Below are 118,745 nucleotides of genomic sequence, written 5' to 3'. Positions count from 1 at the left end.
GATTCAGGAGACATTACAGGGTATCTCCTGACTTATTTTTAATAGAACATGCCAATTTGAAATAGCAATATGACTACTCTATGTTATCTGTCTGCCATAAAAACACAAGACTGAATAAAAGAAATGACACTCATATAATTGCTTTGTTTTACAAAAAAATCCCAGACTCCTGACATTCAGCTATTAAAAATAGCTCCATAAACTACTAGAAGGGATATATCATACAAACCCTTTAAAATACCTTTGAGTCCAGAGCCTCAGGGCATCCTAAACACACCCACACTGGGAACATTGGGCATGGTGTTTGCTCCACAGTCGGCCTGCATAAGCTTTTCTAGTCTTTGACTTCATCCTGACTCATCTCCCAGCCCTGGCCTGACTTAATGTTCCCTGCTGACCCCTTTTTCCCAGGAACAGGGGCGGGATGTCCTGCCAGCCCTCTCCCAGACTGTGGGCACCTGCAGCAGAGGTGAATGGTGCAAAGGCTGTCATCTCTGTGTGAGGAGTAAATCGTTAGCTCCTGGGAGCCAAGGTCCCAGGGCAAACAGTCAACAAACATGACAACAATCAGCACGTGATATAAACTTCAGAGGCTGCTGGAGAGGGCACGTTGCAGCCCTTACTCTGCCTGCCTTTGCCTCCTTTCTTATCTGGTTATTCCTGCCGTGCCCAACTGCAGTTCAAGCTCGAAACACCAGGAATAGCAAAGGCATTTGGTATGAAGAAATCTTCTGTGTGATGGGCAGGGCAGATACAGGATGAAAGTGTACCTTAGGGCAGAAAATGAAGTTATTCTGTCACATCATGGTTTGTGTGTACATCTAAAGGAATAACCACGGAATCAGGAGGTTTTGCAAGCCTGACACAGACACCAGAAACAGTCACTTAGGACAAGCATGATCCAGAAAGGATATCAGAGGAAAGATTAGGACCCAGAAGTCCTCTGCCTAGCTGAGGCAACATTAGCAAATTATTTTCATTTAAGTGGTTAGAGACACACAGTGAATAGTAATTTCATTTCTGATGCTGTTTCTTCCCCAGAAAACACCACACATACAGATTCCAAGTATTGCTCGAATACCACCTGAAACTTATTGCGCATTGCAAGCCATCATTCGAAAGACAGATGGAAAAGTCATGGGAACGAACATTCCCTTGTCCTTCAGAGGTTTTTCACACAGGCCCTAAATAACATGTGTTTCCAAAGTGTTCCCAGACACAATTTTAATTAATACTATAAATCAGATTCATAAATCAATAAAGTTTGTAGAATTACATAAGTGTGGAGTACTGAATGATTGTAAAAGAAAAAAAAAAAAATTAAAATAAATCCACAACACTAGAGTTCAAGCCTGATTAACATGGAGCTACATGGTGTGATCTGCCTGGCTAGCTAGAGTTCTGGTACCAGCACCAGATATTCCAGATGTGACCTGGACACCTTCCATTTCAGAGGTCTGAGTCTTACCATTTTCACCGGCCTTGATGCCCTGCTTTGTGAATGAGTCAGCACTTTATAATTAAAATACTTCTTTAATGTGCAAGAAAATGTTTTTTTCAAAAATCAGTAGCATGAATCTCATAGCTTCAGATGTCACAAGTGCAGTTGGGATTGGGGGCTGCCTGTTGAAAAGAAAGTAACCAAACTGAGTGCCATTTTAACCTTTTCATAAAAAACATTGCCAATAATAAGTCAACAGGTAAAATATACATCCTTGAATGCTGCCTCAGTGTTTCCTTAAAACCCTCTCTTAATATTTGGCATCAGAAGTTCTACGTTTTCTTTTCAACCCTTAGTTAAAATTCAGAGAGAATTTCCAAGTGAAAAAAATGAGAACAAAAAATATCAAATATGAAACGAATCAATGTTTTATTAGTAAGATACCTACAAGCTATTAAGAAATGCACGAAGATCTATTTTCCTTTATGTCATGTTCCAAAATGTTCTACCACTGCAGATCATTGGCCACTAACTGAAAGGAGCAGAGTAGTAAAGTTGACAGAAATTCTTGAAAGTCATGCTTCATTTCCTCTTCTGTTCTGCAAAGCAGCCCCCGTGAAATAAAAAACTTTCTCAGGCATTGATCAGTCACATTCAGGAAAGAAAATCCTATCATCTCTTTGGTTCTGTTACAGTAAGAAACTGATCCAGAAATGAAAACCAAGGTAGCACTCAGAAAAGAAAAATATTAGTGTGTTTTTTCCTAGTGCAATTAACGCTATTCTAAAATATAGCAAAAGAAAAGCAAATACAGGAAGACAGGAATTCCATACTACACCAGATCCAAGAACCACCATCTAAGACAAAAAGCTTGACATGGAAATCAACAAAATTCTGTACTAGGAAAGTATGAGATGATTGTTTCAGTCCCTCTATTCCTGTTTCTTTTTCTTAAATCACATCACTTGATTTGAACCCCATTGTATCTGGAAGTCATTTGTGTTTTCCCTGCTAACGGGCATTGCTTTGCACATATATCCCAACTGACTTTCACTTCTGCTTACAGTCCCCTGTTACTCTTGACACTTAAGTCTCCATATTCAGCAAGAAATTAGAATTGCTTTTTAGCTGTTAGTACTCACTAATAGTCATCTTGGTAATTTGTTACACCTGAGTTGCCAACACTCTGAACCACATGTCTCTGACAGCTTCTTAATTTAGGTGTGTTCTCAAGAAAAGCATGTTCCAACAGCTCTTTCACTCTCCACAGTTCCTGCCTGCCTGCATTAACGATACGAATCAGCGCTCCTGTTAACATGTCTCCCCATTAGTGCTGCTTCTCATAAAAATGTTTGGGTTTTAATCTTTTTCTTAACACAGAATTAGTACAGCACATTTTTGTACAGAAAAATGTGGACATTATCTGCTACTTTCTGAGCTATTTAAATCTTATGTCATGTTTCCCCAGACATTTATAGTTGAAATCTTCGGTTTTGGATTTTTATTCCATTAACGGAATTGAAACAGACATGTAAATATAATGGATAGCTCTGAAAGTCCTAATTCCTGTTCTGTACTCATCCTGCCAGACTGCTACAGCATCCACCCCTAAGTGCTTTATACTACAGCAGCAGCTGCATGGCCTGTATAACTATACTGAAGTCTCAGCTATGAAACACAGACTTCGTTGTAGGATTGAGACATAACTGTATAATGTGAAGAATATGGGCAGGGATTAGCCTGCCAGAGCTACTTTTCCTTACTGATCCGATCAGTTAAAGGTATGTGTATATAAAACACATTCTCTTACTCACATTTATGTCCTGCTTCCTCTTTGATTCCCACAAAAGAAGACGCATAACAGTACTTTCTTTTTTCTTGATAAATTCACAATCTTTCAATAATTTTTTTTTTAATCTCACAATCACTTAACACTACTTCTAAGTATTATATTGCTCAATTTCCAAATAGCCTTTGTGTCTTATTTCCCAGAGTGACTTGCCCATAATCACACAGGAAGACCAGGGCAAAGGAGCTAAGTCTCCATCAGTGTTCACTGGTGGGAATATACCTCTCCCACTGAGTCTTCTTTCCTCAAAGCTGGAGTTACTGGCAATAGCAGCTCTGATTCGAGAGAACCCTATTAGATGAAAGGCTCACGTTACCTGGAGAGATCTTAAGAGCATATTATGTCCCCAAATTCATTTATCCTGGAAGTTAATGCATGTAAATGTATGGACTTTACTATTACAACTTCAGAAATAAAATACAGACATACGGTTTGCCAAACATTCATTTAAAGGATTCCGCTAAAATAAAATCTAATTATTATAGACCAGTGAGTGCACGGATCAATCTTAGAGATCTCTACTTTGATACATACCTCTTGTGTTCCTACTTCTGTTTCCATTCTTAATATTTGTATGTGCGTATGAGATGGGAAAGGGAACCGCTTTACTACATCTTCTTTTGCTGAATTAATAGAGAATGGCTTTTCAAGCAATCATACTCACACTCTTCCTTCTCTTGAAGCTATACCAAAAAAAGAAAAGCATGGAAGTAAAACTACCTGTTTTAAATACAGCCTTGTACATGTGAATTTGAGACAACTGACCTAATAAACAGTATGATCTGGCACTCATTTAAGTCAGTACAATTTTCTCAGCACTGACAGCACTTTCATATTGCTCCAAATAAACTCACTTAGGTACCGGGCACTATAGCTGCTCTGTCTTTGCAGTCTGCCTGGGAAAATCTGTCCTGCCTCTCAGCCAGGCTAATTAATTCTGATGAGGCTGCTGGAGCAACATTGCTCCACTGCTCTGGTTCATGGCTCCAGCCTCATTGGTTCAGCATTGTCTGAGGAGCTCCTACGCCGTGTGCAGCTGTACAACACTCTCAGATACCTGCATTTCAGGAAAGGAAACTGCAAACTAGTATGCAACTTGTTACTTTAATTTTCTTCTCAAAGAGTTAATTTCAGGTACATCCGTGAGACCGTTAAAGGTTTGGCACCTAATACCATGTTCTGCTCATCCAAGACAACAAAAATTAAATAAGCCTCTGCTTAATTTGTGCAGAAAAAGCAAAGTCTATTTGATTTAGTAATACATTCTTGTTAGTTTTTTAATCTGGCGGTAAATGTTGGTAAAATTTTGTGCTCTTATAAATGAGAGATTAATCCTGGCCAGAGCAAGATTTGGTGCAAGCAGTCCCTGTGTAACCCTCCCGCCCAGGTCTGCCAATGCACCTCAGTCAGGGGTGGCAGGGAAACATGGCTGCTGTGCCAGTACGGGACCTCTGCTGAGGGGAGAGTGACAAATCTGCTCAAAACCTCAATGGTTTGCATGACTGCAAGTAGGTTTCAAGACCCCAAACCAGCACATTTAATTACACTTTCCTGTTGCCCAACTCTGACACTGTAACAGGTACTTGTGTGTTCTCCAATTATGCTCATGTAATTGGCCATAGAAAAAAAAACCCCATGAGGTGCCAGAAGCTGTATCTGTGATGATGGTTTTCAGGATTTTTTTATTACATGCCAATTTTTAATCTACTGAACTGAATCTTAATATATAATAACAGAAGCCACTTCTAAGAGGAAATTCATCTTGCCTCTTGCTTTGATCTTTTACATGCACAAAAAAATCTCAAGCAACAACTGATGCAGAGGAAGGGAGCATTGAAAAACAAACAGGTGTAAGCCTCTGAAAAACAGTATAACCAGGTCAAGAGAAATTTCCCAATTGCTGTTCAAATTGTGTGCCTGTTTGCCAAGGAATCAAGACTAACCACATACAGTGTCTCCACTACATGTGGCTGGCAGGGACCTTATCACTGAACCAAACTAGTGGAAAAAGCAGATTCTTAGATTGCCATTGCCTGAGGACCAATTTAAGAGTGGGGTCCAGATAAAACTTAAATTATTACTTGTACCTTTTTTTTTCTTAAAGAAGCAGAATGTGAAAGGGAATACTGAGTCCACCACAATCGTGTCCTGTGCTGTTCTCCACTTACAAGGCAGTAGAATCCAAGAACTGGATTGTTTCAAGGAAAAGTAGTGTGCCAAATGCACATTTTTATGTAGATGACCTCTGTTTTCCCCTTGGTTTTGGGGAGAAGAGCGAGCATATTACAGGAGGGAAACTTTCTGCATAGAGGCAGTATTTGTGAGCATTAGTATCTCTGGTACTGATGGGCATTAAAAAAATATATATTGAATGTAATCTATTCATTCTTGCTTCTCTTATTTAAGCCCCAACTTACTGCACAGCAAAATCATTGGAAATAATCCCTCTAATTTCAGTTGATATAGGACAGAGTCCCAGCTCAGAAGAATGGTGTGATCATATTGACATCACTGGACACTTTTAAGTAACATTGCAAAAGCAGTTTGTCCATGGAACTGCTTTCCCCATGCTCATAATGTGCTTTGTGAAGCAAAAACCCACACTGGGAAAACTCAGGGAAAGCTATAACTCAGGGAATTGCTTACGCATTATCCTATTGGGTAAAAAAAAATTGTTTTTTTTCAGGAGAATGTGAAATGCATTGGGTTTAAAAAGCTCTTGGCTTATATAACTGATGCCAAAGGCCAGCCTATTCATTAGCCAAGACATAAAAGTAAAAAGGCTGCTCCAAGGCCTGGAGGCAACACAGTTTCTTGAGCTGCACTTTGTAACAGCTGCCCTCCGAAGTCTGGTTAACGTCATCAAAAATGCTCTTTAACAGAGGACTCAGATGATGCCGTTACTGTCACAACGTCCCCTCTTTGGAGAGAAAAGGACATCTTCAGTTTCCAGAGCTCTCCTTTCCAGTGCTGAACTCTGACACACTGGGCTCCTCCTTTACCTCAAAGTATTCAGAGCAGGAAAATTTGCTCTTTTCTTCTTTAATATAAACTTCTTCTCTCTGTAGTCCTTGATAGACAATGGATGCTTGGATATTTATGGTAATATGTACTGCTGGCCCTGTGTAGCTCAGTCCTCTGTGATGAAGCTGCCTTGACCATTTGAGGATCAGGGGGCAGCCTTAAGTGTGCTTCTGTTTCTCAGAACAACAAGTAGGGAATCAGTACAAGGGAGCAAATGTAGTGAATGAGTTCCACCCTATCAAATAATTCAATTAATTTGCTGTAGAAATTATTAACGTGTTCTGCAACTTTTCGCTTAAATGCTGCTATACAGTTCTATAACTGACTAAAAAATCTTCGTCGCTAAATCTGGTGTGCCCTTTTCCAAGTTAGAAGTCCAGCAGAACAGCCAGGCACCTGCATTTATTTCTTGCACACAGGCCATTCCCTGCTGTGGAGGCACATCCCATTCCAGCTTCAGGACTGGGCTGCTCAGGCCGCCTTCTAACGGCCCCTTCCATGTGATCTGTGCTTGTGAACCACTTCAGAGGAGCCATTGGCACACAGTTGTAGCTGTTCGGAGCAGTTACCATCACACGGTCACTCGCTTGTGTTTGTGATGTCTTTCAGCCAAGAGTGTCAGGTTGCAGGGGAAGGTACTGGCTGGGATGTCTACTGTAGATCAAGCTCTTGCCAAGGAAACCTGAACAAACCTTACAAAAATATTCACTCCTTCCTATTTATCTTAGATTCTTGAAGTTATAACTATTTAATTTATCAGACTTGATTTGCTGAACTATTTACCTTGGATGCTGTTGTACTTGATGGTTTTGAGCAAAGAAACGACTAATTCATAATGACAGTTGGATGAAAAAAATCGCAGCACCAGGAATTAAACTAAACAAACTCTTGATTTATTTATATTTTTAGCTACAAGCAAAAGCTTGAAGTTAAGTAATGGAGTGCTAGATGCAATTTAAAAAACACAGTGCAGAAAGGAACCAAAGCAAAAGTCCATAAATACAAGGAAAAACATACCCTTTTCTCCATCCAAATACTTCAGAGGAAAAAAGGGAGAAGAGACTGAAATGGCTGTTGAACAGCATTTGTGTGATGACTCCTGAGCATTTATTTAGAAAAAGAGCATATGCGTGTGGGGCTGCCTCAGTTCAAGCTACCTTACTCCTTCTCCAGTAGTGCCTCCTTCTAGGAGCGTCCTGCCATGCAGCAGCTTCAAGGTCTTCAACACTCAAAATGGCAAAGACCACAAAATTATTGGAGCCAAAACTTAACCACCTTTTCGTGCTGTAGCCTGTCATGAATTGTGATGTTGTCTGCATACATACATCTATTTGGACAAGGGATCTTTTTCTTTGGGTGTAGGAAAGAAAAAAGGAGGAGTAACTGGTATCCCAACTCTCTCGTTTGTCAAAAACAAAAAGAGAGAGACAGGTCTCTCAGAAAACAACAGCAATTATACAGCACATTATATAGCTTTATCCTTCAACAAGAAACAAGAAAATGAGATGTGGTGCTTGTTAATACATTTCTGCACAGCACTGCAGAGTTCATGACCTCAAGGTATACTCAATTAGGAATTCAAAATTAGCAAGCGTGAAACTGTGACTCACAAAACACTGTCAGAAAGCTTTTTCTGCAAGATGTTGAGAAAAAGATGCTGAGAACAAGATGTTTGGTTTGTGGCTATTTCTTTCCTATCTTGCCTAACATGAACTTTCAAAATAATAACTCAGGTGACCAGATGACAGGAGGATTCATTTAGGATGCAGAAGATGCAGATGTAGTTCACAGAGTAGAACAGGCCCTTGAATGAAAATCTACATGAGTATCCTATCTGTAAGTCAATGAACTCTGCTAACTTGCTTTTCTCTCACCTCTATATATTTAACTCTTAACTCGAAATTCTGCATGGTCCATCATAAACTAATAATTTTTATAAACAAAGTTGTAAGTTTTAGTCCAAGTATTCAGTTGGCACTCAGCCTGTGGCATTGATTTTACAAGGGTCAATGGTTTCACTATCATCTAAACACTTAAGATTTAAAAGATCAGCAGTCTTCGGAAACAGTAAAGCAGAGCCCATGGAATCACGCACTGTGATACAACAGCTCAGCTGCTGAGACATTTTGCTGACATCTCCTACCTTACCAACCTGGTATGAGAATGTCGCAGGCTCCAGCAAATGCCACACAGTGACAAGTAATCGACCTCCACCATGCCTGGCTATATGCTATGGGCACTTTACACAGTCAGTAGCTCCAAAGTAAAGTCCAAGGCCATGAGAAAAGAAGATGTAAGAGAAAGTTTTACCTTGCCACAGGCCAGGAGATGAGAGGCATTAAGGAAAGGAGCCCTGCCTTGACTTGCTGTGCTACAGGTCTACCTGCAGCTGGCCATGCTCGCAGCTGACCCTGACTCACCACCAGGACTCCTTGGCCTCAGTCCTGCTTTGGTGCTTTTGCAGTTGCCTGGCGAGCAGTGGACTGCTGCCTGATGTGGTCACTGCCAGCAGACCTGCTCTGCTCACCTTGCATGGGCACCGTGGGACCGTGTCCCTGCGGCACTGTCCCTCCCCTGGTGCTGTGCTCCGCTCCCGGGGCAGGGCAGGGCAAGGCAGGCCCAGCAGCTCTGCTGCTTCTGGCACCCAGGAGGATGGGCAAGCGAGCTAGGGCAGGAGGGGAAGGCGGTTGCAGAAAACAGATGGCTCTTCAGCTGAATGTCCTGAATAAGAAGAAAACCTAGAAACCTGATATAAATATTCAAATAAGAAGAGGCCACTGTTCAGGGACTGAGGTAAGAGTTACAAAAGGAAAAGTCAGAGACTTCGACTAATGGGACTATGGAGATGAGAGTAGGGTTGTCTGCTGGGGGAGCTGCAAGCCTTGTCTGACCTGTGCGACCGCAGGAATCTTTACACCATGACTGGAGTGGGATAAGGCATTAGTTGACAGTGGAAATGCCTCTCTTTATTTGGAAGGTGACATAACTCTTTATGGCATTTATTTATGGCATTTATTAATGCCATTTAAGGAATTGTATTCCTGTTCTGGAAGAATTTTATGTTAAATCAATACACTTAAGTCAGAATTTCAAGTTATTGCTGAATAGAAGTTATAAGAAGAAAGCAGCATAGAAGAAGGAAATACTTAATGATACTGAACTGTTCTAGTCTTGAAGTGGTTTCAGTGATATGTTATAGTAAAAATTATATATTTAACTATTTCAGAAAAGAGCGGGAGTAAAAGGAAGTACAGCGCTGAACTTAGAACAAGATATCGTTATTCTCAAAATGACATACTAACACTAGTAAAATAGGATGAAAATGATTATTTCTTACTTTATAAAAAAAAAAAAAAAGCAAAATTGACACTTCATGCCAAATGTCTGCATTTGGCAAGAACTCTGTCTTCCAATGGTAACTTTCTATTGTAGTTTTTTTACCATTTTTCTCTGCAGTTGAACAGGTGCATTGACTTTCATTGCAACGTCAGGAGAGCTGACAAATAAATTTTAGTTGCCAGTGATCCCAACACCTATTTAGTCTGTGACAACACGAGCTCTCTGTATGCATGCAGTCTCCTGTACCTCATCTGTAGTTTATCTTTTACAAATTCATTTTTGAAAACACAATCCAATATTTTCTCAGTTCCGTATTGCCCCACAAAAAAGTTAGCACAGGCCCACCACATCATCCTTGTTTCTCTAATTTTTCTTTTTTTTAAACTGGGCAGCTGCCAATTCAACAACTCATCGATTTCTGGTTGGGAATGTGATCTCACACTTCAGGCTGTGAACGACGCACGTGCACACACACTCTGAACTAGTGCTTGGTCTTGGACAGATAACAATCTCTGCAGCGCTATATACACAAATGTAATTTTTGTTACCTCAAATGGTTCCTGTTGCTGAAATGGAGCATTGCAGGAGTGCTCTGAACAGAGTAAATGGCACTGGAAGGGTTTCAGCACAGCCTGGCGGGTAAGCTCTGAAAATACACCAGGTCCACCCCAAGGACTATATGGAATATGGATGTGTGCAAGCTCTGGGTCTCAGCTCACTGCCAGGCGAGGTCAGGCCCAGAGCTTTCATCTCCAAACCCAAAAATTTGATACTGAGTGCTAAAATTGGGCCAAAATAAACTTCCTTTTTATTTTTTCCTCTGTATGTTAGCCAGTCACGCTGATGACTAACATCAGTACTGCCAGCCACGGCGGTGTGTGCAGCTGTGGGATTCCAGAAGCAACCCAGCTGTAAACAGTTAGATGTTATTTTCAAAAATTCAGTAATATTAGGCATGGCTGATGCTGACAATCCTGAGTCTGAGGACATTAACTATTTTATAAAACCCTGTTTTTCACTGAGGTTAAAACAATGAGACCAATATTTTAAAATAATTTGTACCAAGTAACCTTACTAAACAATTATTTTTTGTCCCTAGAAAGCAGGTATTTTAGTATAAACTTGCTTACTACTTTTGTAGTCATCATCTTCCTTTCATTTGCATTGAAAAGAAAGATTGACTTATGAAGCCTTTGCACAAAACCTTATTTCTGCATTGCTGTACCTTTAAAATTCTTGGTTTCTGTTCTTCAGAAAACACATATTTTTTCTGAACTAGAGTTGATGCATATAGAAATGTGCTGTAGTCTGCAACTGAAACTTTACTTTTCTTCTATTTTGTTTTTTTCCTTGTCTGAAACACATCACACTGGTTCTTGGCAAACGGTTGCTTTATGTATGAAAAACTAGCTGTGGTACAGCTGTGCGGAGCCCTCAGGGAATTTCTGATGTTCTTTTAGAGGCAATCTGGAGAATGTACAACATCAAAAAAACTGGACCTTTACAAAAGCAAGATGCCTTGTCAAAGAGATAAGCAGTGCTACTGGACAGTTTTTCTGAGGAATGTTAAATAAAGGATATAATTTCCAGCTTAATGAGACACCTGTCTGAAGCCACTATTCTTCTTACTTTCTTTACCAACTCACATAAATGGCTCATGATGTCTTTTTCTTTCCTTTATAGCTCCTAGCTTCCACACTGCCATGTGTCACAGACTCACTATCCAGCTCTGCTTGTGCCTCTCATACAAGATTTACCAAAGGTTCCCAGTTTCACAGCAAAGCTGGAAACCCACCGTTTTCTACACTCCTCTGGCAGATGTTCCCCCCAAGCAATGTCCCAACGGTGGCAGTGGGAAATGGGGCAGGGGCAGGTGGGGACCTTCTTCATTGCAGAGCAGAAGAAACTTATAAAAGCCCAAACAAAAGCAATACACAGTTCACTCCCCACTGCAGTTACCTGATCAAGCAGAATCTTGTGGAGACTCTGGGATCCTTCCTCTCCTCATCTTCCCGCACTGGACTCTGCTGACACATCATTATCGCTTTTCCATACTCACTTTTCCATCAGCTTCTACCCAGCAAGCTGTGGGAGAAATCCAGCCCCTTTGGTCACATAAGCCCTTGATTACCTCCGTTTGCTGCCCAAAGTCCTCTTGCAGCTGATCTGTTGCTTAGTTATTTTTATCCTGGATTCAGATTATAAAACACTTTTGAAAACCAGCTAACTCTTAGCTTGAGGCAGCTTAGCTCTACTTGAGAAAATAAATGTTTTGCATCTTACTTTGCATGTTTGTTTCTCAGGTTTTAGGCTATGCCAGGCATCCAGCCTCCTACAATGTTGTTCCCGCCATAACAAAGCCAGACTATTTTCCTAGCAGAGTTTATTAGCTTGAGCTTCATGCCTTACCTATAATATGTTTCGCTGTGTTGCTGGGAGACATAAAATTAAGTCTACAGGAAATAAGCCAAGTGATTATGGAGCATCCAGCATAGTGAACTTCTACAAGCTCAGTGTCACCACCTGGTGGAGTTTTGAAATTCAATTGACAACAGAGAAGACCAAAAACATCCCTGAAACATGCATACAGAGTTCCTAGACGCAATCAGAACTTCTAAGCTGTGTTAAAACAGGCTCCCTCAATTGTCACACCGGGATTAAATGAGATTTAATTGTGCAAATTGTTAATTAATTTGAAAATAATTGAAAGCCAAGAGCTCAGTTTATCCCCTTGTGACTGTAAGGAACAAAAAGTGGTTTACACTAAGCACATGAGGGCAGTTCTAACGTCAGGTTCTGTTTATCTTATTAGGCTAACAATGAAAACATGTATGATGCAAAATTTATCACATTTCAGGACTTTTCTTTCCAAATACATGCACAAATCAACAGTTAACCTGGCATGCATTTTTTTTTTTAATATATGCATTCAAAATAACATTGAAATAATTCTAGAAAACATTTTAAGAAAAAAACCAAACAACAACAACAACAAACCGCCCTCAAAATAAAACCACAAACAAACACAAAACAAAAACAAACACACAAAAACCCACAAACAAACAAACAAAACCAAAAACCCGAGCTTCCGGTATTTACAGCTCAGGAGCTTAAAAAGCTGGAGAGCCATTTTTCAAGGAAATGAGGAGTATTAGTGCCCCCAGATTTAAACAAAATTAAAATGTTGCCAATATTTTCAGTTATTCATAACAGTGTGACTAGTCTCTGTCGCCACATTCTTGCAATAGGCAGATGCACTGACCTTTTTATTTTACTACCTGAACTAGGTAGGGAGGCTTTACAGTGGCCAAATCTTAGAAGAGGAAAAATAAATTAATTGCTCTCTGTCATCCAATGACCACCATTAAGTCAATCTGCGTCTAAGGCTCCTTATCCTTTTGATCTTCATGGGTATGCTAACTTTGCCATTTCAACATGTTCCTCTAAAAACAGCCAACAGGTTTTGAGCATACTATTTTTGTATATTACCTTCACATTTAGCCTCAAGAGCTTTTTCTCCACAGGTTATTCCCTCAGCTTTGTTAGTTTATCACCTCTCAGAGCTTCAGCTGGAAAAGCAGCTCAGCTGCCAGTCGAGGGGAATCCCACTGCCTCGGTCCCTGTTTGCTGACATGTGTTCAACCAAGACTGCCAGGAAGCACTTGTCTGAGCTGATAACTGTGAATGAAATACTTGATCTAGAGTAACAGCAAAATTAAATTAATTTTTTAACCAAGTGCAACTGTACATGTTGTTTACATGGTCTCTAAGAATTTTCAATTATGTTTTGTAAAGAGAGGTTAGGAATATGCAGTGATTCAGGAGCACTGAATCTGCTGAGTGACTGTTCCTTTAATGACTTCATGCAAAAGAAAAATGAGTTTTCCTTCCTCTGTAATGGGAGAATCATGACACTTACCTGGCTTCACACACAGTTTTATAAGAATTAAAAGGTGTGTTTTCCTACTGAAATTTGTAAATTTTTTCCATGTATGGGATAACACAAGACTGTGCATTTAGAAGAAGATGATCAGTTTGTTGAGTCCAATAGAACAAAATAATTTCCACTTTGTCAACTACTAATTATTTTTTATTTTCTTCTAAAAACAGTGAGCTAAAATCCAGCAAGAAATAGTAAAAATAGCACAATTGTAACATACAAAACTTCATGATGAAAAAAAATAATCCTATACCAATTAAAATCTACAAGGTTTGGAGGAAAAGCATCTAAGTATTTTCTAATTCTGAAAACAGGTCAGACGCATTCATGGAAGCAATTCCTTTAAATAACAGTAAGCTAAGAAACAGATGTGCAAGCACACAATACTGTACGCTCTAAGAGTAAACAGAAAGAGTTTTTTATCAGAATCGTTGCAATCATTCAAATGCCAATCTCCAAACTCTTCTTGGAGTCAGAACACTGAAATCTCAGATTAATATATGTGGAGCAACAAGGACACCTTGAGGCATGTTAGAAAAATGCAGAAATTTCTATCCCACATTGATACAGGAGGACATCCAGAGTATTTGTAAATCTGACTTCCTTGGAATTGCCCCATGATGTAAACAGTAAACTCTTTGGCAAAGTCCCACAAGTTCCATGGAGTATTATTAAAGCAGTGCTTAGTCAGCACTCCTGAAATGCTGCCATATATGCCTACCAATTGGGTTAATTTACTTGCTAATAGTTTTGAAGAGAGAGCTGTTTTTGCAACACACTAACCTTGTTGTTCTGAGTTGCTTTTCTCCTTGTTACAGAAGTAAAAAAAAAATCCTTCCCACTGTCCAGCGTAGTATTACACTGTACTTATTTTTAAAAGAAAAAGTATAAAAATAGTGAAAAGGTTTCTGAAGAAGTATTAAATGCAAATCTACATAAAAATTCAACTTTCACAGTTCTTTGTCGCTCTCTAAAAGTTTCTAGTATTTCTTTACATTTGTACCTTTGAAAAACTGGTACCGCAGTAAATGTCTTCTAAAAAAAAGGTGGGAAGAGGAAGAAATCTTATACTTCTTACATTAAGATTTTTGCACATGAAAAAGCACTTTTTTTTTTTTCTTTTTAGTATAGCCTCTAAGTTAGAACTGGAGTTGTGGGGCCATTTGTAGAGCTTTCTGTTCCCTTAGTGCTATCTGCAGCATTAGAATCATCACATACTTCAGAAGGCTCATTTTCCGCTGCTGTTGATGGAGTAACGTCAATAGTGATCAAATCCGTTTCCTGATCTGTTTTTTCTACTTCACTGCAAAATTCAATTTTATCTTCCTGCTGGCTATTCTTCTTTATTTGTCCATTCTGTGCAGGGTAGGCACTGGCAATGGTGTCATACAGAAATTGGTAATGTTCCTTAAATATAAAAAGAAGTTAGTATGAATGGAATGCTCAGAGCTCAAGACTAAAGCCATTCTTTCTCTGTTTTCTTGAATTTTAGAAACGTAACACATAGTTGAACATGTAAGACTGCACATTAAGCATACAAAACAGCTTCCACAGTTCCACAGGCATACAGAGCATTGCTTTTGCGGTTTATTCTGACTTCATGTGCATGTAACGTCTCTGTAACTACCTGCATCGAATGTTCCAAGTTGAGTCACTCAGTACCCTCTTCATCCACAAAGTATCAAAAAGTCCTCTTTTTAGAGTACCTAAGCTGTAAATAACATGTGCTGTAAGGAGTTTACGAGAGTCATCACAAAATTTACTTACAAAGGTGGAGACCATTCCCAGCCTGGTGCGACGAAGAGATTTTACTACTTGGAAAACATCTATTACTTCTTCTATTTCTGCACTTTCCAAAAGGGTCATTAAAGCACAAAATACACCAGTCTGCTGTGATCCATCACTAGAAGATGATACAAAACGTACATTCAAATTTAACACGCAAAATCAGTGGGTCCTCTGACTAAATGTTAGATATATTTTAAAGTCTACATAATGAATTACATTTCCAAAACATTTTTCACTGGACTGAAGTTGTTACTATTAAGAATATCTGTACACGCAAGACACAGCTTATCCAGCGACTACCTGGATCTCAGATGGCTACCTAAGGGGAAAGAGAAAAGCTTCAGAGTTACAGTCTGAACAATTGTTTAGCAGGATCATCCTCCACTTTAGGTGGTATGCAAGCCTGTTCCTCGAAATGGTACTAAAATGTGGGCTTATGTACTGGAGTGAGAGATTAACCTAAAAGCTCTACTAGATCCTCATTAGTAGTGTGCTACAAGAACACTCCAACCACGCATTTCTTCCAAAAGTGTGTGTACAAGGCAGGAGCAGCCAGCTCTGACCACCTACTACATGCTCATACTTGCTGAAGCATGTTCACTTTTCAACACTACAATCAAAAAGGTCAAGTTTGAGCAATTTAAGGAATCTGCTAGGGAGAGCTGAGTCTCCAGACACATGGAAAGGTTTGTGGGAAAAGAAAGGCATCCCAGAATTGTGGTTGCTACATATATCCAGAACTTAGAGTTAGGCTAAGGTATGTGCTGAATTCAGACCCACCAGCAGTGGACAACGAGCGGGACGCTGCGGGTACTCCTGTTGTCCTCAGTGACTGCTCTGGCTGGGACTTTTTGTTTAAGGTTGAGAATCATGCCAACTAAATCTTTGGGATTTTCTGGAACATCCAAGCCATTCCATTTGTGATACTGATACTGATAAACCTTCTGTGTTTCTTTTGTCTGAAAAGCAACAGTGGAGATGTAGTCAATGTTCAGGTTAAAATAAAGATTCACATAGTGTATCTATTGCCGCTGATTTACAAAAGAAAAATTATATTCCTGAGGAACTGCATGGTGATGTGAGTTCTACCTCATGAATACGAGGTAGGTAGACATCCATACTCTGCCTGAAGGCTGAAAGACAGCTGACCGCCTGAGACTCCAATACCACCATCTCAACAATTCAATAAATGGAAAATTTGACATAATTTATAGCATTTATCATGATTGACTGCTGATCTGGAAGACAAAAGTATTTCCGTTTTGTAGAGCAGGAGGTAAGTGCAGTGGGAACTGTCCCTTCTCTTTCTTTAGACTAAGTTTATAAAAGGGAAACAAATTTACATCTTCCTTTTGGAATTTGCAAATAAACTTTTACCTTCAGATGTGTAACATCAAATGCACGTATGGTATAGCTAGGACAACTGTTGACATCTGTCATTTGAACTTCTATGCCATCATATGTTTGTTTTCCTTCTCCCCAGTACTGTGCACAGAGTTCCTAAAATGGATAAAAGTACAAGTCGGTGCTTACCATTCAAACTTCCTTTTATTTTATCTTTCACATACACTTACAGAACGTATTGACTTTAAAGTAGGAGTGCCATTATATTTCAAAATATAGCATCATACACTCTTCCCCTCAAAACTTCATTAGAAAGTGAACTAAGTAAATAATAGAACAAATTACGTTGGAAATCCAAATTCCTCATCCCATGAAACACGCTTAACTGGAGGAAGGGAATGGAGAGTGCAGTGCAGTGTTTTCTTTGCATGTAGAGGACCCTTAATGTGTCAGTGTGAAGACGATGCCCTTACCCGATCTCCTTCTTTCAGCTCTGTCAGCATAACAATGACTTTGACTTTTCTTTGGAAGACCATTTGCCAGAAGTCACAGATAGTTTCCTGAAGTGGTCCCTGTGTTGCAATCATGGCTTTCGGACCCCAGTAACCCTATAAAAGAAATTTTTAATCTTTTTTTCTTTAATTCATTTGAACTGTGATTATCAAGCAACAGAACTCATTGCCATTTAAAAAATACCCAGTGAAATAAAGTAATGAACCCTTTTATTTATAGGGAGAATATGCCTATCACAGTGGGCAATGATCTTACAGGAATTCTAGGTGCCAAATGTCATTACTCAGTCCTCCTAAAAACACTATCACTTCCAGATTGACAACAAGGTATCCTCATGCTGCAGTGGGTGAGATCTCTCCCTGCCATTTCCTGCAAAGCGTATTTTTAAGGGCTGAAACATTTAATTCTAAATAGCTTTTTAATTTGATCACAAAAAAATGAGTTTATACCACACAAAGTTGGTGCATGAGTCAGTTCATGCTGACCTAACCGAAAGTAAAAATAAATTTACTCTGAATATATATCCTAACTGTGCAGCATTTTAAAAGATTCAGATAAATACAATTTAGCTAGTAAGTCCATTAAAATCAGTTACTTCATTAGTGACCAATAACTGCTCTCCTTTTGGGAGTATACAATATATAGGATACTAAAAATTGATAACTTACAGGGTTTTGTATATGTGAATAACTATACTCACATTTCACTAACAGGGAAAATATTAATATGGATCAACTTGTACATAGACAGATGCCCACTAATAGAAATATATGTTATCATGAGGCCAGCTGGAAAGCTAGTGGTTTTAAACATAACACAGACACTCACAAGCAAACCAAAAAAAACTGTTTGTGTTTCTTGTCACTAGCTGACATCACACAAGACTATGTAAGACAAAAAGACTCATAGCTGTAGCACAATGTAGATTTTGATGACGAAAACTATAAATGGATTTACCAATCAACTGTCAGATCTTTCTCTCTTATTCAGGTAAATCCTGTTCTGTTTGTGAAGCCAAAAAAGAGAATAAGGGCTCAAGCTAGAATATTGTTTGATCTGAAAGTTTGTGAAATACTTCTAGTGGATACTCAAAATACATACGGTTATGAAGGAAGCATTGATGTATTTGCTTGATTCCTCACAGTCACTGTCCTCATCTGAGGAATCATCTGAATCATGTTCACCTTCCTTGCTGCATTCATCGTCGTGCCTGATGGGCACTCGGTTAAAGTCATCTGCATGAGACAAAATGTCACAGTCATGCCACACTGCTGCTCAGGTACAGCATTAGAAGGCAGCTCTCCCCGCATGTGCAGAGGAGAAAACAGACAGAAAAAGCCCAGTCATTTCACAACAGACTGCAGAACAAAGACCACTTTATTTGAAATAAACACTCCCAATAATTCATGTTTTTAAAACTCCAGGTCTTCTTTTTTAAAACACTATGACAAGTTTCTAATATTACAGTGTTGAGAAAATCAATCAATCAAATATATCTCAGCAAGGTGATTTACTGCCCTCTTTTCAAAATTTAGTAGATTTTCTTACAGAAGATAACCGATAAAATAAGGGAAGGTTCATGGAAAACACTTACATGGAATTATATTAGCATTCCTATTTTTGCTTCTATTTTCTTCACGATTCCCCGTGTTTTGTGTCCGCCACCCCCTGTAGGAAGGTAATCTCTAAAGAAAGAGGATGTTTGGGGTTAAGTTCGATTAAAATGGTTCCTGGGATCACTGTCCCTTCTGGATACCCACACCTGGCCTTCATCTCCCAGTGCCTCACTTCTTACTTCAATCCTTTAAACTTTGGTCACATCTGGACTATCCTTTGAAAATGTCTGCTATGGCATGAATAATAGTGCAAGAAATCACGCACATAGACACAAGTAACTGTTCTATGCTCCCCAACCTCGTTAAAAATATTAACATCAAATGCAGAAATACAATTTTATTAATTACAGCTTTTTTTCAGCTTTACCTACAGGTAAAGAAACTGTTTTTGAGTCAGAGAAATAAAATAGTACTGGAATGCTCTATTATGTATGGTATCTCTCTCTCATGACTATTATGCAAGGCACTTTCTAATGTAAGTGAGAGGTAAGGGCACTGGAACGTAACGCTGATTTACCTGAAACTCTGCCTCCAGCAGAGAAGGATCACTCGGAGGATCTTTTCTTTTCAGATTGTTAAGATAGGAATGCAGTTCTGAGAGACTGACCTCTGTTTCTCCATACTGATTGTATTCCACTAGCGCTTGATGAATAAGGATGTACTGTGACTGGTGTTTCCCATTTGAAGAGTTTAAAAACGAAGTTATTAAAGAAGTTTAAAAAAATCATCAATTTTTAAAACCATTGTAGGAAACTATTACTCTCATTATGTTATTAGTGTTAACAATATTAACCATTAAATAGAAGTATTAAAAATCAGAGGAGCTTCCAAACTCGAAATTTTGGAGCATGTTTAGTGTGTTGGATGAAAAGCGTTCTGCAAATAAATGTCATTCAATAAATACACAATTGAGATTTGAAAGATCTGCAAAACTATTAAATAAGTTAAACACATGCACCGCATCAGTCCGTAACTTTTGCTGTACTCTCAACTCAACTGAAAATCCCACCTAGACAGAGGGTTTTCAGAATTTGAAAATGGAGTTTGGTTATGCAAGCTCAATTTTGCATCTGTGAACTGCATGCCAGAAGCTGCATTATAAAATTTAATATGTTCTTCTTGGCTTCCTTTTTTAAAGCCTAAACTTACAAAGTTAAAAAGTTACTAAAACTGAAAAACTGTGTTGAAGTTTTTATCTGTCTTTATGCTTTTCAGAGTTACATTTTGTACTAACAACTTCAGCTGAACTGTAGCGGTACCCAGGACTAAGCAGCGCTCTTCTGAGAAATGCTGATGAAGCCCTAGCAAAGGAGAGTCCTAAGCAAGCAGAGTTTTGGTGAAATACCTCTACTTGAACCATAAGGCATCGCTGCCGACGCAGCTTCACAACGTAGCCATAAACATCTACTCTGCCTTCTGCATCCAGCCCCTCCAGCATGGCATCAATTCCAATGTATGTCCCAGTGCGTCCAACACCGGCACTGCAAAGCACAAAGGGATTTTAATTAAGGAGCAGAATCTCTCAGTCCCACACTGGAGGGGAATAGTCAGTGGCAGAGTGAAAGTGCAAATGTGTAACAACGGGACAGTCAGACGTTTATCTGGCTGCTTTCCAAAGGTCCAAAGGCCTACCTCAGATTTTATTGACCTGAAGAAAACAGGCCTTTTTATGTACCTTTGGCTGTCTCACTCTCAAGTGATCAACTCAAAAAATTTGGGACTAGTCAAATACTTTTGCCAGCTCCTTTTCAGAATAGCTTCACTTCATTTAACATTAACATAATTTAAAAAAAATAATATATATTTACCTGCAATGAACGACTATTGGGCCACTAAAAAAGTTACTAAGAGCATTAACTCTGCGTCGGAGTTTGAGAAGGAGATGTGGATCCTCAGGAACTCCATGGTCTGGCCAGCTTGTGAATTGAATATGAGTGACATCTCTTCCAGCTGTCCTTTCTCTTCCCTAGACAAAGTGGAGGGTGGGGTTTCATAGATATACAAAGCCAAAATCAAGTATAAATATACAAAGAAGAAGAAAAATAAGGGCAACAGTTCTCAAATGTTGAAACAGAAATTTCAAGCAGTATGCTGTAATGTTGCAATCCCAATGGTTTCTGAGGTTACAACATTTTTCATATTCAATTTTCATTAAAAAATGTGTATGAATCTGGAACACATGATTTCAATAGAGGATAAACAGGAGGTTTAAAGTGTTGCTATAAAGACTTTTTTCTCAGGTTAGCCTATGATCTAGAGTACAGTATATTTCCCCCACTCTATTCATAAACAACTTGGCCACTGTGTATCTCTGCTTACTTCAAGGGGTACAGTTTGGTAATTCTCTTACATCTCCCAGGAGTAGTCTGTTGAGGGTGTAACAGTTGGGGTTTGGTGGGGTTTTTTGTTGTTTGTTTGGTCAGTTTTATCTGTATTAACATGATGCCAGCTGAACAGAGAGAAGACAGCTCTAAAAATATCAGTCCTCAACCTGCAGCAAACTCTCATTTCTAATGTCAGATCGCTCTAGCCACAGAGCAATGTCTTGGTTAATAATTACTTCTTAACATCCTGATATTCTCACTGGCTTCACACTAAGTTGCAACTTTCTTTTAATCAGACCACATGAAACAGCAGAATAGGAATTTCCAGTTGTAATCACGGATAAAGATGGCTGGAGTCTATTGCTTGACTACCTTGCTGAAGATCTGTCAGCAAATTTATTCTTTGAGGCTTAATGCTTTTATTGATGACTTGTGCTTCATTTACCTTCACTGAAATATTTTCGCAAAGGGCCTGGAGAGAAGCATTTAGCCTTAAATGACAAATTTTGATCTCAATTAAGCACAGAACCACCAATGTGATTTCGGAGAAAGCAATTAACCAGCCTTAATGATTCTACATGTAGAACAAGCTAAATATGTAAGGAAACCACAATGTATTAAGTTTTCTATAATTAACAGCATATTAACAGTTTCTTCTTAAATGCCAATTCCAGAGTACTACGGAAAATACATTTTTCAGTTGGGAAATATATTTGTAACTCATATTTCTTGTAAGGAATGGCACCTACATCTAAGAAGTTTTCTCTTTCACTATATGTTGCTTACGGAAAACAGCAAATCATCTTCTATTAATAGCTGACTCTCAACAATATGGAGAAACTTCAAAGAGACACTCCAATCCTAGTCAGGCTTACACTTCTGAATCAACTTACATTTGTGATGTGTAGTTTCTGAATGACATAGTCTGGACATATTTTACTTTCATTGATCTTCACAATGATGTCCCCATATGTTGCAGAGCCATTCTCCATTGACGGCCAGTACTGGGCACATTTGTTCTATGAAGATATGAAGTTAGGTGAGCAGCATGACAACAAAGTCACAGAGAACTGAGAGCTGGAAGAAAGTCTAATTTAAAATAGATGGCAACTCAGTATTGCTTTTCCAGCTTCTCACAGGTCTTGTCCTCTCCTGGAAAGGTGTCACTGCTTAGGATGTCGGTGCTAAATAATTCCAAATATCCAACAATTCAGGTCTCTGACCTGAAGTGTATGCCCATGGAATTTAACTTCGAACATAAAATGAGGAAAAAATCCCGTACACTAGTTGAAGAAGTGAACAACTACTGTTGCTGTAACCTGAAGGCTGTAGAAAAGTTTGCAGCTACTTCTACAGCTTCTTTTTTCAGTCTTCAGTGAGGGATGTTGCTCCCGCCTGCTTGTAACATCAAATTTGGAATGCTGTAAATCTGCATGCTGCCAACCTTTTCATCTCTAAAAGCAGTTAAAATAGCAGTACCCCTTCTCCCTGCTGTACCTGGATAAGGAACAAAGGCAAGCCAGAAGCATCCAACTTCCCAGTTGAAGGAAAAAATACTCTGTCTAGCATTTACTGCGGGCATTGCCAGAATACCAGAAGATAATAGGAGAAAAATACAAACCATACCTTTTAAGTCAGATCTGAGAGGAGCTAGAGTTCTACCTTGAGCCCTTTTCTGGATTTATTAATAACCTGGAAGCTCACCCTCTGCTACTTACAGCTGTGACTAAAGTGACATTATCTGATAAGACTGGTAATTCCACAAGGCAACACTGTTTTGGTATGCTTTCCAACATAGGTTCTGCCACAGTAAGAGAACACCAAAGAATGAAAACAAAGTACTAAGAACAAAATGTAAGTCACCACAGCACAGCAACCCATTCTGTTTTCAGACAAAAGAAGGATGAAAAGATGGATGGGTGGAAGGACAGACATTTCTCACCCTCTTTCCTTCCTCACAGCGAGTCACCATGACAATAATTGTTGCCTTCTGTTCCCAGATCATTCTCCAGAAATCATCTGTGGTTTCATCCTTGGGGCCTAGCAGGAGGTATTTTAAGGGAGTTATTCAAAGAGTACAGCTACATTAAAAACACGCACCTTCCTGACATGCTTAGCCATGCAGTCTGAAGAGTTAACCAGACATCATGCAAGTAACGCTTGATATCATTGTGACTGCTGCCATTAGGTTATAACATTTTAAAAGTCTCATATATTTCTTTAGTGCATAGCTGTGAAATCTGAAAACTTTTGATGTAAAATTACACATCATGAGAAATCTGTCTTTGAAGTACAACTTGTTCATCTTCACAAAACTCCCTAAGCATAAACTCATTAGCAACTTTTTCATATTAAAGTTCAAAATGTCAGATTTTCAATTTTTATTGAAATTTACTAATACTTTTTTTATCACTCTCTAACAAAAATGGGTGAACAAAGGAAGCACATTCTTTTAAGGTTAAAAATTACCTTGTGCAGCAATGTATTTTCTTGGTTCTTTGAAGCCCTACAAAAGGTACAATGATCAACTTTGAGAAAGGATGAAGCAGGAGCAATTTAAAAGATTTGCAACTTTAAAAATAAGTTCAATATGCAACAGTCCAATAACACCGAATACATTACGAAGATGGAAAGAACTTAAATGGTGTTTGATGCATGAAACATACAGACTACAGAATTTCTTCAATAGTGCTTAAGACTTTTGCTAAGTAGAAGTCACTCACATCAATATAACTTGCATTGATATAGTCTGATCCTAGGTCTCCTGGGATCTCTGAGAGCTCGACACGGTTATGATCATCTGTTTAAATAATTTAAAACAAAATAATTATATTAGGGCACTGAGAAAACAAATATTTCCATAACATGCATAAATTGTAACAAATACTCACATGGAAGGATATCAATGTAACGGTTTTTATTCTGATTATGGCTTTTTTTGGCCTCCTTTATTGCAAATTTAGTGAAAACTCTAGGGATACTCTGTAAAATACAATGTTTCTTTTATTAGGTAAGCATATATTTAAAATAGTTTCTGCTTTCAGTCAAATGCTTATGGAAAAAATTTGGTACTAAGTCTGGAAGATAACATTCTGTTTCATAAGATACTACTTCATATATTTCTTATCTCTAAAATAAACAAATTTATTTTCCCTAAGTGTAAATAATATATATCTCCACAATAATATATTATTTATATCCCCATGGCTATGCAGTAAGAGAGAGTATTAATATGCATTAAAAGCTACTTCAGAATGAGAAGTGTTTACACCGTGTATTTAACACATTTTTCTCAAAAACACCTTCAGGAAAAAAAAAATAATAAAATAAAAAGTACCATTATCTTATAATCAAGAGATATTGGTAGCAAAATTAACTGAAGCCTATTTGCTATTGGATGAGAATTCACTCAATTGTCTAGCTTATTTTATCTATTTATTTATCTATATAACCAGTGCATGCTCTTGAACAGAATTCTTCCAACCATCTGGCTACAAATCTATGGTATATTTTGAGCCAATGACAAACCTGAAATTCATCCAAGAAAAGTCTTCCTTCGTCAGCAATCTTTCTCTTGTACGTGTCCAGCAATTGCTCCGAAGGTATTGGCTCTATGTTCAGAAGTTGCCTGTCATCATCTTTAACTGTGTAAATATGTTGAACATTTAGTAACCAAGACATTGCAAGTGTTAATTACTTTTCAGTAAACATGATTCTTGAAATGTCAGATAAATTATCAAAAGGACAAACCTCTTTATTTTAAATAAGCATGTTTATTTTTCGAAAAATATGGTCTTGCCCCAGCCAGCTGTAAGCAAACAGATGCTGGGAACAGCAGAGCTTGTTGAGCTCTGCTGCCCGACTGGAGACACCTCTGGAGGAGACCACATGCAGGGATGCTGCATTGACAGTTCTTTTGTACAAAGTGCTGATTCTCATGTTCAGGTCTCGGCAACAGCCCCAACATCCACAATAGTTACGTGGTCTTACCCTCTACTTCATTCTAATCATTTGTCATCAGTGTTAAAATGGATTATTGTGCAAACAACTTATAAATGTAACAACATCCATCGCCTACTTTTCCAGATTTTCTCCAAGTTATTCTCTGAGTTGCAATAAACTGTAATACCATCTTTAATGACTGAACAAGTTTTAGCATTCCTAACTACACATTTACTCATTTTTCATTTACATTGAAAAGATAATTTTTTTTAACAACTGTGTGTCTAAGCAAATGGACTTGAACATCAACATAGCATTACTTCCCATTCAATGTAGTTAATTTCTATGGGCTTGAATGTCATAAATTATTTTTTCTTGAAGATTTCTGGTATTGATTGATTCTGCCTTTCTTCATAGGCTTTGAAATCCTGTGCAAAAAGTTGCACATAATGTTCAATTTCAGTCTTCGGGATTTGGCAGCCTTCAAAATTTCGCAGTAAAGCCCAACTACCTTATGGTTAAATTCTTGCTTTGAAAAAGGTGCACAGGAGAGGGAAATGCTGCTTGAAGCTGTATTTGATTCTGGACTTACTCTCAGGGTTAAACATATCACAGCCATTGTCTGGGGTAACAAAATTTGGTTTGTAATTAAATAACAAATAAGGGTTTTTCAAACACTGATAAACTTCCAGTCCATTTAAATGTAAACACCTCTGCTGTGTATTTACCAAAGCATTCTTTTTCTCCAAATGAGGCTTTATCATGTAATCTATCTATACAACCTAGAACGTAAACAATTCAAAGGTGGCAGCAAGACATGACTAACTTTATTTCCACTAGCCAAATATATAGAGATACTCACCTGTAACAAGGTTAACACCTTCAGAAGAATTGCTGCAAGAAGCATAAGGATCTGTAAAAGCTCTGACTAGTAAGACATATATGTGACAATGAGTTAAATAAAAGCAGCTTTGTATGTGAACATCAAAACTGTTCATAACCAGCAGACTGTGTAACAAGCTCTCTGAAACAACAGCGCTACAGGTCTTATAGGCCCCACGCAGAGGTGCTTTGGAAGACGCTGGAAGAGATGAATCCCCAAGTTCTGCTGTGGCCAAAGTGCTGAGAAGTTTCCGAAGAAACTGCCCCAACTCCTCCACCTCCAACAGCAGCAAACGCCCCCTGACACATCGCAGCACGGCCCCTGCCGTCCTCCCAAGATGCCAAGTCACCTAGAGATGACTGCAATACTCAAACCCTTCCTGAGATATGGTTTCTGGTGAATAAACATTTGAAAGAATTCCAATAAAGTGTGTATTATTGTCATTATTTTTAACTTAAATCACAAAGGTAAGGATTTCCAGATATCTGTGAATATTTTTTCACAAAACAAGTGACAAACATTTTGTTCTAGCACATCAGTTCTTCTGCACCCCAAGAAAGGGTGTAGCAGAGACATTTTTAAACTATTTTGTTGTATTTGCATTCCCAGAAAAAACACAAAAAAAAATGAGTTTCTTTTTAAAGGATTAAAAGTTCAAAGAATGTCTTTTCCCAGTATTAAAGAAACATCCAATTTGAAACATTTTTGCAACACCCATTGGGAAATCTTGTGGAAAAACAGAAAGCTTTCCCTCTACCCCTACATGTAAGAGAGGGAGAGAAACACGAAGCTTACCTAAGCTTTTTTTTGTGAAGATCATAGATTTTGTACAGAACCAGTAGTAAAGCAAGCGATGTCACAACAATCAAGAATGCCAAGAATATAATCAGTGCTTTAGAATTATCTAGCAAGAGAACAAAACAATTCAATTATTTTGAAGTGCTTAGTTTAAATTTGTTATTCCAAAGTGCCAAAAACTTCCAAGCTCACAGAAAAGGAAGTTTTATTTCTTCATTAAGAAAACTGGAGCTCTTCATGTCCACCTGTCAAAATGCCACAGCTGACCCACTGGTTGAGCATTAGCATGGTTCTCTACTGCTCTGTGTGATCTGTACACCTGAGCAGTGGAGCTCCCAGCTGCTCCTCATCTGGGAGCTGGGAATCCTTGGCAAGTCACGTGTTCAACTCCTGAAATACAGGATCTGAACAAAAGAAAGTAATCCTAAAGTGAACAGTTCAAGTTAGAGAAATGAATTTCTAGTTGCATTTGAATGTTTCCTGAGGAAAGCACAGTGGTGTAATAATTCTGAATTACGGTCAATGACTTGTAAACATCATCTGTTACGTTAGTGCTGAATTAGGACATTATTTTTTTCAAATGCAGAACAACTACGAAGTATAAAACCAGGTAGTTTGGATTTTTAATTAGAAGCACTTGTAATTAAATTCACAGTTTACACTACTACTTCACACTATGCTGAAATCTAAAAGTAAAAATGCTGTGTATATTTACTTACATCTGGTTCTAATACTCTTCATTACCGGCTGCCCTCTATATTCTCCATTATACACTAAGATCTGCATGCAGTGGGTGAGAAAAATAGAGATGTTGAGATACAACAAGTAAAAATTTCTGCATAAAATGTTTTAAAAGCAAAGCACAGTGCATATTCAAAATACATCCATCTGTTTGTAATGAATCAGCCTCATTGACAGCAGTATCTATCATCAATCTTTGTACAGCCAGCCATAGTGCAGGCCAGGTTTCCAACTAATTTATAGCAAGATCTAGATCCAAAAAATATGTAGATGCTTGGAAAAAAAGTTAGCAAAATAGGAGACATTTTACAAAATCAAAATTGATGGAAATTGAGGAAAAAAAATCGGATCTATCATCAAATCAAAATTGAATATCTCAAATATGAAACAGTTATGTAATATGTAATAAAATGGCCTTATTTTATTTGCTCAAATATACAAACAGTCAACTGAATTGGATATTTTTAATACAAGTCTGTATGGACAGTAAGTCATATAAACTTTTAAATAAGCTGCTTTCTTGTAACATTAAGTTTTGAATACTTAAACTGGTGTTAAAATACTAACTTTGTTTAGATGTGTTTTTATTTCATAATATATTTTGCAGTTATCCAGTCTTTTAAATTACCTTAATGAAAATTTCTATCAGATCTAAAAGGCACCTTGAAGTTTGGATGTCAAATACTGCATACTTTTCTTCTGAAGAAAAATTAATCTTAAGAATAAAGTTAGATTTAATACTAAACAGTGGAGAATACTAACACGACTGAATAACAGTGATTTTATTAGTAATATTCTCCTGCTGCAAATCATCTGAAGGGGTGGAGAAGCTTTGAGGCCCATTACAGACTGCACGCTGAGTTCTTCCTGAGCCTACCCAATCCCTTAAGAGAAACCTCTCCTGAAGACTCAAGGGCTGTGCCCCAGCTCCCACCCCCTGCTTTCAAAGGCCGATGTGTTCAGGGGGTTGGTGGCTTCTGAATTCTGCAGCTGGGAAGGAAGCCATGGTAAGATGCAACAGCCAGAGGAGTGGCAGGGGTGCCAGAGAAAACAAGCAAGAAGCTTCTCACATAGCAAAAGTCAGAAACCTTGTGCAGCAAGTTTCCTAGGTCAGCTCCTGCTTATTCCCTGCACTGCTCAGTGTGCAGATAGATGGGAATTGTGGCATCTGCCAGCTCTCACAGGTGATCTGGTTTGTTTTGGTTTTGTTTTTTTCTTGAGACTTCCATAACCTGAACCAGGTTTAGAGCCAAACAAAAGCCAATTTCTTCTGCAAGGCAAACTGATCCCTGCGAGTGCTGTACAGAAAGCTCACAAGAGTGCAGGGGTCTCTTACTAAGGGGGCAATGCAAGCATCTTTGGCTCCTACAGGACTTCACTGCTGTTTTCCAAATACAGTTTTCTGAGCAGAATCTGCTGGAAAAGTACTGACAAAGCCTTGGAACAAAACCTAGTCTACTCAGGTTCTCCGATACTGCATTTCCTCAAGAAGACACGGAGAAGATTTTAGAAAATGAGTGGAACTAGTTCCTAAAAGTAATAAAACTGTCATTCCTACTGATTACTTTCTTTTAAACTTTACTGAGAGGAGCTATCAAAATATAAAAAATATTCCTACTGGCCACAGTAAGGGGATCACACAAGACCATTAGCTTTGCAAACAACAAATGCAAGAAGGGAAAGAAGAGAAAGAAGAAGAGAAGAGAGAACAGCAGGAAACCTCCAGAAAAATGAAGCTTGTAAACAGAGTATGATACATTTTGTATGGAAGCAACGACTGGCTCGTAAAAGGCTGATGCAAGGACACGCAACAGGTTCCGAACTGCTTTACACTAGCGAGTCCCTGAAGCATCAAAAATGTTCACAGTGAAAAATTCTGAATAATTTATTTCTCAGCAATTACCTCAAGACTTAAATCCCACGTTTATCTTCTGATTGAAATGACACTCACACATTCATCAAATGAAATGTGTTTTAAACACTGAAGTATCAGTTATACTTAAAAAAAAAAAATTTGAAAACTTATGGAAACCCCAAATTTCTTTGTCCCAAGTACAAGCAATCTATTTAGCTTGTATTTTTCATGCTGTCAGAACAAATATGGAATAGCACAAAAGGGTTTTTTTGATAAGCTAGGCACATATGCATTTTATCTCCAAAGTAATAGCTACTTCTTTACATCTGTGGCCCACAGATCAACTCTTCTGCCACCATATTTGCCTTTTTTCATAAAATCAAGTGCAATGTGCTTAAAAAATGAAAATACAGCAATATTACATACATTTAATTTAAGAAGTCTACTTACCGTAAATGTATAGTTTGTCAAGTACAAGAGATTTTCTCTTTTAAAATCACAAGAACTGTCATTGGAGTCCATTTTTCCATCATTTTCCCAAGTCAATTCAAATACTCTTTTTGCTCCATACACTTGTTGACTTTTGCACTTAATTTGGACAGCATTATCAGCTGTCAATGTTGCATCAACATCAATCACTGGCTGTGGTTCTATTCACAAAAGAAGTGTTTGTTACTGGTTCTATTCTTGTCATTTCAAACCAAACATTTCAACAATTGTATGTGTTCAAGTACGTCTGTTACCTTCTCTCTTAATAATTTCATACATTTTCTGCCTTAAAAATTTTGGTTCCAATTTAATAAGATAAATAAAATCGTTTTGAGTTAACCATAGGTTTATCTGAACTGAAAAAATGTGAAGCAGAACTGAAAAGGCTTGGGAAGATCAGAGCTCCCCTGACAGGCTGCAAAGATAACATGATGGGAACTCTCCCTCTTGTGCCTGACATCACTTTCTCATTTGAGGAACATGGGACAACAGACAAGACAGGGGAACAAACAGCTTTCTGTGTGAGGGTACGTTTTAAAACTTCTGTAAATGAAATTTCCTACCAGGAGTTACTAGTATATTTTAATATTTAAAACAGAATCCTCTTTTGCTTAAAGTGTCACATCGTCTTAAAGCTGGCCAAAACCCACAAAGTCTTTTACTTTTTAATGATAAGGAATCTGTTAAGTCTAATCTGTGTTTTCTAACTCTGATTTTGTATGTTGTAGCAAATGGGTTTCAGATTAGGGACACAGACCAAGAGACCTTTCATTTGCAAGCTAGCATGTTTAAAATAATAATAATAATAATTAAAAAAAAAAAGTAAAAGGCAGTTGCTTTTTTCTTGATATAGAGAGCTAAGATGTGTGAGGCTTTATCAGGAGATCAAACATCCCAGGTGGGCAATGGCAGGATATTTTACTTGGCTAAGTGTGTGGTTATGATGTATCTGCTTGTTTTTATTCACAGGGCAGCTGTTAAATTCCTATTCAGCAGATCACTGAAAGAGCTGTGACAAGGAGAAAGTGAACATTTCTAGAAGAAATGTGTTTGTGGAAGATTAAACAATATTTCATAAAATGTAGGGCTTCCAAAGAGTTGTGCTCTATTGATATCATCTCTTGTTCAAAAAGACACAAAACTCTCCCGCTATCTGCTTGATCATATTATCAAATGTTGTAACAGTTGAAGAAGGTGTAATAAATACCATTAATTCATGAAGGCAAGCAACTTGTTATTTTCTAAAATATTAAGGGAACTGAGGGTGTTTTCCAGACTAATAAACTTATGTCCTGGACAGTAATCTTCACCTGAGTTATTAAAATATGAGTGGAGCCCCAGAAAGCGAGGGCTCCCAAATATAATATGCTCTAGCTAGATTGTCACAGAGAGAAAAAACATGATCATGCTCAAATTAGGTCTGTCTAAAAATTAAAGACATTTTTCAATTTCTCCTTCAGTTAAGTCTCAGATCAAATGGTTTACATTATCAAACAATTAATTTATCATCTTTTTTTTCCCCTTGGGGCTCTAGCTGATAATTTTGATCTGTATATTCTTTCAACTATAAACTAAAATTTGTTAGCTTAATGACCAGAGTAATAGGAAGATAAATGTTTTCATTAATTGTCTGTAAAACTGGATACAAAAGGTCTATATATTCCACACAAGGATAGGATTCAGATTAAAAACAATAGTCTGCCAGAAGTCCATGCATTTTCCAAATCTCTAGAGAAACACAATTAATAAAAACAACAGTCAGATCTAATGTCCTTATATTAATACATCCATTTCTATATACTTCTCAGGAGTGCTAAAAAGCAAAAAAATATTTAATTGTTCCTGGTAGTAGGGAGGAAAAAAAGCCAACACTTTAAATTATCATTACATCACTAGCACAAAAATAGTATTTCATTTATCACTAAAAAAAAAATAAATCTTTTGCTTCTTCAGTGAAGTTAAAGGAAACACTAATCTAGTATCTTACCCAGTATAAACCATCATAGCTTCCCTATAGCTGTATCTCTATATTAGCTGAGTCTAGAGGTGGTGGAACTAGGGCTGAAAGTACTGGAAGAAATTAGATATATGTGGGTTTTGGGGTGGTCGTTTGTTTATTTTCTATCTCAAAGAAGAATTAGAAGAGTATAAGGCTCTATAACTGAAGATTAAAAGCGGGGGGAAAATGTACATGTACATATACATATGTACATCCAAAGCAAAACCCGTAACAGACATCGGCATTGGTGCAGCCAGGGGAATGCAGATCTGCTTTGAGCAAACCCGCAACTCTAGAACAGAAGGTGAATTATGCACATCTGGGTAGCATTCATGCCACAAGGAAAAAAGAAATGGTTTTCATTGTCTTTTTGTTTAATTTGAATATTTTCTTTCCATTGGGACACAGATCTTTCTAGAATCTTATCAAAAAATTCAAATGAATGCAGAAGTTTGACTTTTTTTAATCTAGTATATATAAGAAAAATTCTAATACTAAATGCATAATTAAAAATATATTAACATAAATTAAAAAGACTAATGTTATGAATGTCAATAAAATTATTTTAGTGTTGATCATTTTCTTGGCTAATAATAATAACATGTATAAAATGTAATGAAGTACAATAAGAAAGTACGTATTCCCTGTGCTAGTATCACCCTTGTTCATAACAGTTAGCAAACAAGAGACTTACCTGCTGATTTTGTTTTAAAGTCATATGTTCCAGTTTTTCCCATAAATCTTTTACTATTATTATATTTGCTTATTGTATATGGAGTCACAGATACCGAACCTTTCATATAAGGTACTAAATTCTGGCAAACATGGATAGTCACGTTGATGTCTCCTTAACAAAAATAAAAAAGAAATTAATCAAATTAATTAAATTTATATTAGGCCACAGGAACTCTAAGACTTCATCAGAGCTACCCGAAACCACTGTCAGGTATATTTCTATTTTAATTACCTTATAATTAGTTGCTTCGCCTTGAATAGTAATGCTAAGTAAAGGCTCAGGAAGAGGAAAAAATACATTCCCCAGTCAAAAAGGTAGGAAGTTGTGTGTTTGTTCTGTTTTGTTCTCACGATGGTTTTGTATGTCATTTAAATGGGTGTAATCAAAACCTAACATAAAGTGCATTGATAAAGAGAAGCTGATGCTTCCTTCTGTGTTCAGCTTGGGAAGGGGTTAGTAGACAGATGTCAGAAGTCACTCTGTGCACTGGGCAAGTCTGTTCTGGTATGATGTGAGGGAAGTCGTGTGCTTTCAGGATCGGCAAGCAGGACAGCAAAGAATTGCATGAGAAGCAACATGCATGAAGCTATTACCCACACTGCAGCTGCAGTGTTGCTGGCTTGGGGAACTGAGGAGCAACAGCCCCTCCATGTTTCCTTCTGGTTGCTTCAGATGGGACCTCCCTGCACCCCAGCAGAGGACCTCGGTCTCCTGCACTGAACAAGCCAGACCAACCACAGAAACTGGTGTGTGGGGCTGCCACCCTTCTGAGTAGTGGTCAGATTCAGGGCATGGAGACGGGGAGAGATTATTTGTATCTGGGGTGCACAGGGGCATGACAGCCTTTGGGTGCTGTGGCAGGCCCAGGTTTACAAAACATGCAGTATGTGAAGAATAAATTAACCCAGAACTAGCTTAAACCTGACACATATTCCCTGAAATAATGTATCAGGCTTTTCATTTTCAAAACATCTGAAAAACATAGACCCAGTATAATGCGTACAGACTTAGCCATCTAAACGTAAGGTGGCCTAAAGCAGCACATCTGAAAAGAGTAACCATTTAGCAAAAGACAACCACTTGGCTTTGCCTATCTATACATGTATATGCTAACTAACATACTTATGACCCCTTTCACATGCATTGCTGTTACTCAGAAGCCAGGTCCCTGTCTTCTCAGAGAATATATTAACCAGTTACAGCAGCATTTTCTGAGACAGAGAGCACCACGCTACGAACTGACCAGGCAACTGACGATCTTGTCATAAATTGATACAAGAAGCATGAGAATTGAAAAGTGACAGAATTGTGTCCTGAAATGGTAAACTGAATAATCATATGGTTCAACTGAAACAACCTCGAAGGAAAGAAACTTAAGGACTTATACAAAAAAAAAAAAAAAGAAAAACAAACAAACAAACAAAAACAACACCAAGAAAAACAAGTCTATTTTATGCACAGTTTGAAGATATTCCAATATGGTTTGACAGTGCATCATGTTTGGTGCTCTGTAAGTATTAAAACACGAAATGAATTATTCAATATTGAAAGGGGCATATACTTACGTCTGACTGTGCTATTGCATGTCACCCAATAGCCATGTATAGGACCCTTTGAAGTGTCATTAGGTTTCTTCCATTCAACTGATACATTTCTGGCATGAGAAACTACCGTAAGGTCTTCTGGTGCTTCTGGAACTGTTGTAAAAGGAAAATAACAGGGAGGGAAGGAAATGTTTGAATGAAAATGCAAAATATTCCTCTTTTTACCTACTTCGATTAAATTAAATTTCACTGTATACTAAATCAATATACCGACGTAATATTTTTGGTAGTCTACTTCATTCAAATAAATTATACATAAGTATAAACTGAGTATATGTAAAAGCATGGTATTAGAGTAATTTCACACATCTTATTAATTCAGGACGAGGTGAATACAGCAATATCACATATTACTAAAATTGTCCAACATGTCCAAATATTACACATTGTTTTGCTTTCCTTATAATTTTAACAAACTTTAAATGTTTGGTCTGAATTTTTATTTGCAGGTTACTTGATTTAGGCCAATTTCCTTCTTAATTCAGAAAAAAAAAAATCCCTAAGCTATTTCCAAGAACAATGCTTTCAAAAATATATAATTTTATCTGGAGACATTATTTACAATTATTTCATCACACATCTCTTCAAACCAACAATTTAACACTTGTTTTTGAGTAGGTCTGTACTTTTTTTTTTGTCTTCATTCAAACTTCCTTATGTTTGGCCATGTTCCCATGCACCAAAAAAATAAAATATCGCAGCCTCTGAGGGAAGGAGAGGAAGGCATCAGCCTGGAAGACTGAGACTGGGATTGGAGATGGAAAGCAAGACTGTGACTGCAGTCAAAAAATCACAAGGGCAGGAGACCAGGAGCTGGAGTAGAACCTGAGAGTGGCAGAATATGCTGCTCAAAAATCTTCAACCCCAGGAAACAGAGATAGCAGGATTCATAGCAGGGGTTTCCACAAATATGTAGAAAATAAAGCAAAAATAAGCATTACACTTACCACCATGATCTGTTGTTATGCTGAAGGCTTGTTTGACAACATCATTTTCAAAAAAACGTGCATTACCATTGCAGCTGTACTCACGGTTGGGTGACAAATCGTTCAGTGTCGTACAATTTTCATTTAATACTGTAGAGACGCTTGAACCTGCAGTGACAAAAAGAATTTAATCAATATTTTTCACAACTCCAAAAGTACATGGTACCATTTTAACTGGGATTTTCTCTACTATATGTGTTCAATATAATTTGTCATAAGCTATCAAGAAAAGTGTACAACCTAATCCAATGACTAGGATTTAGGTTCTTTTATACTAATTCAGTTTGCATAGATCTTTACTTCTCATCAGTAAAGCTTTCCAAGAAACCAGTTTTCCTGTGGAAATCAAAACATTTCATGGGAGTCTGGAAGAACCCTGCAGTGGCTCCTTAGCTCTTCAGCTCCCTGAAACATGAAATTTCCAGTCCTGGACATTCGTCACACATTCTTCTGAGACACACGAGGGCATGCAGCATCCATCTCTTCCCTATCACACCAGCTGCCTTTGAGACAATATATCCACAGGCTGGCCGGCTCCAAGACAAGAAAGACACTGAAGTGCTGGAGAGAGTGCAGAGGAGGGCGAGGAGGCTGGTGAAGGGTCTGGAGCACAAGCCTGAGGAGCAGCTCAGGGAGCTGGGGCTGTTCAGCCTGGAGAAAAGGAGGCTGAGGGGAGACCTTATCGCTGTCTACAACTACCCAAGCAGCAAGTGACCGGACAAGAGAAAACGGCCTCAAGTTGTGCCAGGGGAAGTTCAGATTGGATATTAGGAAAAATTTATTCACTAAAAAGGTTTGCTGGTCATTGGAACAGGCTGCCCAGGAAAGTGGGTGACTTGCCATCCCTGGAGGTGCTTACAAGACGTGCAGATGAGGTTCTTAGGGACACGGTTTAGTGTCAGTGTTGAGTTAATGGTTGGACTCAAGGATCTTGAGGGTCTTTTGCAAATAAAATGATTCTATGATTCTAAGAGCGGAGAGCCTGGACTCTGGACATCCTGAAGCCTGCAGAGCAAAGCTGCACAGGTAGTCTGCAAGGGATCAGCTCATAGCAGACCCACAGACCGAAGGATTTCCAAACTGCCAGCTCCCCTTCAGGTCATCAAGCAGGACTTCAAAATCTCCAGAAGTCTGCAATTTGTGAAGCTGGTGAACTCAGGAAATGAGCTCTCTAGGTTTGAATTTTCCCCAGATCTCCAGTGCATGGGGACAGTAGTCCCCAGTCTGGAAATCCCCAAAATTCTGAACAGTCCTTTCCTCAAACTGGCACAATAAATTTAAATCTGCCAGTCACACATCAAAAGACAACATCCACATTGCTTTTGAAAATAACTGAATAAACAAGTGATCAACATTTAAAATATCTCAGAAGTGTCTTACCTGTACAAACAACAGTCACATTAGCACAGGCCAATGAGTCTTCCCAACAAATCTTTGCAGATGTGTTGGTTTGATCCTCAACTTTGAAAGGACTCTTGCTGCTCTCTGTAAAGGATTAATATTATATGTCACTGTGACATTGGCTATATAGATTCTTTAAAAAGCAATTTGTTCTTTTATATTTGTTGATTTGTGCTGCAATACAAAGATACACTTAGCACAGAATAATACATTAATACAAATAATTTCACAATGAGATAAAGACATTGGTGGTATTCAAATAATAAATGAAACCTTTAATCCAACAATCTCTTTACTGAACAAAACATCCAACATAAATAGTTGCTTTCAAGTGCTGGCTGGTCTTGCTATTGCTAACCATGCTGCATATGGCCAATGTAGCTAAGATAAAAGTTTCCTTTTATCCTTTACAATGAAAAAATTACAGGTTTTTTACATTCTACTTTAAGAAAATACTGAGAAGTTTTAAGGTGCAACTTCAAAATGCAAAATAACTTGCAAGCCAAGTAGGAAGTATGAAAACCTTCTGTCTGAAGAGACAAGAATAGACTAAGAAATCCAGGAAAGCTGAATTACTGCATGTTAAAAAAAACAAAACCAAAACCAAACAAGCAAAAAGCTGAAACCAACAAACAACAACAACAAAACCCCCCCAAACTACTTATCTCCTTCTATACCTACCAGGTAGAATAGGTGGAATAATATATGTGCAATTTTGAAATTCAACGGTGTAGCTCATGCATCTCCGAAGTTTTACTTCATAGGTGCCAGAATCCCCAGTAAAGTTCTTGTCAGCCTCCAAAATAACGTATCTTATGTTTGTTCTGAGATTTTTCAGTGTAACTTTAGCCATTTTTTGGTCACCTTGTACACTTGTTATGCTGTGCTCAATGTCACCTAGGAGAAAAATATAAAAGAGCAAACAATGATTTTATGACAAATTTTAAGAACCATTGAATGCTTTGTGGTGCTCCCAGTACCATATGTAGTTTAAGAATCAGGAAATACAGCAAAATTAGCACCTCCTAGTTGTTTTGTTTTTTTTTTTTTTTTAATCTTTTATTTTTAAAAAATGTTTCATCAAACTAGAAAGTTTCTTCAGGAAAATATTCTTTTAAATAATTCTCTAGGTAGGAAAGCTAAAGAATTTAAAGGATGAACATTCCAGAACAAATTTTGCTTTAATTTAAAAACATCAGTTCAAAGTGAAATACTTTGTTTTGACACCCTGAATCATTTGTTTGAACAGAAATTTCAAATTTTCTTATTCAAAGAATTTCATTACCATCTAGTAAATAATGGCTATGGTCTGTTCCTGAAAATTAGAAAGGAAAGGTCTCTAATTCTGAAGAGAGATAAACCAATGTCCAAACTTTACTTTTACTTTAGATATGAATTGCAGTTTGCAGCATATGATTATCAGCATGATGGGGAAAAATTAGGGAGGGCCTAGTAGAATGAAGACAGATCTCCTCTGCAGCGCTGGTATCAACAGCCTAGTGCAGGGCAACTGGAAATGGAGATGAGAAGACCTGAAATGTTAATAACTTTAATCCTACTCTTCTGGAATTGGAAGACAGTTTACAAAAAAACTGAGATGCTAACTGATCAGTTTTACTGATCTGTTTTTGTTGTTTGGGTTTACCAATTTAGTCAAATTTCCAGACTGAGGAAAAATGAGGGGGGTTCTTACCACAAGGTTCTTCAGTTGTCACTATGGGAGCTTCTGTAAGAAAATAAAACAAAATTAAGGTGCAGGTCAGCAGGGCTGGTTTTTTGTGTCTGAGTGTTTTGTTTTGGTTTGTTTTTTTACAGAATACTGGAAAAAGTTGACTGGTACTGCCCCAAATTCTTCATTCAATATATTGAACACAAGTAATTGTATTTAGCACTTCAGTCACAATTGGGAAAAAAAAAAAAAAAAAAAGAGAAGAAAACATTAGCTACATATAACCTCATTTTTCAACTGGTTACTTCAGGAATTGTGTCTTTCATAATTTTCCAATGGCGTCACTGACTACAAATCAAACTGGTTATTAATAACATTTCTACATACAAAGTCGCACAATAATATTCCAAAATCACACATTCTCTTAGCGGTATGTTAAGTTACAGTAGTTTCCCAGGATATGTACGCTGTGGAATGGCTAACTGAACACTATCCCATGTCAATAAAGAAACAAAATTTACCTACTTTTTGCACAGCTCCTTTTACCTTTGTAAAGAGATTTACACAACAAGTACAGATCATTTTACAACTACTTATACACTGAAATATCCAAAAGAAATTGTGAGCTGGTATTTAGAAAATATATATTGAAGCTTCAGTGAAGAACTTCATCCTGAAAACAATTACTTCAAATATACTAAGGTATAAGTATTACCAAAAGAGACTGATATCTAATTTTTTTCCATAGAAGATAGGCCCTAGATTTTCATCCTTCCAGGCTGGGAGACATCTGGTTACCCAGTGCCCCTAATGAGCAGGTGAACTAAGGGGGTGCAGTAGACAGTTACCGAGATTCTCAAGAACACATATATATTTTACCGAGTAATTCCTTACAGCCCAATTGCAATAATAATAATGTAAGTCCTGGCAATATTAGATCTCAATAAAATGTTTAATGCTGAGTGAAACAAAAGAGAAGCCGTGGGAAAACAGGAGCACACAGATCTTGCATTTATTCACAAATTTTTGCTTCATGAGCAAATTTCTGTGAATATCAAGAGGAGTATGGACACAGTAATTCACAGATTTACCCTCCTACTATGTCACTGTGTGGAAATAATTTCTATTTTTCAATTGCTTGACAAGTAGCAAATCTGGTATCTTTAATATTACTCATAAACTATTAATAAGTTTCCTAAAAACTCCCTTACATTTAATGCAGTTGTTTGCCTAACTTGTATGCTTCAGTTTGATAAAAGAAATCCAAAACTAATTCCCTCATTTTAATACATTTTCTGTGCTTGGAGTATCATAATTGTGATAACTGTGTGCAAGTTTGTCACCTATCGTGTGAGTGGGGATGATCCCAGTGTTTGCTGGCATGCTGACTGGTGAGATGGTGCTGTGCAAGGATTTTGAATTGTAATCATCTGTAAGGAAATAAACAACATAATCAGTATTAAAAAGTAAAATTAATTATTTCATATGGTTATATCATCAGAAATGTTTTATTCTACAACCCTTCTCCACTTTCTTTTTTTTTTGTCTTCCAGGATTTTTGTAATTTATAGAACAATGATGAGAGAAAAACATGGTAATATATCCAATAAAACAGAACATGAGTATTTAAATGGAAAGCAAATTTTTAGGAATATAGCACTTACTAATCAAATTTGCAGTGTACAAGGACAGGTTCTTTTGGTCATTATTTATGCATAATCCATGATGAAGTCACCATAAAAGTGGCATTAATAATTATGAATTGGGAAAAATGAAACCATTTTTCTATATTCTTACAGTTAAAAACAATAATGAATAGCACTTGTGCTCTGTCAGAAACAAGCAGTCCAGTAGTGTTCACTTGCCAGATCACATACCTTGCTCACTGTATTACCTACTATATCTCAATATTTATCTCTCAGCTTATAAACCACTGACAGGTTCCTACATTTGCTTTTAGATCCATTCCTATTGCTCTTGCTTTGGCAACAACCTCATTGACAGCAGCTTGTATTTTGTTACTATTGTGATGACTGCAAGACTTGGCCATCAGATACCAGATCCTGAAAATAATTATGGTGTTGCCACTATGACAAACTGCAGACACCATTTCTATCTGATGAACCATAAGCTGGAAAAGGCTGCTCTGAGGCAGAAATTCTTAGTTTTCCTCTACAGTAATATCTTAGTATTTCCCTACATTTCCGAGAGCAGTGAGTGGGATCTAAAGGAAGGCAGCAAACCTGCTGAAGCATTCTTGAAGGTGACGGGAGTGCGTGAGGTGAGGGCAGCAGCGCTGCTGCGCGGTGGGTTGCTGAGTCCCATGGCAAGGACGGAGCCTGCGTGCGTGGAGAGGTGTGTGCTGTCTGCAGGAGAGACACCTGTGGTGAGAGGCACAGCAGTTCGTTAACGCTGCAAGGCTGTCCATTTGAGGAGCGACACAAGGCTGCACACGAGGCAGGACTGCTGTGCTGGAGCACTCTTGCACTGAGGCACTGTGGGTTTGTTAGCAAGCAAAGGCACACTGAATGTTTGAGGTGCCAGCTGAACATCCAGTAAGTATAATCCTTCTTGGCGCTGACCGCATCTCTTTCATGCTGAATGCTGGTTTCTAAAATATACTCAAATTCAACCCAGACTTGTATCATATTCTTGCCTCTTAAGACAGTATATTTCATTTCAGTGGGCTAAATGGAAAGGCATTATGCACTTTGCAAGATATCTGTGTGCAGGAAAAGGAAAGAAGAAATGATGACAAAAAACACACCAATGCAGTTTTGTCATATGAATTAGGAGTTTCTTACCGGGTGTAGTTGCTGTTGGTTCAACTCCTGAGAAAGAGAAAAAGAGAGAGAAAGGGTAAATTAAGCTTTCAAGGAATTAAACACAATTGTATGCCACAAATACAAAAAGAAACATTCCTTCCTCCCAACTACCAGTTGAGCTTTCCGCAGGGAATAAACACATTCTTAATTTTTAGTGGCATGTAGCAACAAGCAGACCCCCAAAACATCAAGCATATGATATGTGGACAGATATTGTCCACATTAAAAATCACTTTTCCTTGAGCCAGGACTCTGTGCTGTATGGCCAGAGGGGTGGAGACAGCATCAGGAAGGCTGCAGTGGATGCCAACTCAGCTGGAACAGAAGAGCAGCAATGCCCCGGTCCCAGATTCACCGTTACCTTCCGTGGTGCCTGGAGGTGAGAGTGACGTGGAGCGTGCAGGTGGAGGTGATGTAACGGAGGCAGAGCTGGCGTTTGCCAGATTTTCATCTCCTGCTGCACGGTGGGGAAAAAATATCATCAGGTGAGCAATGCATGAAAGTGAGAAGCTCATTGCAAGCAGAAAGGCTGCCAGCTGCTGTCTGAATTATATTTCTCTCTCTAGCACTGGTGAAAAGAACACATTTACATTGCTCTCCAGTTCCTTCACAGGCTGTGCAACACAACTGCTTGAATTTATTGCAAAAGCATGGCTTTTGATTAGGTCTGCAAGGCCACTAATTCCAAATTCCCACCAATTCTTCTGGGATGCCTTTGTGGTGAAGAGATTTGATCATCCTTTAGCAAGGCTGGGGACCTACGCTGATTTCAGGTGTTTGAAAACACCAGCTGAAGCGGGTGAATTAATGTGCAGCTTGCAAAAAGCCCAGACTGATTGGGGTGTTATTGTCTCATGTTGTTGACCCAGGAAGGACCATCTCCCCACAAGCATCAGATACTGCTGTGCTGCTCATGCAGCACTGCAGGAATTGCAGGAAAGTGCCGCTGTGACAACTCAGCATGAAACTCTCATCTGAGAGCTCAGGGGGAAAGGGTGTCCATAAGGAAAACATGTACTCATAACAACAGCTTGAATTCTAATTACTTTCTTTGAAAAGTGTGTTTCAAAACCCCACCTTTGTTTTAAGTAAAATAAATAAAACAAAACATCCTCATCACGTTAACAAATTTTGCTCTAACCTCAGATAACATAAACCATGTATGATAGCAGTAGATGCCAGTTCAGCTAAAACAGGACAAGAGCAGCAATGCTGCGGTACCTGGAGGTGAGAGTGATGTGGAGCGTGCAGGTGGAGGCGACACAGGGGAAGGAGAGCTAGCACTTGCCAGATTTTCATCTCCTGCTGCACAGTGGGGAAAAGATATCACCAGGTGAACAATGCATGAAGGTGAGAAGTTAATCTATAGTAGAAAAAGGCCAACAATTTGTATAGCTTTCTCTGAAACACGTTTCTCAGGACAGATTTTACTGAAGGATAGTTAAATGTTTTCATGTTCACAAGTGTATTTTGCAATACCAAAAGCTGAGACCCTCAAAATCTTTCACATCATCACACAGCAGTGCATACAAATGCAAGCAATATCAACAGAGGGAGACTTTTTGCTGAATGATGAATGACTTCATTGCTTTGAAGAGATCCCAACACTAATTCTGTTGGTGTTCTGTCTATAACCTTCACTATAGAAGACCTGGAAAGCCAAGCCTTGGCATTCCTGAAAGCCATTTACTTTTTCTAATATTAATTTTTAAATGGCAGCACCCTTCCTGGCCCAACCTGCTGATATTTAAGAATTTCTCTGAATAACTTATCTCCAAGTTTTAAATTACCTCCTGACTTGAGCTGGAAGCTATGATATTTTTATATTTATAAAAGCAAGCCTCATTTTTACACCCTGCTTTGAAATCCTGACCCAAAATATTTTGTATTTCTGTAATGTAAAATTTCTGTTGTGAGAAAGACAAAAATAAGTGGCAGTGGCTGGAATCATGAGTTTTTTCTCGTCACTATGTCTTTTTCTCATTTTGAGGACCAGAAGCTTCCACTTCGACATAAGAATTGTGAAAGTTATCCCAAAAGTTTGCCTGTTCTGCTTCCAACAAGGAACCAACCCACTTGCTCACACATTCATGCTGTGACTGTCCACAAACTTTCATCCACTCACTTGGCTCTTCCTTTCTCTCCCTTTTGCTATTAATTCTTTCCCACTATGTTTCTTTCCTGGATTTTTTTTTTTTTTTTTTTTGGCATGTGTGTTTTTCACATAGTACTTGACTGTTTATAATTTATCTGTTACTTCAGCTTCCCTACATGGCACTTCACAACTGTTGTAGCTCTACTCTTTTGAAAATAAGTTCCTTCAAACTTTCAGATCTCCCCTGTGGAGAGTGAGCAATTTATTTATGCTCAGAAGTGTCATGAAATGCCACGATATAAAAATGAATGTTAACAAAAGCTAAAATCTTGTAAGTAGTTTTCTAGTGAGCAGTTGAATTCTTTGTGGACTGTACATCGTTTGAGATCTCTTCCTACAAATTAAAATCTGGAAAAAGCCAGTTGTCTGATATTTTAAAGAAAAAGTATCAACAGAAGTCAAATGAAGGTCATCTAAAAATAGTAATGCAGAGCTAGTTACTTAATTCGTTAGAGAAGTGGGGAGGGGTGTTGCCCGAAATCCGGTCCATGAGATGGGGAAATGGGCCTGCCCATAGTTTGTCTGAAATAATGAGAAACTATCAAAATAAAATCAGTCTGAATTGCAAGAATATAATAAGTGAAAAATGTAGCAGAAGCCACTGTATTAACAGCTCTCGTATTTTTATCTATGTATCTCACCATTGAAACACAGGACCACATATACTTTTCAGAACTACAGAAAAGTAGTAGATGTAGCTTCCTAACGTGAGAGATGTTACGAATAAGAAACAAAATTACAGATGATCTTTTGAAATATCAATGTATCTTCAACATCTGAAATCTCTGGTAAGGACTAGAAAATTTATTAACAGCAATTATATAATCTACATTGATGCATTAAACTGCCAAAGAACCTTGTCAAAGCTAACATGTATATGCATTCACATCTGCCATGAGCAATTACTTTTCAAAGTATCTTCATATTTTTTAAAGTCAGTGTTTGAAAGCTAACAGTTACTCTAAATTCCATAATGCGATATTTCAATTGTTCCCCCTTCTTCCCATATCTTACTTTGGTTCAGCACAATAAATATACACCAAGCCCAAAATTAATTTTCTGTGAGCATCTGCACGGATTAACCATCACTTAAATAACTGTTTCCAAGAAAAGAATAAAGGGAGTTGCAGAAAAAAATCCTAAAGGAAACTCTGCTCAGAGACCAGTGAAACATTTATAAATACTTTTCAAGCTATTTACCGATATATAAGGCAAACATGATGGAAACAAAACTATACACTTCATGATTCTCTCTTCCAAGTGAAGTAAGATAATATAAGCAAAAGAGCTCATAAGTTTGTCACAGTGTTATATTTCTGGTTGCCTCCTTCAGTTCCTTAAGATTCCTGTGTAAGTAATTTTCCAGGTCCTTTCTGCTGTAAAGTTAGGAACAATGCTACCAGCTTAAATATAGCGTGAAGTTTACTGCTCACTCACAGCAACAGGTGCTAAATGTTATATACAAGCACAGGACATGAGGCTGGAAGTGACCTCAAGGCATCACCTGGTCGAGCTGCCCTGCTCAGAGCAGGGTCAGCTAGAGCAGATCACGTCTTAAAACAATACTCCTAGATTGTCCTTTTCCCCCTCCAAATAAGCACTAGCATTTCAACAGCATCTCATGGCAGTTTTAAGTCCTTTTTAGCATTTTAAATGTTTCTTGCTCTTCTACGACCCTATTATATTATATGATTATAGCAATGGAATATGATGCAGTTGAAAAGAATTCAATAGGTGGCAGCAGACACTAAAAAAAAAAATCCCCTCAAACAGCAAAGCAGATAGATAATTTTCCCCATCTAACCTGATCGATACTAGGTAAATGAAAGGAAAATAAAGAATGATCCCAACACATTGGACTGTGTTACACCAATATTCATAAGCATATTGCTACCCCAAAATGTCCCACAGCTAACAAATATGTCTTAGAAACCTCATGTTAACAAAGTCAAAACTGTTCATGTTTATATTCTAAAACATGACTCTGGAATCTTGAAGGCTGAATATCTTTAAAATCTAATGAGGATGTACAACTCCCAAAAAAATATGCTGTGGGGCATGAAAGCCTGACAATTACCCAACTAAGCAAGCTGGTCTGGGTTTACACAGGAACTATCCCAAACCTTTTCTCAAATCCTAAACCGCATCCAGCTATAAGACATTTTTAAGATAACATGTGTAGGATAGGCTCAGATAACCCAAGCGGAAGAATTAAAGTAAAAAAAACACAAGTTCCTACTGCTGCATGAACTTCACAAAGCTTCCCTTTCCCTTCTCTTGATTTGGTCACCAGTTGGTTACTGCTGACTCACCCGAAAGCTTTGCAACCCATCAGTAATGTCAGAGTGGATCTGGCCTTAGTCAGGTACCCTGCAAAAACAGCCAACCACACGTCCCACAGGCAGGTGGGAGCTTGGCTCATCACTTTCCTTCGCTTTCCTTTCTGCTACCAGTCAGCAGACAGAGCGCAGCTGCTGTTTGAAATAAAGGTTTTAAGTGGAATGACAGGCTGTCAATGAAATACTTCTAAAATGGATGAGCTGATCACCCTTTCTCCTGAAAGCTCAAAGACATACAGACCCCTGGAGTGAAATATGAGACTACTATATTTTGAAGAAACCTTTCAATGTTCAACAAGAAGAGTAAACGGAAAAACTCTGAAAGAAACAAGGCTGCAATACGTTGAATGCCATGGTGAGCAGTTTGCACGGGTCACATTTGAGGTACAGAAGCTGCTGTATCGCCACTGCAGCAGTGAATCTCCACTCACTGCAGTGAACTGTGGTCGCACCCGAGTAAGAAGTTACTGCTCGCTGATGTCGCCCAGGAAAGACAGCATACAGTGAAAACACTTTCCACTTGGCACGACCAAGAGACTCAACAGAAGACAGCTGAGACCTAGGATACATTAAAAGGCACTGTGTTCCAGGTTAGTCCAAGGTCTGAGCCAGCACACATTTCCTGTGCGCGTGTGTTTTTAAAGGAAACTCCAGGTGATAAGGTGGAGAAATTGTTGAATCTGTATTAAGAGCCTAAAAACTTTACCATGTCTATATGGGCAAAAATACATTAGCTGCTAAAAGGGAAAGTGCCTTTTAACTCCATTCTGCTGCTTAATTTGCACAGTGGGTAAAACGGATGCAGTTTTGTATTTCCTGCTGGGCTAGGCAGGGGACAGCGCTTGCACACCAGTATCTCAGGCTGCCCCCTCTTCATGCAGGAGTGCTGCACATTGCACTCCCCGATGCACACAGCATAGAGAAACACAGAAAGGAGGATTCCTTTCTGCTAATGGTGCATTTGGTGTTTTATCCAGCATGGTACCCTACCAGCTGGCTCTTTGCATCCAGCTGCACTCCGCATGTCTTTGCCAGAGCTGGGGAGGGGCAGAGGAAGCAATCCTTCCTCTCAGCCTCGCGCCTGCAAAACCAGGCAGCCACGTTTTTCTGCCAGGAAAAATGCTTAGTGATTCTGCAGAGCTGCTGCCCTTTTCCCAGGATCTCTCCACCCTTTGGCATATTGGACAGACCCCAGAAACCCCCGTCGAGCAGCACTTCACACAAAGCAGCCAGGGTAGGTCCTGATTCTGTCTTCCCTCTTTTTACAGCCGAACAGCCCTGCTGCAGCAGGGTCAGGGCTCTTCACATCTGCACAGAACGCAACAGGATGTGGTCTCCTCGTTCAGATGGAGTAAAGCTCTTTGAGGGGGTCTTCTAGCAAACAGCACAGACATTAGTCAGCTCCACTGCAAGCCAATACTAAACTGCAAAAAAAGAACAGTTCCTGGTGGGAGGTGAAGGGTGAGTAAGGCAAAGAGCCTTACAAAATGCTGCCAGCCGCCTTTCTTTGATTTATTTTTAAACTTCAAGTGGGATAGGATGTAATTCACACCTACTTTAAGGCTCCCTTGTGCTGCCAGAACCACTTCAAGGAACCTTAAAGTAAATGAGTATCAGGGACAGAGATGTTACTGCTTCTTTTTGCTGCAAACACAAAATAAAGGGATCCATTGCTACTTAACAAATAAATCTGGGCAGGCCTATGAGTAGGCTAGCAAACACTTAAATGTCTGAGTAATTCTATACCACAGAGGAACCCTCAAATTTTATAGGAAGGATCATGTGCGCTGAAATGCTTTCATATTCACAAACTGCAGAATTACATTTTAGTATTTATCACTAACTCTGGGGAAGAAAAAGAAAATAATAAAGAAAAACTGTTTCCAGCTTCTGAACACACTGCTGTTTTTCTGAAAACTGGTTGAAAGTATGCCGTATAAAGTTCACATTAAAAAGATGTGAAATTTTGCATACTCTGAGTAAAAAAACCCGAAATTACTCATTTGAACTTAACATGTGAAAACTTCTCAGCTAACTGGGACATTTCAGAGGCTCTTACAAAGAATGCCTATGCTTTTGGTCATTGAAGATGCAGCCACAAAATCACTTCAAAGTAATCCATAATCTAATTGATAAAAATCTTTATAGCCTTACAGCAATCATAGCAATGCTATAGAGTGACTGCAGCTAAGAGTTAAAACTAAATAAATATCAGAACTTATATTCTCACAGGCAATATTTATAATATTTATTTTCCCGTGAAATTAGGGATAAAAATATGAAACTGTAAATTTTAACAGAAATTCTAAAATGTTTTGACTGAGAAATGCCAATTGTTTTGGCATCAGGATGTAACATTCATTCTGCCTCCAAAATGAAAATTAAAATAGTTTTCATTTGAATTTCTCAAAATATTTGCTTTTAGAGAAGTTCATTATTAATTGCTCGCCAAAGCGGCTCCTTAACACACTGCAATCATCATCTGAGAGCCTGATCCCATCAATACACTACAGCTAAATATAAGAGGATGTGGCATTATTTTTTAAATGAACTTCGACCTTTGAAATTAATGCCTCTTCTTGGTTCCCAGCATCTCTGACCCTTTCCTTGCTGTGCAGCTTCCAGGACAGGAGTTGTCTCTCTCCTCAATTTGAGTCAACTATAAGGTTTAAGCAGCATTCATAGCATTGAAGAAGGCAAAAAATTCAAATTAACCAGCAATCAAGTACAAGGGCAGCAGCCAGAAGAAAGAGGTGGAATTAAAAACTTAGAGCTGGCAGATACAAGGAGGAATACAATGTTGCAAGCTCAGAAAAGAGAAGGAAGTACAAACATCAAAGTTTGTCAACATTTACCAGCTCAAAGAAATCAATATCAAGCATAACTTCTGCTAACATACAGGGCCTGTCTTAAAGAAAGGAGAAGAAGGAAAACGCAAGAAAAATATGGAAATAATACTTTTTTCTCAACTAACCTGAAATCAAATGAAATATTTCTGATCATTTAAAAAAAAATATCTGATTTTGATTATGCAAAATAAATTTCAGAGTTTAATTTTTCCAGAGAAAAATAGAAACACAGAGAAAACCAGAAATTTCCCTCAAAAAGTATTAATTTCATGGAAACAACACTTGTTACCAATGATATCTAGAATTTCGCAGAAATATAAACTCAAAGTAGAACAAAAACTAAAAGCTGCAACTCAAATACTTTTTTCCCCAGGTATGCAGTTGTTGCAAACTTAAAATAAACATCCAGGAATAGTGTGTATTTAGCAGGCAGAAGGAAGGCATTGCTATCACTGGACCTAAATGACATGCTCAGTGTTCATAGGACTTCAACTACAGCAACCCACTTGTATGACTCCAGCTAACAACGCCTTTGCTGCTCTGTGGTTTCTCTCATGGTGTTTTTTTCTGTTTTTCTTCTACAGAACCCTACTCAAAAGGAAGAAGGTGCAGCATACTGTGGTTTAGAGCTAAAGTGCTTCCAAATGGTGAAACTGAGTTACCATAGCACCCACATGCTCAAGCAATCAGACCTATCTCAGCGCTAAACCACAACTTCTCTACTGCAGTCATGAAATTTCCCTATTAAACTCCTTTTCACCAAATTTGCATTTGAAATTATTTTTAGTTGTACAGGTTCATTAACATGATACAGTGGGGGGTGGCAATCTTTGGGATACACTCCAGGCTGCTTTGCAGGGAGTACTTGTCACCATGTGCACTGTCTGCAGGAGGGGAGAATATCCAACTCTCATGGAATAGCTACTGTGAAATGCTGGTTACTGTCTGCCCACAGTCATTAAGAAACACCTATGCCTGAGGAACGGAACACTGGCTTTCATATTTGCCTGCCAATTTCGTGCTACATGCAAAAGAAAACCTGTGACAATGTTTGCTTTGCCCTTTGCATATTTTCAGTTCGTGCGCACAAATGAAGCCAAGAGCCAGGCTCATGCTGATACCACACTAAACTTGTCTGTTTTCAAGCGCCAGTCCCTAACTTGAGCGATGCCTTTTCTAGCTCTTCTGTACCTGTCTTGATCTTCCTTTCTCACATCTACCATGAGCAGAAAGAAACACTTGCTCCAAATTGCTCCACTTAACGATACCAACAGGCTGGTTGTGGATTTGTTGAATGCAGATTGCTTATGGCAATCAGGAGAAAAGGACATGTAACTACCACCCTGTCCTCTCAATTCCTACTGCCATGATTTTGCAATTGTTGGCTCTACCAGTCCTGGGGAGCTACTGAGCACAGCTGCAGGCAGCTTGGTGCTCAAGAGCTTTGAGCAGAAAAGCAGGCTGCAGCTGAGAACTGACTGTTGGTGAAAGTGTGAGGTAGGGGCAAACTTCTTCATCTCAGACTTTCTCATTGGACCATGGTTTATTTAAATATCTGACTTGCTTCTCTATCTGCCTCTGAGTTCCTTCAAGATAAAAGTATTATCTGGTATTGTAGATCTCTTCCTGAGTGCACATTACTTTTCACATCATTTTGCCAGCAATAGAAATTGAGTCCTTTACTCTGCAAAACAAAAACAACTTGGAAATATTTCTCTAAACTATCTTTAATCACCTCAAATGTCAAACCATTAACAGTTCAGCACTGTATGAATAGCAGCACTTTAGCCACTAGTAATACAAAACCTCTTTAAATCTGGAACACCTGTTTGGTAGAGATCCATTAGCATGAAGTCCTTGGATCAACAGCTCTGTACCTACTGGGAGCATTATGCCCATGGGGACTCTAATCAGTGATTTTCAAAAAGATGCAGGCAGTGATTTTTAAAAAGAAATGAACATTTCTTTCCAGAAATGACAGTTGTCTATGAGCTTTTCTTTTTTGTACTAATATTTTTCTCTGATCCATTGTTACGTTAAAGACCTGAACAAAAATGCCTAACTGGTTTTGGGGGGAGCAGAATGAGGAGCACAGGTAACAGAGACAAGTAGTTGATGTTCAGGTGCTCAGAACATCTATGTTTCCTACTGACACCACCTGGATTTGCAAATACTTAGCTTTCCTACAAAATAGGATCAAAGTGCAATCAAAAATAGGAAGAAAACACATAAGCTCTGAAAGGAGACCGGAGTATTTCTTTTAATCTTTCTCTCTGTTTTGGAGTTTTGGGGTTTTTTTTTAATTTTATAACATTAGATGCACATTGTACTCTGAGTTAGTAAACAGATGGATGTCTGATTTTCAAGGTGAGGTTGGTTCCTCTTAATTTATTTATAATGAAGAAGTATCATTATTCCTCAATCCTAACCACAACTGCTTGGTGCTACGTTCTGTGGATGCTGTACAGAACAACTTATGCCTTTCAGTCAGACAAGATGGAGAAAAGGAAAAGAACATTTCCAGTATTACAAAGGTAATATTAAGATTAAAAACCAAACAAACCAACCAACCGCAGAACTTGGGTCAGGCATTCAGAAATTTTTACAAAAAGTCTATGCTACAAACAGGATCCCCAAACGACAATGTAGTGCTGTGCAAATTCACAAATCCATCCTTTTATCTCACAAATGGCTAGTCCCTAACAAAGCACTTCATTTTTTTCTTATGCATCGCAGATTTTATTAAATGCAAAAGGACATATAAAGGTACCACAGGAGTGCCACGCCTTCACCTTGGTGAAAGGCTGAGGGCAGGGCAAGCAGGGCTGAGTGGTAGCAAACAGCACCAAGCCAGCAAGACCAGAGTGTGCCGAACCACAGAGCAACAACCCACCAGACAGCAACACTCAGTACTGCTGCCAAGGTGCAGAGCGGGTTCCCAGGGGCTGCTCTGACCCTCTGACAGCATCTGCCTTTCGAGACCCTTGGCATTAGGGGCTGGAGACAGAAACAGTCAGAGCCCCACAAGTCTTCCCAAAGCTGCAGAATAAGTCAGCTGTAGCAACACAAGTAAATGCACAGGCAGTAGCTGCACTGCTCCCACGAGACAGTTCTTCTCCTCACCAAGGTGAAGCTCCCAGTAATGCACTATTGCTGCAAAAATCACAGATTTCAGACAGTGCCCTGAATGCAATATTTCTCACACTTTGATGAGATGCCAAGCAACTCACGGGAGTGGTGATCTGAGGACTGCAGTGATGTTTGCTGCTGCTGAGGCGTCCCTGTTACAGAGCCCAGGGCTGGGGAGAGTCAGCTGCTGTCTTTGATGAGAACAGGTCCCATGGTTCAGATGAGCACACTGGGGCAGAGTGAGGATCTGACTTTACCTGCTCACCAGAGTGACATGACTGTTTAATTGAATTCTCCAACGATTGTGCAGTTCAGGCTTCAAGAAAACTAGCTGCTTTATTCCACAGCACAGCAACACATGTGCTCTGTACCTCCAGTGCACAGCACTGGGTTTTACTGTGCTCAGTTACTCTGTCTGCACAGCCCCAGCCTTTGAAAGATCCTTAACTACAGCAGAAAGGCACAAAACAGAATAAAGACATGGCACAAAAATGTCATTTTCCAGCAGTCTGTCATTTCTATCTCTACAGCTCCTTGCTCCGAGCTTAACAGGACCCTCAGCAGTCCCTGTGCTCCATGAGCCAAAGTCCCAGCCTCACATCTCCAAGCAGCAATGCTCTAAACTACCCTGCTAGTCTCAGTCATCTCCTATGACCCAGATTTCTCCCAGCATTAAGAGGAGATCCTAACCACCACTGGCTTATAGACATCGAGCTTCTGTTTCTTAAAAGGATAGAGAGTAGAGAGGGGAAAAAAATCAGGCAGCTCAGGGGAGAACCGTTCCCATACCAACTGTGCCTGCTAGGCAGCTTCCTTGCCCTCCTGGGGCTGCCAGCTGCAGCCAGCAAGCTCGCTTTCCTCCAAGGGAGAGGGATTGAACTTACTTACTATCCCAACTCTTTCGTTTTTCCTTCAGACATTCAGGCCAGGAATGATCAGAATTGAATATCATTCATCAAACATGCCACTGAATAACATTCTTGTTGTGTATAAAATGTTGTGACAAACAGTATTCACTGATCAACAGCTAAATCAACTGTATACTTGTTAGGGTACAATTTAAATCACAGTAAAACATACACACAAGATGTTGATAAGAAGCATCATAGGATCAGATTCCACCAGCATGACTCACGCAAAATTCCTTTTTGAAAAGTAAATAATTCAGTGAAGTAGATCAAGTTCTTTTAGAAAAAAAACGCCCATCAAAAAAAAAGTATTTATATATATCTCCTATATAAACTAATACAGAATCATCCATTTTTTTATTGAAAAATACAAATTACCAGTATTTAAACTAATTAAAATTTCCTATATTTGGTAGATAACTTGAAATCCACCTTGTACTCAGTCAACATGAGGAAAGTTGGGACTGTTGCCAAGTCCTACCCAGGGATTCCACATTTTACTACTGTGGGAGGGTGGTTGGATGTATGTATCCCTCATCTCTGTGCCTCTATAACAGGCTGTGCAAAGTGGAGACAATGGCACTATCCTACTAAACTGGTGTATTGCAACTAGAAATTCATTTAAAATCACAAAGTTTGTAGACAAGGGATCTGAAAGTGCTATGAAAAAATATGCTCATATTGTCTGATTGCATAAACAGGAACACTTGTAGGGCTGCAAAGAGAGAAAGTCCTAGAACCTGAGCTTCCCAGCATGTGGTGCAGACACATACAAAAGGCTCTCACTATCTTGAAATCTGAATTGCAAAACCTGGGCTCTGCCCCTTCAGGGAAGCTGAGCCAGTGCAATCAAGAAGAGACCTGTACTTCATGTCCTGCCAGAAGCAATGATGAACAGATTCTGACCAGAGCTGAGCAGCACAACTCTTCTTGAATTCAATAAAAGCCTTCAGTGAAAGTAGTTTCTCAATTTGCTTTCCTTCTTCACCTTTCCTTTAAAAATCATATCATCAATTTTGATGGCCAACTCAAGGCAGTTACCTACATTTTAAATGTGTCCTTTTTTTCCTCTTTCTCTATTGGTTATTTTCATTATAACAAACTTGAGGTGTAAGCCCTGACTTTAATGCTCTATCTGATAATCATAAGCAAAAAGAGGGGGAAACAGTTCACCTGATTTTGCTTTGAATCCTGTGCTGACCATTCTTTTCTAAAAGACAGTGTATGCTGAATGTTTCAGGAGATGAAAGTAAGGGCTCAGAATGGTGGAAGGATTCCACTCTGCTCACAGGGACTGTGGAATCCCATATTCCAGCAGAGAACCTGAAAAATCTAAAGCTCATGTTCCTCAGATTTGAGCAAGACTAATTTCAGTATTGCTTTAAATAACTGAAGACATAAAGATTCTATGCTTCCATCTTTTGAATGTGGCAAGCAAATTGCATTAGCATTCTTTTTTTCTTCCTGGTTTTATTATATAATTTTTTATTTTAAAAATATTAAGTGAACAGTCTGGGAAAGAAAAGTAAAATCAAAGATATTAGATAAAAATGCTAGACAATAATTTACTTAGGAAAATAATTTTATGGACCTTTCGAAGTATAGGGACCCATGGAAAGCCCTCAGGCCAAAGCTAAGAGAAAATCCAATTTCATGCTCCAAATAATTTTTCACTCTTTATATAGGCATAGCAACGCACAAGCCAGGAAATTCAGCAGACCTGTAAACATTTCTGATGTCTAATAATGAGAAAGATGTACATGGTAGCATTCCACATCTTATGACAACAGCAAGAACAACTCCCACTTGGAAGCAGGAGGTGAGAAACCCGATTTGATCTGGAAAACAAGTATCAGTTTGTATATGCACATACACATAGATGGAGCAGCTTGGAAGTAGCATGTGTAATGTCTTCTGTGAGGACAGATGGAAAGCTGAAGCAGAAAGTCATAGTATGTGCAAATGTGGGTAAGATTTTATTCTTTCAACATCTATAATTTAACAGCATTTGATTTCAATGCTGATTAATTTATGATCAGGTGACCTGGTCAAATTAAATGCTCTTTCATTTTTAACTAAGAGTCAGAAATTTTGCAACTGTGTAGATTGAGACACATGGAGATATTACTTAGCACCTATACAGCATTTCATACATACACTGCACAGATTTAATAGCATGAAGAAACCAAAAGAGACAAAAAATTCTAGTTGGTGTTCAAGTTGCACTTCAAGAAGCACAAGTTCGTCATTGACTTCAGCAAGAATTAAGCCCATAGTCTGAATTAAGATGATGTTCTGAATCAGGACTGCTACAGCATGTAAGCATGGAACAGATCCCTAATATGACCTCAGCAACAAGTACAAACAGAAAGAGGGGACTGAGAGTGCTTATTTCAGCATTAGCTCTGCTGGCTCAGGAGGCCACAGGAACCTTTTCTCTGCCTGCCACGTGCTGTGTCCAGCCCAGCTCCAACGTGGAGTCACCTGTCTCTCCACAGGCTGCTCTGCACCCACATGTAAGCTGTCAGGAGCACTTGGATAAACAGAACTCTGATTAAAACCCTGCACAGTCTACAGCACCCACAGCCAAACTCTGCGTCAATTTGTCTGCTTTTATTACACATCATACTGCAAACTGAAAATTTCAAGGCAGTTTCATTCATGTTAGAATGATGAAAGACAATTTATAATGGTGCCCACCATTAGCAAGGCAATTAAGATCATTATAGCCAAAGACTCAAACAGGCTGCAGCATTTCAGTTAGGGTTTTCAAGATTGCCCTCTGAAGTTCAAAAAATCCATAAAAAAGTTAAATTCTAGCTTCTGGCTTCCACTTTGCTGTACAATATTGTTTTGTAGAGAATTGCATGGTGAAGAATACATGATGCTCTGCCCATCATAATATCTGCTGCAAAATCAATTGTCTGTGCACTGTTAACACAATGTCATGTCTGTCTTTCCTTTTGGAAATAAATGATGGTCTTCACATACATTTACATAACCAAGACCCAAAGGCATTAAGGATAGACCAACAGCATCTGCAGCAATGATGGTGTAAAGCAATCTGAAATAGTGTACTGAAAGATAAGGCAGGAAACCACCAGCCTTCTTTAGGCTGACAACACCAAGGAAAAAAGGAGCACAGTTATGAGGGAATGGAACTCCCTACCCAGGACATCATGTGTTTCTGTTAGGGGATGAGTAGTCATTCCTCTAGGACCACAGCAGATTGTATAAAAGAAAATTGAACTAAAGGTTGTCAACTCATTTTGGCAGATCACTACCTCAAAGGAATATGGTTCTCTGATAAATGGAAATGGAGCTTTTACAAAAGCATTCTTCAAAAAATGCAAGAAACGGTACTGAGGTCCCCAACATCTCCCACATGAGCTGACATCCTCCCTGTTCAACCCCAGTCATGGGTGACTGGGAAACTGGCTGTAGCAGGGGAGCTGGGTCTGCAGAGGTGAGTGGCTCACGGCTGCATAGGATCTCACTGCACTTGATATCATGTGCAACCTCTCAAATTAGGCTGATTGCAATCTATTTGACCACGGCTTTCTCCCTGTGAGCAGCCAGAAGTACAGGTGCTTTTACTGGTGCAAAGCTACACAATGCTAAAATGGCTTCATCGCCAGGCATGTTTTGTCTTTCAGTCTAAAGTTACTGGCAGTTGCTAATGAAAGTAATCTTTCTCCTCATCAATGTTAATGAGCTTTGGCACTATGCTACCAAGTGTGGTTGTAAAATCCTACTTTTGCAGCTAGTTGTATTACTGCTTGCTCAGGGAGCTCTCTGCCTTGTTTATTCTATAGTCACATCCTGTTTAGCTATGAGTCATTGCCATTACAGCCGCACGGTCAAATTCCCATTTCAGTATAATTCAGCTTCAGTTTAGATTTGAGTGGCTTCACCATGGGAGGGTTCCCGTCGCCTTGTCAAGTTTCTGCCTTTGGACCCCAGGGGACAAAACTGAGAGGTCAATGTTGGTGTTTACCCATTAGTACACCTGAAGTTTCAAATACTCTTCACATGCTGGTTTGGCAGAGCTATAGAGATATCGCATGAAGTAAACATAACCCACTAAAATCCACCACTTTACTAGGAAGGAGCAGAAGAATTATTTGAAGACTTAAAAGTAACAAAACTGTTGTTAAATAAGTTTGGTCTCTAGCAGTAACTTTCTCCAACAAAATGTCTTCATGTGTTCCTTCTCAGGCTCTGCATTAATGCTGACACAACAGCTTATGTTGCAGTGTTGATACATTCAGGGCTAGCTGCAGGTCCTGCTGGGCTCCACTTCTTTCTGCACGTGCACCAGACAATGTTACTCTCTTCTGGGAAGCCTCAAGTTGCAAAATCCATACGTGATAGACTATTTCTTGCCGTTATTTTTTGTCCCCGCCCCCCGATGGTTAGAAGTTCCTTATTCTCTGCTTCTCCTGAAGCAGTTTCAGCAGCCTAGCTCTAAACTGCAATGGGCCTGCGTTCAAGGGGCTGATCCCTCCCTGCCTGTCTCTGGTTGTTATCTTATCATCATGCATCTGCTTATGGCACACTCCAAGAAATTGGTCTATGACCTTGATGCCTCCACAGCACAAAAATCCCCACCTAAAGATGTGTCCAGTCTCCACAGCCTAAACACCAGCATGTTCTTACACCAGAGTTTCACTGTGAACTTGCAGTTGCTTCAGAACTGCCATAGAGGTTGCCTATTTTGGGATGCCTTGACAGTTTGCTGTCTCTCTGCCAACTTGGTCAGAAATTCTGAGATTCAGAGGTGACAAGATCAAAGAGATTGGTTTGGTCTTCCACAGAGACAGTAATTTAGATCTGCCTGCCCAGCAAGCCTGTGACACGTGATCATGGCACTATGTTTATCTTCCTAGTCTTGACCAGATTTCACTGGGGAAATACTGCTTGGCTTCAGGTAAACTAATGAAAAATTCTGTTTCTTTTCAGATGATAACCTTCTCAATTTAGAGGAGTTTCCAAAATAGACACAGTCAGTCCCATTTAATAGTTTATTGCTAAAGATAAATAAAAATTTAAGTCCCTACCATTATTCTTCCCAAACACAAGAAGAAAATGTCTATTTCCACCTAACCTATAACTTCATCAGAAATGTGTATGTATCCCAGAAATAGCACACAGGGGTTTTTTTTAATGATTTAAGGCTGTATATTTAACATTCTTTGAATGAGGATAAGAACAGACAGAACTAATAGCAAATAAGGACTATAGATGTACAAGAAGAGTTGCGTTAACTACAAATGACGGGAATGTACTTATGTTCACGCACAAAATTAACATGACAGACAAGCAGCCAGAGCTGATTTTGCTCCTCCTCTGACACCATCAGGAAGAGGCTCAGTTGCATCAGCAGATCTAGCTCACAAGGCATGCTTTCAACTGGACAGAGTAGAAGGGAAATCAAGCATAACTTTTCAAGCATTTTGGTGTTTTAACAGTGTTTGGAATTAATGGACTTCTTTCCATTTCCTGGTAAATGGCAGCCTGCAAGAACTATATGATGTCACGGGATGTGGGTGTCTTAATTTTATCTCCATTTTGCAGAGCACTGGTCTGTTCTTAGCAAACCAGCCCTCAGCTTGCTTTGTAAGCGCCTTCCCGTTCCCATAGCAAGGCTGCCTGTCAACCCGCAAATGAGTAAACTTCCTCACTGAGGTAAGGTGAATAGTAGCAATGTATAAAAATATTAACACTTCAGCCTACCATCATCTGAAAACACAGAATTTTGTAAAATTAAACTAGCAGAAAATGTAGATGGCCCTACTGACTCATCTTTCATTTTTAGCATGCTGTTTCAGCTACAAAGCACTACACAAGAGGCCTCTAAAATAACACAAGCCTTGTGGTACGTCACAGTACAACACAGTTATTATCTAAGAGATAAGACTGTCTGTAGTTTACCTTCCACGAGCATTACACCAGACACAGAAAATCCAGTGACTGTCCTGATTAGGATGGTCTGAGCTACCCAGTGCAAACATCCAAAGTACTTTTTCCTTTTATAGTTCTGCTATTGCTATTTCAAGTATTATTCAAATACTGAAAGTTCGTTGATCTAAAGTCCAAAGAGACACCTGTAATAAGACAATTACTGTAGTACCGTGACTCCTTCTCTGGAGACATTCAAAACCCGCCTGGACACATTTCTGTGTAGCCTCATCTAGGTGTTCCTGCTTCAGCAGGGGGATTGGACTAGATGATCTTTTGAGGTCCCTTCCAGTCCCTTACATTCTGTGATTCTGTGACCACCTTCACCATAGCAACTGATGGCTAGGGAGTTGGTTTTTATTTTTATTTTAAGTTCATATTCATAAGTCTTTCAAGAAGTTTTGAGTGAATCCCACATCATTCAGCTCTGAAGCTTATCTCCTAAAGACAACATTCAGAAGCTATATGCAGAGATCTTTCTTAAAAGAAAATCCAGCATTAAAAAAAAAAAAAGGCAATGAGCCCCCTTTCTTCTCTTCCCCACTGCTCACAGAATCAAACAGGTTGTGCTGTCACGCTGCTGTGCCCCTTTCCCACACCACTAACAGATTGTAGCCAGCCCTGGTTTCTAACACTGCCTCACACTTTCAAGAAGTGAACAGGAATCTCTCTGTGGCCAACTGCACGAGAACTTTGTCAAAAGGCAGCTTTAGCCTTCTGTTTGATTGTTTCTGTTAGTTTTTAACAATCTAGAAGACCCTCAGAAGGCCTCAGACTTCATCCTTAATGCATCAATAGAAATGGATGACTATCTTTATATCAGCAAAGCTGAAAACACTTCCAAGATTATAGGTCCAGATCAAGCACACCAGACACCAAAGGGGAACCATTTCCACCTGCCATGCTCTGGTTGCCACATGAACGAAGCCTAAATCTGCAGGATAGAAGGAGCAGGACATCCTCCTGGACAGTCAGAGGGCCAAGGCAGCAGGAGGCAGCTTAGAGCATGTTTCTACCTGCAGAAGAGATCCAGTCGAAGATGTTTATGCCTGGGCATTTCACATCATATTTCTTATCTACCTTACAATTTCTAAGGACCTTTTTATTTCCTAGCTTGCATTATTAAGCTTTTGAAAAAGATTCTTATCAATACACTTTATTTAAATTAAAAAATAGACAAAAATCCACACACCACACACCCCCCACCCCACCTAAACCAGAAACAAACAAAAATTCTGTCTGCTTAACAGAATTACAAAAATTAGAGAACAGTGAAAAATAAGTCAATTTCAATGAAGTTGCCCTGATAAACAGATGATAAGTACCACTGAAAATAAGGCTTCCTACCCTGGATTACAGGTATATTTATATAAAGAAATACAGAAAGTTCATCCTGATGAATCATTAGTCTGCTGACAGTACACAACTAGTGCAATGGACCTAGATGTGTCCTTGAATTGCCTCTGGCCCTGTAAGCCAAAAAAGTGGCAGGAATTGGGTTTTGAAGAAGATGAACAGGCCTTGCATCTCCAGAGAATCCTTTAAATCCCCCCCAGATCTGGAGAATCTGTACTGTATGATGTTTAAACCCTATGGTTTGTTGATTTTTTTTTGTTTTTTTTTTGTTTTTTTTTTTTTTTTCTGTTGCATACAGACCACTCCTGAGTTGAGAAACTTTAAGAAATCTTTTCAACTTCTTCTAATTTCCTTGTAGCAAGGCTTGACCTACAATGAAGCATGAGTTGGGCTGGTGCTCACCATTTTGATCATTACATTAATTATTGCATCAAAAGCAATATGTTGTTAAAACATTTAATGGTTTTAAACATGCACCAGGAAGATTGTAAGCGCTAGACACTTAAAACATTAAATCTAATTATTTTTAGCAAAGAATCATCAAAAAACTGAAACTCCGAAAGCATTTTGTATATTATAGCAATAGCAAGCATATGAAAAGCCAGTGTACTATAAAGATAATGAACAGAGAGACCAAGCTAGGATGTATTTGCAACAGAACTATTTTCTTCTCCAACAACTGCACTGTGAAGCTCCTACATGAAATCTGTGAACAAGAAATCAACATCCAATACTTGAAATACTCAGCATCACACACTGTCAGTCATTCCCAGCATTCTTCATTATGAGTAAAATCTCCTGTTGCAGTATGAGAAGTCATAGGGATTTGGTTTTGAGTTTGTTTCTGAGCTAAAAGCTTTGAAACATTTTTTGTTCTGAAATATGGCATTACAATGAATTTTATGACAAATCATTTCCCTAACGATCACATTTCCGGTAGTGAGACTTCTCATCTGCCTCTGTGACTGCACCAACCCTGCAACCACGCACACTCTGCAACACCTTTCACCTCCAGCGAAAACACTATTTTATGGGCACAGATCGTGAAATGGGACTCAAAGAGATGTGTAACTCTGACCCAAGACACAAATTAGGAGGCTGCATCATCAGCACAGTTGAACTGTTTTGATTTTGGGTTTGGATTTCTTTTAGAAGGAGAGGAGATGGTAAACTTGATCATGTTAATTCTCAAGTCCATTTGCCTCCTGCAGTATCACAATAATTCCAGATCATAAAATTAAACACAGCTACTAAATATACTGATTCTTGCTGCAAAATTGCTAGTGCTTTATTGGTAATTCTCTGCTCTTGATTTACTCATGCTCATGCTCCAAAACATCCAAAAGGTACCACCTTTAATCTTCCCCAACTGTTCAAGCAACCCTTTTTTTGTGCTTCAGTGTGATACCCCTGCCTGAAGTAGGCAGAAATTTTCTTTTGAAGCTGACAGCAATCTTCTCCCAGGAAGAAGGATTAATACCCTCAGGTCTTCCTCTGCTAGTCTTTGCTGAATAGCAGCTTAAGTTCTTGTGTCTACTCTTTGCTAGGGTGACAAGTACTTCACACAGAAGGTTAACCCAGGATTTCTTCACCTAGCTCCTCCCACCACTTTGCTGATTGACTAACAAGATTCATTAAATAAATGATTTGTTTTTCATGGTAATCAATGTTACACTCTCCTCTTGTTTTGCTTTGTGCAATACGACTTTTTGCTTGAGTTTGCTACAAAGCAACTTAAAAGTTTGAATTAAAAAATGTTCGTTCTTTTGCCTTCATTTCCCCTCCATTTCTTTGGCTTCTTATACAACGAAAGTTCCAGCGTATTTCTTCTTGTCCAACAACTTTCCAGGTGACCTTTTAGAAGTCAGCTCTCAGGATCTGTTTCCATTCAACCTGGCAATAATGTCTTTTCTTCACTAAAGTGTTTTGAGCTCTGTGTAACAGCAAGATATTTATGAAAGTGCATTGAAGTCCATTTATGAAGCAGAAATATTTGATATCAGCTCTATAAGGTGCCAATTTACTGTGATGAACAGGTGTCCCAAGGCTCTTTTGCATCTCCTTTAATGTTTAGCAGCACTTTCTAAGATAAACATGTGACCTGATTTCTGCAAATACATACTTTTCCGTCTAATGACACAAATATTTTGCAAGGTAACATTGTAATGAAAAATGTTCTGTGTATGTTTTAAGGAAATTACATTTATTTGTCTCATCTAGAAGATAAAAATGACGGCCACTGACATTATGTTTCACTCAAAACCCCTTATACATGTATGAAATAACCAAAGTTCAGGTAGATTCCTGATCGCAGAAATCTATTCTAAACTCTTTGGCATTTAGGAAGAATTATTGTCTTTCTACTTACTTACTTAAAACCACAGGCTATAAAGAATCGTCATCCCATTAAAGGTTTGGGAATTCTGGATGCTGCTTGAGGGATCGAGCCTTGTGTGTCTAGCTTGATAGTGATGTATTGTAGAGTAACTCTTCACTTTCTCAAAGGCCCAGATTTAAATAAGTAAAATGAGTAAAATCTCACTAATGTTTATTTTAAAGACAAGCTATTTTTTCTCAGGCAAAATTTTCACACAGTTTGAAAGCTTCCCCAGGTAAGAATTTCAGAAGGGGCACTATAATAATTTCAGTAGTGCAGCTCTAACCATTATTAAGATGAACGAGATGCCTTCCTGACTGGAAAAAGAATGACATTTCTTAATTAGACATTTTTTCTTCCCCTCTGCATTCATTTTGCAACAATATGCTATCTCTCTGGAGAACAGAGAAATCCTCAGCAACTTCTCTGAGCAAGAATTTCTCCCCCTCCCTTTCAAGAATTGCCTTTAATCTTTGTTATAAGTGGAAGAATGATAGTATTCTGCCTACACTTCCTGGAAACTCAGCCTAGGCCTGTGTGTCTGCTTTTATCAAAATATCCATCAAAGGTCAGGTAATTTTCCATAGTCATCTAAAGACAAAGATGCTACCTATCTCGATGAATCAATTCAAGAATGCTAGTCCTTCTCCCTCAAAATGAATCAGAAATAATCACTAAGAAAATGAAGGACATTATTTCCATTACTATAAATGTGCTCACCATTACAATCTTATCAGATTCCACAGCTTCTCTCAATGCTGACCCCCCATCCAGCTCTTCCCTGGCTTTGGAGTTGGTGACAGGAGACAAGGGACCAAGCAGCAAGTCAGTGGGTAAGCTGTGCACTAGTCCTGGCTGCTATTAGAAAGACTGAAATCAGTTTGTGCTGCAGGGATCCAAACATGACCCAAAAAGACTAAACTATTTTCTTGTATTACTTCATTCTTATCTTGGCACTAGAGCAGTAACACAAAAGCTGCTTGATGTCTTAACTTGCAAAGATGTGAAACAGGCAATAAATTCATTTTCTTTTTTCTTCTCAAACATCTCCTACATTGGAGAAAAGACATCAAATATTTTCCACTTAAATTTCCTAGCAACATCCACCTCACAAATGTTGGTGGTGATTAAGAATAGAAAAATAAAGGGTACAGCTCAAAACAGATACAACGCAATCATCGTTCAGTAGGATCTCCTTCCTACTTCCATCTCAATTCCGTGCTCTATTAAATGGGAATTATACTGCCGTTCATCCAAACTGAAACTTAACACGTTTTGCATTTCCTGATATCACACAGATCTAGTGAAGATCATTATAAATGTTATCAACATTCACATGATCTACTTGAAATATGGCATCTACTTTAATATGTTTCATTCCTTTTCGCAAAAAGGAGGAAAGCCTCACAAAACAACATTTAAAGCCCTTTGTCAAATAAATGATATCAACAATGCAATGTCCATTTTGATAACAACAACAGAAAACAACACAAAATAGTGGTAACACTAACACAATGCAAGTCACTTTCATGGACATAAATACAATAGAAACAATTGTAATCCTCAGAAATAAGTAGGAAAGAAAGCTGCCAACGGGTTCCCCTTGGTCAAGAGGTTCAGGAATGTAGCAGGTTTGGTGCTATACTCCTGCGAAGAACTGAATGTTTAACTGGACCTTACTAGGTGTTTCAACAAAAACAAACAAACAAAAAAACACAAACAAAGCAAAAATAAACAAACCAACAACAACAAAACCAAAAACCAATGATGGCTATTTTATAATAAAATTAAGCTGTCCCAAAAGACACTGTCTAGGTACCAGAGGTCATTATTCAAGAGTCAGCAAATGTGCATTGGTATTGCCAGTGCAAAGCCCTATTTCTTTTCCTTTCCTAAGACTTATGGACAGTCACTGAGCTCTCTCATTCTGTGATGGCAGACTGTTCTTCTGGTGCAGCACAGAGATGCTCCAGAGCACGTGGTGAGGATATTTCTTGCCTGCAGAGCTAACGCGCTGCATGAGCCATGGAGTTAGTGAGGCAGGGACCGCAAAAACTAAAGAGACCCCACAGCTAAGTAGTAAAATGCTTGTTTAGGTAACAGGATTATACTCCAGCTCATCACAGATTTTTTGTATCATGTTACAAAATCTGCTTATACTAATTTTCCATACAGCAGCCATTAATAATTGGTCTGTGTTTGACAGGTTCTTATCTTAATTGTACCAATCCAATTTGTGAAAGTGGTGACATTTCCAAACTGCAAATTAATTGAAGGGGTGCTTTAAAGAGCATGGTGCTTGTCTCAAATTAAGCTTTCTGAATCAATAGACTGATTTTCTCTTTGGATCATTTTGTCATTACAATATGAAAATCTGTGTGTGGCACTTCGCTTCAAAAGATAAGTACCATAATCAAAAAGCTTAAGAAGAAACTAATATTTGTAGATGCAGAAAGTTTTAAACAGTAATTCCGTAAACACAGCCTGAACTATACATGGAGCAATACATATAATAATATGCTGAATATATTTTCATTCTCTACAAAGAGAGGAGGATACTGTAGTGGAAAAATGGTGTGTGACATCAAAAATTTCCATAAGATATTGAGACAAGGCTACTTCCTGAAAACTGGGTACTTAGATTTGCAAAATTCATGTCACTCTGTACACATGATTTCTTAGTTTTTAAAAACATTCTCCGCCCTCAAAAAAACACTCAGAGACTCTATGAAAGGGCACAATGCTGCTCTCCCCAGGCTTTATCAGCAGTACTGGGATGTGTGTATCTCCTCACTCAGATCCGCCCCTTGGGTCTAGGGGGTGCCAACAGCATTACGACATTTTCTCTTTTTGTGTCAGACAGTGCTATAAGACATTTATCAATGAGTTTTGCAGACATTTGCTCACAGTACAGGAGTGGTGAAATTCAGGGACTTTGGCTCCTATCTCAGGCCTTGCAGTGTGACACAGGAGCTTTCTAACAGTTTTTTATGTCTTTCTGTCTCCTCTTCCTTTCAGCTGCTCTGCCATCTCAGTCCCTTCCTCTGATGCTTTGGAGTCACAATAGCTGCACCATCACATCCTGACTCACTGTCCCACAACACTGATCTCCCCTCAGTTGGCTTCATATCTGATCAGAACTTCTTTCTGAATCTTATTCTTGTAACTACAGAAAAATTCACTATAAAGATGCCAATTGCATATACTACCACTGTAAAGATCTGACATCAGCCATAAATTAAAAGATTTATCACTCTGTCAATCATTGAAGTGCTTTTCAAAGACTATAATAAAGATTTTAAGTGATTTAAAAAAAAAAATGTAGAGTTACATACCTGTTTACTGCTACCTATGGTTGCTCACTGCCACACGGACAAGCTGATATAACAGAAAGAGCTCAGATTTTACAGAAAGGCAATATTATTAAACAGCTATTAATCAATACGTGACCTTCAGTCAAGACTCTACTCACAGTTGTATTTCATGACCAACTACTGTAACAGCAAACATAGCCATTCCAAGCCCTTAGCATTTCACAGCAGAATCTTTTCACTAAAACTTGCAGCCATCTAAAACTCAGAAGTCCTTTTGACCCTGAATTCCAACTCAACAAATGAATCACAATCAATTCCACAAAAAAGCCCCCTCTGTAGACTTTAATAAATATTTCAATAAATATCCTATACAGTAATATGGAACCAGGTCAAACCTGAATTAATTTTAGGCAACTCCGAAAACTTGTGTCTAGAGAGTTCACCATCTGATATTCAGGAAACTTGATGTCATCCTGTGCAGCCCTGAAGATAAGTTCTGTATATTTTACTTCCTTGATTGTTTGAAGAAAAAGAGTTACAGTGTGATTTTTTTTTTCAGTCTAAGTAAATCTGTTAGGTCAATTACAGGTCAAAATTAATTATAAGCACTTAGATGTGAGAACACTAAAAGCAACATAAAAAATTTCTGAACTGAATGTGGTCCCTCTCTTTCATATCCAGACGCTGTTCACGTTAGGCCACCTCCTGCAGACAGAGTGCCTGCTACAAGAATTGAGAATCAGAGGAGTGAGATTATATGCTTTCCCATACAAGAGAGTGAATACATGTGTGTCTGCAACACATCGTCCACGCATTCTGTTGTTTGTTTATTGTATTTCACTCACTGGTGACAGAATGCAATATGTTAATCAAAAGATTAAACAGCTGGAGAAAATAATCATTGGAAATAAATATAGCACCTTTATATGTGACCTGACTTTTTATTGTTTTGATATAGCAAGAGAGCAGCTTTGGAGCACCCTAAGTTTTCACTGGCAGTAGTTCTGTCATTAAGAGTTATTTTCCTGGAATATGTGCATCAGTTGTCACATAAAGAAGTTATAAGAGCACAGTGTGAGACCTGTAATACATGGACCTATGCAGGAAAGTTTGTCTTGGATCCAGGCAATAACTTATTCAGTCGTATGTTGCTTTAAATAAGATGTTGTATGTCACTTTCTGAGAAAAAGAAATAAATAGCCAAGGGATTATGCAAGCTCTTCAGCTGGGCACATACACTACCATTACTTTTTTCCCTTACTTGTCTTTCCTCTTGCCACTACACCACTCCTTTTTAAGAAGTATCAATGCTGTCCAGGATCAGCTCATAAACCCTTTGAGACAAAGATCATATTTCATCCTACATTTGTACAGCACTGGGCCCAACAAGAATGTTTGATCATGACTGTGGTCATTAGCCTTGCTGTCCACATAGGCCAGACAGTCACACACACACAGGAGCAGCTTCTTCCTGATTTCCCAAGTGTTCCATATTCACACTTTCAGAAAAACTTGCAGAAAATGTTAACTTGCAGCTGCACACTCCAATTTTCACATTGTCTCAGTGACTAATAAAGAGAGGTCTTCTGAAAATCTGGTCATTTCTACAAAAAAAAAAACCAACACAGTTCTCAAGTGTTTTGGAGCTTATAGCCAAAACTGGGGGTGTCTCGTCCAAAGAGCTTTCTCAGGGAAGGTAACAAGAAAGCAGAACTTTGAGTTTAAAGAGCCCTAGTAGGTTAAAAATAAAAACAAGTGGATTGATTTTCCTGTTCCACTACAAAGAAAGACAACAAAATATAGAAAAAAAAACCCACAACAACAAACCTGAAACTAAACAAACAAAACAAACATACACAAAAGGATAAAATAAATCCTATAAGACACTTGAAAGTCTTTTCAGACTTTCCACTGACATCAACACTGAAGTGAGACTTAGGTGAGCAGAAATTCTGTTGCAAAGACAGAGAGCATCAGCTGCAGAAAGAGCAGCCAAAATGGCATATCTGACATGCTTAGTGTTATTAAAATGTCTTCATTGCTCAGTGAAGAGTGTTTTTCAGAAGCTGTGGTTTGCAAGCAATCCTTCCCTTGCCATTTAAGGCACCCTCCTGCAATGACGACACACTTGTTGATATGTCTGGGGCAGGATCACTTCCACGTTGTAAATGCCTCTGTTCCCAACATTAACACAAAAGCTACTGCACCAAACACTTGTCTGTTTTTTCAGGGTGGTGCAAAACTGTGTCTTAGCAGGCCCTTAAGCCTAGCACTAACCGCAGCAGGAAGACAACTGCAGCTGCCGTTTTTTATTAGCTTTTGGAGTAATCTGATCCCCAAATCTTGGAATTTTTGTGGGACTTTTTCTCCTGAACTATTCTATGATTTCTAACAAATTAATACATCCTGTGTTGATTGAAAAGGCATCTGTAGGTGAGATTTCCATAACAGGTATGCCTCTATAAATACTACCTTACTACATATTAAAACGTATCTATTTTTCTAAATCCTCATGGCCAAACTAGCCCACCTTCAGGAAAGTAATAAAGTGCTAAATTCAGGAGGCCACGCATTACTGGATTTTATTAAGGTTTCACCTCAGAGTATTAGAAAACCTGTAAGTACTCCATTATATCAAGAATAAATAACTTTACAGATCTCACATTCATTTCCTTTAATTGCCTCCCTTGTATTCAGCACCATTGCACTGTAAACCTTATGAACTGTAAGTATGTAAGTTGACACTGGGTTAAGCTGTTAGTGTTCCTAACATTTTCTATGAGTGAGAATGAGTACACTGGGTGCCTCACAGAAATCTTTATTTCTAAGTCATTTGATTAGCAGACTACGACAGGAAAATCAGAAATGCTACTAAGTTGTACTAACACATATTTCTTACTGCTGTTTCACATCTTTCCCCCAGACCTCAACCACATTTCGTACGTCAGACTGACACACTAGACTGCAGGTGTGTGAAGGATGTAGAGAAGTCTTCGGTTCTGTTAAGGCAGGACAGTTGAGCACAGAACAACTACTGAAACAGCAAATAAGGCCAAGTATTTTCGTGTACTGACCAGGCAGTCTCAAGCATCATAAATATTATACTTCCACTCACACACACAAATAGATGGTACTGGCATGCACATTCACACACATTATTTGGAGATGAGGGAACTCACATATTGCTTATGAGACACCTATGGTAACAATCTCTCACTAAAACAAAAAAAATACACATCATTTAAAAAATATGTTTCATTTTCATTCAAAGTTTTCCAAGAGTGATATGAATAAAGAAATCCTTCAGATACTCTATCCAAAACTCATTACAACCAAATGACTTCTCTGAGGTGTATGTGCACGTGATTCTGCATTCATTTGAGACATCTGAGGTCTATCTCAAGAAGATTAACTAAAGTGCTGCAGTTGCAATATTGATCATCTTTCCTTCGATTATGCAGCCATGTGATTTTAAATTACATGCTGACAGAGCTTGGCCTGCATTTCCCTAGAATGGCTGGTTTATTTACTGAGACTCCTCAAACATCTAATTTACTAGATGGGCTCACTATTGTATTTACCCCTAAGTCTGGAGGATGCTTTGTAACATAAAGCCTTTTGCAGCTATGGTCCGTTTAGCACACCTTCTCATCTCATCTGTAGACACCAGAAGGGAAAATATGGCAGTTCTGTTCTTGTGTCTCACAAGGACTTTTTGATCAACTTCAGTTATTTTGCCCGACATTGGTTTAAATGGAGACTACAGTTTACATGACCGTGTTTTAGAGAATTTCAGATTTGCTGAAGTTAAGCAAAGTATGGGTTGTTTTTACTCAGCACAAAAGTAATGACTCTCCACTGACAACACCTGTGCTTTAGGACTGAGAACAAGGTAGAAATTTATGCACAAGTCATTTGTTTCCTACTTTTCATTTTCTTTGCTCACATACACTATTCAAAACAGTCTAATGCGCAACCAGTTTCTTCAGATGAATTTGTGGTAGTTTACAGGTTGCAAGAAACAAGCATCCCTCAGAATATTTAAGGAATTATGATTCTACATTTTTTGACAAGGTAAAAATTACTGTCTCCAACTTAACAGATGATGAAACTCCGATCTGGAGAAATGACACTTCACACTCTGAGTTTCTGAGACAGCCAAGACTGAAGCTGACTTCTGTCTCTTAGATCTTATTCTAGAAGCTTGACTATGCTCTGCCATTTATCTTACCTTCTTTTTCCACCTACATGTCTTAACTCACAAGCATCCAGAAACAGCTCAGGGACTAATATTATCTTAAATATTTATTTCACAGCTTCTGCAATGTATATGATTACCCAGAAAGTCTTTACTAGCCATATATTTTTGTACAATCTCGGCTGAGGCCCTGTATTGTACTACATTTCCTTGAGCATAAAATCTTTCAGCTCATATAGGACATATATGCTTCATTTAACAAAATGCTGTTTCCTTATATATTGTACAGAAAGCTTCAGTGTGTGGTTTCATTTTGTTGCTAGATAGCTAGTTTGATTATTTGTCTTTTTGTCAGGAAAATAATATATTTTAAAAGGCAATTAAAAATATTGCTCCAGGAAGTCCACATTTTTGCAACAACAAAAAAAGTCATTCATACACAACAAAAGATACCTCTGGAGCTTTGTGCATGGTGGTGGGATTGTGAATGAAGAGAAGACAGATTGTAAGAGAAGTCTTTGAAACTAGAGAATAGAAACCTAAGTAAGCAGGCTAGCCGAGGAGGCCCTGACACAGAGGGAATAACTGGAAGAACGGTACTGCAAGGTAATGGTATAAAAGAAAAGAAGTGGAACCTATTAGTTGTCCAACACTACAGATGCTGTAAGCTGGCAGTGAAGTGCTCACAGCTAGTTTCTAAAATCCTGGCACTGAAGGCCCCAAACTGCTTTACTTGAAAGGGAAAGGAGCCTGGAAATAGATAAAATGCTGTAAGTTACTGAAACACCAGTGAACAAGATGTGTTCACAAGTGTATGGATAGTCTGGAAGTACATTGGGACACACAGTACAACAGTCTGAGGGACAGTAAAGTTGTAGGGAACGTCAGGGAATCCATGGACCCACCGTGGGGGACTACGGTGGGTCCGTGGATTCCCTGACGAGGGAAAAAAAACAGCTTTCACAACTGTATCTGTTGTTTTAATCTTGATATTTACAGGAGGAAGTCAGAGTTCTGTCACTTTAAAACTTTCTACCATTTTTTGCACAGAAGTGCTTCAGGGTCTAAACAGAGCTTTAAAGAGTATAAACTATTCCGTCAAAAGGCTTTTGGATGCTCTGTATTTCACAAGTCTGCCTGAAAGAACAAACTGCTTGATTTCTAGCTATATACGATTAAAGATGAATAAAGGTGAACAATGGACATTTCCACAGGATGCAGAAAGCAGCAGAGCTCAGGGGCCATCGCTGTCCCACAGGCAGGGCTGGCAGTCACAGCCCCAGCAGCCAGCATAAAGGGCATGTCTGTCCTGAGCAGGGCACAGTCAGCCAGGCCAGCCCTATCTGAGCTGTGACATCTGTAACACATCTTCTGGCCAGGTTTCAAAAGTTCTCTCGCAGCCACAAGGAGCTGAACTCATGTTAGCAAGCCTTGCCCAGCACATGGCACTTTGCTGCAATGCCTCTCATTCCTCTGCTGTTTTGGGTGTCATCTCTGCAGCCACCCTCATGGTCCTCATGCCCAGGGCTGGCAGCATGGGAGGAACAGCCACCCAAATGCAGGGAAATGACAGTGGTCAGACTCAGGGCGAGTCTGTGCTGCAAAACGCGGTAATGCAGAGACACTCGAGCTAACTCTAAATTAGGTAGCTGAATGAGTACAAAGAGAAGCCAAACCCTGACAGCAAAGAGCTCATTGTGGGTTAATTTGCTTTGCCTTCCTGGTGGGCCAGATGTATGCTTATGAATATTAACTCTTAGAACTAGATCAAGAACATAAACAGAGGACAGAACATTTTCATGGTCTACTCTTCTCCTATCCTTGCTCCCAGCATGGTACAGAATATAGCACAATGCAGCTGCACAGGAAAAGAAAACGGGATAATTGTTATGCACTATATACAATGCATTCACAATTTCAGTGTGGAGACTGCCTACTTGTTTAATGCACACACATGCTCCCAGGGAGGCAGGCAGCTCTGCAGATAGGTCACGGGAGTCAGAAAAACAGAGCTCAATTCCTGATAGTAGGAACATTTTGAAAAGTCACTTCATCCTGTTTCCTCCTCCCAGTTCTTCTACCTTATCTCATTATAAATGCAGTGTTTCTAACCCACTCATTGTTGATTTGTTCTTTAGAACTAAACATATAAACGTAAGTTCACCAAATTAAAACTAAAACTAACAGAAGTGGTTCCAACATACCATACCACTGAGAGCTGAATTTTCTTTAGAACTGGTCTCTGCATGGCAGTTTTGCAGCTTTAGGTCTATACTTGTAAAATATTGTCAGTATGTCAATATACTGATGTGCATGAATACGAAATGACTAGCGAATGCCTTTTCCATACTATGTAAGACCATAAGACCCATTAGTCCAGAACTGACGCCTCTTGCCCTACCTGCAGTTATAATCAATATAGTACCTCAACAACCCAGCCATCTGCTCATTATGTTTGTGCAGGTCTAGGTGAACAAGTAAAGAAAATCACGTTTGATCTAAATCGATAGCTAATTCATGTCCAGAAATTGTGTAGCTATGCTAGTGTGCTGCTGTGCTCCAATTAACATGTGTCCTCCTGGTGGCTTAGGTACAACATCATGAAACTGAATAGCTTCCAGTTTAGAACTGGCTTGCATGTGGCCAGCCCAGGAGGTGAGCAGGACTTCCTGCACTCCTGTGCGTGCACAAACTGTCTCAGTTGATTTTGAATAAAGTATTGGAACTGTGCAATATGTGAAAAGCAGGAAATTTGTTTCAAATGATTAAGAGGTCCCTAGGTACAGGACTCTGAGGTATGTATTTCAGAAGGCCTTAAGTGCACCTCTATTGAAAAAAAAAAAAAAAAAGTATGAGACAGACCTGAACAGAATCTACAGCGTGGCATCCATAAGAGGAAAATATCAGAGGCAGTGCTCTATCCTCCTGCCAGAGGAATTGCCCTTATCCTTTACCCTAGACACAAAATGAGCCAATATTACGGAGTTCCACTACTCAAAACTTAGGTCTGCCAGGCTCTTTCCAAAGGGATAGACCAACCTGTGAAAAAGCTTTTCAGAGAAAGTCAAAGCCATAGGATGAGCTGTATAGACATGGATGCCTGTGCAGAAGAAACACAACACTTCCAGGTTGAAAGGTGGAAATCTCCCCAGCTGTTGGGCATGGAGACCACATGTGTCTCCTGAAACTCGGTACTTTTAGCTTGGAAAATAAACAAGTCACACCCCAAACTATCAAGCAATTATTTAGTTTCCTGACATAAAGGAAGTGGCTTACAAGTGGGTGAAGTCTTTTGAAAGTTGTCAAATTGCTAATACTTCTGTAGTGACTGGGGAAGGAACTTGAATTAATGATCTAATGGAAAAAAAATGTCCTGCAAACATTTCTTTTTCCTATATGGAAGCAATGTTTTTCTTCTGTGTGTATTTTTTCATTGTTTTGTGGTTGGTGTTGCTCAAACAACACACAAAACAGTGATGAATTTAACAGGATGTTTCAGCAGGGAAATGTTTACAAGGACAGATCAAACTCCAAGTTTGGTGTTTATTGGTTCCATATATTGGTACCTATGGGTACATCCACAAATTCCTTTACTCATCTATTTCTTGCCAGGATAAGCAGCTGAATACATGCCTTTTATTCAGCCTGTTTGCATAGTGAAAAGGCTTTCGTGCATGATCTAGATATTCCTGACTTTTTTTGTTTTAATGTAGTTTGATGCTCTTATAAGTGCCTTGGTGATTACAGGAAATTAGGTATGTTTTATAGGATGTCTGTGCTTGTAGTGCAGGTCAAACCACCTTAATATTTCTCCTGTAAGTTTTTAAATTGACTAAGTACAGCAGGCTCTTAGAGAATAACAATAGTAATAGTAATAACAAAACAAGTCCTACAACCCACCCAATACTTACTAACAAGTACCTGAACATTTTTTTTTGCTTTTATGGCAAAAGACCAAAGTCTACACCATCTTTTCCAAATGTTGCTCTTCCACTAACAAACTCCCCACCTCAGAAGACTGCCCAGTCGCCCATAGCTACATGGCAGAGTAATCTACACAGCAAAGATGAACTGTAATGATTCTGTAACCCTGACAGGAGAATCAATCTCTGTGTCAAACAACATCTTGAAAACAAGGTCTGTGAGGCTGAGTACTTGATACTACAGCATGAGACAATTGCTTTAAGTGTATTAGTCAGAAGTTAAAACTTGTCATTTCTTCGAGCATCTTCTGTTTAGCAAAAGTATGTAGAAAGGAACTAGCCCCAGCTAGCCTACTATGTGTGGACAGAGAAGAAAAAAAAAAAACACACCACTATTACTTGAAATAAAATATCCCTCTTTCTGTCTTCCAGCCCTCTCTGTTAGCTAACACATCGACTGACTGTGGAGGTGGCTGAGAGCACAGACAGTAACCTGCCCTTTCTGGAGAAAAGGGAGCAGTGGGAAGTCTTAGAAAGACTTGTAAAAAGGAAAGTAGGACAGCAGATTAAAAAATAAAATAAAATAAAAGACAGGAAAAGCAAGAGATTTTGTTCTTGTCCTCTACAGTACACCATTCACTTGTTTTCTTATAATATCCAACAGCTACCAACCAGATTTATTCAGTGCTGCCTCTCTTCAGAGACTTTGAAAGGCAAGTGAACTAATGTTCAGGCTTCAAATGCTGCTCTTAGCTGGTTATCAACTAAAGGCAGATCATTTTCTTGCTCACATCAGTAAAAACTTGGAGCTACTATAGTGATATGATGAAAGAACCATACATAAATCCAATGTATGTGAAAAGAGGTTTAAGCCCTGCATATCATTTCCTGCCATTTCAAAATATATGTTTTGAGCTACTTTTCAAGGTGAACATTACTTTAGAGAAAAGCCTTTGCGTCTGCTGTCAACTATCCCAAAATACATTAATTAACTAAACTAATGGAAGGTGCATATATACATAAAATGCTACATGTGTTTTTCAAGAAAATATTTTCTTAAATATAGATCCATTTTTTCTTTTTATATAAAGCATTACCTGAAAATTAATTGCTTCTCTTGCTACTTACATTATCTGTCAAATCTAGCATGTTTTGTGAGACCAGTCTCTTGGACTCTCACAAAAATTTTAAAAAGTCAAGTGACAAATTCACCTGCTGTGTTGTAATTAGATTGAAAACTAAAAATTTTTAAGGCTCTTTAAGAAGCAGTTTTTATAAAATACATAAATAATTCATATTTTTTAAAAAATCAGATAAAGCAAATAATTTCACAACTGTATCTATTAACTTACAATGTTTAGATCTTTTTACTAACTCCACTGCAGTAAAAATCAAAATTTGAGGAACTGTAATCAGATTCTGAGATCAGGGAGCGGCTAAAATAGATGAGAAGATTTTTTTTCTTGGACAATTTAAAGACAGAAAACAAAGTACTGAATTGTGAGATAAAAGCAAAGAAAGATTGCATTGAGCAGGTTCACGTAAGAGTTCTAAATATATTCTTTTTCAAATACAACTACAATTTTTTTTTTCAAATGGTTCTTAAAACTCTCGCGTATGACTATGCAGAGGACATTTGAGCCTTGTACAGTTTGTGTCAATTTTCCTGATCTAGGTTCTGACACCATTGCATATAGTTGTATTCTAGTTTCCTGGACAAAAATGTTATTTCTCCACTTTGAAAAGCTTTTCATTTGTTTAACTTCTACAGAGGACATTATTGGATCAAAATGAGAGAAAGAAATATCAATTGCTACCTACCTTTGACAAAAGCATCCTGTCTCAGAAATGCAACGCCAAACACTAAGACTTTAAGCCACAAAAACATGGTTATTTCTGGAAATCAGGCGTATCCTTATGAAACAGCATGTGTCTCTCTCTGGAAAGTAAAATAAGTGTTATCTGTCTGCAAAAGAATTTCTCAGCAAAACTCGAACCAAAAAGGAGAATAACTAGGCACGTACATTGCACTGCCTGCTTATCTGTAAAGGAGTTGCTTCCTCTGTTACCCCAACTAACCACTTGCAAACTCGCTATGCAGTTCAGTGATGTCAGAGACAACTACTTCTTCAAAAAAAAGTCTTTCAGTTTCCAGGAAGTGAAGAGGGTTTTTCTTAAGTTGCTGCAGCAATGCTCAGCTTCCTTAATTCAAATGAAATAGATTATTTTCAGCCGTTTCTTTCTACTGAGGATCTAAATGAGACTTACGTTTTCAAAGGGCTGGATTTAACAGTCATTCTCCTCTTACTCACTTTTCTGTTGCATACATTGAGTTCTTTCTAAGTTATGGATGCTTCTTGAAATTTCTGTTGAGAGGAAGAGAAACCGTAATCATCAGTCAACAAAACCCTTATAATGGCAACGAGGCCTTCATAAAAAGATGCACCCTCAAGTAAAGCGACTGCTGATTAAATGAAAACCCTTTAAACATGGGATGTATTTCTGTATCTTTCTGCAAGGATGCAATTCTAGGTATGACAGTAATACACAATAAATGGACAGATGCAGTCTAATTTCGTTTTCTGTAATGTTCGGTTCCTTATTAGATAGCTCAATGCAATTCTTCACTGTAATAGTGCCAGAGGTTTGTGGTCCCTTTCCTAGAATTGATGCAAGGTACACCAGAGACATGCACTGAGAGTACTCAACAACCTGATAACAAATGCCTGTTACATAGTAGATTACAAAAGGAATAAATATTGGAATTACTTCTTTTATTGGAGGTTTTAAAGCTTTTAAAAGAATCCTGTCACAAGACAGGTAAAAAAGGGAAGAGAATATATTTATGTATATGGTTCATAAGTCCTTCAGAGACTTCCTAAGCATCATACAAGGAAAAGTTGTGCAAATTCACATAATTCACAAATGACATGAGGGAATCAAACTCCTCATAACATTAAACCCAGCTTCTACATGTCCAACTTTGAGTCAAGTCTCATAACACAGGTCAAAGTCCTAGCTTCCATTAAGCTGTGTGTCTCTATACAAACTGGCTATAATAATTATATTGTAAATGTGTTCAGAACAATACTGTCATAGCAATAAACATTCTGACACCCCAATGTCTCCAACTTTGATATACAATAACTTCATCATCCTGGAGTTGTCACAAACTGGATTTGGACTACAGCCACACATTGTCTAAAGCACTGACACCTTAGTCCCTGTTATCCTGGGCAAAGCCAGGTTAACAGAAGGGGGAAGTGTGCCATCTGATGAACACACTGCACACCCTGTGGAGAATTTCACATAAAGGTTCTCAACAAGAACCAGGCTCCATTTCCACCTGACTTTCCCCAACAGTTTCATACAACCTCCACTTGACTTTTCAAGCTGTGTCCCCAAGACAAATTCCTGCACAGTGGACATCTTCAGGCTATGCAGCGTTTACAGAGCCTCTGTAGCACTTAAGTATTGCAACACATCATAGATATTACTTACTGACAACATGACACACTCTAGCTATCATACTATTCAGGTATAATATTATTACTCTCATCTAACAGTTGAGAAACTATAAACCATCAAATGTTAAAATTACTGACTGAATTTACAAATGAAACTCATACAGGATTCAGAGACTCAAACCACATATCTTAAGTCTCAGTGAAGGGCTAAGAAGAAAAATCTCTCCAACAGCAGATCCTTCAATCAGCAAATTATTTCAGTGGCCATTTTCTGGCCATGAACCACTGTCCTGTAATGGAGAGCTAAAAAACACCTTTGTAGAAATTACATAGTGTCTTTGATTTCAGATTAGTCTCAGATGTTTTAATATTCCATCTGTTAGCAGTGCATTTGAAATTCAAATCTCAGTAGTCTGTCTATTTGACATTTGTCGATATGGACAACTGAGGAAGAAATAAAGGATATTGTGGTACTAAAACACTGGCTTTTCAAAGACTCTAATTAAGGGCCAATATTTTTACTGAGAGATGCCATGTGCATTTTAGTCACTGAGCTCTCAAAACAGCTGCAGACCTGGCCTAAGAAGGAGGAGGGAAGTGTGTGATAAGAAGCAAACTCTCTCAAGATTTCTCCCCTCAAAATAAGCGCTTGAAAGCAGGTAATTATGAACTACAAACACAAAGCTGGAAGACACACAAAAGAAAGTTCAGATTTAAGCAAAAAACACAGAATCAGCCAGAGGGAATCAGTATATTCTGCCAGCATTTTCATTAGTCAGAAAACCCTAAATGTCATGGGAAATAAAGCTGTGTATATCAGAGACCTTCAGAACTGACAGAGCAATCTCAGCTCTACTGGCGAACAAAGGAGGGCAGTTGAGTTCCTCTCAGCCACAGACAAGGTCAAGGAATGGTTGTGGTACACTTGCTGAGTGAAAAACATGGTCTATAAAAGCAGTTTCTCCAGAAAAAGATAATAAGATGGTTTGAAGGGGAAATTCCTACAGCATAGGGCTGGCTGATGGCCACAATATAAGCTCTTCTGTTTCACTCTTCTGTCAAGGAGAGATTGCTCAGTTTTGCTAGCTAAGATCACTGCTTTGTGAGTAAGCCAAGGAACAGACTACAACGTATGGAAACTTTAGTTCTAGTGTGGTTCAGACAAGTGCCAAAAGTGATGTTATAAATATGCTATAGTGGGATTTTACACTCGTCATCTGATATTGAGCTCTATATCACATAGGTTCAGTCTGCAGCTTTCTATAAACATATATATAAATATCATGGCTACACTTAGGCATTTACACCCCGTGTATTATTTCCCATTCATGGCTCAGTCAGAATGAATCACAAACATGTTTAAGGCTATTAGAATGTATGAAGTCTTTTCCCAAATGTAAACTGCAGTCTTCTTTCCAAGGATAAATTCCAAATCCACTTTTTGGAGAGTGGGAGAGGATTAATTTACTCTACTTGCAGATTAAACAGTGGGCTACCAAAATAAATACTTTCTCAAGTAAGAGCCTTAATTTTTAATCAGTCAAGTGATGACATCCAGTATGTAACTATAGCGCTATACTTCCCCTGCACTGGAAAGAATCAGAGTCAGTACCATCAGTTAGTACTATTAAGGAGTTCTAAAATGACATTAAAAACATGCAGATGCTTAAGATAACCATCTCTTTGGAAGTCTCTCTCTTATGTAAGTTATCAAAATAGCCAAAGTACCCAAAACAAGCAAACAAAAAAATGACAAGAAGAAAATTTTTCCTTGTCAAATTCACCTAGCTTGCAACAGAGCTGATGTGTTAGATTACCATAAATATATCTCCATATTCTGGGCAGTTAAACATCAGTTCAAAGTGCAATTATATCACAACTGCAATAAAATTCTAAAAATAGGAAGTGCCAATAACAATCACTTTTCCTTTCAATTTACATTCAAAGCCTTTAGAACAGATCACAAATGCATACTCCCTGTGTCATGCAAAAAAAAAAAAAAATTAACTAATAGAGACCTTGACATATAGGGAAGAGAAAGAGAATTCAAACTAGAAAGAGTAAAGCAGTATGTCCTTGCTCCAGATGAGTTACAAATATTGATATGAAGCAATTCACATAATTTTACATGAAAATACATTGAAATCATAGCCATAAAATCATTTGATTCATCTGTACTATCTAAAATGTTTTATTACTTACATGTTTGTTATATGACATTAAAGATGGCATTTGGAAATACTTCTGTGCTGAAGCTACCATATATTTGCAGATAAATTAACCACCCCAGATCCAGTGTAAACCTTTTTCAATTATTTATTTATTTATTTATTTATTTACTGGAAAGGCAAACAACAAATAAAACAAACTCACAAGAAATAACAAACACAAAACAAATTGCACTTCAGAACTAGCTAATGGTTTACAGAAACATATGTAGGCTATATTTAGCTTCAACATCTAAAATTCACAAATGGGTTTGATTGATAATCATCAAAAACTGTTTGACTCTAATGTGAGAGTGAAATTAAGTTTCAAAGAAACATACTATTAGATTCTGTATATTCAGATACTCTATCCTTGCAATAGATTTCTGAAAGAGATTATATAAAGAGGGAGAAAAATCAAATCATTCTTTGGAAAGATCCAATGAAAATTCCCACTGTTTCTGATTTGTACTGATTTACACATTACCCAGGTGTCCCACATGAGAATAATAATTGTTGAATAAGCAGATGATGATAGAGATATCAAGCCTGATTCCCAATTTTTCTCTCTCCCACCTCTGCAGCACTTGGCTAGGTCTAATAAATGCTCACAGCATCTGATGGAAGCCCTTGAACCAAGAGTCCCCCTCTGGCAGGGAAGTATTTCCCTTCTAACCACATATCCACTGTTTGTGGCAGTGTGACCTGAGTTGGATGGAAAGAAGGGTCTCACCACAGATGGAGCTTTCAGTACCAGCCCTTATCTCTTTGCCTAAATGGGAGAAAGGGGAAGGCAATTGTTTCTGCTCCCAGGGCTGAGTCTTAGCCCTGGGCCTAGTTGATTGTTCCCCTGGTTAAGCCAAGAAGAAGATCTGGTGCTTGCTGCTAATGAGACCGCAGCATCAGAGCAAGAAGTTGTGATCCTCAAAACACTACACATGCCCATTCTCCTGCACAATCTCTCATAACACATCAGGCAAATATGTTGCAGTTACTCAGTAACTGATCCAAGGCAGTGCAGAACCTCTGCCCAGATCCCAAACAACCTTAGAGCTTGCCAAGAGAGACCAAGATCTCTAACAGCCTCCAGAGCTGCTGTCAACTTCCTTTCTACCAGGTGTTTCTGTAGCTCTGTTTTGTAAATTGTGCTGCAAAAGGCATCAGATTACAGATCACACTGGGCATGGTGTGATCCTCAAACACAGCTACACAAAGCATTTCACATTTCTGGCTACTGAAAGCATCATTACTTAGCAGTGGTCCTACTTGGCCAGATCTTGTCACACAGAAGATAAAATACATCTGAACACGCTTGATTCTGTGGTTAAGCAGATTTTCCTTTCCAAGTATTTCACTGACTTTCAGACAAAACCAAATGGACAGCCTGGGCTGTACCTGCTTGTGCAGGAAATCACAGGGAATGAAGTCACCCATGAAGACAATGATACTCAGGTGGGAAACCTGCAAAATGAGGCCACAGCATTTTCAAATACCTCTAAGAAAGTGGAAGGACAAATAACAACTGATGAGTAAAAAAGTACCCCTGTAGGCCAAATAAACACGACAACTTTCCCACAGCTCCATGCTCTACAATAGCTTTACTAGGAAGCAGTTCAGGGCGTGCGGCATCTCGCTCTTTTCAGAGCAAGGTTTTTTGCCTTATTTCCTCCCTCCATGCAACAGCAACGTTGGAGAGAAAGCAGGAGTAGCAGTAACCACGGTAGGAGCAGCGTTTTCATTCAAGTCAAATAAACTTGTGTCTCAGGTTGGACTGCTGCAGGTTGCCCCCAAAAGCCTGAGCTGTGCTGTATCTGCCATCAGGCATAAAATAGCCATGGTCACCCCACACACTAACACCAATAGTGCCTGTGCCACCCAAAAGCGTCATTCCTGGTGCCGACTCCAGGTTCAGAGCCACAGAAACTGTGACTGAAAGATGCCAATGGAACTACACACTTTTGTTCTCTCTCCATATGATTTTATGCTGCTTGGTTTCACCTTATGTTCATTTCCCTAAAAGTTTAGTCAAACAATGATGGGGCAAATCAGCTTCCTCCCCTAACACAACTTCCAAGTCCAGATTCTCAAAGTCAATGTGGTGTCACTCTGGCATTCATTGCAAAGAATTTTAAGTGGGTTGCATTTTTAATTTTGGTTTTGTTTGTTTTGTTTTCTTTTTTAATTAAGAAAAAATGTGTTCTCCACATAATCCTGATGCTGTTTTCTGTTAAGATGTTTAAAAACTGATGTATAAATTACTTTTCTCAAGAAATGTATTATTGAAAACCCAACTTTGTTTTCTTTTTGTTCAGAAGCCTTGAAAGAATAAAGTACAGAGCATGTAATAAAAATGAAATTCTCTACACACTCCATACATCACTTGGATTTAAAAATATGCACACTTTCTCTGTTCTGCATAATTTTCTTTGCATGGAAGTCAGCTCTTATGGCTCAGCTCAGTTACACTGATATTTGCCATGGCTGCACATCAGAATTAAGTAGTTCCACAGAATCTAAAGGCACACACCTTAGCAAACACTAATGGACATGGGATAAATTCATCCCAAGGGTAGCTCTGTTTAAATCAAGGGAGCTACCTCCATAAAGCAGTTCATCCTGTAAAATTAATTTGACAACCTTACTGTGAAAACATTGTTCATGCTAAAGAATATATGTTATAATACTCTGATATTTGTGTTGACTATTTGCTAAGGAATCTATTTTGCACATACTTTTTCAGGCTTCTTTGCAATTGCCAAGAACTATTTCTTGAAGAAAGAAAACATTTTTACTTATTATGTCATATTGGATCAAATTATTTTAAGGACAAGAGTAAACAATACAGCTCCTTGTGCAGGCATGCTGCTGTGGTGCTGTCAACCCTCAAGCAATGATGACTTGACATCTTCATTTGTTGCCTGCATGATCTTGCTGTACCTGCTCAGGACAGAGATCACATTTTGGTATCCCTGAGGCACTACTCACAATCCGGCCCAAAATGAGCAATAAATCTACAATAATCTCTCAGAAGTGTCAGGCACTTCTTGCTTACACATAAAACCATTCCAGGATAACACTAGGCACAGTTTGTGAAATGGGTGTTTTTGAATACCTCTGTTTAGCATGCCCCCTTTGGATTTGTTGCTCTCAGAGAGGGGTAGCATGCTCATAAGCACTGAGGCAGATTTGTGCTGAACATCTGCTCCTTCTCCTGGTTTTGAGTGAGTGCTGGATGCTGACAACAGCTCAGGATTTAGCATATACAGCATTCAAACATTGCATAACGAATGAGTTCATTATGAAACATCAACATTTTTACCCAGTGTCTTTTCTTCATATCCTTCCATCATCATTCCGTCATCCAGTTTGAAAGGGAAAACGAAAAGGAGAGACATTTATGTGAATATTTGCTATCCATGGATCACTCCTTGTGGAACTCTTATTTGGAAGAGCCCTTCAACAATGGCAGGTTTTTTCTTTTCTTAGTCCAAGTCTCTTTTTTTTTCTTTTTTTTCCAGTTTCATTTCTCCTAGTACTAACCTCTAGACTCTTACAGACACTCACATGACTTTGTCTCAGCAAATGAACAACCACAGCTTTAAAAAGTTATAAGCTGAATGCCTGGCAGGGAGCTGTGCTCTGGGCAACTCCACTGAAACTCAGGAGTACCACAGCTGGAGGTACTAAACAAGCTCCCTCTGTGCAGGATCCCCCCTGTTACCTTCAGCAAAACTGATTGCTTGCTGACTGCTTCCTATTAACTAGCAGACACAGATTAGCTAATCTTCCCAAATTATACACAAAATTATACATGACTATATGATACTCTGCAGTAAGTGCTGTCTTTCTTACACCATACAGAAAGTCATTGTCATGACATATTTGTGGAAGGCCTGACAGAACATAAGTCAAATCAACAACACCACTAGCCAACACAAGAGAGTCCCCAAAGAGAAAGAATAAAATGCCTACAGAAACAATATTTTCCAAAGTGTTTCCATTCTGTTTTCAAAATAGCACTCACATATTTCATTGCAGTTTTCTGGATATTCTCTTATCTCTTGGACATTGTTTCCTGTGTGCTCTGTAGCCTGCTTAAAGACCTGGCTGTTTGTTCTGAAGCTAGTGTTTGACATAATCAAACAGGGTGGAGATTTTTAATTTTTTAGGGATTTTTTAAGCACAAATTTAGCTGACGCAAGCCAGAATCAGCGTCAAGGCAGGCTACTGAACCTGTGTTTTGAGCTATCTTTCTACAACATAATACTTCTGAGCTAACTGCTGGTTAGTCTGTGTCATAAACAAGTAGACCAGCTTGCTTTCCGTGAGTTCTCTGTCCATTTTTCTGTTTTTCCCAAGTAGATATATTCCATGATGTTAACTTGTGCATGATTTGCTTCTAACACTGTGTTCTGCTTCCACCCGGACTGCTTCCCACCTAGGATGCCAGATTCAATGTCGTACACTACTAGCTGTGGTCTGCAAGTCCTCCCGGTGTTTCGCTATCTGTCAAATGACAGCGCTTATGTCCAAGAGTATTTATGTTCATTTTTCCAAGAAGATACAGGTTAACTTTATACCAAATGTTTTCCTAGCATCCAAACTATGATTATATTTTGGATGGAAATGTACTCCCACAGCTGATTACAGTCATTATGGTACAGAAACACAAAAATGCCTCTGAGCAAGGTATTTATGAGCATAAACCACAAATATTTACCTAGAAGGCTGGTCTGCTTACAGTGATGCTGTCGGTCATCTTGTGATAGCCCATCTCTTACCGTTCTCCACATTTTGACATGATTTTTCTCTCTGGGGCTGTCCAAATGGGTTAGATACATGCCCTCAAAGATAAGCATGTGGCAGGCATTATTTCTTCCTCAGTGGCTTGTCAAGAAACTACTGCCATAAAGCTAAAAGAGTCCAGAAGATTTCTATAATCTTAACCCATAATATCCATCTTTGAATTCAAAACAGTCAGGAAACCAGACTGATCCCATAGACTTACCCTGCACATCGGGGTCTACGTCACACCTCCCTCCCTCAGTTCCTCTGCCTGTAAGCTCTTCAATTTATATGTTTCACATACACACTGTAAGTCATCTTAAAATGTAGCAACATCATAATGCTGATATTCAGAAAAAGTCTGTCTAAAGACACACTGGTTGTCTTTGTTTACTCTCATACTATAATTAATAAAACAAAAAAAACCAAAAAACACAACACACAACACCCAAAAAAGTAATTAGCACAAGCAGAATTCAAAACTTCTTTAAATTTATCAAAACTGGAAGAAAATATTGACAAATAGTTCACTCCAAGCAGATACAAACTTTTGTGAGACGTTTCTGTAGCATAAAAAGATTTCTGTAATCCCACAAAGCTACATCCTGGGACACAGACCTTTTAAATACATTTTGAAAGTATTGTACCTGAAACAGTTTCTATTCAGGTTTGTGAAATTCCATGTACCTTGCTTATTTGCCCCTTTAGTAGTCTTCCATGACTGACATAAAATGAGCCCATGTGAAAAACAAACAAAAAAATACAACCTAAAAAAAAAAAAAAAAAAAAAAAATCACAATGCAGGTAAGAAATGAGGGAAGGGTGGAGGGCACAAGTAAAAAATATGTGAGATGCATTGCAACAGCACGGAAAGAAGGTTACGTGCTGCATGTTTTATGTAATTCTTCGTCAAAATATTTCAAATTGATTAGCTGTCTGCAAGAATAGTTACATTAAATCCAAACTTACCAAACTATCAGCCTTCCTATTTTCTCTACTACTTCCATACTAACCTTATCCTTTCTTCTAATCGAGAATGTTCTTTGAACAGGGACACAGAAACATTTACTGCAGATTAAAAATCACAATGGAAGAGAAAAAAATGAACTCACTACTAGATTACTCATGAAAAATGAGATCTGCAGTTAGGACCTACCAAATTTAAGATGGTGTGGCTGATCCTTTTAGATCACATATTCATTTGGCCTTCTCCAAATTTCTACAGTATTCACAAAGTTCAGTGACAATCATCCTCCTTTGGCAGACTGGTTCATCTGAATGACGACTGCAGAACATAAATCTGAGCAAAAGCAAGAGACTCAATTAAGGATTTCAATTTCATTAAAAGTATTAAAATTAGTAATGATATAAAGTCACAGAGAAGCATTAGAAAATGCATAAATCACTTCTTGTTTAAGGGTATAACTAAGGTCAGCTAACAGAGATGCAGAAATATTGGAAATATATATGTTTAAAGTAACAGTCAGATAAACAGTAGGCTCTTGTGCAAGACAAATTGTGGCAGAGAGCCACGTAAATACTTAATTGATTTAAAGACAGGTAAGAGAAAAGACAACACTGGGAAATCAAACATTCTGAAACAAAAATATTTGTTTCATTATTTTTTTTTATCGCTTATTTCTATTTCACTGTAGGATATTTTATAATAAACACTCAAAGACGTTTAGCACAAATCGCCTCTTTTAACTGTGTCAGAAAAGCTCAAGAAACATATTGCTTATAAACATGGCTTATAAACACATACAATACATTTACTGCATACAACACAATAAAATAGCCAAAAAAGGAGGGAGGGAAGGGAAGGAAAGCTTGTAATCTATCATGGTGAAACAGTCCATGCTGTGATATTCCCAAAGTACCTGGAATTCTCAGAGTATATAAGCAGCTGAATGACAACAGCAGTAAATCAGTATCAGATTTATCTTAAAAAAAAAAAAAAAGGCAGCTTTTCAAGTGTCTTACAAAGAAATATCCCAATTTTACAATAGCAAATTTTATAATTTGTGCTCATGTGTACACTGCCAAAAATCTGTTCTCTGCTATTGGTTCTTCAGGTTTTTTTTTAAAAAAAGTGATTAAGTGTTAGTAATATAAATTCTGGCATAGCAAGAATAGATCATTTTTCCCTATCAAGTGCAGGCTGGCATACTAACTGAGGTCATGTGCTCTTTCCCGCACAAGATCAGCATAAAATATTTGCACATCCTCTTTCTGCCTTATAGCAAGTGTTATTTCCTATACTTAGTAGGTTAGGAAATACCACAGAAGAAACCCCATACAACAATTGTTTAGCAAGAGGGTCTGTCTATCATCTTCTCACAAGAAGATCCAGTTTCAAGTTTAAAAAATTCTGAGTTAAAATATAGAGGTATTATTTTAAACCGGTTTTTATGCAAAACGAGAAAAACTTCTTAGTTAAACATTGCCAGTTCATAAAGTCAGCCTATCAAGCCTGTAAACAAGTAAATGAAAATTAAGGTTTTTTCCTTCAGACAAAGGTATACCAAAAAAGAGGTGGGACTTCAGTCTTCATTCCATTTCATTTGCATGAGGAACACAAGCAGGGTGAGAAAAGAGAAGTCGCAAAATGAGGTGGGCAGAGCTTTCCTCTGCTGTTTCCACAGTGAGCTCTGCTCTGCTCCAAGGGGTAACATCAAGTAGAAAATGTGTTTTTGAGAAATTCTGGTCTCGATATATTTTCTGGCTCAGTGTTGGAAAGCTTAGCAGGCTGAAAATGTAAATATTCTTTATCTAGCCATACAACAACATGAACTCGCTGTAGATCACACATCTTTACCTGTTTACCTATTTTCAAGGGTTTTATACTTTCATTAACAAACAAATTAATTAAGGAAGAAAATAATTTGCTTTGCACAATCTACAATAGTTAAACTGTGTAAAACCAGTTTCATAAATTGTCTACACCAATCTTAAAAACCTCTTAAAATTGCTTATTGATCAAGTAAAAGCTCAAAAGGAAAAAACAAAATGTCCTGTCAATCAGATTATCTATCTCTAATCCAAATAAATACCCAGTTAAACTACTTTACTGCTGATACTACTATTTACGCTGTGTTTATCAATGGTTTATATATTGGAAGCAAGTTTTGTTTAACTGCAACATTGGATGCATTTAACGCCTTCACTGTCAATTACACCACAAAAGATCAGCAGTGTTTTCAAGACGGTCAGTTTAAGACTATTAGGCCTAAAAAAAAAGCTATAACTGAAAAACAATAAAAACTCCTGACTGCTGATTTCTGCTTCTGCCTCCACCTGGCCTGCAAAGTAATGCTGCTCACAGCTTTCCAAGCTGGTTTCACTTTCTGGTTCCTGTCTGATAATTACCAAGGCACATCAACAGGGCAGAGTTGCAAAATTCCAAGCTACACAGGTGAAGCCACATTTTCACTCATGTTGTCTCTGGTATTCTCTTTCACGGCAGACTTTCTGGAGATCAGCCAAGGCATTTTGAAGCAGCCCACTGCAGGTCCCTGACGTTAAGAAACACCCTGGGAGCTGAAAGCAGTGTTGATATTGAGCTCCACACTCCCCAACCTCAATTTAATTGAAACCTTTTATGTCAGTGCATGCCTTCTTACCTTTGGATTGCTTGAATGAAAAGGCTGGTCCTTGGTGTACAATCTAATTAATAATTTGTATTTCATTTTGTACATCAGAGGTACCAAGCTCCTTGTCACCAGTCTGGCTTTGTATCTGAAGTGCCACAGGAGCCAACACTCTCTTACTGGAATTAGAAAAGTACAGAGACAGATAAATATTACCCAAATTCTCATCTAAGGGCTACTTTAAAGATTCAGCAAAACTTTTGCAGTCAGTCACCCCAGGTGCTCCTAAATTGAAAAGCTGGTTTCTTAGCTCTTGTCACAATACATCGAGTGATTTGAAGTTTGCACTGAACTAAAGTCTACCTGACACCGACTCTCAGGTCCTGCAGGACCAACAAACCCTGCTTCGGGCAGTGGAGAATTGCAGAAGTGTGCAGGAATTTGAAGTTCTGCTCAGTCCACGTGTTCTGGACAGAATGTAAATACGTGTGGGAGGGTAGTGGGAGGAGGAGAACAGAGGAAGAAAGTAGATCACGCAGTAGGAAGTGGTGACCACCCAGACCACTGCAGATGAAAGCAAGATGCTGGTAGAGAAAGCATGAACACTCATACAACATGCTTCCCTATACCCAACTCCATCCAAGTGTAAGGTTGTTGTGCTCTACACTTGTGACCTTATTAATGTTTATAAAGAGTGAGTGCCACGAGGATGGAGCCAGGCTCTTCTCAGTGGCAAACAATCATAGGACAAGGGGTAATGGGATCAAGCTGGAACACAAGAGGTTCCACTTAAATTTGAGAAAGAACTTCTTCTCAGTGAGGGTGACAGACACTGGAACAGGCTGCCCAGGGAGGTTGTGGAGTCTCCTTCCCTGGAGACATTCAAAGCCCGCCTGGACATGTTCCTGTGTGACCTCACCTAGGTGTTCCTGCTCCAGCAGGGGGATTGGACTAGATGATCTTTTGAGGTGCCTTCCAATCCCAAACATACTGTGATACTCAGCTCAACCGGCATTTGGGAGGTCCCAAGGACTGTTCCAAAGGTGTAATGATACAGAATTCTCAGTGTGTGTGTCAGTGAATATAGGAACATGTATAGGAGTATGTTACACATGTGTCAGTTGCAAAATAGTTGTCAACTTTATCTGAAAGGGTTATCAGGCTTAGAGGATTCTTTACATGTTCCATGTTTGTATAACATGGAACATACTCTGTGTTCCAGGTTACACAAAAACATCATATACTCACTTTAAGCAACTCCTACTGCCCAGCTCAGCAAAGTTCATGTTCACATTTGCTGCTAAAATTAATGTTGATAGCATTTACAGGGTCACTTCTTGGAAGCTTTAAGCTCTATGAACCACAGGAAATGCATACCTAGCAGCAGACCTGGTAACTTAGATTTATAGCTTGACCTTGAATGATGGGAAAAGATTTTATAACATTCCAGATTTATGATTCTCCTTCCTGAAGACCCTGACTGTAAAAATGAGGTTGGACTTCAATAAGCCAGTTCACTTCTGTTTTTTTTTTTACCAATGAGACGGTGTCCTTGAGCTTTAGGAATCTCATAAAAATTCAATATAAGCTGGACAAGCTTTCAAGTAATCTATGTGGTCCTCTTAATCGTCTTATAGCTAAAGGCTTTAAATACAAGACGAGGTATGCACTTCCTTATGTCCACAAATGCATAGAGACACTGAGGAAAAATTCAAGCTTTTATTACAAAGTTTTCTTGAGATGATATTTTTTTCTCCATATCCAAACTGTAAATGTACCTTTTCTCTTTCCACATTTGTAGCCTACAAAACCTTCACACTGTAACACACCAGCAGTTTCAAAATTATATCAAACAAAATAGCCATTCTTAGCCACAGGAAAAAAAATCAGAGGTAAACGCTTCAAAACTGTATGGCCTCACTCCTGCATGATGTGTAAAACAGATCCCTTGTCCTGCAATCAATAAAATCTGCTAGAATAGGATTTCACCACAGAAAACTTAAACACAACTGTTGTTCACTTGACAGTTTAAACTGATAATGATAAATACCCTAATAATGAATTATTTCCTCTATTTAGGGCACAAGACAAAAAACTACCTATATGTTATTGCATTGTTTTCTGTAACGGAGTTTTCCACCTCTCATTTATCTTATTTGTAAAAGTATAGGGAATTGGTGCACATGATGAAGAAGCAGAGAATGAGGAAACTATGCCAGTCTAAACCAAAAAAAAATGTTAATGTTGTCTTGAACAATCTGGTGGGTGGTTATAGAACAGACAGAGTCAAACACTTCTCAGAGGTGCAAAATGAAAATGATGAAGAACAGGCACCAATTGCATCAGGCAAAGTTATGACTCTATACCAAGAACCAAAATTTCATGAGAACCGTCATGTGGTGGCATGAGCTGCCCAGAGCAGCTGCAGAGAATTCATCCTCAGAGTCAGAACTCATTAGGGAAGCCTGAGAGCAGCTAACAGTCCTTTGAGCAAGGGATCCAGGCGGATGATGTCCTAGCTTATTTTGTAGCTTTGTAACACTATTACATAAGTATAAACCAGAAGAGTTTCACCAAGGGGGAAAAGGGTGAGAAGTTTCTGATTTTTTTTTTTAAGACTTGTTTTTTTGTTTTTTTTCAACAACTTCAGAAATTGAAAGTTTACTTTACAGTTACTTTCCCTTTCTTAGTTTTCAGGAGTAACTATAAATACCTCAGGTTTTTTTTTGTTTTTTTTTTGTTTTTTTTGTTTTTTTCTTTTCTTCAAAGGGTTGCTAGGAATGGATTTCAAATTATCAGAGGTTTTTTTTTTTTAGGGCCACTGACTGACCACAATAAAAAGGTATTGAGGCATTAGATGTATTTGTTTGAAATACCTCATATTGAAATTCAAACAGCTCTTCAAGGAGAATTCCTAACAAGAAGGATTTGTGACAGGGAGTCTACAAGATTTACTTTGAAGAAAAAAATGTGTGTTTAAGAGACCCACGAATCTTCAAAAGAACACCTGCTTCAAAAGGCCCCACCTCACAGCTATAAGATATTTTTTCAGAAGTTAATGTATTTACATAAAGTGGAAAGACTTGCAAACCATACGAGGCAATTACTGGAAGTATTGAACAAAATGATCCTGAGTCTCCTTGTTTTGTTTTGTGTGGTGTTTTTTTTTTTTTATTATTTCTTTCAGCTACACTAAAACTATAGGCCAAATCCTGTAGTCTTTACTAAACAAATAAATAAATTAATAAATAAATTAATAGAAAATTACAGACATCCTGCTGGTCTTCTGCACAAAGAAAATGGATACTCCAGTGAGGTGAAGGACAGAAAGAAAAGGAGCTTGAAAATGCCGTCCATATGGAAAGATAAACTGCATTTAAAATGCACCCAATAAACAGCAGAGATGTGTTACAGTGCATTTGAGCAGCTTTGAAATTTTCATGCTGTTGCTGGCATTTTTATAACTATCTGTATGTGTCTACCCAGACACGTATATGCACATGTACACACACTTCCTTCCACATAGAGCTATCCAGATTAAAAAGTGTATCCCTTCTTATTTTTCGTCATAACACACTAAAACCTACATATTCTCTGGTATCACTAGCTAATTGTTTCCTGAGATAGTGCTCTACAGTCTTCTATTGCTGCATGTTTCAAATCAACTTTGGGAACATATTAAAACTGTATTTCAGGAAGAACAGAGCAGAAAAAAGATACGGATAAGCAGTAGTGTCTAGTTAGGCAATTCAAAGTGATCCTTGCATTTATTTTTGGCTTCTCAAAAACCTTTTTTCTTCTTCTGGTTTATACATAAATACTTCTGCCTTTTGAACCCCACATTTATATTTCTCATTATCTCTGGAATTAGCCCTAAGATGGTTCAGGGAGAGGGGGAGAGACTTTAAAACTATTTTTGCAGCACACAGTAGGACTGGTAGAGCTTTTCATCAACAAGTGTGTACACACCAACACGTGTTCACACCCACCACCTCACTTCCAGTGAAGATTCTTCCCTTATCTGTAAGTGCCACTAAGGACTGAAAAAAATTCCACACTACAAAAACATGACAGAGTAGCATCTGCTACTTTTGTACAGCAGCTCTCTAGATTTCATCAAGGAAATCTCTTCCCACTACTGTAAACACCATAGCATTGTTCAGCCTACACACAATCAGAATAACATATTTTATATTTTAATTTGACAATGCTTTCCAGTGCAGCAAGAACACCTAGAAAGTAAGAAAAGGCTACCCAATATCTCCATTCATTCCCATTCACCTCCCTTAGCAACTATGAATTTTTAATTAAATAAAAATTGTATTCATTTTTAAAACTATCTTAAATAATTAAAAATATTACTAACCACCAATCAGTTCCCACTAAATCAATCACAGTAGCTGAATGCCTCATACTGTTCAAAATCATGTTGCGTATTTGAAGAACAAAAATATGACAATCCATTTTTCTATATATCATGCCCAGCATACAAATATTATGAAAAAGTGAAGGCTCTGTTGTTGCAAATATCTACATAGCTGAGAAGATTACATATATAATTATCTTCTAAGTACTCCCCACATAATTAATAAGTTAGCTTTGAAAGGCTAGGACTCTGAAGTGACATCCCTTCTTGTGGAAACTTGGATGGTCAATTCTGATAGTTATGAATCAGTAACTGAATACAGCATTCTTTTAATATAGAGAGCTTATAGATTTACATACAGAGCTATAACTGAAAGCAGTTTTCAGAATTTTGTATGAAGCTTGTGGCACCTTAAATTTATTTATTATGAAAAACCAGTCCTCCGTAATTAATACTATGCTTTTCAGGTTTTTGCTTTAATCTTCAATTTTATGTTTTGGTTTTCAAATAGATAAATATACATATTTCCTGCCTATCTGATATAGTGGTTTTGAGATAAAAATATTTCCAGTATATATTTCTGATACTATTATTTTATCAATAACGATACCATGGATGACAACATAAATACGGCAGAAGAACTTCAAGATACCACGAACTATGCAGAAGACAAAAAAAAAGGCTTTCAAAAGTCATTTCTTAAATCTGGTATATGATTTAAGATAACTGCCCAATATAATAACCAAATTGTAGGGAGAAGAAAAGATAGGTAGCATGACCTTTAAAGTCAGTACCAATCACTGATAGAGATGTAGGTACACTCTATACTGAAACTGCAGAAATTCTGCAAGTAAGAGTTGCAGAATTAGAAATTCTTTCAATTTTTATGGCATTTCACTTAGAAAACAAACAAAAAGAACAAAAAAACCCAAAACAAAACAAACAAACAAAACACAAAAAAACCCACACACCTCAGGAATGAACAGTGTATAAAGAAAAAATTTTTTACTTTATAATTTCAAAAGTAAAGCAAGTGTTCCATTTATGCCATGCTGGAGTGACCCTTACTGCCTTTTTTCCCCTCATTCATTCCACTCTGAAGGGAATCTGAAATATTTCTGCTTTGAAAAATTCTTTTTAATGTGGAAGTTTCATCCAAATGCAGAGCCAGCTGCCACTCACCTTCTACTAAAACTCTGAGAATTAGAAGTCTGTGTAATCACTGCAGTAAATGCAATGAAATCTTCCAGCCATTTCCCAATATTTAGACTTTCCTTTACTCAAATTTCAAAGTCTGCCACTTTAAGGTTTCTGTGCAGAGGCTGTGATTTAGTAACATTACTGAAAACCATAGGCCTAAAAACACTTAACTGAGCTGTTGGTGCTTTTGTAGGACGAAATACAACCTTGCCATTTTCCCACGTGGATATTAATGCAAGGTGGAGAACACCACCTCTAGGAGGCATTTAGAGACTAGATGTGTGCAGCCATTTCCTCACTTTAAATCCCTTGAACAAGTACCAGAAGTGAAACTTCACTCATTAAAGGAAGGTGGGTGCGTTGCTTGTTCCCCACTGCTGCCTGCAGCTGTTAGACAACCTGAGAGACGTCATGCAGTACAGGAAAGGACTGTCTCGTCTCTGCATCCTCTCTAGATCAGGACACAGACAGGCTGTGTGCAGACTGTGTGGAAGAGGTCCTGTCACGCCATAGCACCCATAGTTCTTGCCTCTGGGGACTGAGGACCCCTCTTTGCTGCACCACTAACTTGTTCCTTCAGAGTTTCAAGCAAACTGCTGGTAGACGGGAATTAAAGCATTCGTGTCCTCAAATGCTGGTAGGATTCAACGTGCTCAAATCATATTCCTGCAGATAGCTCCCAAGGTTCCCCTTACACCCTTGCAAAATTATTTTTCAGCTCAGTTTTCTGCCATAAACATAGATTCTTTGACAAGGGAGCATGTTAAGATGTTATTAAGATTTGTGAGCTTAAAACCAGCACAAGATACATCTAGCCACAGGCATGAGTATATTTTCACACAAATCTTTGGTTTGTTGGTAATGAGTGTATCAGATACTGTCTAGGGAGGGAGAGGTTTCCAATAACCAAATCATCTCTTTATATTTTTTCATCTTCAAACTTCAAAAGAGCAAAAATCTGTATAGAGGAAGTCAAAGTTACTGTAAAGTGTAAGGTTTCTGAACTACTTACCGCCAGCTCCCCTCCCACCCTTCAATTCACATACCTATTGGCACAATTCTCTATGCTGTAGAGCCTTGCTGTTTCTTCAGTATCATCATTGCTGTAAAAACAAGTGTTTCACATACTGAAGAACTACAAAAACAGAAATGTGAGACAGTCAGGAGAAAACAGTGATATCAAAGATATTGAGAGGAGGTAATTTATTTTGGGAAATTATAGCGCTCTACCTGTAATGCTTCAAAACAGTCCCCTGACTTTTTTTTTTCCTGGAATATTTAAGACATATTATGCACATGATGAAAAATATATCAATGGGTTGTTATTGTAGTCAATTTCTACAACACCCAAAAATCTTGACAATGTAACGCAACACAGTTATATGATGTACAGAGGTGAGTCCTTCCTGCCCCACCTCACTGCAGCTCACAAGGAGAAAGCCTTGTATTTTCATCACCATTTCTATGCCTCTCCTTCCCAGGTGAGATTCATACACACAGCTGCGGGGATGAGAAAAAAAGGCTGCAGTGCCACACGTGCAGGTGGGTGCAGAAGCTCACCTGAGAGTCACACTGAACACAAGGGTCTGGACAGCCAGCGCTGACAGCGAGCCTCTGGCACCTACAAAATGCAAGTGCTGCTCTCCACATTATCACAGGTTATTTCATAAAGCAAGAGCCAGCTTTGTTCTGCAAGCACGAAGCAGTCGAGTGGCTAGAAAGAGGCAGAAAAAAGAATAATTTCCGAGAGTCTCAGTACTTTGACATAAGCTGTTCCCTCCTACCTAGAAAAGGGGGAGAAAGGAAAAGGACAGCCAAACTGCTGTAATATTCTGTATTCTAGGACACATATCTACAATCACCTCTGCTATTAAGAGGAGGATCTCAGGTGGCTTGGAAGGAAGAGATCCAGTAGGACACACTGACATAATAAAAGCTGTTACTTGTTAGGCCTTTACTAAAGAATTTCAATGGATTTAATTTAATTTCAAGAGGGTTTTGAGAGCCAATATTCTGTAGCCTTTTATAAGGGTTACCTTACATTAAAAAAGGAAGCTTCATGCTTATGGTATGTTTTGAGGTTTTTCAAAGCAATGATTTTTTTCTTTTGAGAGACTTCTATTATAGCCTCTGCCATGCTCTGTGAGAGAAGGTTTAATCCATGCTGCTTCTGCTGTTACCCATAGTGTCAAAAAAAGAGCAAATATTCACAATATCCTCAGTCACAAATACAGAGAACACTTTTGTGCTTTCATACTAGTCTAATTCCAATTCCTTCTCTAGAAAAATAAATCTTTCCAGGCATATATTTCAAAGAGAAATTAGGCTCAGAAGAACCAAATTGATAATAATTCTACTATATTGTCATTTCCAACGCCTGTCTGACCATATGTTTACTAGAGAAAACTTTTCATAACAACACTAACTATATGTTAATGAAGTTCCATTTTATATTAAAAATAGAAATTATTTTAAAAAAATAAAAAAGTCACATGTTTTGTTCTCGTCATGGCTTCAGAATAGCACAAGTGGGAGGTCAGACATTTCCTTTCAAATGCCATGTGATACAAGAAATCTTGTGTTTCTTCTCAGGGTCACAAAATACTCCTTGCGGGGAGACAAGGAACTTCCAGAACATTCCTACTGTACAATACTTTGTTCCTCATTGTTCCTTGCCTCTCCCAGGCAAAGTCTGACCCCTAAAACTTCTGTGCAATAACCACAGAACTACGGAGCAAACATCTTCACGGGAGCTGTGAGGGACACACATGAGGAGCTCTTCCACGGTGGTCCCTGCTCCAAGATCCACCATTAAAAGCACAACTCCTGTCAGAAATGCACCATTTCAGTCTATTACACTTCCAGGACAACGATACACAACATTTTTGACCTATCTCTGGATCACCATTGCTGTTATTTTCCATCCCACACAAAGGACAACCTCAAACAACACCAGGCCAAAAGCAATGTTTAGAGCAGAGTCTCTCCCTTCCCCCTGAAGGGTGTTCTGAGAGCCTCCACTGGCTCCAGCCAGCTTCATCTTCCCATCCCAATCCCACTACCTCAAACCCGGCCCACAACCCCACACTTCGCTCCCTCCCCATCCCCATGGGGCAGCCCAGCAGCTCAACGCCTGACGAGGCACAAGTGGGAGAGAAGCGGGGTCCCAAACTTTGCTGTGAGATGGTCACCTCCTGCATTGAACCAAGAGCAGATAATCTGCACGGAGGCCACTGGCTCCAGGGAGCATGGCTTCCTTCGATGCACAAACCTCGCAGCCCTGCACAGTGCTGCTTTTAGCCAGCTGTACGCATTAGCTAACTCTGCCTCTCTGATTGCACTTCGCATATTTTCCCTCACAGGTTCTGCCACAGTATCTGCATCTTAAAGAGTACCACATGCACAAAGTAATGCTTTAAAAATTACTGTAGTGGATTAGAAACACTGACCGGTTGGTGATGCATGATGCTGCCTTAGAGAAAATAATCTGATGCCATTTTTGTAGCAGTAGCCCTGAAAATATAAGGAAAATATAAGGAAAGTCTGTCAGGAAGGCCTAAGACACATCTCCTTGCTGGATAAAGCAGCAAAATTGCTCACAGTAGGAAAATGTGAAGCGTGCTGTATGCAGACGTGCTGGCATGTTTTACACTCTGCATACAGCAGAATAAATCAACCAGCTTTTAAAGAAATCTGACACTAGAAGTCAGACACATTTAACGTGCTATAGCTGTGCTCAGTTTAGCTAAGCTCTGAAATTACTTGCAAGTGAAGTGTTTGAAAGAAAAGCAAAAACTAAAGGTGAATTTTGATCTTTTTTTCCAAGCCCATAAGAGGGACAAGTGCTTTACATAGAACATGCAGAGATCCTTAGCAGCAGAATTACTTTCTGCAAAGCAAAACTCAAACCCCTATGAGTTACTGAGGACCGGCTAAAACAAAAAAGGAAGAAGAAGAAGAAAAAAGTGTGTTTACTGCATGACAGCTTGACAAGAAAAGTCCTTCCCCCTCTAAGATGAGGAACTGCCTGACATGCAAGACTTGCTATTCTCACAGGCACATGAAGAGCGAGAGAGAGAACAGAAATACTGGAGACATGATGTAAGGTGGTGAATACACTAAAATTAGTTAATGTTCCAATTTCTTTTATGAAGAGTTCTAGTATTTTTCATTAAACCAAAAATCCTAGAAGGCACTGGAAAATAGAGATCTAACTCTCAGTGCACAAACATCTGCTTGTGTACATACACATGTACTAGCATAAGTACACATACACATTTCTTGTTTTAAGAACACTAATTCAAAAGCAGATCTTACAAAATAAGGAGTAAAACACCCCCATCACTTTCATAATTGCACCAGGAATAATGTCAGGAAATTTTACAGGGGCTAGCTTAGCTAAGGTGACATCTCCTCTGGTCTTAAATACAGACCGCCAGTACTCATCATTTTTTGACTCCAGGTTTTGTGTCTTACCTTTCCAAATAATCACTTGCTTTATGAGGACTAAAATGAACAGCCTTCCTTCTTCATACTGTAGTATTATTATTTTCACTAGAAGAAAGGAAATCCTTCTTATTCTTTTTAGTCACTTTCAGTTTAAGCTGCTGTTACTTGGAGCTGTAATGAAATACAATGAAAAGACTGAGTAAAAAATTAAGATTTTTGTCAAAGTTCAGCAAATTGGTTTAAATGACCCTGAGCTATAGACAAAGCAGCAACACATAAGTACAGTACAGAGGTTCAGCTCCTCTAGGCTGCAAAGTTGAACTATTCCCTTTGTGCTATCTTTGTTGATCTTGGTAGATCTAATTTGAGACAGCACTGAAATTTTCTGCTATACTATGCTTCGTTTTCTTCAAGTGAATGCTGAGCTGTGACATGGATGCAAGATGTTGGTTAGCCTACCTAGTTCAAAATACACTTATATGACTCCCCACTTCCCCTCCCTGCCTGCATGCAAGCACTAGTGAGGCTGCAAACTTCTTTTGAGGAAGGCAGCAACGCTAAAAATCCTCAGGAGGCTGTAATAAGGGGAAGAGGCATGTTCTGTATGCAGAAGGGTGGGCAACAAGATGGCAAATAGCTGCATTGCTGCACTGGGAAAACAAAAAAGAGGAAACATTATTTGAAATCGAACATTACATGCCGAGTCTGGCTGGGATGGAGTTAATTGCTTCATTGCAGCCCGCAAATGTTGGGCTTGTGACCAAAATTGTGTTGATAGCACACCAATGTTTTAGGTGCTGCTGAGCAGCACTTGCAGGGTGTCAAGGCTGTCCCTGTGTCTCCCTCTGCAGCCCTGGGGAGCAGGCTGGGGTGGGCAGGAGGCTGGAGGGGACACAGCCAGGACAGCAGCCTGGACTGACCATAGGGACATGCCACGTAACACAGGACTCAGCAGTAACACCAGGGGTTTGGTCTTTCCAAAGCAGCCACTATTTGGAGGCTGACTGGGCATTGGTCTGCTTGTGGGAGGTGATGAGTGACCGCATCGCTTTGCCTCTCCCCACCCCTCCTCCTCACCTTTTAAACTGTTTTTGTCTTGACCCACAAGTTTTCTTGCATTTGCTCTTTTGATTCTCTCCCCCATGCTATCGCAGGGGAGTGAGCAATCTCCTATGTGGGAGCTTCCTTTCTTACTTGCTGGCTGGGGTGAACACACCATACACTGAGAATAGGAAATAAAATCACAACCATACTGATGGTCAAGTTATAAATGAACCTGGAAGTTTTAGAGACTACAGCTTTTTTAACCCTTTTTTAAAAAATATTTTTAACTTCTATTATTATTTACTAGAATTACTGCATGGGTAGTGGAAAAAAAAAAAAAATGAAGACTTATTTTCTTAATTTTTCTCCTGGGAGTCGAAGAGAATTTTAGAAAATATAATTAAATACACAGCTCAACACTGGCTTTCTCTGAATGCTAAACCAACTATATTTGCAAACATAATTACTCATATCTAGACACAGTCCAAATTCAGGAAAAAATACGACTGGTTTACAGGTTCGATATAGGGTAGGCAGACTGCTGTGCCAGCTGAAGCTGGGGCTGTGTCAAGAGACTTGGCCAGCAGTCACTAAGCTCACCCAGACAGTATGGCAGCCACCCATCCCTGGCAATGTTTTAATATTTATTCATCTTTGCTTACCTATTTGTTTCCATATTTTTCAGGCCTCTGGGTGAAATTCAGGATGCTGACATCAACTGCGTTGATGTGAGAAGAGCTCTTTCTCAGTGTCACTGTCAGAAAATGCTGCAGCGAGAATCCTAGCCTGCAGACATAATTACAACTTTAGTACAAAGTTCATAACTATTTTTCTTTTAATATAAGCAAATGTGGATGCTGAATTCAGAGAGAAAAGGCCATGATTTATAGAAATGTGATGGTTTTCACTGTGTACATTTTAATTTACGCTCAAAGACCTTTTGATGTTGAAGTTGAAAGAAGCCCACTACTCTTTCTTGACATGATACATCTTACTCCGAGTGAGGGTGCTCCATTTTCACCAGAAAAACAGTCCCCATTGTGATGCAGGATGCTGTGCAGGTGTGCACCCTGCTTTTCCTTACTTAGGCCTTTCTAGAGCAACAAAACAAAAGGCGCAGACTGACACACAAAAGCATCCGCACCAGCTGCCCTGCCTGATGTGCTGCTGATTTAACACTTTATCATTAAATCGATGTCACTGCCTGAACAAAGTGTACTACTTAGTAGTCATAGCATCTCATTTGGAAAGACTACTTTTTATAATAAAAAAGGGATTAAAAAATATATGCGCTTTGGAAAATATAGCCACAGAGACAATACATCTCAGCGGAAACTCTGCCAGCTGCCCTCCTACATACAGAAGAGCCTGTGCACCCTTAAACCACAATAAAAGGATGCCACAGCATTGCCTTCACTGCTCAGTGGTAGATTGACTGAGAAGTTGTTATGCTAGGCAAGGCTCAGTCTGCGTAACAGCAACCAGATTTTCTTCCAAATAAAATAACCCAATCTACCAGAGTTGAATTTACCCACTGGCCCTGATCTTGCCGCTGCAGGGAGCAGCCAGCAGCTGCACAACCTCCATCTCAGCTGCAAATGACTGATTTAGAGCATCTCTGCTGGTTTAGCTGTGGGTGAGCAGAGAGAGCTCAGCACAGTCTCTCATTTCTAGTAAGACTCTTCATTTCCTTGTTCCATGTCTTTGCTTTGGGGGAGCGAGAATCCCAGAACTGGGAACATTTTTCCCTTTCTGTCTGTGGAGATAACCAGAAAAAGTTCAGGAAACTCCGGTCACTGAAATAGCTGGGTGAGATACAGAGAAGAAAAGGGAGGAGGATTTTTTTTAGAAACAAACCAAACCAAACTTCTCTCTGCCCTCACTCCCTCTGGTAATACCTCTCCACTGCTCCTCCCCGCCATCACCAGTCACCACAACGACTTCTCTAATTAAATGAGTCTGGAGCTGACTTGGAAAGAAAGCCAGTGACTGCAGCACAGAGGAGTTTCTTATTAGCTTGTGTGATGGAGTAGGAGACTGTTTGGTCAGTTGGTGTCTTAACCTACTTACTTTATTTTAATGAATTATCCATGAAGTGGGATTCACAGAGGTGCGATGTCAACACAGCCTGAGATCATCACCGTCATCATCAGACAGGCTTTAAAATTAGGTCTCAGTGCTAGTACTTTGTGTGGAGTCTAACAAAATGTGTATAAGCACCAGCCAAAATAAATGCTCATCATCTCCCCTGCAGAGGTGCACCAGTACCTGTCTGATGCCGTGAGGAATGGCAGCACGGCCTGCCACCACCCTGTGTATGAACTAGTTACAAGGAAAATTATAAACTGAGATTTTTGTTTTATACAGAATAACACTGAAACATATGAACTGTAACATCTGTAGCTCACATGATCTGTTCAATAAATACATGAATTTTTTAAACAACAGAAGATCTTTGTAATCTGTTCATGTGGATTTTTTTTCCATAAAAATTTGTCATATAGAGCTATTTTATCTGAAATATTAATTAAAACTAACAGATTGTAAATATCAAAATTCAGATCGTTACTGAGGTCTATATATTTACAGCACTGAGAACCGCTCTGAAAAAAAAAACAACAAATGGTCTGACTCCTGATGCTTTCACCGAAATCTAGAAACTCTGAAGCCGTTTAGTCTGCTAGCCATTTTGTAACATTTCTTGTAAGCAATGAGATTTGCTTGGCAAGACCCTTTGCCCGGAATATACTTCTGATGTCTGAGACAAGCCTGGCATTTCTGCTTCTTATTTAATTTTTAAGAAACTACTGCTTTTAAATTTCTGAGCCCAAGTTTCCCGCCCCAAGTAAAACAAATCTCTCCATTTTTTACTTTCATTTTCCGCTTCTGCATTTCTTTGCTGGTCAGATCATTTGGAGTGAAGCCCCAGTGGCACAACAGGCTTTCTAACCCTACACTTCCCACATTTTCTGTACAACTTCCTCTTCTATGTCTGAACAAAATACACTTCAAGGGTATACACTGAAGTGTTCTAAAAATAGTGCTGTGTCTGCTCTCTTGCAGGTAGAGCAGCCCTCTGATTTCAGTGCTGGAAATGCAGACACATCTCGCACAGTTTCTGGATGAAGGCAGAGACTTGGTGACTAATATGGAGTAAGAAATAGGCATTTTCCCAAGAAGAAGCCTGAGTGGAATTGGACTCTGCGATATCACAAATCAGAAAATGAAAAAACTTCCTGTTCAAAGTCTCAGTGCTGCTGTCATTCAGAGCACAGCTGAAGTCACTGATAGGGTAAGAGGCTTCTCCCTCCATTTTCCCTCAAGCCCGCAGTTATTTGTGGGGGAAAAGAAAAAAACTTCATAACAACAGGACACATTTCCCATAAGGACCAGGTAATTGCCTTGCAGCAAGTAGACAGCATGGCTATCTACATTTTTTAAAGTGAGAAAACTCTAAGGAATAATGTTAAGAAGTAAAACCAAACAGAAGGTGTTCAACCAAAACTGCTTGTTGACTGAGTCTGATTCTTCACATTTACGGGAAGTTTTAGTAAAAGGAAATCCCAAGAAACCTTTTTTTCCTCAGTTCCTCTGACAAAACTAACTATATTCTGCTTCAGGAAAAAAATACTAAAACAAAACAACCAAACAACACTGCCTCACACACACATCAAAATACAAGCCACTTGGAGTGCTCTTCCCAATGTGTTAATCAGACGCTTTAGCTTTGCTGTGACCCTGAGGAGGGGAGATCATTCCTTTCCACCTTGCTGCTGTTGTTCTGATTGCACCGGCGGGCCTTTCAGCCAGCAGCAACCAGGCAGAGCCGGCTGGCTGGGCGCAATCCGGGAGGCTGTTGTAATAACAGAGAGAACAGAAAGCACAGGGAAGAGCTGGCAGCTGTATAAAGCTCCCCCGAGCTCTGGTCCCCGCAGAAGTGCTCCAGCCCAGCAACCAGCATGACCAGCCAGTCTCAGGGAATCCAGCAGCTTTTGCAGGCAGAAAAACGTGCCAAAGACAAAGTGGAAGAAGCCAAAAAAAGTAAGTAACTGGCCTAGCTTTACTGTAGTTTTCAACTGTAAGCTCTTCAGAATTACAGTGTCTCGTGGAAAAACAACATTATTTCATCTGTATACATCACAGCTGTGCTGCTCTCATTCTTTCTTCTCACTTGTGTTAGTGCTGCAGCCAGGCACTTAACGAAACCCGAATCTTCAGCGTTTGCTTAAAATTCCGTGTGCATGTGTGTGCCTGTGTGTGCATGCACGCATGCCTTGTTACATTAAACAAGGTTTTCTTTGTTATATTCATCCTGTCAGCTAGATTTAGTCTGGTTTTATCTGAATGCAATACTGTAATTACAGGCTTCCTTAGCTATTTAAACTAGAAGACAACAGATCTCTGACTACCAGCTATTGAGAACCAGATTCTAAACTCTCTATTTCTCTTTATAGGTATTGTATAAATTTGTCAGTGTTCCTCTTACAAAATCTAGTAACTTGCCTTCTGATTCAGCTGTGCTCAAAAAAAATTATATGAAAACAAAGGGAAACTTCAGCACAATTATAGTAATCGAAGTCATGCTCCAATCACAAGCTCTGTCAGTGCTATAATAGATCATTGACATAATTCTATTACACAGTACTAATAATCAACAAGTGATTAAATGTTGAGTTTAAAATAAACATCTTGTTTAATGAATGCCTAAATGCCCAGGACAAAGCATGTGTAGATGTCCAATAATAATAAATTCAAATATTTTTATTCTAGTCATATGTAAGAAAAAAATAAGAAATATAAAAATGAAGGTGTCTGCTAGATTTAAAGCAAATAAATAGTTCCCCTGGCAGAGTCTTTTCATTATCTATTCCCTTCATTTTCTGCATTCATTTACCAGTGGTTGGATGCAAAATATTTACCTGAAAGCAGGTACCAATGACATGAGTCGCTGACCTGCATTCGCACTGAAACATTTATACTGTTTCACAGAGTTATCTAGATTTAGAAACCAGCAGCAGGAAACAGTATTGTCCTACAGGACTCAACTGCAATGCATGAAGGTGATGGCGTGTGGAGAAGTGTGATGGAGGAACGTATTTTGTTTTCCAAGGAGGAATAGAAGCTAAACAAAAATATTTTGTGTAGTTTCTATATCCCTTCTACACACAAATCCACATTGCTGTGTTTTCACAAGCAGGGGTTGGACAGACCCCAGAGGTCCCTTCCAGCCTCAGCAGCGCTGTGTCATCCTGTGGAAAACCTCAAGCATCATTAAGAGATTTTATTCCTAGGTACAGCAGATCAAGGCCAAAAAGTTTAAATTACTAATGAAGCTGCATATTCATCTACAGCCTGAAGACTTGGGCAGATCTTTTTGTTCATGTTAACTGCTATCAACAGTTTCTACTAGGGTGTCAACAGCAAAGCTCTTGATTTTAGATCTCATGATCACACAAGCAAGGTCAGGCCTTTGTTTCTGATTTGGGTTTTTCCAAGGACTAGTGCACACTAGATTTTGTGCTAAACCAAGCATTATAGCTAATCTAACAAAATAATTATAGCTAGACAATCATTATTATATTGGACATTAGAAGAGGTTTGCAATGAAGCTACAAAATTAAATTTAAAAAATTTAAAAATGTCCACGTTGTCCTTAATTTCAGTATTTTTATAGCAATGTTACTATTCCACCATAAATACCTAACTGTACCAGCATAACTTAAATACTGTGGGACAAGGACAAAAGGGATTCTTTTACTGCCAAACTCAGGTATGCCAAGTCAGAATTACTTCAACAGTCTCTTTTCCAGAGCGATGCTGCAGTTAGATCAGCATGAAGGATTGAGTAGATTGTCTCTGAGCACAAAAACAAAGAGAAAAGGAAATGCATAAAATGCAACAAACACATCCAGTGCAATGGGTTAACCTGTGCACACACAGTTCAGTGAAACTGGGTGAGGATGTACTGCTCCACCCCAGAGCCGCTGTGTACCAGCTCAGGTCAGCAGCTTCTGCTCGGAGCTGGTGCTCTGCAGCCTGGGGCCGCCGGTGAGAGCCAGGAACCCAGCCAGCAAGTGCCAACGCGGGCCCACCCCCACCAAACCATACACATGACTCCCTTTGTCACCAAAAACCACCGCTGCTCCACAGCCCAGGGCCAATGACTCCAACTGGTCTATTTACATTGTAACGTGAGAAGAACAAATGTGTGGTTATTCATGAGACACAACCAGAAGTCATTTTCAAGGAAATGTGATTAGCAAACTACCCTTGTGCAAACCCTGTAGTGTTTACAGTTGATACTTACATAACCAGATCAAAATTTAGCATGAACACACATAATAATGTATATAAACAGATAATGAGTCTAGTTCTTGCTGACCTATGTGTAGCTGCTTGTAATGAAAATCCACTTTGGAAAACTGAAAAAATAGCAAATAAATTATATTTATAGCCAGGAAGCAAAGTAAAAATATAGTGCTAAAGTTCTTCTGTACAAGCTTTTTCATACTTCTTGCTCAATACTCTTTAACCCGACTTGCAATATCTTTGCTGTATCCTTAGCAGATCTCATTTATACCTGACAAATTATTAATGGTTTGCTGGTAAATACACACGTGCAAGGCTGAAACTATTAAGCTGATTAAACACAAACCAAAACAGTCTGCAATCCTTTGCCCTTTTATACACAGCACTGCTTTATCTATCATTTTTGCTTAAGCATAATTTGGATCCCAGAAATAACTAAGCATTGTCACAGCCAAAAAATCAGTTCCTGAAAGTCCTTTTGGGTAAAACAAGGGAAACAAACGTGTCATGAACGCTGAGTTTAGCAAAACTTATTTTCCTATAGATTTGTATATCTTGGCTTGAATTTCTAGTGCCTAATAAAATGAAAAATCAGATGAAATATTTCAGGAAATCAGATTAAAAACAAATGTGAATCAAAATAAGATGTTGTAAACATAATTATATTCATGATGCTCTCTTGGATAATATCCAGGACGTTTTATCTACTGAAAAAGCTATACATACTCATCAGCTGCTTCTATTGTATTTTATTAAAAGTGCAAACCAGTATTCTCAAAATGAGCATCCCCAGATCCCATTCTGCAGAGAATTTAACACTCTTGAAGACAACTGAAATGGTCCTATTTAAAGAAAATAGGATTATTTTTTGGCAACTTCTTCATATGACATTATTTCTATGCAGAAATTCAGCTAGAAGCCTTGATTATATGTTTGAAAACAGAAAGCCAATTTTAGCGTAGCAGTTTTGGAAAGTAAGATAACTTAGTGTCTGAGCAAATTAGAATGCAACACTTTTCTTTCTACTGTCTTTTTCTTGCAAGATCTAAAAAACACCAACAACGTAAAAAAACCTCACCGTTTCTTTTGGGTCTCAGCAGAGCTATGTTTGTCATTAAAGTCACAGAAATACCTAGAAAGAAGGCAGCCTTCCTCCGTGCTAACAATGCCTTCCCATGTTAGGTAAGAAAATCTAATACAGGGCTGACTTGTCACAGAAAGTTGGTTAAGAATTGGCCGATTTAACGTGACGCCTAGAAATTTATAGGCTGTCAGCTACCGTAATCATGGCCAAGGAAAGCAGGCAGAGCTCAGCTGCTTTGCTGCTCTCCACCTGCACGGATGGGAAGGAGGTACAAAGGGGCGGCAGTAAACCTGATCCCACAGTGTGCCCTTTGAGGCAAAAGTCTCATCAAAGTTGGAGCTTTGTGTACCTCACCTTTCTGATCCCAGAGGAAATTTCATAAGCTCAGGTTGGTTTGCCCATCCTCCTGTATTTCTTGCCCTCTTTTTGCATGATCTTGGCTGAATGTCAATGCTCTGCCACCCTTTGTTGTGTAAGGTTTGATTTCAGCTCGGCTGTGCTCTGCAGAGAATCCCATCCAGAAGATCAGTGAGACTTTGAAAAGGCAATCTCATATTGCACAACTAAGGTAGCAGACAAGTGGTTAATAACAGACTGACTAATTAATTTTGGTTTGTCTGTAGTGAAACAGCAGGTTAAGCTCTAGTTTCTGCCTAACTTAATCAGGTGCAGCATATGTACTATCGCATATGTTGGCAGTTGCCGATTCTGTCCACAACGTTGTTGAACTAGCAGTAATTTACTCACAGCTTTTCCACTTAATTAAATAGGAAGCAGCAGGTTCCTGCTGTTCTAGTCCTAAAGGCAACATGGAAAAATGAAATGGCTGCCACCCTCCAGTGACACCCTATGTATTGTGCTTACTCCAGTGCACTGTCAAGACTTGACATCTATGTATATATATACTTTTTGGTTCACTAGCTACATTGTTAGAGACAAATGAGCTGTTGTTTTACAGTTAATCTCTTTGCATTTTGTGCCTTTTAAATGGATTTATCTATCTGTCTGGTGGCCAAATACCCAACATATTTACTACAGATGGCCCCCCAGATGGAATTTGAAATTGAAACCCCACTGATTCCGAAATAATTTCATTTACTCTGGAGATCCAGTTCTTCAGCTGGTGAAATTGGCAGAGCTTCATCCTAGTCACCCCCCTAACTTCCAGCTCCAGAGAATCGCCCCCCCGAGCTCCTAGAGGAAAACTCTATAAAAGGCTGATTAGCTTCAAATTTGGAGAGGACAGTTAGGGTGACTCCAAAATACAGACCTAAACCCAGTTCCAAAGTTTGTTGTTCAGACCGACATCAGACTGTTACGCAAACCTGCCAGTTCATACATACTGGCCCCAAGATTTCATACAGTGAGGGACACAAGCTGAGGGAATGAGCCCTTATCAAACAGATACAAATTCTAGGAAAGTACATGGTGGGGTTTAAACCTAAGTCCAGTGCCTCCGTGACACAAGGACGCTGAGTAATGTCATTAACTACACAAGAGAGCAATCCAGTGATGAACTGAGTAAGCAAAGCTATTCAGTTCCTCACCAGGTCGCTCCCTTCTTGTAAAAAGCCTTTTTACAAACACACTCCTTAGATCCCACAATAAGCACACCCACAGAATCAAACAGTCCAAGAATCAGGACTTTAAAAGCAAATTCATGTTTCAGGCATCTCTCTGCTTCTACTCACCAATCTGCAGATAGCAACTTCAGAAGGGGCCGTCAGCTGGGCTACAAATTTGGTGCTGGATCAAGCATTTGACCCAGGCTTTTGGTGAATCTCAGATGTACCAAAACCAACAGTCTTCCTCCGAAGATTCAGTGTTCTCTTTGTGCCATGCTCAGTAGAAGTAGATTGTGCTATGCCACACCTGATAAAGCTTCAGAAGCCAAGCACAGGTGTAGCCAATTCAGTGTAACAGCCTGCAGAAAATATATCAGCAATTCTAGTGCTCATCTTCCTAGCTTAGTTGGAGAACATTCCTTAGGATTTCAGAAAAAGTACTCTTTTCAGCTTTCATGCTTGAATGGAAAGTTAAACAAAAACCAACCAAACAACCACAAAAACAAAACAACAACAACAACAACAACAAAAAAACACAAAACCAAACCAAAACAAAAAACCTTCCAAAAGTATTCATATTGCTCAGTGATGCTAAGTGGGTGGTTTAAATAAGTAAATAAATAAATGGATGTTTCATGCATCAGATCAGGATGCCTTTTTCAGTTGCCCAGACTCCATGCCCTCATTCTTGTAATATTGTAATTTAAGCAACAGATTTTTCAGATGTCAGAGATCTTGCTCCCATTAAGAAAGGGAGCAAGCTTAACCTCTCCCACTCCTAAAGTTCTAGCTGTACAGGAGAAGGAGACCCCAAAAAATCAGCACCAGCTCAGGTGTCTCAAATATAGCATATCAACTTTCAATGCAAGAGGTTTACAGCCTCATCAGTTAGAAAGTGACTTTTCCCCCACAAAGTAGTGTAGCAAGAGCCCTGTGGAGATCCATGCAACTTTACTGACTTTGTATAAAACAAGCAGAGATGCATCACTGGGAGTGGTTACAACATCTTCAGCACGTGCTTCCTGTAAACACTTAAGCATCACATTGCAATCAAACCTTCTACTCCTTTATATAACATCACTGCTAGACCTGGGAACTACCTTATACCCCATCCTGCAATGACTTACATGGGCTTAGTTTGACAACCCTTAGCATTTTACTGAAGACAAAGTAACTACTCACAGTGAACAAAATTCAGCATGTAAATAAGCCTGTTCAGAAGGAAGGCTCTAGTTTCCACTACAGCCTAAATTGTCACATTATAGATCACCCTCATGTTTAAAAAGAACAGGAAAAAAAAAAAAAAGACTTGTTAATCACTTTAATATTTTCAAACACAGTGGTAGAGAATACCATTGACCTCCTTTTTCTCTTAATCAGTCACCTCTGCATTTAACAAATGTTAGGGGAAAAAGGGGAGAAGAGGACAAAGCCTGAAGGTTGCAGCTCAGTTCGGTGGTGAAGTCTTGCAGTACTTTGGAAATCTGCCAGCTCTAAGCAGAATGCAGTTGGTGTGGGATGAAGGGATGCTGGCAACCAATCAATACAGCAAATCTTACAGAATAACGTCTTTTCCTAACAGTGACAACTAAAATCTGTTATCTGGCTGCTACTATTGCTGATGAAGGCAAGATAGATAATTATTTAAACAGCAAGCTGTGATTTAAAAAAAAAAAATAGTTTGTGTTATGCAAAAATGTGTAGTTGCGAAAAGACTTCTGTTGTTAGCAAACCAACAAGCTTTTCATTTTGATGTGTGCTTTTGCACAGGGAGTTGGTTTCAGAAGATGGGTACTTGCATGACGGGCTTTCAATCAAAAAGTACCCTACCCAAATCACTTTGGCTGGTCTGACCGTTCCTGTGCAAACAGACCTGCTGCTGACTTTGCTTGAGGCTCTGTACTTCTTACTATGCCATGTAAAATACCTCTGATTCATCTTTTGAGATACAGTGACGAGTGTGAAGTAAATCCCCATTTCTTCCACTATTAGGAAAGGGAAAGAGGCTGAAGCAGGCCAAAGAAGAAGCCATAGCTGAGATAGACCACTACCGGTTACAGAGGGAGAAGGAATTTAGGAATAAGCAAACAAACGTAAGTAAGAACCTGCGTGTTCTTTTTCAGCGTCAATGTGCCCAACGGTAAAACAAATGGCTTCAAACGGTGATACATGGAGACTTCTACAAACCAACCTGGCCATGCTGAATGAACACACCTATCACACAGACATTGCTTGTGATGCGTATATGCTCCATTTTGACTTCTTCACAGGTTTCAAATGCGTTTGTAGAAGGCATGTGGACTTTAACCCCTAAACTTGTCCAAATTCTGTAGTTGGTTCATGCATGTCCTTTGAAGACTTATCTCCCTTAAGGAAAAATACCTTTGGGTCTTCTTTCTTTAATCCAGACAAACCTCATTCCGGTCTTGAAACTGGAGGTTTCAGTAAGGTGGATACTTCAGTAAAAGCAAAGATTTGAAATATTTCTCCTTATATTCCACTACAGCTGACTTTTGTGACTGCATACAAGACTACATCTTTGATGAACTGAAATCAATCAAACTTTGGAGATTTTCACCACATTTTCCCAGTAAAAAGTGGTCTGGCTGATATTTTCATACCTGAATTGTAGTTCATTTTATACATGTATGCCCTCTTGCAGTTTTCTCCATTATTTTCATGAAGGCTCAACAATCTATTCTCTTTTTACTTGGTGACCTGCTTGTTTTTTCCCGTTTGTTTTGTGCGAAGACAAGGAAATTACCTGTGCAAAAGCAGCCACAAAAAAAAAAAAAAAAAAAAGCCAACGAGGTCAAATAAAATCTGCTTTACAAACCTGTCATTTCAGTCACAGTTCACACAAAACATTTTCCAGCAGAGATCATAAACCTTAGGAAGAGATATACACGCAACGTTTCTGTAACACACACTGCCAGCCTACAGACGCACTGTCACACAGCCAGGCCAGGTGGAATTGTCTCATATGTACAATTTCAGATGTTTACTGACACTGTAATGGTGAAAACACCTCTAAAATTTGTTCACCTTTTCAGTCAAGCCAGACTTCTTGTTTTAGGTTTGAAAGAGCAGAAAAGATGTTGCTTTGGTGTGAACTCAATTTTTTCATCACAAACAAAATCAAAGCTGCAAGGAAAGACTGCTCTTTCTTGACTGAACATTTTACACAGGCAGGACAGAGCACATATTGCTCCTCAAATGACAGCACGTTGTACAAGATCATTGCAGTCCTCCTTCACAGTCTCTGACCCCATTATGTCGAACATTTATCTACCCAGACAAATGTCATCATTATTAACCTGTGCCTGGAAGGCAGTCAGGAGTTCCAGCTAAGCCAGTGCAGAGGGAAGTCTGACACCCAGTTCAGTTGACTGGCTCAGGTATTTGGACAAAAGTATTTTAAATTCTTTGTTACAGTTCCATTCAATGCTATTCCTCCTCCAATTCTGTGTTGCTCTATCCAAACTGGGGTAAATTTTCTCATATTATGAGATGTCCCACATCAGTCCAGAACAGCAGAACAAAAAATAATAATTAATTTGAGGTTAAAGTGACAATATGCAAGAATTTTTTCCAGAATATACAAAATTTAAGCCCAGATCTCAAATCAATTTTGCTAGTGCTCATGGTGTTTGTACTCATAGTCTGAGAGCACCAAACTTTGGAGATGTGAAGCCTAGTTCCAAATTTTGTGGCTTCCAAGTTAATGTAACATTTTAGCAACTTTGGAATGACACTAACCTAAAACCAGTATGGGCAAAATAAAGGACAGAGCTTCAAGGTCAGCAGAAATCATAGACTAAGCAAAGTATAGTCTACATTCTGACAAGAAAAACCTCTTCAAATTCAGAAGCAGAAAAAAGGGAAAAAATACTTAGAAGATTAAGAATCAACTATCTTAAGTTACAGTATTAGCATCAACTTAGAGAGCAGGTTCCAAGTCTACAGAGGTTCTTCTTAAAATTATAATGCAATGCTTTTCTTGAGGTTTTTCAAAAGTATTTAGTAGCTGGATAACATGCAACCATCTGGGATCTCTAGAAAGTATTTTTCCCCAGTGGAAATATCAGCTTCATAAATCTGGTCTGATCTGTACAATCTTTCCCACATGAGACACTATAACTTGCATAAAAGCTAAAATAAAATGCCAGCTAAAAATAGTTACTATAGAAAACTATAATCTTTTCCTGATATTTACAATTATGTCTATGTCCTGTATTTCTTCCAAATTGGAAAGTATTTTACATATGGATTACAGACAAACTTACTACATTGCCAGGTACTGATAAATAGAATTGCGAAGATTATTTGTGTAAAAGATCTTAACTCAGCTATTTTTCCTTCTTTTAAGGATTAAGTTGGGCTGAAATTACATGGAAAATAAACCAAATTACTCCTCCTCTGTTTCTAACACCACAGGTTAGCTTCAGTTGCTAGTCCGCCCCAAGGAACCATGGCAGGAACAGGAGTAATATGTTAGTTATTTCTTTCTTACTCTGTCAGCATGCAGAAATGTCTTCTGCTTTCCCCTGTGGAATTCTTTAGCTGGAAACCAATTTCTCTGCTGGTATCTGAAGGACTTTTCCATAAGGGAAGAATTCAAGGGATGTTGGGGCAGTGGGGGAGGAGCGAGCAAAGTCACAGATTTGGAACGCACGCATCTGTTTATAACACAACCTTGCTAAAATGTTCAGTGAGTCCAGAGTCAATTAAATTCTAAGCGAATGTCCTGATATTAACTGTGCCAGAAGCTGTCTGGTATTTTGCCAGATAAGAAAATGCAGAATTAAAAGACCTTGTCTGAGGCCTGTGGAGGGTTATACATCACTAACTGCTGAAGACATTTCAAGTACTCTGAAACTGTAATTATGCATTGTCAGGAAGCCTTTCCCATGTTTTGCTCCTTAGCCGTGCTCACATTCACTCTCAGTGAGGCCAAGCAGCACACTGGTGATAGAACTTAGTTGACTAGTTATTAAAATAGAAAACAAATTAAAATGAGCAATATAAAAGACAAAACATGTAGAATGTTGTTCGCACAGTGAGCTGGGAACTTTCATTACATGGGGAGATTCCCGTTGCTAATGAGCATATGAAAGAGCTCCCTTTAATCCTGTTTTCATGTGTATAGTTCAACCTAGATCATAGCCTTATTCTTAGGAAGCACTATGATGTGTTTGTGTTATGTTTATGGTAGATGATGAAGAAAAATACAATAAACATAGTCATAAATGACCCTTTATTTTGCTCAGATGACTTCTGCTTTTCAGGTAATGGGCTCCCAAGGTAACCTCTCTGCTAAAATAGAAGAGCAAACAACAGAAACCATCCGCAACCTCACTAGCAGCTACCACAAGAACATGGAGAGCATGATGAAAAAGCTTTTGAACACAATATGTGACATCAACCCTGAAGTTCACCCGAACTTCAGACATGCAGTTTAAGATTCATTGATGTACTAAGGAAAGATGTTTGTAAGAAGTAGCCTTCTTTCTTGATAAGGATATTTCCTCATTTATTGTTTCTGTATGTGTGAGAAAAAAAGAACACTAAAGTCAAAAGCACACCGTTCTACATAAGCTTTTGATGTGACAAGAATTATACGGGGTTTCACAAGCATTTGTTGGAACATTGTTTCCTGTTGGTAGCTCAGCCCTTGTCATTTAGACGGGGGCAAGTCAGACGCAGCGGAATAAATTACTATTTGACACCAGCAGCTTTTCAGTGGGAGTCTTTATTCCTTTTCTTTTATAAAATGTTCTGTACTGGGATGTGCTGTTGCATAAAGTCTGTTTATCCCAATATTTAGTGTACTTCGATTCACATGAAGTAGAATATAATAAAAATTTAAAGCATTTCTGTTTTCATGGAGCAGTCGGGTTATGGAACATATAGGAACCTGTGGCTTTTAGTCAAAAAGGTCAAAAGATTTTCAATTTTTTACGCTAATTTAAAGCAAAATATAGCTGACTTGTACAGAGTTATGTTCAAAAGCCATACTCAAAATATTGTCCTGTTGTTTTAACTACACCACAAGCTTTATATAGCTTTGTTAAGTCTGAAAAATGAAACCAGCGTAATGATTATTTACAAAATTGCTTTGATTCAAGGTGCAGACTAGCACATCCATCATTACCAACACAGTTACATCGAAAGCACAGGAATCTTTGGGCTCAAATTCTACGGCATTTATGCTAAATGGTACCTTTATCCACAGGTTGTTCACAGAAATGGTGTCAGTTAGATCTCACTTCTGTCACCTGACGTGACCTTGGTAATACTTCCCTCTGCAATGGCACAGATTTCCCTTAGAATAAATTTTACTGAAGTTAGGGGGGCTGATGGGAGGCACTGATGAAATGGGGGTCTGGCACACACCTGCAACATGAACCCCCTCAGCGCCTTGTCTCCACTACAAAATTACACTGAATTAGAAAAGAAGCTTGAGAAATTGCAATGACTAGCAAACAATAGCCATGATTTTCAGTCCATGTAGACACAGACAAATCATTTCAATTTCACAGCAGCTAGTCATAGGCAATCTCCTGTTCCAGTGAGGTTTACACAGCTGACGTGCTGTCATGTGTAAAATGACCGTAAAGCTGTAGTCAACTTAATGTCAGCAAACACAACTCCTCAAGGCTATGCCTGATGCTACATAATCTTCAGGCCCTGATTGTTACAGTCTTCTGTGCTTGATTATATTCTCTGGGGATGCAAGGATGCCAAGGGACAGGAAAGAGACTAAAAATCCTACTGACATCGGCTGAAAGGCTCATTTATTTAGGAGTGCTTCGAATCAAGTTGTGATAAACTTTGATTTACTGGGCAGATGAAGGAACTCCAGGCCCAGCCTATGCACATGAGCCACCACAAGCACCCTTGGGCATCACAGGGCAGCCAGGATGGCCCCATCGCCCAGCTGCATGTGCCTCAGTTGAGTCACACTGCAGGCCATCGCAGTGCTCAGCTGTGAAGCACATACTTTCTGTGAACATAAACAGTCACCAAAGTGGACTCGCTAAAGCAATGGGGTTTCCACTGCCAGCTGTCTGAGATAATAGTACACACCCCTGGACAGGGAGAGTAGAATTGCCACAGCATGGTGGGCAGCAAGGTAGAGAAGCAGCTTTTCCAGAGGTCAGCAACCCAGATTACATCAAATAAAGCTTTGTCTTCCTGCACTGGCCTGCTGCTTCTTATGACATTACCCCTTTCTTTCATTCTTGACCAAATCTGTCCTCTGTCATCAACTGCTTCTCTTGCAAAGTTTCTGTCCTCCTTTGAAGGGTACTCTAGTCTTCTGGTCCTAACAGCCACAAATACATCTTTTAGTTAAAGCTTCTTTAAAATACATTATCCCATGAATACATCCTCCTTGACAAAAACCTGAGCGCATGATCAGCAGAAGCCACCAAGAGCATGAATGAACACAGTCTGGAGAGGATGGTGCAGCTGGGCCACCTCTCCTGCAGTGACACTGCACTGCAATCATGACCTGCCTGTACCCTTGCTATGACAGGCACACGTGAGACATGAATTGGGTCTTTAGTACGCAGATTTTCTGAACATGATTATTTTCTTGATCTGTGGCCAGAATGAAGAGCTACCGCTCACAAGAAGGGAATGAATTCATTATGATTAGCTCCTTGACCTTGAGGGAGATAAATCTGAGACCTTTGAGCACTCTTAAGCATTTGCTTTCGCCTGCATTCATTCCTACTTCTGGACAAGGTGGTTATACTGACACTTCTAGCTGTACAGAGGTAAAGCCAAATTAGACTTCATGTAATTTGACAAGATACTGCGGGGGTTTTCAAGTGAGGAGTGTATAGCACCAGCTGCATTAATGGAATATTGAGGTGCCAAGAAAATGCCTGCTGAACTTACAAGTGCACAAAATATCTTGTATGTGACATTTGCATATTCAGCATTAACAGCAAATAATCATTCCATGCAAAAGAAAAGACATAATAGAAGCAAACAGGTTTAATTTCAAAATGCTCTCAAACACACAAAAAAGTAAAAATGGTTACTCTGCATTAGCAATTACCTGCCACAGCTGGTTACAAATGACTGGTTAGATCACCCACTAGCAAAACAAGCCCTTGAGGTTTGACCAAAAGTCGGCTCAGTGATGTCTATAAGGGCTCTGACCACACAGTCCCTTTTCCCCACCCCTGACGTGCTTCTCACCATGACTCATGTTCCCAGCTTGTCCTCAGACCATCCCAGTCCCCAGGGAGGTTCCCAGTGCTGTCCCCTACCTGTCCTGCTCCCTGTCTGGGCTGGGACAGGCCTGGCTGCCAGGTCCTGCCCTGCCATCTCCTGGGCAGCATCTTCCAGCCCCAGTGCCCTGACACTGTTACTTAATATGAACCCATGCAGCTGCCAAATAAAATGGCAGCATCTCACATATCACAACACAAAGAAACAGAAAGCCACATAGACATAGCATTCATGCCTGTGAAAATCTTTTTTTCATAAATACTTCTGAAATCAGGGTCTTAACAAACACCTGAAGAGCTCCTGGGAAGGTTTCTCTCTCTCCAGACATGTTATTCCCTTGGAAAGGATGATCACCTGGCCATAACACCGCTTCAAACAGCAGGACATTTTTCACATCTTTGGAAGCCAAGCTCTGTAAGGAGTAACTATTATCCTCCCTGGCCAGTGATAACTGTACATAGCAACAGTGATTAGCACTTTCAGTATTACAATTAGTATCTTATTATTATCAGTCAATCTATAATCAATAAAATGAATGGATCTGACTCAAGATCTGTGTCTGATCCTATCAAAACCAACTGCAAAACACCCAGAGTGTGAGATATTAGGACTGAAACAAGCTCAGGAAGTTTCCTAGAGTGGCTGAATTCTACACTTACTCGCAAGAGGGGGTTAACAAGGCTTTTGCTGTCTGAAAAAGAAGAGCTGTATTACACAACAACTTCTAAATCCACTGATTATAAAGTGCTTCATACAACAAGTAGTGGAAAAGGTCAGGCCAGTGGAAAGTGCAATAATTGTTTTATACAACTCATGACATGTTTTGGGCTGAATTTCTCTGGCTGTATTCCCTTAGTGTTCTCCTTTGAGTTATAATACATGAGGACATAGTGATGTGATTCTCATTCATGTGTGATGAGGGAAGATCTCCGAACTCATGCAGGGAAAACAGAGTATCTTTCAAGTCTAAATAAAGTAAAATGAAACAGACATGAAGAATTAACACTATGCTCTATGTAGAGGCCCTCTACCAATTTTCCCATAAATTTCTGAAGAGTTTGGAAGCAGATATTGGGTAAGTCAGAACCACACGTTGATCTGTCACATAGACTATGATACTAACTGAAATCAGGTTTCATTCCTTGTATATAGTTGCATCAATTAATTTTTCCATATTAAAATAAACTTAGATGTTAACATAATCTCTAAAACATGTCGTTCTTGTATATGACCATATGGAGGATAGAAGTGTATGTGTGAAGCTCTTTAAAGAACAAAATACTTCAGTCCCTGACTTTAAAGGTTTTGCAGTTCAAGGGCTGTGAGCAATATTTCCATATAGGATGGAACAAGAAGACCTGCTGTTGCAGAGCTTGGGAACTGCAACGCAACAGTTGACAATAGGCTGCCATGACATACAGTCGCAGGAGATGTGAACCTGCAGATATGAACTTTCACAAGCAGCCTTGCCCAGATGCATCCTTAACAGAAGACCAAGCAGGATTTACGTGGATGGATTTAGTGAGCATCCCTGCAGCAGGGGGCTGTGTCAAACTTCGGGTACATATCCAGGCAGGGTGAGACTTCAGACTGAGTCTGGGGATGAAACATAAACAAGCAACACCTTCCAACATCTACAGTGACACTGGCTATTAGCTATACTGACAGGCAGGTTACACTGTCATCAATTAAAGATATAACTACCATGAAATAGTAACAGTTCTTCAAAAAGAAAATGAGGATTATATCTGTGTGGCATCTCGTCATCACCTTCTCCATACCATGGGGCAAAGAACATCCCTGACTGTCCAACAACTGAATAGGGAGCCAGGCAATACTGAAAATAAACTTAAGAGGAGGAAAATATACTGGGCAAATTTTTTGGGGGTAAGAGCAGCAATTCCAGTTATTTTCCATTCTAGCAACCCATCAGGGCCATGTGTTGATTAAGTAGGTAACCTGAGTGTTATGTAAAGTTATGTTCTGCTTCATGTATGCAATGCATGTACTTCAAAATAATTTTCTCCAGTTTATCACAGAAAGAGAGGAAAAGCCTGTTACACAATACACATGTGTCCGATATTCCTGCCAGGTTCACAGTGGCCTGTCCTTCACAGATTTGATTATTCCGCATTTTATGGTAGTATAAGGCACTTCAAACCCTGAGTCTTCCCCGAGGAATGTTAGTGCTTGTTAGAAGTACATGACCCAACCAATATTACTACAAAACACTTGGAAAATGTTACATCAGAGTACTATTAATACACTCTATTGCACTTACAGGACATGACTGCATGTGGAAAATCTGATGACTTGCAAGCTTGTTAACTTACTGAAATTCCTTGTTGCTTGTATGAAAGATATGCCGCATCTGAATTACCTGACACAAGGCGATTCCCGAAAGCCCCCCTCACTCCAGATATCAGATTTCTTTACAGGTACATCAGACTCCAGTGGGCTACCAAATTTCCATATCACTTTTTGAAATACAGAAATTTTGAGTAGACCGGTGTGCCAAAACTTGCCAGTTCAGTTAAAACAAGCTTTCCAGGAAATATCATGCCAGACAAATGACCTTAATACCTGCTATTAAATAGACTTTGCTCTAAGAAACACAATATTTATAATTCAATTCACTTGTAACAAATCAAATAGCATAAATATGAAACAGATCACCATGTATAACCTAATTTGTACAACCTCCTCTATATATTTCATGTAAATATTTATTTTACAATCCTGTGGCACTGATTTAGTACAGAAAAATAGATGGATATAGATCTCTTTTTATCTAACAAATGTAATTTAACCATGCAT

At 38.8% G+C, this 118,745-nt stretch overlaps 2 protein-coding genes and 1 long non-coding RNA gene across 22 annotated transcripts; 2 read left to right on the top strand and 1 right to left on the bottom strand.

Moving 5' to 3' along the window:
- Positions 1–13,721: 13,721 nt before the first annotated feature.
- Positions 13,722–97,795, bottom strand: PTPRC (protein tyrosine phosphatase receptor type C). Of its 20 annotated transcripts, XM_071810304.1 has the most exons (38): positions 97,707–97,718; positions 96,680–96,743; positions 94,277–94,333; positions 87,698–87,843; positions 85,231–85,374; positions 75,640–75,981; positions 75,437–75,554; positions 42,328–42,411; positions 41,468–41,563; positions 41,086–41,112; positions 40,525–40,662; positions 39,625–39,711; positions 38,306–38,338; positions 37,294–37,509; positions 36,592–36,696; positions 35,173–35,319; positions 34,187–34,318; positions 32,580–32,732; positions 29,848–30,047; positions 27,521–27,581; positions 26,799–26,907; positions 25,983–26,014; positions 24,707–24,822; positions 24,070–24,160; positions 23,902–23,978; positions 23,648–23,684; positions 23,121–23,218; positions 22,072–22,197; positions 20,663–20,820; positions 20,200–20,335; positions 19,372–19,521; positions 18,833–18,923; positions 18,340–18,473; positions 17,199–17,333; positions 16,759–16,881; positions 16,162–16,340; positions 15,361–15,496; positions 13,722–15,000 (listed from the first exon to the last, which is right to left on the bottom strand). In XM_071810304.1, the coding sequence occupies exons 7-38, from the start codon at positions 75,501–75,503 to the stop codon at positions 14,728–14,730; spliced, it is 3,747 nt and encodes a 1,248-aa protein (XP_071666405.1). In that variant the 5' UTR covers positions 75,504–75,554; positions 75,640–75,981; positions 85,231–85,374; positions 87,698–87,843; positions 94,277–94,333; positions 96,680–96,743; positions 97,707–97,718; the 3' UTR covers positions 13,722–14,727. The 20 variants fall into 20 exon arrangements, with proteins under 20 accessions (XP_071666405.1, XP_071666403.1, XP_071666404.1 ...); XM_071810302.1 differs by lacking the exon at positions 97,707–97,718 and having other exon boundaries at positions 94,277–94,365; positions 96,680–96,742; XM_071810303.1 differs by lacking the exons at positions 96,680–96,743; positions 97,707–97,718 and adding an exon at positions 94,791–94,875.
- On the top strand, positions 46,615–49,213 carry LOC139828216 (uncharacterized). Its single transcript, XR_011739591.1, has 2 exons — positions 46,615–46,834; positions 49,034–49,213. It is a non-coding gene; the product is annotated as an uncharacterized lncRNA (long non-coding RNA).
- Positions 97,796–102,471: 4,676 nt separating the features above from the next.
- ATP6V1G3 (ATPase H+ transporting V1 subunit G3) lies at positions 102,472–113,412 on the top strand. Its single transcript, XM_065842433.2, has 3 exons — positions 102,472–102,764; positions 109,674–109,774; positions 112,970–113,412. Exons 1-3 carry the CDS (start codon positions 102,683–102,685, stop codon positions 113,141–113,143), a joined length of 357 nt encoding a protein of 118 aa, XP_065698505.1. The 5' UTR covers positions 102,472–102,682; the 3' UTR covers positions 113,144–113,412.
- Positions 113,413–118,745: the final 5,333 nt, after the last annotated feature.

Source organism: Patagioenas fasciata, chromosome 6 (assembly GCF_037038585.1).
Source record: "Patagioenas fasciata isolate bPatFas1 chromosome 6, bPatFas1.hap1, whole genome shotgun sequence".
Classification (NCBI taxonomy): domain Eukaryota; kingdom Metazoa; phylum Chordata; class Aves; order Columbiformes; family Columbidae; genus Patagioenas; species Patagioenas fasciata.
The sequence above is the reverse complement of the archived record's forward strand: the minus strand, read 5'-3'. Positions and strand labels throughout refer to the sequence as shown.

Coding starts and splice junctions, on each gene's coding strand:
- PTPRC (XM_071810306.1), bottom strand. CDS start 75,503: ATGTTTTTGTGGCTTAAAGTCTTAGTGTTTGGCGTTGCATTTCTGAGA. Junction 20,821..22,071: donor AGAAACTACACATCACAAAT/GTAAGTTGATTC, acceptor CACTTTGTCTAG/GGAAGAGAAAGGACAGCTGG. Junction 15,497..16,161: donor CCGCTCGTTGTCCACTGCTG/GTGGGTCTGAAT, acceptor ATCATCTTCTAG/TGATGGATCACAGCAGACTG.
- ATP6V1G3 (XM_065842433.2), top strand. CDS start 102,683: ATGACCAGCCAGTCTCAGGGAATCCAGCAGCTTTTGCAGGCAGAAAAA. Junction 102,765..109,673: donor AGTGGAAGAAGCCAAAAAAA/GTAAGTAACTGG, acceptor TTCCACTATTAG/GAAAGGGAAAGAGGCTGAAG. Junction 109,775..112,969: donor TTAGGAATAAGCAAACAAAC/GTAAGTAAGAAC, acceptor TCTGCTTTTCAG/GTAATGGGCTCCCAAGGTAA.